Source organism: Astyanax mexicanus, chromosome 1, assembly GCF_023375975.1.
Source record: "Astyanax mexicanus isolate ESR-SI-001 chromosome 1, AstMex3_surface, whole genome shotgun sequence".
In the NCBI taxonomy this organism is placed as follows: domain Eukaryota; kingdom Metazoa; phylum Chordata; class Actinopteri; order Characiformes; family Acestrorhamphidae; genus Astyanax; species Astyanax mexicanus.
This window is the reverse complement of record NC_064408.1, coordinates 9,577,477-9,703,191: the sequence shown is the minus strand read 5'-3', so window position 1 is coordinate 9,703,191 and position 125,715 is coordinate 9,577,477. Positions and strand designations below refer to the sequence as shown.

The 125,715-nt window shown below is 37.8% G+C and overlaps 2 protein-coding genes across 24 annotated transcripts; one reads left to right on the top strand and one right to left on the bottom strand.

Moving 5' to 3' along the window:
* Window positions 1–26,944: 26,944 nt before the first annotated feature.
* On the bottom strand, window positions 26,945–44,667 carry rnf170 (ring finger protein 170). 21 transcript variants are annotated; one of them, XM_049464062.1, is made up of 14 exons: window positions 44,513–44,667; window positions 42,709–42,869; window positions 41,186–41,261; window positions 39,843–39,951; window positions 38,166–38,239; window positions 37,848–37,979; window positions 29,192–36,026; window positions 28,740–29,137; window positions 28,568–28,691; window positions 28,295–28,475; window positions 28,030–28,238; window positions 27,765–27,897; window positions 27,518–27,661; window positions 26,945–27,421 (listed from the first exon to the last, which is right to left on the bottom strand). In XM_049464062.1, the coding sequence occupies exons 2-7, from the start codon at window positions 42,846–42,848 to the stop codon at window positions 35,757–35,759; spliced, it is 801 nt and encodes a 266-aa protein (XP_049320019.1). In that variant the 5' UTR covers window positions 42,849–42,869; window positions 44,513–44,667; the 3' UTR covers window positions 26,945–27,421; window positions 27,518–27,661; window positions 27,765–27,897; window positions 28,030–28,238; window positions 28,295–28,475; window positions 28,568–28,691; window positions 28,740–29,137; window positions 29,192–35,756. The 21 variants fall into 21 exon arrangements, with proteins under 21 accessions (XP_049320019.1, XP_049320127.1, XP_049320104.1 ...); XM_049464170.1 differs by having other exon boundaries at window positions 27,566–27,661; XM_049464147.1 differs by having other exon boundaries at window positions 26,945–27,517; window positions 27,614–27,661.
* A 2,258-nt stretch (window positions 44,668–46,925) lies between these two features.
* On the top strand, window positions 46,926–124,417 carry hook3 (hook microtubule-tethering protein 3). 3 transcript variants are annotated; one of them, XM_049463466.1, is made up of 24 exons: window positions 46,926–47,309; window positions 70,812–70,897; window positions 72,015–72,087; window positions 72,185–72,235; window positions 75,506–75,638; window positions 77,582–77,649; window positions 78,574–78,636; window positions 78,749–78,832; window positions 87,334–87,497; window positions 90,624–90,764; window positions 92,060–92,261; window positions 93,344–93,454; window positions 95,585–95,669; window positions 95,808–95,877; window positions 100,685–100,825; window positions 102,424–102,511; window positions 104,116–104,175; window positions 107,795–107,829; window positions 107,922–108,004; window positions 110,275–110,375; window positions 110,703–110,807; window positions 111,741–111,812; window positions 113,912–114,048; window positions 120,008–124,417. In XM_049463466.1, the coding sequence occupies exons 1-24, from the start codon at window positions 47,247–47,249 to the stop codon at window positions 120,021–120,023; spliced, it is 2,232 nt and encodes a 743-aa protein (XP_049319423.1). In that variant the 5' UTR covers window positions 46,926–47,246; the 3' UTR covers window positions 120,024–124,417. The 3 variants fall into 3 exon arrangements, with proteins under 3 accessions (XP_049319423.1, XP_049319456.1, XP_022524546.2); XM_049463499.1 differs by lacking the exon at window positions 104,116–104,175; XM_022668825.2 differs by lacking the exon at window positions 104,116–104,175 and having other exon boundaries at window positions 113,912–124,417.
* The last annotated feature ends 1,298 nt before the right edge of the window (window positions 124,418–125,715 follow it).

Below are 125,715 nucleotides of genomic sequence, written 5' to 3'. Positions count from 1 at the left end.
ACACTCTAAAAAACAGGTACGATATGAGTACTTTTTTGTACTCAAAGGTTCACTCTTCATAATTATACCCTCAAAGGTACAATGTTGGTCTTTACAGGGTCAGATTTGTTCCCTCTGAAGTACAAAGTCATTCCTAACAGCAATAAGTACAGATTTGTACCATTTAACCTGCAGACAAAGGGTACATTCAGTAATCTGTATCACTGTACTAATAAACAATATATATTTTAACTGCACATTTTTTATTTGAAAGCCAGACAATTTTGGATCATTAATTTTTGAGCCATATTCAGTTGATGATAATGTTTATAATCTTTATAATCTTTACTGGCATAAAAACCATGGGTACAAAAAAGGACTTTCACTGAAAGGTACTTTTTTGTACCTTAATGAAAGGTACAGCCCCAGCGACAAGCTTTGTACTCAGTACTAATCTGTACTTATTTTTCTTAGTGTGCACACACACACAGGTTTGTTTTAATAACTCATTAGGACATGGGGTTATACATTTATTATAGTATGTGTTATATCTATATCTATAAGTTTTATTCGCTAATCTTAAGTGCTAACAAAAAGCACAAAATAACAGTAGAGATTATACTTGGTGGTTAATAGCTTTCATACATTAGCTGTAGCAAACAATGTCCCCATTCATATACCGCTATTCATATAGTCCAAAAACTGATAATGGCATTTGGGGTCATGCACACAGTATATGTCTGCTATATGCTAAGGTTTATATGCTAATTATACAGTAGTAGTCAAAAGTTTGGACACACCTTCTTATTCAATGTTTTGCTTTTTTTTTTCTATTTCCTACATTGTAGATAAAAATTGAAGTGATCCAGACTATTCAGGAACACATAAGGAATCAGTAGTAACTTAAAAGTGTTAAACAAACCAAAATACATTTAGGTGCCCTTATATCTGGGCAGCTGTTAACTTGCGGTTTCTGAGGCTGGTTCTGAGAAGTAAATAAGTAGCAGCTGAAAATAATGTAGTATTCCGGAGATGATGAACGTGAGAGTGAGATGGGATTGGACATGTGACACTGGCTGATGCATGGTGGGGATTGTAGTTCCGGATCGGGGTTTGTCCATAGACGGGAATGAGAAGGTTTAAGTTCTGGACTATCTATAGTCTATAGCAGGCAATACAACTCACAGTTTTATTGTTCATGTCTCTTATTATTGAGCACATTTGATAAAAAAATCAATAGAGCAGGCTAATAAAAAGTTAGTAAATGATTTGGACTTACCTGGATTTCTCACACTTATAGACAAACACAATATAACTAAACTAATAGCACTCAGTTTAGGCTAGGAAAAGTAAGTAAAAGTAAGTAAATTCTTTTGAATTTGTTTAACAAAATCAACTGCATCACACCCTAAGCTTGTCAGGAGCTGATTAACCCTCCTGTTATGTTTTATTTGTCCGGAACAGCAATGGTATATATTTAATTTATATTGAATTACCCAATTCATATCCAAAATAATAATTATCCAAAATAATAATAATTCAAACAAATCCAAACAAGCAGTGTGAATACATGACATAACAGCTTTACATTAACATTAAAACATAACAATGAATTTTGTTTTAGTTTTTGTTTATTGCAGAGGGTTATATGTTGATTACACTAATTAAGGCAAGCAGAAGACGTTTTATACTGAAAAAAATACTTTGAACAATTTTTCCTAGATCTTTAAACTTTTAAACGAGTCAATTTACTAACTTTAAAATGTAAAGTAAATTTGTAACACACTAAAAATTGTAGTACAGTATATTAAAAAAAATGTTTTTATACCCAATCAAGGATACTGTGCCAAATGTGCAACTTTTTTGTACTTATTAAACTTTAATTAATAAAAAAAATAGTACAAAAGTTTTACTTAAATTGTGCTAAGTGTATTTAACTGTTCTAAAATGGAACTATTTTAAATATACTTAAGTAACATTTAAACAGAATACTCCATGTATGTAACCCCGTATTTTAAATATAATGCTTACAGTAAAATTATAATACATTTAATTAATTTTACAACTGTACCACTATATATTATACATCAGGTATTATTTTATATTAGAAATGTACTAAGAAATGAGGTTAAATATGTTTACAAATATGCTTCTTGTTCCTGTCTTTTGTAAGTAGCACACTTCTAGTGTACTTGATTGGGTATAAAAACATATTTTAATATACTGAACTACAATTTTTAGCGTGTTACAAATTTACTTTACATTTTTAAATGAGTAATTTGACCCGTTTAAAAGTTTAAATATCTAGGAAAAATAGTTAAAAGTAGTTTTTTTTAATTATAAAATGTCTTCTGCTTGCCTTAATTAGTGTAATTAACATATAACCCCCTGCAATAAACAATGTTATGTTTTAATCTTATGTAAAGCTATTATGTCTAATATGTTGGTCTTTTAAAAGTAGTAAAGAATACTTTTAACTATATTTCTTAGATCTTCAAACTTTTAAACGGGTGAATTTGACCCGTAACATAACAGGAGCTGATTAACCTTTAACTTTTTTACCAGTTTGGAGTTTGTTTTCACCCGGATGAGCAGCTTTTCAACCAGCTTGACCTTTAAAGACCAGCTTAGACCAATTAAAACACAGCTACCAGTAAAAGCTGGTGATGAGCTGGATTTTTCAGCAGGGTATGTAAGTTTTCCAGCATCCTGGGGGGCATTTGTTCCCTATTAAGAGATTAAGACATGACAACACCATCCCCACCCACCACACACACACACAACACACACACACACACACACACACACACACACATCACTGTACATAGCTCTTTTGGCCATCAGGTTAGAATGAATATAGTAAATATAGCTACAGGTTAGGCTGGCGGTTTCCTGATTTAAGGCAGAATCGTGCTCAGGCCCATGTCTCTGCTCTGGCATCTGCATCATCTCGCTGAGGAAATAACGGGGGAGCGCCTGGCATCCCTCGGAACAGCAGAGCGGATAACAGGATGACCACCGTCATGGAGGAGGAGGAGGAGGAGGAGGAGGAGGAGGCTTATTCCCCCTGGACACAAATGACTTCATCGGATGCTAATTCAATTTAGGAACCTTAAATTTAGCACGTTCCCTCACGGTTCTGTGTAAACCTCTTAGGCCATCCGAGACAATGGTTTAAAAAAAAAAAAAAAGACTTCACGTGGGAGGTAAGTGGTGTACAACACCATAGAACATTATAAATAATAAAAATATACATCCAGACCATAAATATACAATTATGTTAAAGTTATTCTTTTTATGTAAAGTTATTCTTATTTCACTACAGAATACAGACACTTATTACTAATAAAATAATGTGGCCTGGTCGTTACCTAAGCAACAATTCCAGAGAAACACAATGACACTAAACTACTAAAATAGTGTGAAAAGCACTTTGAGAAATCATTGATAGTGCAGCCTAGAAAAAGTAAGTGACGCTTTGGAAGTATCTCTACATTGAATTTTCACACTCACTACTAAAAAATAAGGTCTGATCATAATCTAAACTACAATTCTTGACAAACACAATCTAACTAAACCAATAAATAACACACAAACATTAAACTGCACATATTAAAGCTCTTTGCACAAAATCACTTTCACATAAAGAGCTGTATCTCACTAGTTTTATTCTCGCCAATTTCAGTCCCTTTCAGAATGATCCGTTTAAGGGCTTTTATCACTTTCATGCAAATAAGCTGTTGCTCACTACGATTAGATTTTCCCACACATTAGTGTTCGCTTGTGCTAAATGGCAAAACACGAAGAAGGGATGAACTAGTTCATGCATAACTGTGATAGAAACAAAAAAAAAGAATTATTTAAAAGTACTTACATCTCCCACATGTCATTAGGTACAGATCCCTCCCTCAGACAAAGTCTGGTTCTCAACCAGCAAACCAACATTTCAAATCATTTGAGGTGATCTAGTGGGAAATTGACTGCAAACTGGTGGAGGGAGCCTAATTGTGAGTTTAAAATGAATGGGGGTGAACGGAACTAAATGGCTAAAAACTCAAAACTCCTATAGTTTAAAAGGTTTATGAGTGAAGTTGAGAGGTTTAAAACTGAAGTTTAAAAGCTTTAATAATTGTCTGCGGTGCTAATTTGCTATTAGAGCTAATATATAGATGTATTACACATGGAGTGTATCTCAGAAAATAATATTATATAAGACCAATTAATACTTTTGGCAGTGTGGGCAGTGTGCCAAGTCCTGCTGGAAAATGAAATCAGCAGAAGTTGTCAGCAGAGGAAAGTATGAAGTGCTGTAAGATTTTCCAGGAAAACAAAACTGCACTTTAGACTTGAGACTTGATAATATAACACAGTGGATCAACACCAGCAGATGACATGTCTCTCCAAACCATCACTGATCATCAGTAAATTTTACATTTCATTTGTAAATCAAGGGAGCAGAGTCTGGAGGAAGAGTGGAGAGACACACAGTCCAAACTGCTTGAGGTCTAGTGTGAAGTTTCCACCAATCAGTGATGGTTTGGAGAGACATGTCATCTGCTGGTGTTGATCCACTGTGTTTTATTATCAAGTCTAAAGTCAGTGCAGTTTTGTTTTCCCACAAAATCTTACAGCACTCCATGCTTCCCTCTGCTACTGACAACTTTTATAGAGATGCGGATTTTATTTCACTCACACACTGCCAAGAGTACCAAATGATCTTAGATAATATTCAAATTTTCTGAGACAAAATAAAACAATAAAAGAAACACACACTTAAAATAGATCACTCTGTGTTTAATTCATCTATATTATATATGAGTTTCACATTTTGAACAAAATTACTGTAATTAAGTAACTTTTTGTAGATGGACCTGTATATGATACTGTATGTTTATTTTTGGATTATATGACTAGTTCTAGTTAAACTAAGTTCATTTAAACTATTATGAACTGATCTCTGAACTAGTTCACTTTAAATGTGAACTGACACAACACTGCTAACAGAACCCTCTCTGCTCAGCGGGTATGTATTGTTCCATGTATGATAACAGGAAGAACAGCTCTGTGTGACTATAAATCAGGGGTCGGCAAGTATGTGTGCATCTAGATACAACATTCTATCCCACCGGTCACAATTGTGACTGTTTACATGTTTTCTCATTCTGCAAACACACCGAAGAGATTTGATTAAATACAAACGCATATATCATAACTAAACAACTTAGAGAGCATGTGTACAAAAATATTTGTTTCTATGTTTATTTTAACATATTTTACCAGCCTTTTATTTGGGAGCTTTGAGGCAGCCATCCTCTTCTCAAGATGCAACCAGGAAGTAAACAGCTCTGGTCATGTGACAATTTACTCAAAAAATTGGATACTGCCCACATTTAATTGAAACATTGGCTGCGTCCAAAATCGCGTACTTAAGCAGTACGTACTGGTTTGGGGTGAGTACGCACTGCTCGCCGAGCAAAGCAGTACGCTTTTTCAGTACATCAGACCGCAGTACGCACGCAGCCTCGGATGCACTACATCCACCATCTTACCTTAGACGCCCTTTCACCTCTCACCCCTCTCTACCAGCGGCACACTTTACAGAGCTTTACCCAAATTAATTTAATTAAAATCCCCTAATTAATCAGCTCTTATTTATAAATAAACCCCCAAACTGTCCTATTTAATAAGCACTGACTGTAAATAAAACTTAAAACTAATATTTTCCTCAAATATGAAATATTTAATAATAAATATAAACAGCTTGTTTAATATTCATGAAGTATATTAATAATATTTGTATATGCAACAAAACAAATATCAGAAAGTTTCAAAGATAAATACCAAAATGTTAATTAATTCCTTCCTTACCATTTCACCTCAAAATTCTCTTTTCTAGCATAAATATTTAAACACATGATCCTTATTATTATACATTATCTTTTACTGACAGCATTAAACATAAAGGCCAACATATATACATTACTGATGTAAATAAAATATGCTACCAAATAAATAAATAAAATAAATTCCCCACAAAATACAAGAATGACAAGTCTTTTAAGTGGTTTTATTTTTTTTTTATTACTCGTTATTGTTCATTTTTCTCCCTCACTTCGTCTTCATCCTCTCTCTACTGGCAGGATAGTTGAATCTGAAACACACACAGATTAAATCAGCTTAGCTTGGGCATTAAACAAATATAAATTCAGAACAACACAAAAGTCTAACCATCCTGGCTGGTTAGCTAGCTATTTAATAACACTAAATAAAATGGTCAGATTTTGGTTATAATTTATTAATGTGATTTATGGCAGTCAGTTTGTCTGTCTGTCTGTTGAAAAGCCTCTCTGATATCAGCAGCCTTTTTCCTCAGATGAGTTTATACAGACTGCTCGGTATTAAGTTAAACCTGCCCCAGCTCCTCAGCACTGCAGCAGTATACAGGGCTGTAGTGCGTCAGTAAACGCTGGTGTTGTAGAACAGAAGATTAATAAAGAGTTGTGATAAGTTTGATAACTCTAGCTAAGCTAACTGATCTCAGTAGCACAGAGCTAATGCTGCTCAGTAAAGCAGTTCTGATACTAAAATAAAGTTATTATGTCTGCAACAGCATTAATAATAAACCCTCACACCTATAACTCGCTATTTTAACTTAAACTAACCCTCATAAATCTCTCATTTACAGCCTGATATCACAAACAACCAAAACAGTTTAGTTATCTGAATCTCCTCACCTCATAAACTTCTCTCTCTGCCCCCCTCTCTTCTCTCCTCTCCTCTTTCCTCTCCTCTGCTGCTCCGCCGCTCACTGCCGGGTCCCTCAGCGCGGCTCCAGGTGGATTGTGGGAAATATTAGCGGGTGAAGTGTGCTGGGCTTGTATACTTAAAAATCTCTCCCGGTGCAGTACCTCATCCGGGAACTTTTCACGTACTCAAACTCGCCTACTGCGCATTCGGACACACTACCCCATACTGCGTTGTACGCGATTTCGGACGCAGCCACAGTAATATTTCAATATTTCCTCATAGAGTATTGGGAAATTCACCAGTAAGATTTCAGAGGCTTATAATTAATAAAAAAAATTTAGGTCACAATTGTGACCGATGGGTTGAAATTTATGGGTTAATATTTATGTATTTTTTTAAATGCATTTTAAATGCAGCACCTGTCCAAGTAAAGAGCTTCATATCCACTGTAAACCCATATGTTGTTTGAACTCAAATTATTTAAGTCTGTTTTACATAAAATTGGATATTTCTAAACAATACTCAACTATTTTGAGTGAGATGAGCATTTGTGGGCACATATACTGTACTATTCAAACTGAGATCTTTGAGTTGAATCAACTTATAATAACTGAAAAAAGTTAAATCAACTTCCCCTTTAGTTGTAATGACTTGATGTTTTGAGTTATGCTAACTTAAGTGTTTATTACCCATTACTTAACTTTTTTAAGTCAACTTTTTTTAGTAAATTCAACTTATCCGGGCTTACAGTGTATCCATTTCTGAGGGTCGGCCGATGTTCAGACTGGCCGTAATCTGAGGGGGATTGAGATTGGGCTGCAGCAAGTTTGTTTTCAGGAAAGCAAAGTGAAATAATGAGGGGGATGTGAAAGAAAGAAGAAGAAAGAGAAAGAGAAGAATAGAGAAAGAGAAAATGAAAACAAAAGTGCTTTTCCCGCAGAGAGAGCCCGAGAACACACTCTTGTGTGGGCGGGTCATTCTGCTCCGGCCGTATTGTCAGCATGACAGTTGGCAGGGATCTTCTGTTGTAGGAAATGCTGCGGGCGAGTGGAGAGCAGCTGCTGCGTGAGGTCCGAGAGCGTCAGATTTACAGCGCTGTCGCATCGATTCGCACTTACACAGTCCAGAAAAAAAGAGCGGCCGGTGAATCTGCTGATCTGACTTGTTGATTTTTTGGAGATCGCAGTAAACATCAGTTCAAATGCTCTGTGAAAGCAGATGGAGAGGAGGAAAGGTTTATGTGGTATATGGGACGGTTCTCCTGCAGATGCAGACACACAGATGCAGTGTGATCTGACCTTTGGGAGACAATAAACAGAATAAGAGCCTGAAAGAACAGGATCTCTTAACATATTAGGTTTTTAGAGTCGGATCATGAAGGTTTAATGAAACTATTTTGGAACTATAAACTCCAGATGCTTTGTAGTAAAGTGCTGGATGCATCTGCATCAATAATGACAGGTTACTTGTAACATAGACTAAGGCTGGATTTACATGGTGACACTTTTTATCCATTAGCCATTTTAAGCATTTGTACTAGAATAATATTTCAGTAACATTAGATTATCATTGAAAAGTTACTTTATTTTAGTCATTCTGTTCAAAATGTGAAACTCATATATTATGTAGATGTATTACACACAGAGTGATCTATTTTAAGTGTTATATTGGTGAAGATTATGGTTTACAGCTAATTGGCAAGACTAAATTGGTACTTTTGGCTACAGTGTGGGCAGTGTGCCAAGTCCTGCTGGAAAATAAAATCCACATCACCATAAAAGTTGTCAGCAGAGGGGAGAATGAAGTGCTGTAGGATTTTGTGGGAAAACAAAACTGCACTGACTTTACCTTTTTTGTACTCAAAGGTACATTCTTTATAATTGTACCCTCAATTGTACAATATTGGTCTTTACAGGGTCAAATTTGTTCCCTTAGAAATACAAAGTCATTCCTAACAGCAATAAGTACAGGTTTGTACCATTCGACCAGCCAAGAGGTACATTCAGTATTCTGTATCACTGTACTAATAAACAATATATACTTTAATTGCACATTTTTTATTTGAAAGCCAGACAATTTTGGATCATCAAGTTCTTTGACATCTATTTAGTTGATCATAATGTTTATAATCCTTATAATCTTCACTAGCACAAAAATATGGGTACAAAAAAGGACTTTCACTGAAAGGTATTTTTTTGTACCTCAATATAAAGTACAGCCCCAGCGACAAGCTTTGTACCCTTTTAGGTACAAATCTGTACTTACTTTTCTTAGTGTGCAGTGGATCAACACCAGCAGATGACAGCAGTCTCTCCAAACCATCACTGATCATCAGTAAATTTTACGTTTCATTTGTAAATCAAGGGACCAGAGTCTGGAGGAAGAGTGGAGAGACACACAGTCCAAACTGCTTGAGGTCTAGTGTGAAGTTTCTACAATCAGTGATGGTTTGGAGAGACATGTCATCTGCTGGTGTTGGTCTTCCTTTCCTGGGGGGGTCCTGATGAGAGCCAGTTTCATCATAACATTTTTGATGGTCTTTGCGACTGCACTTGGGCACACTTTACAAATTCTTGAGATGTTTTGAATTGACAACCCTCATTTCTTAAAGTACTGAAACCGTTGAACACCTCTTATTAGAATGTGAAAGAGTGAAAGAACTGTGATGTAATATGAAACAAATTGGTTTTAATGTTGATATAAACTGTAAGTCTGTTATGTATGGTGTCTATAATGAAAATATTCCAAAAAATACTTTTTACTGACAATTTGTGTTGTAAATTGTAAAGTGTGGAAAACGAGATGCAAAATGGTCATAAATCAAATGCAAATCTCTGCTCAAATTGTTTTTAAACAGGTTGTATGTGAACTGAAAAGACTTCCAACATCTATGGACCCTCTTGCAATTATGAGAAGGTATGTGTAACACGGAGGAGGCAGGATGTAAACGCAAGTCAGGTTTATTTTCCATTATTACAAAATAAACAAACAACAAAACACTAAGGAAGAACTATAAAGAAAAAAGGTTCCTGAAACAAACACTAAAAAACTATGGATAAACTAAAAGACTAAAACAAGCAAAATAAGCAAACAAAGAAACAAACTCAAGAAAACAAACCAGAACACTGTAGACAAAAAAAAAAAAACACGGCAGATCCAAACAGAGTAACAACCCGAGTTAACTACAAACTACAAAAAGTAGTTTGTTAACCTACAGTTAACAAACAAACTACAAAAAGCAAACCTGAAACACTGAACACAAAAAAACCCAGCGGGTCTGAGGTTAAACAAAACAGATAAACTAGATCTGGACAGAGTAACAGGACAAGATCAGACAAAAAGCATGACAGAGAACAAAGGAGCACATGAGGTATTTATACACAGGCACACACTAGGGACACCTGTGGAGGTAATGAGGGGGGGCGGAGTTACAAATGAGACAGGAGGGGTTACAGATGACAAGGCAGGGATAAGGCGGAGACAAGACCAAAACACAACAGTAGCACATGGCTGGGAAACATGACAGGTAAACAATAGAGAACAGAGGACAGGAGCAGAAAGGAACCACAAAAAAGGAAAGACACTGGACAGACACAGGCTAAGGTGTGGCAGTATGTATGATATATGTGCAAATTGTACATTTTATTGCATGTGAACTGCTGTATTGTATATATTTCTTTATCTTGTTGTGGTGCTTAATTTTTAAGTTCATTTAAAAACAATAAAAATGCAATCAAATCCTCACAGCAATGCTTCAAAATCTAGTAGATCCTTTTTGTAGAATAGAGACAGTTACTCCAACAAAAGCAGGATAAACTCTTTTTATATTCCCTTGATTTTAAAATAAATCTTATAATTAGCCATATTATTGTCTACTATATTGTTACTATTAATTATTGAGCAACTATAAAACCAGTATACACGTAATGTAGTTATTACAGCGAGGGATTTCATTATGAGCTCAGATCCCAGTCTTCACAGTTTAAGTGGTTAAGAAAACACGCTTCCCCTCACACACACTCACACACACCCCCACACAATGACGACCATTTGCGTAAATCGGCGGCGTATGAATGCGAGCTGCTGGGTGATTGACAGCTGGGAGGGAGATGCTATAAAGGAAAGATGAGTGAATTCATGCAGTAAACACGTGCAGCTTTCTGCACTGCCATGAGGACGCAAACCTCTCCCCGTCCTGTATTAATGGAGGAGCTGAGGGCCGTCCTGGGACCGCGCCTGGCCCCGGACCCGCTCTGATCCCGGCCGGGCCCCTCCTTCCCACCGTCAGTCCTGCTCACAGCTGCCTCTATTACACTGCTCCTACAGACTCATGGGAAAGCAGGGCTTTAACAGAGCTTGTGATTCTGTGTGTGTGTGCGTGCGTGTGTGTGTGTGTGTGTGTGTGTGTGTGTGTGTGTGTGATGTTCTCTGGTTGTTACGCATTATACGGCTGTGCACATACGCACGGGTTTCACAGCAAAGGTCACAGTACTCATATAATAAATCTGAGAGCTGTGATTGGTCGTGGAAAAAAATGAGAGCAGAGCTAACAACTTGCAGTTACACATATACAGCTCTGGAAAAAATTAAGAGACCACTTCAGTTTCTGAATCAGTTTCTCTGATTTTGCTATTTATAGGTAAATGTTTGAGTAAAATGAACATTGTTGTTTTATTCTATAAACTACATTCAACATTCCTCCCAAATTCCAAATAAAAATATTGTCATTTAGAGCATTTATTTGCAGAGAATGAGAAATGGCTAAAATAACAAAAAAATAAGATGCAGAGCTTTCAGACCTCAAATAATGCAAAGAAAACAAGTTCATATTCATAAAGCTTTAAGTGTTCAGAAATCAATATTTGGTGGAATAACCCTGGTTTTTAATCACAGTTTTCATGCATCTTGGCATGTTCTCCTCCACCAGTCTTACACACTGCTTTTGGATAACTTTATGCCTTTACTTCTGGTGCAAAAATTCAAGCAGTTCAGTTTGGTTTGAGGGCTTGTGATCATCCATCTTCCTCTTGATTATATTCCAGAGGTTTTCAATTTGGTAAAATTAAAGAAACTCGTCATTTTTAAGTGGTCTCTTATTTTTTTCCAGAGCTGTATATACACACACTTGATTTAGGAAATTATTTAATACAACAGAAAATGTGTAATTTGAACTGATTTAGTTCCAATAAGTATCAACTGTCATCAACCTATATAACCATTCAAATTAAGGCTTATTACTTAAAGCATCATAAACTTTCTTTGAATGGCATGTCTATTAGACTTAATACAATTATTGCTGATTGTTTTCATGCATTAGGAATTGTGATTATAATACAGCATGAACATAATATTAATAAATTAAATGCTTCTCTGGCGAGCTTTTGTCTACATCCCTCCCCTGTCTCTCTCTGTCGCACTCGGTGTGACTTTATTTTACACCCATTCTCGGTTTTCCACCCGTTCTTGGGATCCGTTTACTGCGACTTGATGGCAGCATTGAAAAGTACAGGCCATTACAGGGTATCCACCCTTGAGTTATGGTCTCAACCATATAGGCATTTAAAAGCTGGACCTGAAGCTCTGGTGGCCACTCCCTCCCTTTACGCCATGAGAAGACCATGAGAACGGACGATTTCAGACCCAGAGTTGGACTGTCCAGGCTGGGCTGGTGTGAGCTGGGTTAGGCTGGGTGGGGTGGAGTGGAGTGGGCTCATGGCAAAAATGACCAAAGACCTCAAACATCCACCCACTCACAGACCCTCATGGCCAGTGGGAGTACTGGGCAGAGCCAGCCGGCGGTCTGGTCAGGAGTTTGGCCAGCGGCCTGGCAGCTTTCTGAACTGAGAGTCTGAACTGAACCTTCCTCACATTCCAGAATATTAAAACCACTGAAAGATGAAGGGAATACAGTGGATCAAAGGTCAATAACTTATGGCAAGGGTTGGCAATAGGCAAGCATGAAACATCTGGCTCGTGATGTTGTTTGAACTATAATGAACGTTAATTAAAAATATATAAAATAAAATGCTTTTCTGGTGAGCTTTTGTTTACAGTCCTCCCCTTTCTCTCTGTCGCACTCAGCGTGACTTTAGTTTCTGCATGTTCTCGTTTTTCCACCCATTCTTGGTCTCCCTATCTCCTTATAAGGGTGTGTTTTTTCTCCAGCAGTGTCCCATTTCACTAGCTGGGGCAGCAGTAGTGCATTGGATCGCAACCCTGATGACACGAGGAGCAATGTGTTTATTTAATTATTTTCTTCTTTTCTTCTTGGCTTTACCTGCTTTGAGATCAACTGTTTTGCAATTGGGTTCAACAACCCTCTGGGCTGGAGAGCTACTAGTCTGTAGCACATCATCCCGTTACATTACACTTCGTTTTCAAAAACAGTTTCAAGCAGCATCAAGTGGTGTTTTATGGACTGTAGGAAAAATACAGAACACAATGAGTAATGAACTATTATCTAAATTATAACTTTCTCAAGATGTGACCATGTGATTAAATTGGATTAAAATGGTAAAATACATAAGTACAATATTTTATTGTACTGTTGGTTTGACAATGTAGGGTCACATTTTGAAAAAAATTAAATAGATTATTAATTATTTATTTTGTCCGGTATTTTACCCACACTCCCTAAAGTGCCGCTCGCAGCTGGAGACAGATGCAGTGAGAGTGGAGGTACTGTGCCTTAAACTTGGTCAAATATAATCATGTAAAAATTAAGTTAATTTAAATAAAGCTCAGTTCAGTAAATATGGTCAAAAATAAAGGATTGAAGTTTTAGCCCATGGAGGCCCAAACTCACAACCTACAGGACAGTGTCTCGGTGGTAGATAACCAAAAACTTCTTCCGACATCAAACCAAGACCTTTAATGGTCTTTTTTCCTTTTTTTTTTGTATTTGGAATCACCCTTAAAATATTTGAATACTGTGTGAAGTCTACTTAGCACGGAACTTCTAGAGTGTCTGGAATGCACCTGCTATCCTTCTTCATCTTCCTATCCTTGACCTGTACTTCCTCTCACATGCTACGATCATCTGGAAACTGCTAAAGTTTCTGTTTCTACTTCAGCAAAATCACCAAAGAGTCCCAATTCAGTTATAGAGGGTTTTTTTTGTCATGGCCATACTTAGCTGTGCTCTAATCAGCCTTTTAAGATGCTGAGCTAGTTAGATATTAGATGAAAAGGAGAGAGAGAGAGAGAGAGAGAGAGGGAGAGAGATTGAAAGAGAGAGAGAAAAAGAGAGAGAGAGAAAGAGAGAGAGAAAGTGGTGTGGAAGGAGAGAAAATAGGAATAGATAGAACAGGGAAGAAAAAGGAAAACAATATAAAAATTGGGAAGAAAGAAAGAGAGAGGCAGAGAAAGAGGGGTGGGAGGACATGAAAAAGAAAGAGATAGGGAAGAGAAAGTAAGACAGAGAAGGAAAAAGCAGGAAAATGAGAGAGAGAGAGAGAAAGGGGGGTTAGTGTGAAAGGGAATAAGGGAATAGAAATAAAAAGAATAGAAATAGGAAGAGCAAGTGGGAGATACTTAAAGAGCAGGAAAACAGGGGTTGTGAAAAATGAAGTGAAGAGACAATAGGAAAAAAAGTGAGAGAAAGAATTTGTAATGGGATAAGATAGAAGTTAAAGAGATAGAACAGGATAAAAGAAGAAAAGGCCTGGAAAATAGAAGGGAAGATAGAAAAAGGAAAAGAAGAGGCAAAGGAAAATATGTAGAGAAAGTATAGTGTGGAAGGGAAGAAAATAGGAATAGGAAGATGAAGTGAGAGATAAGTGAAAATAGAATAGGAATAAATGGATGGAGTGAAAAGAAGGGAAATAGAGTGGGAAAAGAAGTAAGGGAGAGAATTTGAAGTGGGATAAGATAAAAGGACAAAGAGATAGAGCAGGAAAAAAGAAGGGAAATAACTGGGAAATGGGCAAGAAAGAAAGAGAGAGGCAGAGATATAGAGAAAAGTTACAATGGGGAAAGCAGGGATAGATAGATAGATAGATAGATAGATAGATAGATAGATAGATAGATGCATAAAAAGAAGAGAGTAAAATAGAGAGAGACAAAGAGAGACAGAGCAAAAGGGGAAGAGAGAGAGAAAGAGAGCAGAAAAAGAGGGAGACAGGAGAGAGAGAGAGAAAAGGGAAGTGAGAGAGGGCAGGAAAAGGGGAAGAGAGAGAGAAAGAGGGCAGAAAAAGAGTAAAAGAGAGACAGAGATGAAAAAGAGCAGGAAACAGAGAGACAGGAAAGAGAGAGAGAGAGAGAGAGAGAGAGAGAGAGAGAGAGAGAGAGAGAGAGAGAGAGAGAGAAACGGGAAGCGAGAGAGGGCAGGAAAAGGGGAAGAGAGAGAGAGAGAAAGAGGGCATAAAAAGAGGAAGAGAGAGAGACTGAGATGGAAAAAGAGTAGGAAACAGAGAGACAGGAAAGAGAGAGATAGAGAGAGAGAGAGAGAAAGAAAAGGGAAGCGAGAGAGGGCAGGAGAAGGGAAAGAAAGAGGGAAGAAAAAGAGGAAAAGAGAGACAGAGATGGAAAAAGAGCAGGAAACAGAGACAGGAAAGAGAGAGAGAGAGAGAGAGAGAGAGAGAGAGAGAGAGAGAGAGAGAGAGAGAGAGAGAGAGAGAGAAAAGGGAAGCGAGAGAGGGCAGGAGAAGGGAAAGAGAGAGAGAAAGAGGGCAGAAAAAGAGGAAGAGAGAGAGAGACTGAGATTGAAAAAGAGTAGGAAAAAAGAGAAATAGGAAAAGAGAGAGAGCTCTACTGTTTTGAATGGCAGGCTGCAGAAGAAGGGTCAGAGGGGGGCATGGAGCGGCACGCATAGACATACACACACACACACACACACACACACACACACACACACACACACGCGAGCATGATGGAGCAGTCACTTCAGATCGGGGAGCGGATGTCTTGGCGGTGGTCCAGCTCCGGGGGGCTGGCGAGAGCAGGCCGGCTCAGCGGCGCGAGAGCGGGCGTTCAGCAGGACGGAGGAACGTGCATGAGTCTCATCACAGCTCAGATTACTGTCTGATCACTGACATTTCAGCATCTTCATCTGATCACATTCACCTGACCTTATTATTACCCTTCATCATCCTCACTCACACAGTTTACACATCTGAACCTGGAAGATTGTAAGTTTAACTTCAGGGTCATTATCAGAAAGTGTGCTTTATGACTTAAGATTTTTAATTTGTTTGAATATTAATAATTTTGATAAGATTTTACTTTTTATTTCCTGCATGACAAGCTGTATGGCACAGTGGACAATTTTAGCACAAATTGGTAGTTGATAAATTGTTCATGCTGACTGTTCTTGTTCAAAGTCTTTGTTTCAAATAACAATTTTATTTGAATTACCCTTATACTTTACAGCGACAGGATGGACAGCTTACACCATACCTCAGATAAGTATGTTTGTAAGTTGTCTTCTTTTATTTTAATCCTTTTTGTTCCTCTGTTTTTTAGCACATGACTGTCTTGTCACTATCCTAGCCCCGCCCTATTATCAGTGTTCACACCTGTGTCTAGTTTGTTACCCCACCCCCTCGTTATCTTCCCCAGGTGTTCCTTGTTTCCCCGGCTCTACTTATTATACACCATAGCCATTATTCAATCTGCGTTCTTGTCTGTACTTGTGTTCTTTTGGATTTGGGAAAACCCTCAGATGCAGCCCAAGTACTGTTTCATTCAGAAAATTGCAGTTAGCCAAATTCAATACAAACTCCCAGATGTGTTCTTGCTCCTCCCTCATTATCAAGGACGCATGGAAGGTGACTTGTGTGGACTTCCTACAGCCTGATAACCCACAATGCACCTCGCAGCAGTATCAGTGAAGGAGAAAGTACCTACCTGTAAATTATGCTTTTGAAAATAGAACTGCTGTTTGATAAAATTTTACTTGAAGTTATTTTTAGGTGAGAACGTAGTGGTTTAGATTCAGATATGTGGTTTATTTGTTAAAAAAATGGCTATGTGAAAATGTGCTCCTATCTTTTCAGAACAAGTTTTTCGCTCCTCTTAGAGGGTGATGTCATCAATACACAGCTGTTCCAATTACAGAATAAAAGTCCTGCTTCCTACCGTCACGAGTATGCACTCGTGAGCCGAACTTAGCAAGTTCATTCTTGCCAAGTACAGGAGTCCTCCATATATTTGACCCTCTATGTAGCTGTTTTAGTATTGTTTGTTATCTTCTCTTTTTAATCTTTCTAGTATTTTGGTTTTGTTTCTTCTCTTTCTCGTCTTAATGTTGTTTGTTACTTTGTTGATTTTCATTAAAGCCAACTTGCAGCATTTGTATGCCTCCAACTCTGAGTTATTATGGAGCCACAGTAGGAAATATTAACTTTTTTGTTCACACTCTGCATCCATCACAATAGACATCCTTAATTTTCTTTATTTCTAAATGTTTTGTTGCCAATAACACTATTTGCGAGTTGTTGTCCATCAGAATAGACCATGAATCAGCCAATGAACAAGTTTACAAACCACTGCATAGAAAAAACAGTAGTACTAGAGCCATTAAGGCAAAATAACAGCTAATTTTTACTAATTTAATGTGATTTTTTATGGTTTAAAGATGGTTTATGAAATAAAAAGGTCAATATGAAATATAAAATATTATACACAGGCTTCCAATGCAGTGGAAATAAAAAATTAATTTATTTGCTATATAGATTTTATAGTACAATATTAGAGTCTTCTTTTCTGTGCATTACAGACTGAAAACAGCATTCTTAGCTTTTTTTCCTTCACTGGAGATAATTCAGGTCTGAAATGGTTAAATAAAATGAAGTGAATATTATTTATTCCTGGACATGCTGGAAAATGCATCTTCAGTCCCTTAAAAAAAAAAAAAAACTTGTGAAGGTTGTTGTGACGTCGCTGATTGTGAAGATTATGTTCTAAAAAAAAGGGTGTGGTTATCCCAAGATAACACAGTGCACAGAGAATTCTTTGACATTTAAAAATTGGCTTGAACAATTTTAATAAAAATATCAAATAGATAAATAAGTAATTGAAATGCCTTAATTATACAATAAGAGTGTTATTTAAAAATTGTATACAATTATGCAGCTTAAGCATTCAGCACTATGGATGTGAAAAAAGTGGTAAATCAAACAAAACAAGAAAAAAGTTTCTAAGTGAATGTTAATATTCCCTCTGTTTTAATTTCTTAATTTCTTTGTTTGTGTCTTTGTATTCTGCTTGATCTGTTTTGCAGCATGCAGTACCGAGACTGGCCACTAGTGCTAGAGCTCTCTATGAAAGGGCCTAGACCAGGGGTGTCCAAACTTTTCTCGTTGGGGGCCAAAGGCATGGCTGGATTACTGACTGGACCAGGGGGGCCAGCGCCCAGGGGACCTTGAGGTCACGGGGCCCTCCATTTTAAGGATCCTCTGCCTATTAGGGACTTTGACCCCAGGGCCTTTTGGGGGCCCTAGCCATGCTTTCGGGGCTTTAGCCATGCTTTTGGGCCTCTTATGAAAATGGATGAGGCGCTGTGGCACTGCTCTGACTTCGACTTCTGGCTATTAGGGGTCCTAGGAAAGATAGGGGCACATTTTTAGAGGGACCTGGTTATGAGAGCCCCTACCAGGGGGCTCTAGAGAAGAGAAAGGCATACCATTAGATGGCCCTTGATCACAAGGGCCCTTGCTATGGGTCCCTTGACTTTCATAGAAGTTGTTTACCATGGCTCTTTGACTTTCTATGGACCTTTAAATTGCCAGGCAAGCTACCATATTTCATCAAAAAACTTATACATCAGAAACTTAACGGTTATTATTATTTTTTTTTTCTTTTATATATATATTTTTTGTTTTCTTCTCACAATGCCCACAGTACCAAAAAAAAAACTTTGTATAAACACTAATAAACAATAAAGTTAAATTGGTCCTCCGAAGAGGGGGGGTGGTGGCGGGCAAAAAAAAAAAAAGAAACTTAATGTTTCTAAATTTGTATTGTTTCAGAATTATGTTCAATTTCTCTTAAGTACGGAAACACAAATTATTTAGCAATTAATTTAATGTGGACATCCCTGGCCTAGACCCAAGGAGAGATGTTCTGAGCTCCTCCCCTTTCATGACCTGGAAAAACATCCTGCTTAGGCCCAACCCAGCACATTGACTTCCCACTCTGTTTGCCTTTTAGTTTTGTTACAGTTTCTCATCTATCTTTGGGCAAAATTAAGGATAGAGGAGAAGAAGAGTCTATCTTTTGTTACACAGTGTTTGTATGACATGTAAAACCGTGTTCTGACACAAAGACATGTCATATCGACATTGATGTTAGGTAGTATCAATAATGCTGTGATATACACTGTTTAAACAACAGCTGTACGCATCATTTAGTCTAATGAATGCTGTCCTAACTCCAGATGATGTTTTATCTACACTGATTATCCTCAGAGGTGATCTTCCTCTATCCGTACGTGGGAAGTTCTCCTCGCCGGTCTGAACAGAAGCTGACCGCAGATGGACGTTCGTAAGCACTTGGTCGGGTTAGGTAGGGCAGACTGGAACGCAGCTATTGTGTGAAATTCTTGGTGTGTTTTCTCTCTGTGGCGTGACTAAGTGTACACGCCCGTTCAGGAACGACGCGATGACGGAGGCATTCCGACACCATGCCGAGTAAGTGCGAGAATTAGCCAGAAGTGTTTGCTTTGCTGTATGAATCACTGCGATGAATAAAGATCCACAGCAGGAAGTGCCCATTATCTCTGTGTTGTCTTCATTACGTTTGTTTCATATGGAGGCCTCAAGGTGTGAAGTTTCAGAATGACTCGTGAATGAACACTCACTGGCCACTTTACTGGAAACGCCACATTACATATGTCCATCAGTGGCCATGTGCTCAGAAATTATGTGTCCAAACACTGTAGGAACTTTTGAAAACCCGCTTGAAAATAAAATGTAAGTGTTTCTGATAAACTGACCACTTCAGTGAGAGTATAAGGTAGGTGTTTCTAATAAAGTGGCTAAAAAGTGGAAGTATAAGGTAGGTGTTTCTAATAAAGTGGCCCAAAAGTGAAAGTACTGTATAAGGTAGTTGCTTCTAATAAAGTGGCCTAAAGATGGAAGAACAGAGTAGGTGTTTCTAATAAACTGTCCACTTCACTGGGGGTATAAGGTAGGTGTTTCTAATAAAGTGGCCAAAAGGTAGAACACAGTCTGTGTTTCTAATAATCTGTCCACTTCAGTGGAAGTACAAGGTAGGTGTTTCTAATAAAGTGGCCACAGAGTAGAACTATAAGGAAGGTGTTTCTAATAAAGTGGCAAAAAAGTAGAACACAGTCTGTGTTTCTAATAAACTGTCAACTTCAGTAAAAGGATAAGGGAAGTGTTTCTAATAAAGTGGCCAGTGAGAAAAAGCACAAGGTAGATGTTCCTAATAAAGTGGCCACAGAGTAGAACTACAAGGAAGTTGATTCTAATAAAGTGTCCAGTGGGTAGAGACAGAAGGTAGGTGTTTCTAATATAGTGGCCACTTCAGTGGGAGTCAAAATTAGGGTTTTTATAATAAAGTGGTCACTATGTGTAAGCGCAAGGTAGGTGTTTCCGATATATTGGCCAATGAGTGGAACTATAAGGTAGGTGTTTATAATAAAGTTGCCACTTTATAAGGATTAAAAAGTCAGTGTTTCTAATAAAGTGGCCAAAAGATGGAAGAACACAGTAGGTGTTTGTCACTTTAAAAAGTCAGTGTTTCTAATAAAATGGCCACTGAATGGAAGCAAGAAGAATGTGTTTCTAATAAACTGGCCAAAAATTGGAACTAAAGTGTAGGTATTTCTAATAAAGTGGCCACCAAGTAGAATTACAAGTATGGTGTTTCTAATAAAGTGGCCACGGGGTGAAAATACACAAGTTCAGGGTCTCTAGTAGAGTGAACACTTGAAAAAGTCAGAAGTTGGTTGTTTCTAATAAACTGGCCACTTCAGTATAAGTCAAAAGTGGGTGTTTCTAATGAATTGGCCAGTTAGAGGAACTAAAAGCTAGATGTTTCTAATAAACTGGCCTGTTTTATGGGAGTAAAATAGTAATAGGAGTTTGTAATAAAGTGGTCAATGATCAGAAGTGTTTGGGAGGGGTTTCCAATAAACTGACCATAGAGTAAAACTACAAGGATGCAAGGAGGATGTTTCTAATAAAGTGGCCACTGATTTAAAGCACAAGGTGGGTGTTTCTGATAAAGTGGCCACTGATTGGAAGCATAAGATTGGTGTTTCCAATAAAGTGGCCACTAATTTAAAGCACAAGGTGGGTGTTTCAAATAAAGTGGCCACTGATTCGAAGCAAAAGCTGGATGTTTCTAATAAAGTGGCCACTAATTTAAAGCACAAGGTGAGTGTTTCTAATAAAGTGGCCAATGTTTGGAAGCAGAAGGCTGGTGTTTCCAATAAAGTGGCCACTAATTTAAAGCCCAAGGTGAGTGTTTCTAATAAAGTGGCCACTAATTTAAAGCCCAAGGTAGGTGTTTCTAATAAAGTGGCCACTAATTTAAAGCCCAAGGTGGGTGTTTCTAATAAAGTGGCCACTAATTTAAAGCACAAGGTGGGTGTTTCTAATAAAGTGGCCACTAATTTAAAGCCCAAGGTGGGTGTTTCTAATAAAGTGGCCACTAATTTAAAGCACAAGGTGGGTGTTTCTAATAAAGTGGCCACTAATTTAAAGCACAAGGTGGGTGTTTCTAATAAAGTGGCCACTGATTGGAAGCAAAAGCTGGATGTTTCTAATAAAGTGGCCACTAATTTAAAGCACAAGGTGAGTGTTTCTAATAAAGTGGCCATTGTTTGGAAGCAGAAGGCTGGTGTTTCCAATAAAGTGGCCACTAATTTAAAGCCCAAGGTGAGTGTTTCTAATAAAGTGGCCACTAATTTAAAGCCCAAGGTGGGTGTTTCTAATAAAGTGGCCACTAATTTAAAGCCCAAGGTGGGTGTTTCTAATAAAGTGGCCACTAATTTAAAGCACAAGGTGGGTGTTTCTAATAAAGTGGCCACTAACTTAAAGCCCAAGGTGGGTGTTTCTAATAAAGTGTCCACTAATTTAAAGCACAAGGTGGGTGTTTCTAATAAAGTGGCCACTAATTTAAAGCACAAGGTGGGTGTTTCTAATAAAGTGGCCACTGATTGGAAGCAAAAGCTGGATGTTTCTAATAAAGTGGCCACTGATTGGAAGCATAAGATGGGTGTTTCTTATAAAGTGGCCACTGATTGGAAGCACATCGTGCGTGTTTCTAATAAAGTGGCCACTGATTGGAAGCACAAAGTGGGTGTTTCTAATAAAGTGGCCACTAATTTAAAGCCTAAGGTGCGTGTTCCTAATAAAGTGGCCACTAATTAAAAAGCACAAGGTGGGTGTTTCTAATAAAGTGGCCACTGATTGGAAGCACATCGTGGGTGTTTCTTATAAAGTGGCCACTGATTGGAAGTACAAGGTGGGCGTTTCTAATAAAGTGGCCACTAATTTAAAGCACAAGGTGGGTGTTTCTAATAAAGTGGCCACTAATTTAAAGCACAAGGTGGGTGTTTCTAATAAAGTGGCCACTGATTGGAAGCACATCGTGGGTGTTTCTTATAAAGTGTCCACTGATTGGAAGTACAAGGTGGGTGTTTCTAATAAAGTGGCCACTAATTTAAAGCACAAGGTGGGTGTTTCTAATAAAGTGGCCACTAATTTAAAGCACAAGTTGGGTGTTTCTAATAAAGTGGCCACTGATTGGAAGGAGAAGGCTGGTGTTTCTAATAAAGTGGCCAATGTTTGGAAGCAGAAGGCTGGTGTTTCTAATAAAGTGGCCACTGATTGGAAGCAGGAGGCTGCTGTTTCTAATAAAGTGGCCAATGTTTGGAAGCAGAAACGGGTGGTTCAAATAAGTGGCAAAAACAACAAAAACTTAGGATCTAAGTGTTCATAACATATACATATATCATGGTTAATGTGGGTAAAGGGGACACAGGTATGAGTTAAAGATCATAGTGTACTATCGTCAAACAAGTGGTAAAGTACCATACAGTGACAGTGAGGATCTGCAGCATCTCCTGCACTAGATATAAAGCTCACAAGATTACCACAGAGGAAATCTGTGGTGAAGAGGGGAAAAAAACTAAGGTAAACAACAGCAGCAACTATAACAACAAAAACATTCTGGCAAATGTATGTATGAAAGTATGTATTACTGTATGTAATGTTTCATATCTAAAGAAGAAAAAAACACTGTCTTCATCTCAGCTGTGAAGCATGGTGGAGGGAGTATAATGGTCGGCTGTTTTCATGCCTTAAGCTGAAGTCAGTCCAAGCTTATATACAATTTGCAATTTGTTCTCCTCCACCAGTCTTACACACTGCTTTTAGATAACCTTATGCCTTTACTCCTGCTTGGTTTGATGGCTTGTGATCATTAATCTTCCTCTTGATTATATTCCAGAGGTTTTCAATTTGGTAAAATCAAAGAAATTCATCATTAAGTGGTTTTAAGATAACACCTCACAACTGATACAGGCATGGGCATTACCAAACAGTCCCCGGAGGTAAAACTTTATGATCAATGTCCCATGACTTTTGGCATGCCAGTGTGTATTGTCTAGGTTGTTGTGAGAACGTTATCTCAAGAATAACAACTATAAATGGGAAATGAAAGAACCTCCATAATGCACGTTATAAAATCTTATTTAGAATTGTTTATGGTAACAAAATATGGATGTACAAGGTTTTGCAATGACCGTGAGAAAATAAAGACAATACTGTTCACTAGTGTGTGTTTCGGTATGTTTATGTCTTCTACAGGGAAGTCTGATTCAGATCACACCATCACATTTCAACTGGATTAAGATCAGAAGTCCATCTCTGCCATTCTGAAATTCTCTGCTGTTGACTTATAACTGAGTGTTGGATCATTGTCATGTTGCATGACCCAACACGACACCTAGTGTTCAGTTGCTGATGTACAGTTCCCTGCAATGACTTGGAATGGTAGATTGTTGAGGTTGAGGTAAGTATTTAGCAGAGACTGTAAAAAAAGATGGAGGCCTGTTGCCGTTCCCATTCATTCAATGAAAATGAAGCCAAAATCTTCCTCCATGTTGGCGATCCTGACACCCGATTCTGCGCAGTAGAGACCAGAGGAGGGAGAAAGACTGTGTTGAGACAGCCTACTCATTTAAATAACCCCGCCCCTGAGAGCTGCTTCGCGGTCACAGACTGCAGAGCGGGGCGGAGCGGAACTGACGGTCTGCTATTGGTCCCGCCCATAACCAGCCCTTTTACAATAACCACACCTTTTTTGAATAGAGCTGAATAACGTTTTAAAAAACGAATTATGTGGGGATATAAAAAATTTAACAATATAAGCAGAGGTTACACTAGCTGTTACATTTAAATAAAGGAGGTAGAATTACTGTATATTAGAAAAAACGTGATTGAAAGTTGTCTGTTTTGCCATTGAAACCTATGGGGATGGGTGGAGTTACACAGCTTTCTGAAACCGAACAGCAGGGGGCGCCCGACCTGTGGTGGCTTCACTTTTGAGAGATGATGCTCTGTCCAGCTATATACAGTCTATGGTATTTAGGATAAAATTTCTAATTACAGCAGAACTTAACCCTTTAATGTCTATTTAACCAATTTTTAGGGCACGTTTGGGTTATTATAGCTTATTAAAGACAGTGTGGAATTAAACTCAACCTGATTGTACCATTTCTATCAGTCAGCAGAGATATGTTAAAAAATCCTCTACGATAATATTCCCTTTAGTTTTAATATATAAATCACACCACACAGGAATTTTGACAGGTAAGTGTATTATTGTTAGTATATTTTAGTTTTAGAGGTTTTGGTGAATGAAATTACTGTATGCACTGCAAAAAAACTAAATATTAGCAGGAGAAATGATATAATTACAAGGCAATAAATCGTATTTGTTTATCTGATAAGGTTTTTGTCTTAAGTATGTATGATTATGTAAGTATGATTATGATTATAAGTATGATTTTTTTTTCTTATTTTGGGCATCAGTCTCAATTAGAATTTTCATCTTATTTAAGTAATTTGACACAAAATAAGCACAAAAAATCACCAGTTATTCTGATTCCTTTGTACGAAAATTAAAGCCAAACAAATAATGATTTTTGCTTGATTTATGTCTTAAATCACTCATTTTAAAACTTTATGATTACTTATTTTGATTTTTTTAACTAAGAAACTTACATATCGTTGCAATCTCCAAAACAGCAACTTTACAGAAGAGAGAAAAAAAAACTAAACTTTCAATGGAAGTAAATGTAAAAAGAGTTTATTTCAGGTCATTTTGAATCTTGAGTTTCTATTGGTCCATTCATCAAGAAATTTTGCACAGTGTAAGAGACAGTTTGTGTTAAAATGAAGTAGTAAACTAAAAATTGACGAAATTAAGTTACTTGTTTTTTTTTACTGGACAGCAACAATATAATTAATACATGATTATGATTTTACATTTCTTATTATCTAGTGATATAATTTTACCATGTTATCGCAAACATTTAATAGATGGAAAAAAATGAGACCACTTAAAAATAGGAGTTTCTTTGATTTTACCAAACTGAAAACAATCAAGAGGAAGATGGATGATCACAAGCCATCAAACCAAGCTGAACTGCTTGACTTTTTGCAGGCGTGACATAAAGTTATCCAAAAGCAGTGTGTAAGACAGGTGGAGGAGAACATAAAACTTTATAATAGGAACTTGTTTTCTTTGCATTATTTGAGGTATGAAAGCTCGGCATCTTGTTGTTATTTCAGCCATTTCTTATTTTCTGCAAATAAATGCTCTAAATTACAATATTTTTATTTGGAATTTGGGAGAAATGTTGTCTGTAGTTTATAGAATAAAACAACAATAATCATTTTACTCAAACATAAACCTATAGATAGCAAAATCAGAGAAACTAATTCAGAAACTGAAATGCTCTAATATTGTTTTCCAGAGCTGTATATATTTCATTACTAGATACCACAGGATGCCTTCAGAAGTCTTATTAAGTCCATAACTTGATTACCAAGCTTTATAAACAATAATATACAGGTGGTCTTAATGATATGGCTGACTGGTATTTGCTATATTAATGTCATTATCATTCGATACATATAGGGAAGCTCCACTATACAGGCAGGTTGTGTCCCCTGCTGTTGAGTTACATGTGCATGCACTGCCATCTACTGGTGATATAACTGAGATAGAGTCAAATCTCTGCACTGAACTGGGCATAAGACTGGGTGTTAAATCCATTAATCAGATTTTATTCACATTGACTGAGTTTCTCTCTCCGCACTAAATGGAGCGGCTGCTAATGAGTTGATTAAAACAATAACAGGATATTAGAAAGGATCATCTCTCTGCCCTTAATAATGAGAGCTGGAACACCAGGAGCTCCAGGCTAGAGTAACTGAGGGTATTGTTGTATAGATAAAATCACTTAAGTTTATTTATTGTTTAAAAATGTTTTTAAATGTGAATTAATTTATACAGTACCAGTTTTTTTTTTAAATCGTAGATTAATACTAAAGTCATGGAAACTATGAATAAAATCATATGAAACTATTTAATTAACAAAAGACTGTTAAACCAACCAGAATATGTTTCATATTCATATTCAGTTAACAGCTGTGCTGAACTCATCAAGAGTTAATTACCTGAATTTCTTGTCTTTTAATAAAGTGTTTGAGAGCATCAGTTGTAAAGTAGTGAAGAGGTAGAGTTACAGGTATACAGGTATATATCCTTAAGTGCAGTCACAAAGACCATCAGAAACATTATGATGAAACTGGTCCTCATCAGGACCACCTTAGGAAAGGAAGAGCAAGAGTTTCCTCTGTTGTACAGGAGTTCATCAGAGTGTCCAGCCTCAGAAACCACAAGTTAACAGCACCCAGATAAGAGCTCCTAAAGTATTTTGGTTTGTTTAACACTTTTAAGCTACTACATGATTCCTTATGTGTTCCTCCACAGTCTGGAGGTGTGTCCAAACTTGAGCAGAGCACACTGTTTGACTGGTACTCTATTTGTTCATTTATAAGCATGCTAGAAACCTCATGAGACAGTTTATTTGCATAACTTACCAAACTCCTCTAGACTCCATGGGAGATGGCAAAAGTCATGGCACATGAAAACAGTCCCATGGCTTTTGGCATCTCAGTGTAATTTCATCATAATTTACCTTATTACAACAGAAAGAGAAAAAAACAGAAGATGATTGTTTCAGATACTTTATTTGTAATTCAATTCGTTCAAGTTCACAATCCTATTGTTGTCTCCAAGACAAGGCACGACATGTTGTGCAAAAGATCCACAGCTCCATGCGCTTCACAGCTTCCCAAAGTGAGAAATGCAGCATGATTAACATCGTAATGCTGTTCGGGAGGCAGCAAAAGAAACCAAGCCGGACAAATGAACAACAAATACAAGCCTATTACAACTTTAGAGAGACGAGAGCTGAATGCAACCTAACTTATTCTACCTTAATAATAATACAAATAATAATAATAATAATAATAATAATAATAATAATAATAATAAGGTAACACTTTACTTGGATGGTCCATTTTAATGCCTTGTTGATGCTCAAAACTGACATTCAGCTTGAATTGAATGTTCATTAAATTTAACTCAACCCTATGTTGAATGTAAATGGTTTAAAATAAAACCTAACCCTACACCTAACCCTAACCTTAACCCTTAATAAACCCTAAAATCTAACCCTACACCTAACTCTATCCTTAACCCTTAATCAACCATAAAATCTAACCCTACACCCAACCCTAACCTTAACCCTTAATCAACCATAAAATCTAACCCTACACCCAACCCTAACCTTAACCCTTAATCAACCCTAAAATCTAACCCTACACCTAACCCTAACCTTAACCCTTAATCAACCCTAAAATCTAACCCTACACCTAACCCTAACCTTAACCCTTAATCAACCATAAAATCAAACCCTACACCTAACCCTAACCTTAAACCTTAATCAACCCTACAATCAAACCCTACACCTAACCCTAACCTTAAACCTTAACCCTTAATCAACCCTACAATCAAATCATACACCTAACCCTAACCCTTAATCAACCATAAAATCAAACCCTACACCCAACCCTAACCTTAGCCCTTAATCAACCATAAAATATAACCCTACACCTAACCCTAACCCTTAATCAACCATAAAATCAAACCCTACACCTAACCCTAACATTCACCCTTAATTAACCAGAAAATCAAACCCTACACCTAACCCTAACCTTAACCCTTAATCAACCATAAAATATAACCCTACACCTAACCCTAACCTTAACCCTTAATCAACCATAAAATCAAACCCTACAACCAACCCTAACCTTAACCCTTAATCAACCATAAAATCAAACCCTACACCTAACCCTAACCTTAACCCTTACTCAACCATAAAATCTAACCCTACACCCAACCCTAACCTTAGCCCTTAATCAACCATAAAATATAACCCTACACCTAACCCTAACCCTAACCTAACCCTAACCTAACCTAACCCTAACCCTAACCTAACCCTAACCCTAACCCTAACCTTAACCCTTAATCAACCATAAAATCAAACCCTACACCTAACCCTAACATTAACCCTTAATTAACCAGAAAATCAAACCCTACACCTAACCCTAACCTTAACCCTTAATCAACCATAAAATCAAACCCTACACCTAACCCTAACCTTAACCCTTAATTAACCAGAAAATCAAACCCTACACCTAACCCTAACCCTAACCCTTAACCCTAAAATATAACCCTACACCTAACCCTAACCTTAACCCTTAATCAACCATAACATCAAACCCTACACCTAACCCTAACCTTAACCCTTAATCAACCCTAAAATATAACCCTACACCTAACCCTAACCTTAACCCTTAATCAACCAGAAAATCTAACCCTACACCTAACCCTAACCTTAACCCTTAATCAACCTTAAAATATAACCCTACACCTAACCCTAACCCTAACCCTTAATCAACCCTAAAATCTAACCATACACCTAACCCTAACCTTAACCCTTAATCAACCATAAAATCTAACCATACACCTAACCCTAACCTTAACCCTTAATCAACCATAAAATCAAACCCTACAACCAACCCTAACCTTAACCCTTAATCAACCATAAAATCAAACCCCACACCTAACCCTAACCCTTAATCAACCATAAAATCAAACCCTACACCTAACCCTAACCTTAACCCTTACTCAACCATAAAATCTAACCCTACACCCAACCCTAACCTTAGCCCTTAACCAACCATAAAATCAAACCCTACACCTAACCCTAACCTTAACCCTTAATTAACCAGAAAATCAAACCCTACACCTAACCCTAACCTTAACCCTTAATCAACCATAAAATATAACCCTACACCTAACTCTAAACCTAACCTTAACCCTTAATCAACCATAAAATCAAACCCTACACCTAACCCTAACCTTAACCCTTAATCAACCATAAAATCAAACCCTACACCTAACCCTAACCTTAACCCTTAATCAACCATAAAATCTAACCCTACACCTAACCCTAATCTTAACCTTTAATCAACCATAAAATCTAACCCTACACCTAACCCTAACCTTAACCCTTAATCAACCATAAAATCAAACCCTACACCTAACCCTAACCTTAACCCTTAATCAACCATAAAATCTAACCCTACACCTAACCCTAACCTTAACCCTTAATCAACCAGAAAATCAAACCCTACACCTAACCCTAACCTTAACCCTTAATCAACCCTACAATCAAACCATACACCTAACCCTAACCTTAACCCTTAATCAACCCTACAATCAAACCATACACCTAACCCTAACCCTTAATCAACCATAAAATCAAACCCTACAACCAACCCTAACCTTAACCCTTAATCAACCATAAAATCAAACCCTACACCTAACCCTAACCTTAACCCTTAATCAACCATAAAATCTAACCCTACACCTAACCCTAATCTTAACCTTTAATCAACCATAAAATCTAACCCTACACCTAACCCTAACCTTAACCCTTAATCAACCATAAAATCTAACCCTAAACCCAATCCTAAAATATTAAGATAAGCGTTTGGGTTAGAGTTGAATGTAGGGTTGTATTCAATAGAGAATCATTTACTTTCACCTTTTAGTTCATTTGCATTTAATAGAGATGTAGTTGAATGTTAGTTGAATGTCCCCCCCAAACAAAATCTACAACAAAACTGCAGTGTATAGTTTCAATATTATGTAAAACTATTGTGTTTTATATGTCGGTTTTTCAAAAGTAATAAAGTTGTAAAACTTGTTTGAATATGTATTTTTTAATAAAAAACGAGTGAACTATTCTATTTGAACCATTACCTGTTAGAGGTAAGGAACACCATTGCACTACATATTGATAGAATAATTAGTAATGGAGTTAGTAATTAAATATTCACACAGCTTGTTAGGATTTTTTGGGGGGTTTCAGACATCTTTTAGATAATTAAATATGACCCGGGAACACTGTTGCTGTTCCTGACAAATGACCATAACAGGAGAGTTAATGTTTTACTTTACGCCTACAATTCAGCTTAAAGCAATAGCTTGGTAATAAAATTGTAATTAAAACATTCTTTCCATTTATTGCGACTTACTAGAATCGCATAATGCACCTTATAATCCGGTGCACCTTATAGTGAGAAAAATATGATTTACAATCACACCTCAACAGCTAGTTAGCTAGCCTGTTACTTATCTTAGCTAAGCTAATAGCTAATAGTTGTTCCTGCTATGCTAGCTAGTAGCTCAAAGTAAATAAAAAAACACATAAAGCAGGAAACTAACTGCTAGATAAATTATACCATAAATATAAAGTAATTAAACATTTCATCCAAAAAAAAAAAACACAAATAAAGACATTCTTTGTTTTAACTTAGCATATAGCCAATAGTGCAACAAGGTTAGCTAGCTAGCGTCAGCTACGTTGCGAATTGTGAGAATAAGTTTGGTTGCATTTTCTCTCTTTTCTGAGGGAAGAAATATACCAAAACCCTTGTAAACATGAAACTGATTATATTTATATTATCTAGCTACATTCTGCACCATCGCTTCGACTAGCATTTCTTTATGATGGAATAACTTGTTTCCGGATTTTTTAGCCAGAGCCAAAATAAAACCAGCCCTTTTTCTGTTCAGTTTCTGTTTTCTGTTCAGCCAACAAAAAAAATATATATATAACAACATTATATTAGCTCACAGCTTCTCACAGATCTGGAAGATTGTTCAATTATTCATTTATTTACAGTACCAGTCAAATGTCTGGTCACACCTTCTCATTCAGTGTTTTCCTTTATTTCTTTATTTAATTTATTTTCTATACTGTAGATTAATACTAAAGACATTAAAACAATTAAGGGATACATATGGAATTACGTAGTAAACTAGAAAAGTGCATTTCCAGCTAAAATGGCTCCCATTTTTTGCTATAGTGGTTGCTTGGCGTTTGCTATGGGGTCTGTGGTGGTTGCTAAGGTGTTGTTAAGCGGTTGCTAAGGTGTTGCTATGGTGTCTGTGGTGGTTGCTAAGGTGTTGTTAAGCGGTTGCTAGGTGGTTGCTAAGGTGTTGCTATTGTGTCTGTGGTGGTTGCTATGATGTTGCTAAGCAGTTGCTAGGTGGTTGCTAAGGAGTTGCTAAGCAGTTGCTAGGTGGTTGCTACGGCGTTGCTATGGTATCATAACGTGTTTGTCCTCCACATAAATCCCCTGATCTAAACCTGATGAACTGAGATGGTGATTTTGAGGTGATTTGGAAGGAAACGCAGCAGCTATTGTTCAGCACCTCCAGGAACTCCTTCTTTCAAGACTCTGAGAAAACTATTCCAGGTGACTCTCCCTCATGAAGACACTGAGATTAAAATACCAAGAGTGTGCAGATCTGCCCTTAAAAATAAATGTGCTGCTTATAGAAGAATCTAAGTATAAAAAACATATTCTAGATTGTTTTACACTTTTTGTTTACAACATAATTCAGCATGTGCTCCTGTATAGCTTTAATATAGTCTTAAATATTAAATATACAATGTAAAAAAAAACTATAAAGAAAGAAAACACATTGAATGAGATGTGTCCACAATTTTGACTGATACTGTACCTCACACACAATGATTAACTTTTTTTTCTGTTCTCTGTGCTCATATATTGTTTTTCGCCCCAATATGAACATATGTAGCTCTTCTTTTAAGACAATCTCCTTTCTTATTTATTTTTGTTATTCACTCCTTTACCCTTAATGGCTACGTTCACATTACACACTTTACAAGTGAGTTTTTTTTTTTTTAAACTTATATTGGATATGTATACCTTGACTGTTATGTTCATAAACGTAAGACCCTAAGATTAACATGCATTCTGGGTGATCTGACTATAAACGTCCAGTAAAAAAAATACAGGTGTAACTGGGGTGTAGTGTGTCTTGAAGATGTTTCGTTATCTGATCTCTCGAACTGATCACAAAGATTTATGGGTGATCAGACATTACATTACATTTACAGTTACAGCATTTAGTTGATGCTCTTATCCAAAATGACTTAAAATTGCCCAAAGACTCTTTCTTATTGGTATAGCACAGCATTCAATCACCCAGACCTGGAATTGAACCGCAATCTCCCACATGGTAGCTTACTGGCAGGCGGTGGTGTTATCCACCGCACCACACCAATTAGAGACACATACAACCACATTATTATTGTAAAGAACACCTAAGCATCTCTGTGCACCCCTGACAACAAAGCACCGCCCACACTGATTGCCTAGTATCGCCCTTTCGGAAACTTATGCAATAACTGCAGTAACACACCGTCCACCGTCCATAGGGGTTAGCTGAGCATGCTGGTCTGTAAGTGAAATTAAATAACACTTAATGTATAACATACTTAATTGTATGTTTTGCACGTCATCTCTGCTGTTTTGCCAGGCTGCCGGTGTCGTGCCATAATCCACCCCCCCACCAGAATCTGACTCCCTTTATAAGCAATATTCTGTTAATATTAATAGTTACTCATACAGAGAAACAGCAACAGGAATTGTGAATGTAATCTGTTAAGCACACACAGTGAAGTCAGATTCTGGCACGGAGTTAGAATTCTTCAAAACAGCAGTTCTAGGTGGGGTTTAGAGTGGTCCTGCTGAATAAGCGCTGTTACTATGATCGGGAGATCGCCGGTTCGAATCCCGGTCATGCAGCTTACCATTAGCTGCCGGAGCCCCTGTGAGCTGATGAATTGGAACTGAGTCGCTGCGCTTTCCTCCGAGTGCGCTGTGATGCTGCGCAAAAAGAGGTGGTGGCGTCACATGTGTCGGAGGAGGCATGTGCTAGTCTTTACCCTCCTGTCGTTGGGCATCACTAGTGTTAGGGTGAGTACTAATGAGTGATTTGGGTAATTGGCCTTGTAAATTGGGGGAGAAAATGGGATAAAAATTAGAAATAAAATAAAAAAAACAGCAGTTCTGGGTGATGTCGACAGCAAATGTTGCTGGGATAAGAGAGAAAAAATGCATGAAATTCAATCTGAGCATTCACAATTCTGTCAGATACCCACAAATCTGATACGAAATTAAAGTGAACACGTCTGCACAGCCCTGAAAAAATCTGATCTGTGTCACATTAAAGCAGCACTAGTTAGGATTTCCTTGATTTTCCTTGATTCCTTGGGTGTCTGTGCCGGAGCTCCTCTGAGCTCAAACCAGACTCTGTAAGTTTTCCGAGACGGCCGCGACCAACACTCGCGAGAACTGCGACCTGCTTTCCGACCTTTAGTTCTAACAGTTCTACAAGGACTACTGGTTCATTCTTTACAAACTAACATACATACACTCTGGTAGAAGCTGGAAAGAGACAGAATATGTCTGTGAAAGCTAGAAAACGAGAAAGAGAAACTAATCCGCCTGAAACATTTATTACACTCTGCAACTGTAGGGGGAGCCCGCGAGCACAAAATCTCAATCCTACCTAGTGGAGCTTTTAGTAAAAAAATATTTTCTAATAATATTAAAAAATTATTAGAGTCACTTCAGCCAGATAATAATGTGAACGCAGCACAATTCAATTACTTTAAACCCAGCATATTCCTACAGCTTGTCTGCAGAGGCTCAGCTCAGCTCCTTATGATTACAAACCATATATACTGTATACTGAACATGATCTCCTTCCAAATGCAGAGAAGAATAAATATCCCTTATCCGAGCCAAAACTGGATGTAGATAATTTTTCGCAGCCAAAATATGAAAACCGACAACAAGCTGTCAAGTGTTTTATCTGTTGATATGGAGAATAAAAAACAGCTTTAAATGAAAATACTTATGCTGTATTATGAGAACAGAAGATCAGCTATTTAAAGGAATACTTCATTCATTCAGCTTGTTCTCAACCAAATCTCTAGATGCACTGCAAAAAAAGATGTTATCGAGAGAAATCCTCCAAAATGTAGTCTAAATATTGCTTATTTCTTATTTTAATACTATAATACAATATTACTAATTTATTTCTAACTTCCCTGTATGTGTTTTTCAGCTTCAGTCTTTTAAAAGTGTCTTATTAGTTTTGCAGATTAGTTAGCTTAATTCAGAAAATGTAGTTTTTTTTATAAAATAATGCTTTAAACAAGCCGAAGGAATAAGACAGCTGCAAATTACTTTAAACACGGAGAAATAGGATAGAAATCCATAAGATATTTCTATACAATTCTGACAACAATGCAAAAATGAGAAAAGTCAGATATTTTACTTAGATTTAAGAGGATTTAACTTGCTAACATTTACATTTTTGCAGTGTGCTGCATCTGCACTGTATGTTTCAGTATCATTTTGAAAAACTGTCTTATAACAGAAGCCCTATTGGACAGTTGCTGAAAGTCTATAGTGAATAAATGGCTGAAATATTTCATTTTACAAAATAAATTAGAAACCTAATATCCTGCAACAATACAGAATACAGAAGGTGTTAGAAAGAAAAGACTATCATGTCAATATATATGATGCAATGAATGATATTGGACAGATACAATCTGTCTTTAGTAGATATATAATGGGAAATGAGAACAGTGTGATTTTTTTTTTTTTTTGTTGCTAAAAACAGCAAAAACGTAGTACCCTGATGTGATAATTAAGGGTGGTTGATATGTAACAATATTTCAAGGTATAATATCATTCAAGATATTAAAAAATGTTGGCGATATTATTGCGTACGATACGATTATGGTACACGCCATAAAAAGATGATGTTCTAAGCTACAATGACTCATAAGAGGTAATAAAAAATGAAACGTGTCACCTGAACTCTCTCCTGAGAGAGGGTGCTTTTCCTGGCGGGGAGGCTGTTTTTGGCTCAACAGCTGTACTGTGAAAACAGCACCCCCGCCAGGAAAAGCACCCTCTCTCAGTATAGGGTGCAGGTGACACGTTTCTTTTTTATCGTCTCTTTTGAGTCAGCGTAGCTAAGAACCTCATCTTTTTTTGGGGGCGTATTTCTAAGACAGTGAGTGCGCACTCCCGAGAGGGGGGGCTTTTCCTAGCGGGGGTGCTGAAATTGGCACAACAGGCTACCGTAGTCAGGAGCCTTCCAGTGGTGCTTAATGCACCTTTTAATACAGTGTGCCTTAAGTAAGAAAATTGACCAAAAAAAGACTGTTCACTGATAGTGCGCCTTATAATCTGGTGCACCTTATAGTCTGAAAGATACGGTATACCTTACAGATGCAGACAGAGATCAGGTTGAAAAGTAGCTTTAATTTAAAGTACTCCTTTAATTGCAATATTGATAACATGGGACAGCACACACACACTCAACCAAAGAAATTCACAACCCCACACATACACATACACACACACACACACACACACACACAGACACGCACACACACCCGTACAGCCCCCTTATAAAACCTGTAATTCTCCTAGACCCTTCTGTATCTGAACCTACTGTTTCTAAACTGAATGTAGGTGGATTAATATGAGCTAAGGTTCAGCCCGGGTTCATCCGACCAGTCTCTGCGTCACCACCTCCCGGTACATGATGGAGATGTAGATGAAGAGGAGGAGGATGACGAAGAAGTCGTCCATGAAGCCCAGCAGGCCGAAGAGAGCCTCGGGGATGAAGTCCAGCGGAGATGCCAGGTATGTGAGCGCCCCCACCAGGCACAGGATGATACGGATCCGGAACATCCAGAACAGACCTCCCACTGAAAACATCTCCCTGAAGGCGTGGCGTAGGAGCGTCGGGACGTCCCGCAGACGGTCCAGGAGCTGCGGGGACACGAGGTGGTTACTACATGCTTCAATACAATTCTCTTTATACCCCCTCCACCTTACACAAGGAGTCCCACAGGGATCAGTGCTTGGACATCTTCTCTTCATTATATTTATATATACTGTATTCCTCCTTGGACGCATATTTAAGATCCTACTGCTCACCATTAACGCCTGTAAAGGAGAACTCTGGTGTAAAATGGACTTTTTTTGTAGTAAAACATGATAAAAAGTACTTACCTTTGATGAACAGCTCACCTCCATTCTCCCACAGTGTTCCGAGATCCAGAAATGTTAACAGTTTGTCCAAACACCCTTCAGACTGGGTGACACGGGGAATATTTTTTCCTGATAAATCGCTTTTTCCACCGTTATCTAGCTCAAAGTAGCTCCACACCTCTTTGCTAGAATCCAGAGAGCCCTCATATTTAAAACAAGGCATTAATAACTTATTAAAAAACACTGTTTTACGCAAGATTCAGCTCTGAGCGCCGCCATTACTCCTAGCACTATTGCTATTCTTTGCTATGTACAGTATATAGCGTAGCAGCCGGCACCAGGAGTAATGGTGGCGCTCGGAGCCGAAGCTAGCATTATATAATGTAAACAGTGATTTTAATAAGCTTCTTGTGCACTTTTTAAGTTATTAATGCCTCATTTTAAATGTCAGGGCTCTCTAAATTCTAGCAAGGAGGTGTGGAGCTACTTTGAGCTGGATAACAGTGAAAAAAGCGATTTATCAGGGCAAATTATGCCCCGTTTCACCCAGTCTGAAGGGTATTTGGACAAACTGTTAAAATTTCTGGATCAATTAATGCTGTAGGAGAACGGAGGTGTGCTATTCATCAAAGCTAAGAACTTATTCTCATGTTTTAATACAACAAAAGTCCATTTTACACCAGAGTTCTCCTTTTAATAACCTGGCACCTCTTTCACTACAAACCTTCCCACTCTCTCAGATTTTCTACAGCTGGCCTTCTAAAAGAACCATCATCCAAACTGTAGTTGTGGTGATCAGGCTTTCTCCAGGCTCGCTTCCCAACTACGGAACTCCCTCTCTTTCCATACTTGCCTCTTCTGTTCCACCAATGGCTGGTTGGTTGGTTGTTGGGGTTTTATTGCCACTCCAGCACAAAATTAGGCTATTTGTGGCATACACTTGGTTTTATATGTGTAGGTATAGTACAGTTGATTCAAAGATTACATAAGCCTCTACATATGTGTCAAATTTGATGTTTAAGATTAAGATCCGATAAAAACTTTAAAATCTTCCCTGGTGGGTTTTTTTTTTCCCAAAAAGGTCCTTCATGTTATTTTCTTGATAGTAAAATTTTCTTATATCGTTATGGGCTGGACAGTCAATGAGAATGTGTTTCAGAGTTAGTGGTGTGTTACACAATTGACAAGATGGTATTTCAGTGTTTGATAAAAGGTGTACATGTGTTATTTTTGAGCGGCCTATACAGCATCTTGTGTAAAATGTCCGATCTGATCTTGAGTTGTGTGTGAAGGTTGTCCGTCTTAACAAAGGTTGAATTTCATGTAGTTTATTGCTGAGCTCTTGGTCACCAATGGCTAAACTAATATCTAGATTTACTTGATTACTACTGTTGGGTTGATGAGTAGAGTGTAGAGATACTCGTGAAATGGAGAGTTTCCATGGCTGAGCAGCTCCATCCAAAACATACATAACCAAACACAATACAGGTGAGAAAATACTTTTGCCAATTTAGTGTAATTTAAATTGACTGACATTGAAAGTTCATAATAAGTTTCTGTTTCACGTCAACAAACATTAGTGTAGTCCAGTAGACTCACAGATCTGGGCTGTCCTGAGAACCTGCGGTTGTAGTCATTAACATCACCCAGAATAAGCGCTGGGTCTATCTGTCCGTCCTGCGTCTGCGCGCTCTGTCCCGTGTCTTGGAAAAGCGGGAACAGCAGGGTCACCTGGCAGGAGCACAGAAGATACAGGTCACACCAGGACACTGGAAACAACGGCCTTTTGGGGTTATCTAACATCTTACCCGAGATTAGCATCAGCATTAATCCTTTCGGTAATTATTTCATAAGTACAGATTTGTTGATGTTGAGCAAGAGAGTGAGTTTATTAATTATAGAGATTATTTCTCTTACCATTTGTCTACAGATGGGACAGCTTATGGCTCCGAGCCAAGTGCCGTAACGCCAGTATGCAATAATACAAGAACCTGTGGAGCCAGAATAAGAGCAGTGAGTCTAGCAGAAGGTTAAAATATTGTTATGTCTCCATACCACTGCAAAAAACTAAACCTAATCTAATTTCTTACTTTTTTCTCTGATTATTTTTGTTTTACTTAGTAAGATTACAGTGGGGAAAACAAGTATTTATTTAGTCACCAATTGTGCAAGTTCTGCCACTTAAAAAGATGAGAGAGGTCTGTAATTGACCTCATAGGTAGACCTCAACTATGAGAGACAAAATAAGAAGAAAAAAATCAGAGAAATCACATTGTCTGATTTTTTAAGAATTTATTTGCAAATAATGGTGGCTTTCACAGACCTGTAACTTTTTTTTCTTCTTCTCATTTTGTGTCTCATAGTTGAGGTCTGCCTATAATGTCAATTACAGGCCTCTCTCATCTTTTTAAGTAGGAGAACGAGCACAATTGGTGACTGACTAATGCACTTTATTTTGTTTATTTCAGGAATAATTATCTTAATCAGTCTCACTAAAAAAGCCACCAGTCAAGTTATTCTGATTCTTGTGTGCAAATTAAACAAATACAACCAGTGATTTTTCTTGATTTAAGTCTTACTTTACTCATTTTAAGACTTTACGATTATAGCTTATTTTAAGAATCTTACTAAGAAAAATGAGCTTACCCCATTGGCATATTTATTGGCTTAATATAAGCATACTCATCTCAGTTTACATACAGTTTGTTTAGTTTTTGCCAATAGATATTTTTTGCAGTAGAACAGAAATTTTGCCCTTTTGACACTTTACTGAAAGCCAGCATTCATAATGCTAAATAACCTCTTTCTGAGCATGAAGGATTATGCCTAATTTTAGACAAAATTTTCCTTTCAATGAAAAAAACGCTATTCAAAATGTTGTGTTGCCCAAGACCGTTCTGAATCCCTGTCCGGGAAACTGACCAACAAACATTTATAAACCAAACTTGAGTCAGGTGTTATTAATGCTGCGTAAAATATAGTTTTTCATAAGAAAGCATTATTAAAAAATCCTCTTGTTCCTCTTGTTCTCAAATCCTTTGAGAACCACAAACCCAGAACTTAAGGTGGATAAACCAAGCACGCTTTCATTCCTTTATTGGCCACTCAATCACAGGATAATTGTGTGGCAATGCATGTGTGAACACTGCAGCAACTTGCTCTTACAGCCTACAACACTAAGGCCGGACAGGGGATCGACTTCACAATGATGGTGAGGGAGGTCACGCCCTATATGCAAATTGTGGTGACATGAACCAATGAGAAGAGTGTGAGAAAAACTGATCTGATGTGATTTAATGACCTCTGGCATTAAGTAAAAATATTATTTGGGTCAAATTATTTATTTTGAGCAGTTTCAATAGAGAATGGATTTACTTTTAAGCAAACTAAAAAAAAATAGGTTTGATCATAATTTTTATTAGACTAACATAAAAATGCACTCTAAATCAATGACATGGTTATTTCACTTTTTTCAGTTTATCTTTATGAACCCTGGCCTTTTTTCTGAGTTTTATAAGTGAATATTTTACAGATTTTCCCATATCATATACAGCAACAACTTTAGTGTGTAATCTAGGTGGAACTTCTCCTTACCACAGAAGAGATGGCCGCAGTTAGTCTCCACTGGCAGTACAGCCTGCTGCAGACACACTGGACAGGACATGTCTGAGTAGTACTGATGCCTCGACTCGGATGATGTGTCCTGAGAAACGAAATGTGTTATTTTTGTACATCTTTTCATGAAACTCCTATATCATCAGTGCACTTCTATGCTGGGAACTTTGTAACTTTGAAATTTGTGCTGTAACATATGAGCTACAGTAACTGCTACAAAGCTACAAATCCCACCTTTACAATATGTGTTTGCAATTAAATAGCCAATGGACAGGTTTGCAATAATTAAAGGGGACATATATACATTATACCTCTTTTTACACAAGTTAGAATAGGACTATGTTCTACATAAAACATGTTCATGAAGTTCTTTACACAAAATCACTTTCAGATGAAAGAGATCTCACCAGCTCTATTCTCACTTTTATGCAAATAAGCTTTTGCTAGCTGCGCAATTTTTATGCTGAGTGTTTAACACAAGTTAGCATTATATTGTGCTTAATGGCAAACATAAGTTAGTTCGTGCTTAACTGTGATTACAGAAACACAACACTTCTGTGCTTCTATAAAAAAGCTGCACACTTGGCACAGACAGTAGGTACAGATCCCTCCCTCAGACAAAGTCTGCTGGCTAATCCTGAAGTGTACTGTCTGAGATTCTCATACAGCAGACCGAAATGGCATTTCTTCAACTGATATAGTTGAGTGGGGCTCTGATGGGGGATGATGGGTAAGGGGTGGAGCCAGGGTGGTTATATGCAGGTTTCCTTTTTTAGTGACGTCACAATAAGGGAGGAGCATCCAAACGGCTCATAGAAGCAAATGATTCCTGACACGAAACTCTTTCAACTGATTCACCTGTAGTGTTTTTAGGGGCAGTCGAGACTAATTTGGAAAACTGAGTTTTGCATAGTATTTTGCATAAAATTAAAGGAGAACTCCGGTATAAAATGTTTTTTTGGTTTAGTAAAACATAACAACATGACTTATCTTTGATGAATACCATATCTCCATTCTCCCACAGCGTTCTGAGATCCAGAAATTTTAACAGTTTGTCCAAACAACCTTTGGACTGGGTGACATGAGGCATAATTTGCCCTGATAAATCGCTTTTTTCCCCATTATTCAGCTAAAAGTAGCTCCACATGTTTTACTACATCAAAAGTCCATTTACACCGGATTAATAAATAATTGATGGAAAAAAAAAATCTAATTAAACTAATCAGATAAATGAATGAGTGCGTGACCAACAAAAGTGCAGAACCTAGACAGAGATGGAACTGTACAGATCCTGATGAGTTAATAAGAGTTTTATTTCTGACCTGTTCTGTCTGAAGTTGCTGTCGAACAGCTCGAACATGCTCCTGATTCTCTGGGTGGATCCGCTGATGCTCATTTCTGACACAAACACAGAGAGAGATTTAATTATTAACACTGTTTTCTTAATAAATAAATACATTTCAGGCACAACTTGTACTTGTTTTCATGTAACACAACTCTTTTTTTGACCTGGAAGTTTGGAAGATTCAGTTCCGATCCTTTATTTTTACCGCTGTGTTCTAGTAGTGTGCTCTGTCGTGTTCTCTTGTATTTAGTTTCCACAAAACATGACAGTTGACAGACTTTCTGTTCATATAGATTCATAAAGGTCATCATAGTTTATTTAGATTTAAACCAACCAAAATATGACTCTAATTTGTTACACCTGAATATATATTTATTTTTTACTTATATTTATAATTAAGTTAGAATCAATCAAACGATTCATTTCCCCAAGGATAAAATGCATATAAAGTACACATAAAGTTTTACCTTTAAATAAACAAATTAAATCACTCTAATTCTGCAAACAAGAAATAAATATTATACCAAAATAGTATTCCTTTCTTCAGTCTTAAAAATAAAACCTACTAAATTATTTTGGAATAACTCAAAAAGAATTAATATTTTATTCAAATCCTTTAAGAACCACAAACCCAGAACTTAAGGTGGATAAACCAAGCATTTTTTATTAATTAATTGGCCACACAATCACAGGAAAATTGTGTAGCAATGCAAGTGTGATGCCAGATTAACTTCACACTCAGCAGGAGTGATTCGATGTCCAGATTTCATCCCTGTATTTGGTTTCCACCAGAGACTGTAAAAAAGATGGACGCCGAGTCGCCGTTCCCATTCATTAAATGAAAATGAAGCCAAAATCTTCCGCCATGTTGGCGATCCTGATACCCGAGTCTGCGCAGTAGAGACCAGAGGAGGGAGGACTGTGGAGAGACTGCCTACTCATTAGAATAATCCCGCCCCTGAGGGCTGCCTCGAGGTCACAGGCTGCGGAGCGGAGCTGACGGTCTGTTATTGGTTCTGCCCATAACCAGCCCTTTTACAATAACCACACCTTTTTGAATAGAGCTGAATAACGTTTTAAAAAACAAATTTTGTGGGAATATAAAAATTGTACAATATAAGCAGAGGTTACACTAGCTGTTGCATTTAAATAATGGAGGTAGAATTACAGTATATTAGAAAAAAAACGTGATTGAAAGTTGTCTGTTTTGCCATTGAAACCTATGGGGATGGGTGGGGTTACACAGCTTTCTGCAGCCGAACAGCAGGGGGCGCCCAACCTGTGGGGGCTTCACTTTTGAGAGACGATGCTCTGTCCAGCTATACACAGTCTATGGTTTCCACAAAACATGACAGACGAGAGGCTCTCTGAAGAGAGAAAACCCTGTACCCCATATTAGAATCACTACACACATATTTTAAACACTCTTTCTCCACTTATCTGAGTGTAAATAGGCCAGTCAGACGGGCGAGTGAATGTAGGGCATTGTGTGGTGTTCACCTGCAGAGCAGTGTGGCCAGAGCACCCAGAAACGCCACGCTCAGGATCACCACAACTAGGACGGGGTTACTGACGCCTTCGATAAGAGAGTCTTCATCCTGAATCAAACGGTTTGCTTCCAAACAGTCGTTATCTTCCATTCCACCTTCTCATAGCCTGCACTGAGAGGAGAGAGGGAGACTAATCAGGAACAATTCAATTATTAAAAATAGTTTAACACAAGACTCAACTTTCCTTAACTTTAACTCCTTTATTTATTTATTTTTACGTTTAGTTAAAAGTAATCGTTTTATGTTGACTTTCATTGAAAGTTAACACCTAAGAAAATTATATCAATCAACCTGACCCTCATTTACAATGTTGCCGAGCCTTTATAACATCAAAGGGATTGAACACATTTAATAATAACTTTAATAAAATAAAAATAAAATAAAATATAAAAAAATAATAATAATAATTAAAGAAGTACTAATTTTAAATCAACATTTAATAAAAATATATATGTAAAGCATATATATATTGTAAGACTTCTCTAATCATGTACGTTCTGGCCAAAAACAACCAAAATAAAACACTTGCCCAAAGCATTATTACAGAATATATTTTTTTCTCATAGGTTTTCATTAATTTGTCACTTTTTTCACTATTGCATTAATTAAATTACCCAAATTTATTTTTGTTTTTCTTTTCCAACAAAAAAACCCTGAAATTTAAATTTACATAACTGCAATTTAACATTAAAATGTGGTTGAAATATTGTCTGCTGTTGTTTCAACGTTGAAACGTTGATTCCCTTTTCAAAATCAACACCAAATCCAATTCAACCATAACATCAACATTGATGTAATGATAAACGATCACAGTAATAACATTAATGATCACAGTAATAACATTAATAATCACAGTAATAACAGCAGTAACAGGGTCAATGTTGTGATTCTGCATGTTCTACTATTACTACTGCTCAAATATCACTAATAATCACAGTAATAACATTACACATAAAGAAACATTAACAAGCACATTAATAACAGCAATAAAAGGATTAGTGTTCTGATACTACATGTTCTACTACTACCACTGTTCTATTATCACTAATAATCACAGTAACCACATTAATAATCACATTAACAGCAGTACAGTAACAGGGACACTGTTGTGATTCTGCATGGTCTACTACTGCTCTAATATCACTAACAATCACATTAATAACATCAATAATCACATTAACAGCAGCAGTAACTGGATCAGTGTTGTGATTATGCATGTTCTACTATTACTACTGCTCTAATATCACTAATAATCACAGTAACCACATTATTAATCACATTAACAGCAGAACAGTAACAGGATCACTGTTGTGATTCTGCATGGTCTACTACTACTACTACTGCTCTAATATCACTAATAATCACATTAATAATCACATTAGTAACAGGAGTACGGGAACAGGATCGGTGTTGTGATTCTGCATGTTCTACAACTATGTCTGCTCTAATATCACTAATAATCACATTAATAAAATTAATAATCACAATAATAACAGCAATACAGTAAAAGGATCAGTGTTGTGATTCTGCGTGTTCTACAACTATGTCTGCTCTAATATAACAGCAGTAACATTAATAGCCACATTAATAACATTAATTATCACATCAATAACAGCAGTAAGTTACAGTAACAGGGTCAGTGTTGTGATTCTGGTACACAGAGCTGCACTCGGCCAAAACAACCCTAAACCGTCCCCAGAACAGCAGCTCACACAGCCCTAACCCACACTGACTCACACCAGTTCACCACTTACATCACTTCACCACAGTCCGATCACCAGGCGGACTCATTAAACCGGTTTAATTCACCAGAGAAACATGAATCCGGACTCATTTCTGCTGGATCCGCTTTTCCGCATCACGTAGCTGACGAGTTACCGCGCCACAGAGCCTCTACAGGGGAGATCACCCACTCGAGGACGCGTGTTAAGAGTCTAGAGGCGAATCCAAAATGAATAGGTTCCTATAGAGCAAGAGAGTAAAATATAAATTTTATAAATGTTTAACAATTTCCATACTAAAAAAAGTACTTAAGTACTTGTATTTAACACAGAACAATATTACATGCTTTAATACCAATTGTTTAAAGCTTCATTTTATTAGTAAACTGAATAAACTTAGTATTTTCTCAACACAGAACATTATCACTTTTCAGCACTGCAGAAATTTGTTTAAAAGCTTTTAAACTCACAGTTCATTCATTTAAATTTGAATTAAATAATTCTGATAGTGGAAACGTTCTTGTTTTCTGGACACAGAACATCATTACGTTTCAGACATTTGTTTAAAGGTTTTTAAACTCACCGTTTAATTATTTAAATTGTAATGTTTAATAATTTTTCATACCGAAAAAAGCTCTTATTTTCTCAACACAGAACTTCATCACGTTTTAGCACTGCAGATATTTGTTTAAAAGCTTTAAACTCACCGTTTAATTATTTTAATTTTAATGTTAAATAATTTCCATAACGAAAAAGTTCTTATTTTCTCAACACTTTATCACATGTTTCAGCACTGCAGAAATATGTTTAAAGGCTTTTAAACTCATAGTTTATTCATTTTAAATTTACTAATTTCTATAGTGGAAAAGTTCTTATTTTCTCAACACTGAACAAAATCACACGTTTTAGCACTGCAGAAATATGTTTAAAAACTTTTAACTCATAGTTTACTAATTTTAATTTTACTGATTTCTATAGTGGAAAAGCTCTTATTTTCTCAACACTGAACAAGATCACACGTTTTAGCACTGCGGAAATATGTTCAAAGGCTTTTTAACTCATAGTTTACTTATTTTAATTTATAATTTCTATAGTGGAAAAGCTCTTATTTTCTCAACACCCAACAAAATCATGTTTCAACGCTTCATTTTTAAACTCCTTTTAAACTCAAAGTTTAATCATTTTTTATTTTAATGTCATACTGAAAATAGCTTTTATTTTATTTATTTTTTTCAATACAGAACAATATAAAATGTTTTAGAACTAATTTTAAAGAAATAAAAAAAATTAAACTCTAGTTATAAGTCTTTTAAATTCCATAAGAGCATCAGCTCTCCAACCAATCAGCCAACAGTAGCAGCAGTGATGCTAGCACATGTATTACCTAAAACTCGCTTCCTGTAGAAAAACAGAAACATATAGGTTTTCTTTTCTTCCTTTTTAGTAAAATACTTTATTAAACCTTCTAAAATTAAAGGAATATCCTCTATAAGTCATTAGTTACTATTTTTAATTTCTTGTTTTAGCCATTTAGCTTCATTCACCCCATTCATTGAGAGCTTCCTCGCGGGCGCCCTCTAGCGGTTTGCAGCAGTCAATTAGAGTGACACTGACGCTGTTATAGTGAACGGGGGCGCTATAAAGTGGACGGTCTCGGTATAAACCAGCTCTGGCTTTAGCTAAGGAGTCAGCTGTTATCAAGCCCCCGGCGAAAGCCACGGGGCAGTCCATTCAATCGCCTGTTCACTTTGTAAAATTATTTTATCATTGGAAAGTAATATAATGATATGATTACTTTTATTATGTCATTATATAATAATTTGACATTGATACAAATGCTTCAATGTAATATAACAGCTCTGGAAATAATAAGAGACCACTTCAGTTTCTTAATCAGTTTTCAATTTGATTTTGCTATTTATAGGTTTATGTTTAAGTAAAATAAACATTGTTGTTTTATTTTATAAACTACGGACATGTTTCGCAAATTTCAAATAAAAATATTGTCATTTATAGCATTTATTTGCAGAAAATAAGAAATGGTTAAAATAACAAAAAAAAAAAAGGTGCAGCGCTTTCATACCTTAAATAATAATAAATAATGTAAAGAAAACACGTTCATATTCATAAAGTTTTTAGAGTTCAGAAATAAATATTAAGTGGAATAACCACAGTTTTCATGCATCTTGGCATTTTCTCCACCAGTTTTACACATTGCTTTTGGATAACTTTATGTCAATCCTGGTGCAAAAAATTCAAGCAGTTCATCTCAATTTCCTTTTGGTTATATTCCAGAGGCTTTCAATTTGGTAAAATAAAGAAACTTTATAAAGAAACTCTTAATTTTTAAGTTGTCTGTTATTTTTTTCAGAGCTGTATTTTTTTTCTAAGCCGTATTTTCAGACAGGCGCTTAGCTGGCTGCATTTGTGCAGGGTGGCAGTCTGAGCTTAGCATAGCGGCCCCGGCGGAGCGGCGGTGTGTATGTGTGTCTCCGCGGATTAATCCGAATTTTACTTTAAAAAACAAAATTAATTCGGTTTATTCCGTCGTAGTTCGACAGCGAGGATACACACGAAGAAACGAACCGAGTCAGGACGCGGTTAATCCGGATTGTGGGGTTTGTATGAGTGTTTATCTGAAGCCGGACTGGGTTTGTTCAGATCGCTGCGCTGAACCCGGTTACCGCCTGTAACGGTCAAATAATCCGAATTATAGCTGAAATAAAGCGGATAGAGCGCGCGGCGGGTCGGTGCTGAGTGAGCTGAGATGAGTACCGGTGTTCTGGACTCGGTGGACCGAGTGGAGCTGTGTGAGAGTCTCCTGACCTGGGTAAGAGAACCGCCGGTACCGCCTGAGTTACTAAACCCAGCTATAGAGCTGTTCCTTCTATCCAGTTTAAACCCGAATTTAACACAGAAATATGCCTGTTTTCCTTCATATTCAGCAGTAATAATGCCACTGTCCCTTTATTAGAGCTCTGTCTGTCTGTTTTAAACCCATTGTTGTCTGAGTTAAGTCTGTGTTTACCTGAAGTATTAGAGCCAGCTGTGTTAAATGCTGATTTTCTCGTTATTATCTGTTTTCATGGTTGTCTTTACTTAAATAAACCTGGTTTAAAACTGTGTTTGTCATTTAAGGAGATGTTTTACTGATACCCCCTCATTAGTGTCTGTTTGTTAGTTCTGATTTGATACCTAAAAGTATTCTTTTCACTCTAGGTTTTCTGGTTTAAAGTATATTTGTATATTTGTAATTTATGGTGGATTTAATAATGTTGGTCCTTTTATTCGAGATGTCTAGTGTGGTCTTGTTTTCAGGTCTGTATTTATGTGCTTATAAGACTTAAAAATACAGTTTTAGAGAGTTTACCCAGTTTAAACACAGATTTATTTCACAAATATAACTGTTATCATTCATATTCAGTAGTAATTATGCCAGTGTCCTCTTTATTAGACCTCTGTCTGTCTGTTTTTGGGTCTGTGTTTACCTGCAGAATAAGAACCAGCTGTTACAACCTGCGTTTAGATGTTATACTGAGTCTATTTGTTAGCTCTAACTCTGATTAAACCCTTATTTAATACTTTAAAATACTGTTTTCCTTCATATTCAGCTGTTATTATGTCACTGTCCCTTTATTACAGTTCTGTTGTCTGATTTAGGTCTGTGTTTACCTGCAATATAAGAACCAGCTGTGTTAAAACCTGATTTAAAACTGTGTTGGATACGGTATTTAAAAAATATGTTATAGTGATACCCCCATTATAGTCTATTTATTAGCTCTAAACTCTCTTTAAACCTTAATTAAATACTTAAAACACAGTTAAAATACAGTTTTCCTTCATATTCAGCTGCTATAAAGCCACTCTCCCTTTATCAGAGTTCTGTTGTCTGTTTAAAGCCATTGTTGTCTGTTTTAGGTCTGTACTTACCTGTAATATTGTAGTGTTTATCTCTTTAAAGAAATTTCATAATCTCTTTTCTTTTAGAGAGTTTACCCAGTTTAAACTCGGATTTAGGACGTTAAAATACTGTTTTTTCTTTTTCTCCATATTCAGCTGTTAAAATGCTACTGTCCCTGTTTTAGACCTCTCGTGTCTGGTTTGAACCCTGCTGTTGTCTGTTTTCCTGGTTTAAACTTGTTATTGTCTGTTTTCATGGTTGTGTGTACTTTTATTGAACCTAGTTTAAGACTGTAATTTTTAGGAGATATTATACTGATTCACCCTCTGTTTGATTTTGGTCTGTGTTTACCTTTCATTATATGGACTTGCTGTGATTATATTGATCATTTTGAAGAGTTTTAATTGTTTTTTTTTTTATTAAAGCTCATTTTTTTGGTTTTGTTTGGCAAGGTTTAAAATGGTTATGTTTTTAGGTCTGTGTTTGAGTTTTTTATGTGTAAATCCATAAATATAAACTTTTCTGGCTTCTTTATGATCTCCCTCCCCTTGTTTACCTGATTATTATCTTCTCTTTAGCTTTTAACTGCAAATTAGATCATTTTTGTCTTCTTTTGGCTGTTTATTGCTCATTTTTTCCATTGCTGTCCCTTTCTTTCTGGTTTGTTCGCCTCTTAAATCAATTATTTGTTGGCAGTTTTGTTGTTTAAGCCATTTTAATGTCCAGTTTCTCCCTCAGTTCGTCTGCTGTTTGTGTGTTTGTGGAAGATTCAGGGCTGGTTTTGCTGTTCAGGGCCTTTGTTACTTTCTTCATCCCCCCGGTGCTTTATGGCCGTGTTGCTGCTGTTAGCTGTAGGTGTTTCTCAGTGGTAACAGACGGATTCTGTGAGGGGGAATAAGTGATAGAGTAGCTGAGTAGGTCGCTCAGGCCGCAGCGCTGCCGGGTAATGTTTGTAGGCTATTTAAACTTTACGCTGTGTGCTTTAAACTAAGAGCTGCAGTTAAACTGATCAGCTGCTTTACACATCTGGCCAGCTGTTACAGTGGAAAGCTTGAGTCAGGGTTCCTCTGGCTGCTGTTTCTCCTGGTTTCTGCGCTTGTTTACAGTGAGGTTACACCCACCTGTGAACCAGAACTCTTGTTCTGATTGAGTCTCTTCTGAGCTGATAATAAAAGCTAAAAAAAAAAAAAAAGAGATTTTCTCTATAGGAATGCAGGGTCACTTATTACAGATAATGAAGCTGCTGTTTGGAGACAATGATTGACATTCTCAATCAGTGTTAAGAAAATCTATATCTTGGGAGAACCGGACATTCCTTCTTTTTTTAAGGGTGTATTCACAGTAGGGGCGGGTGATACGGCCCTAAAATAATATCACGAAATTTCATGGTATTGTCACGATAACAATACTTTTGCACTGAATAAAAACAAAGATATTTAAAGAATACAATAAAGCAACAAAATGAAATTTACATTTTATTATTGCACACAGTATGACATGGCACACCCCTAACTGAGATATTAAAAAAATACAAGAATTTTATCAGATTTGTAACATTAGTCAATGATCCAGAATGTCATGATACTGATAATGCACTCCAAATATCTCCATATATCCAGGATTAAAGTAAAATAAATTATACTGGACAGATATAATCTGTCTCTAGTAGATACAGTATATAATGGGAAATGTGAACAGTTAGAATTTTTATTTTTTTGTGCTAAAAACAGCAAACAATTAGTACCCTGATGTGATAATTAGGGGTGGGTGATATGGCACGATATTTCAGGGTATAATAGGGCTTCAGGATATTCAAAAATGTTGACGATGTTATTGGGTACAATACAATATGGCACACCCCTATTTCACAGTAAGAGTTTTTGTAGGCGATATATCATCCCAGAAATTACAGCAGTAAACAACATTATTGTCATTTTAAAACCATTAAATGCCATTTATGTAACGATAATAGAATAACTTAACAAAACAGTTATACCCTTGTTATACAACAAAATTTGTGATTAATCATAGTTTGGAAAATATATACGTGTTTCTCAATCTACTGCAGTCCGTGCACTCTGTGTGTGTGAAGTCACAGTTGTTGAAGTATTAGTGATTTAGCATGACTGGCTAAAATGCTGTTCGCTGTTTTATATGTAAATAAACACAATAGACGATATTGATTTTCCATTATTAGTTGACATGTAGAGTTGGTGTCAGAAGTGGTTTATTTAGCTACATTCACATTACCAGGCTGAGGTAACTTAAGTTCGAAGTTTTGGCTCAATGTGGTTCAGATCTGATTTTTTTCATGGCTGTGTGAACATGCCAAGTCTGTTTTTTTTAAAAGCAGATTTAAGTCACTTTCATATGTGGTCCTAAAATGTATACGTTTCCATTCCATGAACATCAAATCTGAATTCATGCTTCTTTTTGCTACGTTTTTTTTACGTTTTTTTACTTTTTTTGCGCTACGTACTTCTCTCTCACACCCACACTCTATCTCTTGGTGCAGCTGTGCAGCTATAGCTGCAAAAACAGCAAAAGCAAACCACCTGGTCCTTTTTTCACCTTCTCGACCTGAGCATGAACTTCAGACCAGCTGTTTACTCTCCACTCCAGCAAAAGATGCTCCACATTTGAGCTGCTAACAAACACATCAATTTCCCTTTATAAAGCTTCGAGTCGTCTCTCTAATATGACTTTTTTTTGTTGTTGTTGGTGAAGAAGGATATGTTTATACATGTATCAATATGCCCATGTGAGGTGTTTCAGGGATAGATTCGTTCACATTACACACAGATACAGTTTTGAGTAAAGTGGATTGTAATGTGAACATAGACATAGTATTGTGATTAAACCCCGCCCACTAGATATCAGTGTGATTAGATCCCACTGTTTTGATAAAAATCACCTTTAATTCAGATTGTATTATTGATCGCATGTTTCTTTATTCTACGACTGGTTTCCTAAAATTTGATTTAAACAATCCCAAAAAACAGTGCTTTACAAAAAGTGAAACCTTTTATGGCTATAGCAGTCTAGTCACACCCATTTACACTGAAGTTATAAGGAGTGTTTCAATCACAATAGAGTAAATTTACATGCTTACCGCCTGTTTAATTGTAAGGGAAATGAGAGGTTGCTTAATGGCTATTGATAATTATCTACTTGGTTTCAGTTTCTGCCAAAAATGTTAATTTCTGTGCATTCCTACATTAAAAAACACAAAAATATCCTAAGTAAGCCTTGTAAGAAGTGAAAAATAGGATATAGGCCCTTTAAATAACGATTTAAACCTTGTATTTATTCCCACACTCCTGTAATTTAGTGCCAAAACTAATTTTCCGTCGTAATTGTTGTAAAATCATTTTTTTTTAAATATATTCTAATATAGAGCCCTGTAGGACATCACAAAATAATGAATTGATTTCTGTCTGCTTTTGTATTGAAATAAATAACTTTATAATTTAGTTCCTGGGTGTTGAGGGATTAAACCAGCTGATCATTTAACAGATAATTGGCATTATTGTCAACTAAGTTCATCCACAATTTAAAGTGTTTATAATAAGGGTACATTTATTAACAGTCCTTGCAATCCTTAACTAATTATTAAGTAACACTAGCTATTAATCTAGAGTGTATCATTGCCATATTTTTTTAAATTAACTTTAACCTTCCTTAGCATTAATTTTTATTTTAATGTTTAATAATGTCTCAAATAGTGACAATTACTAGTGCATTTCAGGAAAATTGTAAGTCGCTTTGGACAAAAGCGTCTGCCAAATGTAATGTAATGTAATGTAATAATTCCATAATGAATGTATTCTAAGAGGTCAGAGTGCTTTAGCTGTTTATACCTAAACCTGACGTGTGATTGATTACATCACCACAGTCAGCTTCAGTACTGAAGGAGGCGGGGGAGAAACAGGGGGCTAAGCACAGCTCTCACCACTTTGAAGGGTAAATAGCTTAGCTAAGAGGTTGCAAAACACTCCAGTGTTGCCATTTGGCAAAGAGCATAGAGTGTGTGTGTCGGGGGGGTGTTTGTGTTTAGATGAAAAGTATTGCCTATCAGCAACAGACTGTAGTTTCAATATTAAAGGGGCACTAAACCCCCCAATTTTTGCTGACTCCACCCACAGCTCAAATTTGAAAAAGGCTAGAAAATGCGAGGGGTATTTTGGGAGAAGCACTGGGTGATGTATGGGTTTAGAGGCAGGGGAGGAGGGAGAGCTGATTGGCTTAACTGCAGCAGTGTGCCTCTGATATCAGTCAGGCTTAGATGATTGAATGTAAGCAGGGGGGCGGTATTATTGATTGATTGGGGGCGCTGCAGAGGCAGAAATTACCACAATAAAGTATTTTTTTTTTTAAGTTTAGGAACTGTTTATAAAAGTTTTAAGCAGGAATGTTTCATTATTTAAAGTCATGTCTGTGATTTTTGGGAATTAGGGCCCTCTCTGGTGAGAATGGGTAATTGCACAGAGCATGCGGATGAATCATTTTAAATTTGGCGGGTGTGATGCGGGTGTCTCCTTTCAGAGAGAATGAGTCCGATTCCAGGATATGTACATTCAGAGAGAGAGAGAGTGCTCAGTCAGAAACTTCCCTCCTTCGTTTCTTTGGTTTTACTATGAGTGAATGAGCTACTGAGCTCTGTGTTTCTTTTCCTCTTCTGAAGTCTCCAATGCTCCACCAGTTGCTCGCGTTCAGTAAAACTGAGCCGGATCCTCTTTTAGTGTATAAGTACATAAAGATGTGTGACATGGCCAGAAGAACTCCTACGAAAAGCTACCCGACACAGTAGGTTTTATAAAGAATATATATTAGGTTTAGCAGGGATGGTCGTTCCAGCACACCGGAAACACAATATTTTATCTCTTCTCCACTCAGAAATGCTTCTGCTTTCAGTTTAGAAACAAAATAATACAGTCTGCCACTTTACGTATTTCAGCTATTAATGAAAAAATATGGTGTAGGTTTTAGTGGCTCTTTAAGGGGTCCCCAGTTTTAAGATGATCTATACTATGGGTTGGATTATAGAGCCAGATCAGTAACATGAACTGTTATTGTTCACTCTTGAATTCATCAGTGTCTTAAAAGCTATTTCTGGTGAATTGGTGATGGTGATTATGGACTGTAGAGCCAATTGGTGTGCAGTGTGACTCACCCTATGTTTAGCTGTGTGACAGTAATACTGGTTAAACTGGTGAATTGGAGCCCACACCTAAACATTAGCATAACACAGGGGTAGTTATGAAGGTTGTAAGTTTTTGCCCTATGCTGACCCTGGTATATTTTAATGGATACACCTGCATTGGTCAGCTGTTTGACTGTGTTGCAGTTGAGCACATTCTGACACCTTCTAGGCGTCAACAATGTTTATTATTTCCAGCATGCAGCTGTGAAAAGAGTGCTGTGTGGTTAAAGTGTCTCAGATGTTGGTTGATTGGGTGTTGCAGGTGGTTGTTTAAACCTGCAATGTTGTATGCATTTGTGTGTTGCAGTTTAAATAAAGTAATATATTATAAACTTGGTATTGCAGTATTTATTGCTTTGCAGCAATGCAAATCAATGCCACTAGTAAATTGGGAAATATAGATTTATATGGAATTGTAGATTTATTGGTAATTGCTAAAATGTTGCATGGTTGACTTTGTGTTTCTAAGTGATTAAAATGTTTTTGTGGTATCCTACACAAATCCATGTCCCTGGTAGATTTGCAATTATATATTAATATGGAATTGTAGATTTGCTAAAAATATATAATATTTAATAATGATAATAAAGCAGTCATACACAAGAGGGGGATGCTAAAATGTGTAATATTGGCACTGCTGTGCTGCTGTACTACCACAGCACAACAGTGCCAATATTAGACGTTATAGCACAAATCTCGAGTGTGTTATTGTGACTATACCACACTTCCATTATCGCTTATTGATTATTAAAAGATTTTGAGCTAAAGAGGAGGAGAAAATACAATCTGTTTGGTTATAAAAAACTCCAAGAATTAAAATAGTTCCATTGCTGCTCTGTTTGTAGTTGCGCTGTTTGGCTTGTAAGCACTGCATCATTGCTAGGTTACCTGTATGAGGCGGAGTAATACATGGAGAGCTTCGGTTACAGTGCATTACCAGCTGATAACGGCACTCGTAGACATTGCAGGGTCGGAACTAACTGTGGTTTAATTCTAAAAAAATAATGACCACAGGCGGTTGGTCTGGTTATTGCTTGTAACATTGGTAGGTGAATGGAATTGTATATGTGCTTCAGGTTTGCCAGTTTTTGGGAGGTGGTTGCTGTGGTGTTGCTGCCTTATTATTTGAGTGTTTAGGGTGGTTGGTAAAACGTTTTAGTGTGCTTGGTTTGTTGTCCACAATACTGCATAGTTAATTTTGTGTTGAAATATGTTTTTTTATGTTGTTATGGCTTTCCTATTGTGTTGCTAGGTGATTGTATGGTGTTGCTGTGGTTTTTTTTGCTGTGTTTTTCCCTGGTAGACACATGATCACTGCTAAATAGTTTCGTATTAAGTTAATTTACAGTAGAATTTGCTAATTAAGGTTTACGACTTTTGGTAGCATCATGCTTACTATCTTGTACCCCACATAAATTACATCTTAAACTTACTTCCCCTGCACCCTGAGATTGCTGTATGTGTAAGAAAGAGATTTTAGTCACCTGTTGTGTAAGCACAGTGCTCTATTTGAGTGTCTGGTGCATTCTGGGATTGGTGTTACTGCAGGCAGACACTAAACTGAGTGTTCTTGGACTCCAGAGAGCAGCGAGCGTCAGGGTGATAAACAGGTGTCTGGCACTTCCAGTTTCACAGGTAAGGAGGACACTGTGGAAAGATGGCAGCAGAGCCTGTGAGGAAACACAAGCCTGAACACATCACTCCCTCAGAACAGCAGGCTGATGACACACTGCTGCTACTGTCATTACGGGGAGTGTCGGGGAGGAGGCGGTGAGCTGCTGCTGGTGGTGGTGGTGTCCTCAGAGATGGGGTTGATGAGTGCATTGATAATCTAGACAGCCCCTGTGAGGACAAAGCGGGTTACTTGGGTTGGTTGTATGTGCTTGTGGTCTCCCAGGTGTTTTTTGCTGGTTGTTATGGTGTTCCAGGTAGTTGGTATGGTGTTTATAGTATGATTGCTTTGGTGTTGCTTGGTGATTGAGTTGGATGTATGTGTTTGTGGTTTCCCAGGTGTTGCTTGCTGGTTGATATGGTGTCCCAGGTGGTTGGCAGGGTGTTATGATTACTGTTGTGTCCTGGATGATTGCTTTGGTGTTGGTTGTATGTACTTGTGGTCTCCCAAGTGTTGCTTGCTGGTTGATATGGTATGTCAGGTGGTTGGTAGGGTGTTATAATATGGTTACTTCTGTGTCCCAGATGATTGCTTTGGTGTTACTTGCTGATCGAGTTGGTTGTATGTACTTGTGGTCTCCCAGGTGACTTTTACTGGTTAATGTGGTGTTCCAGGTGGTTGGTAAGGTGTTTATAGTATGATCGCTTTGGTGTTGCCTGGTGAGGATTTGCTTTGTATGTGCTTGTGGTTTCTCAGGTGTTGCTTGCTGGCTCATATGGTGTTTCAGGTGGTTGATAAGGTGTTCATAGTATGATTGTTTTGGTGGTGCCTGGTGAAGTGTTGCTTGTATGTGCTTGTGGTCTCCTAGGTGTTTTTTTGCTGGTTGATGTGGTGTTCCGGGTTGTTGGTAGGGTGTTATAGTGTAATTACTGTTGTGTTCCAGTTGATTGCTTTGGTGTTGCTTGGTGATCAAGTTGTTTGTATGTGCTTGTAGTCTCCCAGGTGTTTTTTTGCTGATTGATATGGTGTTCCAGGTGGTTGATAGGGTGTTTAAAGTATGATTGCTTTGGTGTTGCCTGGTGAGGAGTTGCTTTGTATGTGCTTGTGGTCTCCCAGGTGTTGCATACTGGTTGATGTGGTCTTTCAGGTGGTTTGTAGGGTGTTTTACTATGTGTTCTGTTGCGTCCTGGATAATTTCTTTGGTGATGCTTGCTGATTGAGTCAGTTGTATCTACTAGTGGTCTCCCAGGTGTTTTTTTGCAGGTTGATATTGTGTTTCACGTGGTTTTAATGGTTTTATAGTATGATTACTGTTGTATCCTGGTTATTGTTGATGTAGTTATGATGAGTGACTGGTATGGTGTTGCAGTGTGGTTGCTGTGGTGTCCCAGAGGATTGTGTTGGTGTTGCTAGGTGGTTGAAATTGTTTCATTTGGAATTCCAAGTGTTGGTATGTGATTGCAGGGATGTTGCTTGTTGGTCGATACTGTGTTCCAGGTGGTTGGTAAGGTGTTATAGTATTGTTGCTGTTGTATCCAAGATGATTGCTTGGGTGTTATTGCTTGTGTGTTTATAGGTGGTTGGAAGGGTTTTATGGGGTTATGGTATCTTAGATGTTGGAGGGTGGTTTATACGGTGTGTTTCACATGGTTAGTAGGTACAATGTGGTTCTCTGGTAATTGTGTGAACGTTACTTGTTGGTTTCTGTGGTGTTGTTGGTGTAATGTGCAAAGTAACGGGATAATCACCTGAGTAATGTCTACATTCTGTCCAACAGCTATGTCACTGGATGATGTGAAATGCTCTGTGATCTTCCCACAGTGAAATAACTTACTGGACGCTTTAGAATAAAAAGGAAAGCATGAGGGTAGGAATGGAAGCAGAGAAACAGAGATAAGACTCCTTCCGCTGAAGTCATCCTTACCTGGAAATACGGGTGTGCTGTTCTTTGTGTACGGTGTGTATTTTGAGAAAGCCCCAGAGAACTTTCTGCCTTGAAATGACCTGTAGTTCTCACTACAGTAGGTTTTCACACCAAACTAATACTGGATTTGGCCTTGCTTTACTTTCAAAAGGGCTTCAACCTATCACAGCAAAGATTCTAGAAGGTATTTGAAACATTCCTTTCTTTCAAATCTGTTTGGGGTCCATTTTGAAATGATTGAAGATTAGGTATGATCATGAAGAAAAGCACATGATCAGCAATAGTGCTCAAATAGGCTGTGGCGTTCAAAGCGATGATTTATTTGTATTACCAAGAGTAAAGTGTGCAAAGAAAAAAAAAACTAAATTTCACCACATCATTACAATGTTTTTTTTTCGCATTCTATAAGGCGCTACGGATTATAAGGCACATTTTTAGTGGCACTTGTTAGAAACAGGGGTGTCGCCATGTTTCTCTTATAATAAGTTACTGTAATAACAAAACTGTAATTCTTAAACATTTTCAGATGAGTCAGACAAATCAAACGAGCGCTAGACATTAATCTACACAGATTTCTATTCTAAGAACTGTTTTTCTAGGTGAGTAAAGCGCTTCTGTTTATTTACAGTAAGGTTAGATTTGCAGATTTCCACTAAGGCTTGAGCATTAATGCCACCTAACATACTTCTAGTGCTTAGCAGGTAATGCTAATACTGCTCCAGCAGTGCTAGCCAGGGTTAGAAGTAGACTACAGGCCAATAATACCTCTGAATCACCAGCGCTTAGCAGGTAATGCTAATACTGGAGACCCAAACTGAAACTCTTGTATAACACAGTACTTCAGTGGAGTGGCTTTACTGCTCCTAAATACCTAACTTGTAAAATTCATACATATGGTGGACTGACGATTTTTGGAACCTCCGCCAGCCTGGACTCTTCACATCAGGCAGGTTGTGTCCATTGATTTAAATTGTTGCCACCAAATTGTTGACTCAAGCATCTCTGTGATGCTGTCTTGGCAGCAATCCAGATTTATCACACCATGCTTGATCCTTAAGATGCCCAGTTTTGCTGATCCTCTGCTCACTGCAGCCTCAGCTTTCTGGTCTTGGCTGAAAGAAGTGGCGGAACCTAATGTGGTCTTCTGCTTTAGCTAGCTATTTGCGTCAAGATTTTATGTGTTCAACTTACTGAAATTCTTTTTAGATAATTATCTGAGTTACTGTAGCCTTTTTGACAACTACTGTCACTGTTTAGCACTGGCATCAGATTTAAACCTTGCATTAAAGCAGTTAAACAGTAGACATTGTGTCTCCATCAACTCACTGAACAGGTTTCATGATTATATTGATAGTGTACAGTCAGTCTGCGGTTTGTTGCTTCGTCTCTTTTTTTCTTTGAGGAAAAAGTGACTCGCCTTGCACTCACTCATCACAGCTTAAAAAGAGAATGTCCAGAATATTAGAGTTTTGTGGGCGGCATGGTGGCTTAGTGGATAGCACGTTTGCCTCCCAGTGCTGGGGTCTTATGGGTTCAATCCCAATCTGAGTAGAGTTTCCATGGTCTCCCTGTTTTTACATGGGTTTCCTGCAGGGACTTTGGTTTCCATCCACTTTTGAAATGCATGGAGATCAGGTAAATTGGATTCTCTAAATTGTGTGGGTGCATGCATATGTGGGTGCGTGCCCATATCTGTATTGGCACTCAGTATCTCCTCATGGTTTCTGTGGTTTCTGGTTAAGAGTATGCAGTGCATGATTGGCTGCTTCTGCAGTCCTCCATGTGGACGATGGTTTCCGGTTGAGATTATGCTGTGCGTGATTTGGCTACAAATTCCTAATAAAATTCCTTTAATTATTAATTATTATTATTAATTTCCAAATCATTAACCTTTTTCCATTTCTACCACTAAGTACGACTCGCTGTATTGCAGGAACTGAAATTTCTGATTTCTCATGCACACAAACATGCTTGTGTTCTGAAATTTTCCATTTAAATGAACTGTACAGCTTTCCCTTTTGCATTACCTCCTTGTTCTCAGGCGAGAACGTGTCTCATTGTGTATTTACGAGCTGTAGAAGTGGTGGCCCAACACTTCAGGCCAACTGTGACCTCTCCTCTGACCCTCAGCCGAGTTGTGGGTGTCCTTAACACTGAGAGCCTTGTTCTGAGAGCAGAAAGAAATGGGGAAGCTCTGCTGGGTAGAATACTACAAACTGCTGCTGGTTAAGCAGAATTGATGGATGGTTTGGTGACAACTTATAAATAGTAATATATATTTCATAATTTCAGTCCCAATACAATATAATTCTGATCTCCATATGAATCGATATATGAGTATAAAGCCACTGCCTGTGCTGTGTATCATCACGCTGCCAGACTACAGTAGTCTACAGTAGTGTTCTGCACTTTGTGCTCAGCTTGAATGTGTTGAACTGATGGCAGCTTCTCGTAATGACCATCAGTCAGTAACAGAGGCTGTAAATACTGTAACTATATCTCTTATAACCTAGGTTTGATATGATATGTGGATTATGTCTATAGTTCACTCAAGTTCTTAAATATTGACCTCAGAACACTGGAATGTAGATGCCTGCTCAATGCTTGCTAACAGCCAAACTCAGCAGTAGGCTTGGGGTGTGTTAGCCTCGATGTTTTTTGAGCTGAGCTAATCGCTAAATATTGATAACAGATGGATGGCACTGTACTGGTTTGATTAGGAGGTTCTCTTTGGTTTGATATTATAAGTGATTTATGGCCATAGTTCTTTTGAGTCCTTAGATATTGAGCTCAGAACTCTGGAATTCAGCTATCAGCTTAGTGCTTGCTGACAGCTGAACTCCACAGTAGAATTTCTGAGCTGAATTAATTGCAGATTTTTTTAAATATCAGAATGATGGCCACCATGACCTATATAAACAAGCTGGTTGACCAGCGAGGCAAGAGCTGATGGACTATGGACTGTCTGACATGGGCACAGTGACAAAACATAGATAACTGCGAAGTTTTAGAGGCCAGTGATGCCCTCTTTTCGTCATGCTGTTAGTGCCAGCACCACTGGCAGACGGCAGTATGGCTTACATTAATGAAGTCCTGCAACCAGTGGCCCTACCTTTTCTGGTCCACATGCTGCTGTTCTGGAGCCAACAATCTTAAAAAAAAAAACACACTAATAAGAAAAAAAGGAGAAGATTGGTTAAGGATAAGACTCCCAACTCCTAATACTAATACTGCAGAGTGAGTTTTAGCTAGTACTAAAAGTACTGCTAGTCCAGCAGCTCCAGGGATCCCCAGCATAGCTTTCAGTGATGTGATATAAACAGCACACACCCAGCATGAGCAGCTCTGTGACAGCATGAAGACGCCATTGGCCGTTCCTCACTCTGTCTGGAAATAATGTAGTCTGCTTACATTCCTCACATAGCTGTTAGCAGAGCTCCAAAAAAGACCTAGCAATCTGGACCAGCTGCATCCCCAGACCTCAGCCATTACTCTTAACCGTCTCTGTGGTGCTGAATGTACTGTAGGCTGGAAGATTTTACAGAACCCTCAGTGGTTATTAGAAATCCAGGGAACTGGTGTAACTGCTGGTGTACTCTGAGTCTGTGTTAGAAGGTCGAGATTTCTGGAATACAGGCCTGCAGACCCTGACTGTCTGTTTTGGCTGGAAGTTTATAGGAGTGTCCAGCCCCTCCATAGACTCCACAGCTCTGGTTTCCTCACATTGAGTGAAGCCAGTGGGTGGGGATTTCCTCTGTACGATCACAGAACCCTTTAAGTCTATACCACCATGATAACCTTTTTTTAAAGGTTAACCATTTTTGTGTAACAGTATGCTCTCATTGTATCGATACGTTAGATGTAGGTCATATTTATTGAGCTACACATCCAGAATTAGCAGAAAAAACTGCTGAAGAATGTAAACTGTAGGCCGTAAAAAGAGATATGCCAACAACTTTAACACAGCAAAAGTTCCAAAAACACTATAAATGGACCTAAAATACTCAAAATATTCAGATGTATTCAAGGAGATATTTCACAAAACCTCTGTTGCACAAGTAAAACACAAGTTACAAAATCAAATTACAATATGTTATTATTGGAGACATTAGAGGCCTTACAGTATTGAAATCAGCCACAGTTCCCTTCTTCCTTCTGGGCTCGTCTGGGAGACTTTTCTAGGAGCTGTGGATCGATTAAGCAATTCAATTCCTCTCTTTTCTGAGTGAATAATTGCTATTTGCTGATGTTTTTCTATTTTTCTCATATAAAACACTCATACAGCGAGGAACAGCAGCAAGAGCTCCTTAGACAAAGTGCTGTTCTCATTTTTCTCCAGGCAGAACGGAGCGACTCGACAGAGCTTAGCTACCGTCACTTCGGTGTGTTGGCTTGTTATGCTAACTGGCTAGCATTAGCTAGTGAGCTAAATTTCTGTTTGCACAGTATTTGGGTCTATAAGGTAAGCTTTTGAGACAACAGCGTTATGTGGACTAGCAATGTCCTGTTGGAATAGCGCACCCGAGTGTGCCACTGGTTGCAGGACTTCATTAATTTAAGCCGTGCCTCCATCTGCCAGTGGTGCTGGCACTAACAGGATGAATAATAGAGGGCTTCACTGGCCTCTGAACTTTTCCAATTAGCTGTGTTTGGTCTCTGTGCCCATGACAGTCTATATACAGTTAATAGTCTCAGTTCTTCCTCCCCATGGTTTGCGTAGGTTTTCCAGATCCTTCTTCTTATTGAACTGTGCCACCTTCTATCCACCGCCATCAACAGCATGCTATGGTTGTGTGGCATTTCTTAACCAACATGTGAGGTTGCTATATTTAACATCTGAACAGCAGTCAGTGTGTTTACCCTGTGAGAGTGGAGGGGTGATATAGGACACTAGAGGTGTGAGGGTCAGGTTTATAGCACTTATTAACCACTTAAGTGCTTATTGCACATTAAACCATTTTTAAATCAAGTGTATCCTGCTTGTGTTGGAGTAACTGTCTCTATTGTCCAGGGAAGGCTTTCTGTCTACAGTGTTTGGATCATTATGTGCATGTGATTGCTCACAATAGAATTACCATATTTGTAGGACTATAAAGCGCACTTAAAATCCTTTTATTTTTCCAAAAATTCGCCATTGTGCCTTATAATCTGGTGCATGCTTTTCCTTTCTAGTCATATGGTCTGTCCTGAGATCCTATAATACAGTAAAAAGCTCTAGTCTGCCTGACATAAACCACATTACACTATTATTAATGTCTCCCTCTCAAAAATACAGGGAACTTCAGAATTTAAAAAAAGTTGGTTGTAATTAATTTTGTAGTGTTTGACATCACTAATATATTTTAATTTAATTTTATATCAGTGTAATGCTGATATTTTTAAAGAATAACTATTAAAACTGAAATGCATATGCATGTAATAGCAATATGTGTTGGAAAAATAATCATATTTTAAGCACAAGCAATGATTTTTGTTCTTAATAAAGCACCACAAACATGCTTATTGTTTATTCCAACGAGATCCAGAAGGATAGAGTATGAGAATATGAAATAAGTACATTGTGTGTGAGAATAATTATCGTTTTTTTGTATGTCTTGGTTATAGGGCTGGCCCGAATAGCGTTTTTTGAGCTCCGGATATTCGGCACTGATTCGAAGCGAATATTCGAATATTCGTTTTTAAAAAAAGAGGTAAAAAAAAAAAAAAAAAAAATAGGAAATCACGGCCCCTTTAATCCACTGAAAAATGTTCAATTTGCTCTGACCGACGAGACATATTCACCCCGGATTTTTGGTGTTTTTATCCCGGATTTTTGTGTTTTCACCCCATATTTTTTCTGTGTTTTTAGCCCAGATTTCTTTGTGTTTTCATCCCGGAATTTCTGCTGCCCTACACCGCGGCTTATCCGCTGCGTAAGCAGGCTAGGAGGCTGCTGCTGCACGGTTTCTCCGCTGCGCAAGCCAGCCCAGTAAATTGCTGTTTGTGTTTTCACACTTAGGCTATTTGCTTAAAAAAACAAACAAAAGAAACGTTTGTTCAGGAAGTATTTTATATTCTTAAACATTGTTAATTATATTAGAGGATAGTCATTGTAAACTGTACTTGGTCTATTTCGGTTAAAGGATTGTGCAGGGCATATTACTGATCTTGTATTTTTGCACTTGGGCTATAAGCTCAATATTAAATATTTCGTTTGTTTAGAAATTATTTTATATTTTTAAACCATGTTAAATTATATTAGAGTAGAGGAAAGTCATTGTTAATGACGTTATTGTACTTGGTCTATTTCGGTTTAAGGATTGTGCAGGGCATAGCCGTATTACTGATTTTGTATTTTTGCACTTGGGCTATAAGCTCAATATTAAATATTTCGTTTGCTTAGAAATTATTTTATATTTTTAAACCATTTTAAATTATATTAGATAAGAGGAAATTCGTTCAGACATCATTTTTGTAGGCCAGGCTTTTGTAACCGATTTAGCCCCTTGCGTTTTATTATATAAATCAGTTTCGAAGAGCCTGCATTTTTTTTTATCATGTATAATAGAGGTCTGCGCGAGACTGATTTTTAAACCCACTCTTCCACGCTCCCGCGTTTCTGTCTCGTTACCGCTCCGCAAAAAAATTGCTTCTTTTAATCCCGCGCCCGCCCGCCACATACACATTTCTGCCGCTCCCGCCCCACGTTCCTAATATAAATTAAATAAACTACATTTAATGCTTCAAATTTACTTATATATTTATTAAAACAGCAGCGCTGAATAGTGCGGTCCCGTTCCTTACCCCAGTCCAAACACCATCGGTGTGTGCGTGTGTGTGTCGATCCATCCTGCGCGTTGAGAGTTTTCTTTAGGTTTTTAGGGTTCAAGCACCGAAGGTGCGTAGAACCCTATTGTTTTTGCTAAGATTTTTCTTCTTCTTCTTCTTCTTCTTCTTCTTATTATTATTCTTTTTCTCCTGTAAAAACAGTTGTGCAGCCTAAACCGTAAGTCATAGAGAAATGAAACTTGGTAAGTAGATGTAGGATCAGTGCATCTCGGTGGACAACAAAAATGGCACCGATTGGTCAAGTGGTGGCGCTATAAACAAGGAAATTCATTTTTCACAATTTTCTCAATAACTCAAAAACCATAAGACCTACATTCAAAATTCTTTTTTGATGGATTCCTTGGGTCAATACCAACAACTTTCCAATTTGGACCATGCACTTCCGTCTATATAGATTTTGTGCTAATTTGCATAATATGCAAAACCTACTTTTGCAAACTAGTCCTAGGAATTTTGACCAATCCTGGCATGTTTGGTATCAAAACACTCGTGAGAGCATGCGCTTCAATATTCATTAAGAAAAAGTTGAAATATGTAAACAATATGGCCGCCATATGCAAATTAGTCCTTCCGGATATACGCCCCATTCACTTCAAGAGGTAAATTTGGAGCACTGTTTCTCAGCAACCGTGCAACCTAGCAAGTTGAAACTTTGCATGCAGAATCTATCATACAGCCTCTAAAGGATGTTCAAAGGGCAACTTAATCAATCAACATGGCTGAACACCATCAGCCAATCAGCATTCAGCAGACATTTTGGCAGGCTGAATGTTGCCCAATCTGGATGATATTTGGCAGTTATGTTCAGGTGGAGACACTGTAGTGACCTGCAAAGTGCTGAAACAATCCGCCCACTGGGGGGCGCTGTTCCAAAAAAACGAGTATATGTCAATCATGCTGTACTATTTTGACATCTAATTGTTTTTGCCATATTTAGTACAGTGGCTCTGACAAATTTCTCAATACAACTATGTTTAAAAAGTGCTTTGTTCATTCATAATTGCTAATTGTTTGAAAATAGCTATATTGAAACTACTCTCTGGATATTTGGCCTATCACCTCCATTTCAGTCTTGCTGCACACTGTAGAGTCTCTAGGTAAATGTTCATTAAAAACATTTGTGAAAATTTCACATACAATACTCTCCAGGCATCAAGCAATCTGTGCGTCCTTGGAATTTCTAACCTAAATTGCTGTAACTCTGCAGTATTTGCTGTAATCTCACAATGTTAAAGACCTCTGCACAATATCACTCTGATGAAGCGCCATTTAATACAGAACTAGATTAAGAATAACTTGACATTACATATCATATCAGAACATTCACTCCTTTGTGCCTCTTCTCAACATTAATAACAGGTGAAAGACTTTTGATCATTTCTAAATGTGACAGAATGTCTCCAATTGTGTTAGACCTTCTTACACATCACCATCCTATGCTCTAGTAGGCACCATTGTGCTAGTTGGTGCTTGATGAAGCGCCATTTAATTCAGAACTAGATTTATAATAACTTCGTAATTACATGTCATATCAGAACATTCACTCCTTTGTGTTAATTTAAACTTGTTTGGTCAAACATTTCAGCTTGTTCTGCAAAGGTTCAAAGGTCAATCTGAATACCACTTTGTGAACATTCTGGTTGAAGCCACCTGATCAATACCAATAACATGTAGACACCTTTTGACTAGTTCTAACTCACTTAATGAATATCCTACAAAGTTCACTAGATTTACATGTGAATTTAAGCACTGATCAGGTTGAAAGGCCTCTGCTCAACATTAATAACAGGTGAAAAACTTGATAATTTCTAAATGTGACAGGGCATCTCCAATCATATTAGACCTTCTTACACATCACCGTTCAATGCTCCAGTAGGCACCATTGTGCAAGTTGGTGCTTGAACCCGATGATTGCCGCTTGCGGCTATATATTTTTTTTACAATTATTACAGTTTTCTTAACTATTTATTCATTTGCTCCCGCATCGTCTGGATTAAACTCCCGCTCCAGCCAATAACAGTTCAGTTCTGTCCCGCGCGCAAGATATTCTGACAGGACCCGCGAGAACAGAAGTGGTTAGACTGAGGTGGAACTCTGGAAAGGAGAAAAAAAACGAATATCCGAATACCAAAATTAAAAACCGAATACCTACTCAACGAACGAATATCCGAATACACGAATATTCGGGTCCAGCCCTACTTGGTTACAAAAGTATCATGTTTCGAAGTACTGTATCTGTACCCGTAGAGAACATACGGCCCTAATAATGTCACAGTTTTACCCTAAAACTAGTTTGGGAAATTAAACATAATTTATTTTTACAGTTTAATCTCTCAGAATTGAATATCTTAGCAGGCTGTGTTGTTTCCTGTGCAGCTGAAGAAGTTGTGGAGGAAACTCTGAGTCAGCAGAAAGTAACCCTCCATCACCTCTCAGCCACAACAGATGGAGTACAGAGGCAGTTCACAATGACCTGAAATACAGGCGGCGGGAGCTAATCGCTTGTGTCAGAGCTCTATAAGACTCAGCACTGGTTCTGCTATGAAGGGTTTAACACACTGTGTGTTCAGCTCTTGCTGTGTTATGAATATTAATCCGTGTGAACACTGAATGGATTACTGTGCTGTTGTGAGTGAGGGCTAAGTGTTTGCTATCTAAACAATACAGCTTCTCTTCTGAGGTTACAATGGTAACCATTGTAAATTATTTATAGTATTTTCACACTAAAAAGCACGCCGTATTATAAGGTACACTATCAATAAACATCGATTTTCTGATCTATTTTCATAAATAAGGTGCAATGGATTATAAAGTGCATTTTAAGAGACACTATAAGCAACTTCTAATTCAGCAGGTCTCACCACTGGGTGGTGGTCATGGTGGGGGGTAGCTAGCTAAGTTTTATTACAAAATTATAATAAAAAACACTTTCTTTTAAAGTCAAACAAGTGCTGGATGTTAATCTACACAGATTTCTCTACTGAAAACTGATTATTTGGGTAAGTAAAGTGCTTCTGTTTACTTACAGTAAGCTTAGATTCACAAATTTCTCCAGCACTAAGGCTGGAGCATTAGCATTAGCGGCTAACCTCCTGACAGCGCTACACTGAGGAACTCTGATTGTTCCGGTAAGCCAGTGTGATATTAGCTAGCGGTTCATCTCACATAGCTTTTTTTAACGTGGCAAACAAGCAGACTACAGCCTGATACTCATCTCTGAATGACAAAAGAGCTAGCGCTTAGCATGTTTAGCGGGTAATGCTAATGCTGCTCCAGCAGAGCTATCCGGGGTTAGCAGCAGGCTACAGGCTACTAATAGTCATTTCCACTTCCTTCAAAGCTCAGAGAACTTGACGCTTCTGGACATGGTTAACATTTGGCTTCTTAAAGTTTTGAATAGTAAAGATTTAAGTTGTAGTAAATATAAAACAAAATTTGTTACTGCCAGCACCATTGACAGATGTCTGCATGACACAAAATTACATTTACACAGACCCTTAAAATGACTGCTTTAACACCACATCAGCACTGTTAAAGACTGCAGTGGTGTTGTGCCAGACTGTCACTGAGGCATCTTCATTGATTGGTCTTCAATTACCAGGCCTGAAACTACAAAGCAGAATCAGGATGTGTCTGTTCAGAAGGGGAGGAGAGAAAAAGTAGGAAAGGCTCCCAATGAGGTGAACATCTGTAAGTGTTTAAACAGCTGCTTGACATAGTTTCTCACTGTGTTGTGATGCAAGCAGGAAGTACCGTGCACAGGCTGACCAGGGGTGGACCTGGGTGTTAAACAGAGGAAATGAAAGGGAAGACTAAGATCTTGTGAGTGCTGAGTTACAGTGTTCAATGTGAATGTGCTGGAGGATGTGGCTGTTTTTGGTGGTTGTTTGCTGATCAGCTCCGTCAGAAACCAGCACACACTGAAGCTTTCAGTTCCCACCATCAGTAACCCAACAAACCTACAGGTTCAGCACAGTGTGAAACACAGCTTATCTGCTTTCCTGGCCCAATCCCATTTCACCTCTTGGCCTTACCTTCTAGCCCTTCCCCTTTATTTGCATGTTCACTTCTAGGGCTGGGTATTGTTTAAAAAAATTTAATCCCGATACGATACTTTGAATTCGGTACCAATAACAAAAAAAAACAGTAATTTCTTTCAATTGCAATCAAAAAATACAAAAATCGATGATCGTGGCGCTTTATTATGAACAAAAACATTAGCATTACTGCTAAGCATTAACTGCTTAAACTACAACAATTTTTTCCATAAGCATATTACTCTAGTTCTTTTTAAGGAATATCAGCTTTAGATGAGCTAAATTAAATTATATTAGTGGTGTCCAAAAATAAATTAATCATGGTGACTAAAAAATGAATTAAAATCATGATTGATGAATTGATTTTTTATGACCCTTTAAACTAAGGAACTATAATACTATAAGACTATAAGAATTACTGGCAAGATGGGGTACAAACGAACAAAAAAAACCCCACATTTTTCTTTTTGTTAAAAAATGACAACAACCACTATATTACCATAGTTTATCTAGCTAACTTTCGAGTTCCACCTTAAGTGGTGGAAAGCCCGCGTGAGAAACGATGTTTGTTTATTTATTTATTTATTTATTTATCGTTACTTTTTTCTTGGGTTTACCTGCTTTGAGATCAACTGTTCTGCAATTGGGTTCAACTACCCTCTGGGCTGTAGAGCTACTAGTCTCTAGCACTTCATCCCATTACACTTCATTTTACAAAACAGATTTTTTTTGTCTCCTGCCACGTAATGGCTTGGAAAATATCTTGCTGTCGGCCAAACTTCATTGCCGACCCCTGTCTTAGTGGGAGGATTTTACCCCTTTCACTTGTACCTTACTGATCAGCTCTGTCAGAAACCAGCACACACTGAAGATTTCAAACCCACAGTACCAGCACAGTCTGCTTTATTATCTGCTTTCCTTTCTCTCTCTGTCTGGCTTTCTCTACTGCATTCTTTTTTATTTCTCTTGCTCTGTGCTGTAACTTTCTCTCACTCTCTCTTTCTCTCTCTGACTGTGTGAGTTAGTGTCTCTCCACCCCTTCTCCTCGTTCCTCCTCTACTCGCTACTCAGGCTCGTGAGTGTTACATAAGTGTGTTCTTTCCTGTGCAGCTCTGCTCGTGAACTCATCTGCTGGTCAGAGGAACGGACACGCCGCCATAAAGTGATTTGATCAGGTTCTAATTTTAGGAAGCAGGATAGGGGGTCCCCAACACAGCTCCAAACACAGCACAGTAGCAGTTTATAGGCTCCGTTTAGTCAGTCAAAAGATTTGCAGTATATTTGGTGTTTAACAGTTGGGGCTGGACTATACAGTGGTGTAAAAAAAGTGTAGGTCAGTGCAGGTACTGGGAATCTTGTTAAAGTTTAAGTGTTACGTAATTACAAATAAATATAAATAATAGTTTTGTGAGAATAGTTTTTGCTTTTTGTATTTTTTTTTCGGTTAGAATTTTAAAAAAAGTACAGAAAAAAAGTATAGTTTGGGTATCTGTACCGAATTCCAATATCAAACCAGTATCAAAGAATTTTTAACGTTGCCCAGCCCTTTCTTAACCATATTATGGTATGAGTTGTCACAATATTGGTTCACTCAGTTTGGACCTGATGGTTCAGTACATCAGAAAAAGGCAATCTTTATTTTCAGTTATTTAACTAAAAAAAAAAAATACTAGTGATAGGGTCCTGCTAAATTATTTGAATAATTAAAAAATGGGAAATACTGTATTTTTTTGACTACAAAGTGCACTTAAAATCCTTTATTTTCCCAAAAATCGACAGTGCATCTTATAATCCGTTGCACCTTATATACGAATTCTACCAGTTGGGTATTAAGAAGCAGTAAGGCCACTCAGCATTAGCATCAGTCTAGCGCTATCCGGGAGCATTTATGCCCCCCCAAGTGCTTCAATTAGCGTCTAATGCTAATGCTGCTGCACCCAGCCTTAGAGCTGGAGAAACTTAACTTAAAATACACCATTTTATATGATTAAATATTGGAAATCTAAGTTCACTGTAAATAAACGGAAGCACTCTAAACACCTAAAGAAACAGTTTTCAGGAGAGAGATCTGTGTATATTAACATCCAGCACTCGTTTGATTTTAAAAGAAAATTAGTTTTTTTTTGTTAAGGATTACAGTTTTGTTTACTTAGGTGCTTCCTCCAGCTTTCTGATTAGAAGGGAAACATGGCAACAACCTTACTCACTTAAATGTAGGCTTCCTTACTAGTGTCACTTAATGGGCCTTATAATCCAGTGCGCCTTAGTCTGTAATATACGGTATTTAGAAATAAATAAAATAAAAATTAAATGCTTCTACAAGTTAAACTCTGCAGTAGATTCACACACTGTAGAAATGTTTAACAGCCTGTTACAACACAGCATGTTTTTGTCTCATAAAGAGGCCTGTACTGTCAGTATGAGAATTGTTTTGTTTACTGGGAGGAGATGAGAATTCTTTCACTACACCAAAACAGCACAACAGCAGTTCATGATCAGTACTCGCAATTTTTTTAGTTTTCACATTTTCAGATTACTTTTAAACAGTAAAACAGTGTGTTGCTTGTGATCAACTGTGACTTTCCCTGTATTTTGAAGTGTTTGTACACACGCCTTATAATGAACGCATTCAGCAGGATAAAATGCACAGCAGGACCCCAGTAGTTTTGTCAAATTACAGAATATTCATGTTTAAATTTCATGTTTTTTTTTTTGTTTTTTTTGTCAGGAGCAGTGCTGGAGCTCGCTACAGGGAATCATTTATCTTTTCACTACTCACAAGTTTCAGTATCTGAGATATTAATGTGATTTTATGTTTCTGTTTCAGATCCAGACGTTTGGAGTGGAGGCACCATGCAAAACAGTGGAAGATCTAACGAGCGGAGTGGTCATGGCCCAAGTCCTGCAGAAAATGTGAGACATACACATTTACTGTATACACACACATACACAAACATCATGTTTGATAGACACAATTAGAATATCATTGAAAAATGTTACTTTATTTCAGTAATTCAGTTCAAAATGTGAAACTCATATATTATATAGATGTATTACACACAGAGTGATCTATTTTAATCGTTTATATTATGGCTTACAGCCAATAAAAAGCCAAAAATCAGTGTCTCAGAAAATTAGAATATTATATAAGACCAATTGGTACTTTTGGCTACAGTGTGGGCAGTGTGCCAAGTCCTGCTGGAAAATGAAATCCGCTTCTCCATAAAAGTTGTCAGCAGCAGAGTGAAGCATGAAGTGCTGTAAGATTGCACTGACTTTAGACTTGATAATAAAACACAGTGGATCAACACCAGCAGATGACATGTCTCTCCAAACCATCACTGATCATCAGTAAATTTTAACTTTCATTTAAAGTAAATCAAGGGAGTAGAGTCTGGAGGAAGAGTGGAGAGACACACAGTCCAAACTGCTTGAGGTCTAGTATGAAGTTTCCACCAATCAGTGATGGTTTGGAGAGACATGTCATCTGCTGGTGTTGATCCACTGTGTTTTATTATCAAGTCTAAAGTCAGTGCATTGTCTTTGCGGATTTCATTTTCCAGCAGGACTTGGCACACTGCTGAAAGTAGTAGAAAACTTTTTATATAAAATTCTGATTTTTTGAGACACTGATTTTTGGGTTTTCATTGTCTGTAAGCCATAATCATCAACAATAAATAAATAAACGCTTAAAATAGATCACTCTGTGTTTAATACATCTATATAATATATGAGTTTCACATTTTTAACTGAATTAGTGAAATAAAGTAACTTTACAATGATATTTAATTTTTTTTGAGATGCACTAGTTTATTATATTTGTCAAAACTGCCAATCATCAAGGTGCAAGCACCAACTCTGTAATTAAAATGAATGCATTCAGTTGAATCGCCAGATATGCTATATTGAACACAGAATATACAATTATCAAATAAAGATAGATGGATGAATTATTGATGGATGGAAAATAGAAACCTTTGTTGCATTCTCTCTTATCTGATCTTTCTTTTGTTCCTGTTCTCCTCCTCAGAGATGGCGTATATTTCAGCGATGGCTGGATCAGCCGTATAAAGAGTGAAGCTGGAGATAACTGGAGGCTGAAGGTAAATGATTATGTTTATGTTTCAGTGGTGTATTGGTGGGGGTATTGTAGGTTCTTCTTTGCTTCATGTTTGTCTTCTCTTCTTTTTTCTTCTACAGATCAGTAATTTGAAGAAGATACTGAAGGGTATTTTAGATTACAACCGTGAGGTAAGAATTCCACAGAAACTAAATTGTGTCCAGTAACTTTTGCAGGGTTCATACGGTCATGAAAAACCTGGAAAAGTCATGGAATTTGAAAATAACAAATTCCAGGCCTGGCTAAGTTTTGGAAAAATAAAAAATGCTCAGAAAGTTTTGGAAAAGTCATGGAAATTTGCTCTGTAAATCCATTGTGTCACTTTGCGTTAGCAATTAGTGTTTTTATATTAATGTTAAGGCATTTTTTAGGCTGTAATGGTTATCTCTTTCTCTCTTTCCTTGGAAAGCAGGATTAGAAATCCCATTTTAAGTAAGATATAGGCCTACTATAATAAGTTTTAACAGGGATTTTTAGTTTTATTGTATATGTCTGCATTAATATTGACCATGACCATACAGTACGGATTGTATGGTCATGAAAATTTGCCATGAGGGCTAGAGACCGACCGATATGGGTTTTTCTAAGGCCGATGCCGATACCGATCATTAGTGGTCAGAGTCAGCCGATGGCCGATGTGACCTGCCGATTTTTAGGGCCGATATGCTATCGTATTATACTTATTTGGCATGCTTAAAATCATACTAGTAAGAGGAGGCACAACAGTTGTAAACTTCACACAATTTATTGAAAATAAGGTTAGCATTTTATAGTGACTTTAATGTTACTATATCACTATATGTCAATAAAAAAATATTAATTTTATTTAGATTGTATTATCCATAACATTTTATTTTATTCATTATATAACATATGTTCTATATACACTATATATTCATGTTTATAGTAGAAATATTATGTTGGCTATTATATAAAATTTACTGTAGGGGCCTACTAATTAACAAATGTATGACTTGTTGCAGTCTGTTAGTCTATTAATTGTTCATTTTAATATGTTTAACAGAGTGCAAGAAGACTTCCATAATGTGACAACTTTAGATAGTTACTCCAAAACGGCAAAGCTCATTTCTTCTTCAACTCCATGCAGTTGAAAACGAATGGACATGGGAGGACAATGTTATAAAATGTTCACATTAGGGCTGCAGCTATTATTTTACAAAAATGGGTGACGTTTAAATTAAGAATAAAATTATAAATAATGCAAAAACAGACAGGTGCTGTAATTTAAATATAGCTTTATCTGTTTTTTTTTCTTCTTCAAATGAGCTCCTTAGCCAGAGAAACGAGTCTCATCAGCTGTACTGGAGGTTCGGTGCGTGAGCGGAAAATGAGTTGACAAAGCTGAAGAGCGCGGACTTTATAGGTTCAGGATAAAATGAGCTTTTATCAGAAAAGTCTGGAGGGGGTTCTAAAGTAGAACCCGACAAAACAGAAAATTCTGCTCATCGTTTCATTTAATATCTAACAGCGCAAACCGCTTTAAACGGGTGAGTTTTACAGCAGAACAGCAGGAGGCGGCATGATTTAATGTCTGTTTGTAGTGAAGGAAAAAGAGATGTTTTATTTTAACTCCATTATTTTAGAAACTATTTGTTTTATTAATTCGTTTACAATAAAGCTTATTTATATATAAGGAGAAGTACAGTCCTCTAATAATCCTGACTAACCAGTAATTATTATTTCAGCACAGCTGATGCTGCGAATATCCTTAAACAGTTTTAGTCCTGCCCTTTTTCATTTCGTCTAAAAATAATTTAAATACTGAAAATATCAAGTGTTAATTTGATTTTATTTACTTAGATTTTCGTTTCTGAAGAAGAGACGTCAGTTATTTTATACTAGAGCTTATAGATAGGGCTTGCCTTGCATAGTCAGGGCGCATTCCAAATGCACTCCTGCCATCAACGCTAAGCATAGTTTCGTTTGGAGAGAAATGCTACAACACCGATGCAGTTGAAATTCTATTCTTTTTCAGTAAATGAAGCAACATCACAGATTACTAATCATGAGAGAAAATATAGACTTTGGGACACTGGATTGTAAAAATGGATGCCTTACCCGTTGAAAGTCTTGCTCACTCTTGAAACCTTGCGCTGCGTTCCAAGTAGCTGCCCGCAGATGTGCCGGATTAAAATCGGCGCGGCCAAATAAGAAAATCGGCCGATGCCGATCGATAAAAAAATAACAAAAATCGGCCGATTAAATCGGCTGGCCGATCGATCGGTCGGCCTCTAATGAGGGCTTGGAAAAGTCATTAAAATGTATTGGTTAAAACGTGTATGAACCCTGCTTTTGCCTTGTACCCTGGATATTAAAGAACGCTGCACTGTGTGCTGAGTGCCGTGTGTGTGTGGGTGTAGCACTCAAACTCAAAATGACTTGTGTATACAGTACTAGTAAAAATCTGAACACACCTTCTCATTCAGTGTTTTTATTCATTTCCTACATTGTAAGTTAATGCTAAAGGCATCCAGACTATCAAGAGGCACATAAGGAATAATGTAGTAACTTAAAAAGTGTTAAACAAACCAAAATACTCTGTGAAGAAGCTTTTAGCTGGGTCAGTCCTGATGAGAGCCAGTTTCATCATAACGGTTCTTGAAATGTTTTAGATTGACTGATCTTTATTTCTTAGTCATTTTTTTTTCTTTATTTAGTGGCGTGGTTCTTGTCATAATGGACAAGAGTAATGGATTAGAACATTATTCAAATAGAGCTATTATTCACTGTATACCTGTAACTCTACCTCTTCACTACTTTACTTTAACTGATGCTCTCAAACACTTTATTAAGAGACAAGAAATTCAAGTAATTAACTCTTGATGAGTTCAGCACAGCTGTTAACTGAAAGCCTGAATTCCAGGTGACTCTTCCTCATAAAGCTGACTGAGAAAATCCAGCAGAGATGTACAAGTCATCTAAGCAAGAGGTGCTACTTTGAAGAATCTAAAATATATTCTGGTTTGTTTAACACTTTTTTTGTTTAGTAAGCAATTCCATATGCATTAATTTACAATGCAGCAATTTTTTTTGATAGTAAAAAAAACTGAATTTAAAGTGTATCCAAACTTTTGATACTGTATATGTTTATTCCATGTGAAAGGCCTTTATATGCATGTTTGTTGCTTTTCATTTGTGACATAATTTGGTCTGTTCATTCCTTTTTACATTGTGTCCAAATGTCATGGTGAATAAACCAATAGAAATGCTCTAAATTTACTTTTTTTTCTACATTTACTTCCATTAAAAAGTACATTTTGTCAAAATTTCTCTTTCTCTCTTTCTCTCTCACTGTTTTTTCATTTTTTCCTCTTGTTCCATTTGTCTTGCCCCCCCCCCACCCCCCCCCCCCCTCTCTCTCTCTCTCTGTATGTCTGTAGATTCTGGGGCAGCAGATTAATGACTTCACTCTTCCTGATCTGAATTTGATTGGGGAACACTCGGATGAGGCGGAGTTGGGCAGAATGCTGCAGCTCATACTGGGCTGTGCCGTCAACTGTGAACAGAAACAAGGTGTGTGTGTTATAGAAGTGTATATGTATATATGTGTGTGTGTGTGTGTGTGTGTGTGTGTGTGTGTGTGTGTGTGTATGGGTGTATAGTGTGAGCGTGGGCTGTGTGATCAATATATACACAGCTGCTGTGATGTATTGATGAAGAGCGTGAAGAGCACTGTGGGAGTGTTGTCTGTGATGAACGCCCACCGCTCAGAAAAGCCTCAGGCCAAGTGGAAGACACACACACACACACACACACACTCACTCACTGATCTGTATTCTTCCACTCTTCCACAGTCCTCTTTTCTTTCTGTCTGTTTGTTTCTGTTTGTTTCTGTGTTCATGAATTCAGTAGCAGACTACCTGGGTCTGTCTCACTGCTTAAAGCTGTTCAAATTAGATTTTATACTGTTATAAATACAATATTACAGTGTAATACCATAATAACACATTGTTCTAATTCGACTGAAAGGTGGTGATTTAGCTGCGTGAAATTTGGGAATGTTACAATGTAAAATAATAATTTTCTGTAAATTAAATTTAAACACATCCTGCATCAAAATACTAAGAAGTTCTTGATGTTCGCCTGTGCTCTGTGTATTTTTGTGATGACCATATTCTTGACAAAATGACAAAACACAAACATTTAAACATTTTTTTATTTATTTCAAGATCGTACTACTGTAACAAATTTAAACAAATAACATAACTGTTTTAAACATTAAGGGTGAATCCCATTTCTCCCCTTGGACCTACCCCTTACCCCTACCCCTCTGTTTTGCGCGTGCACGTCAAGGTGTAGGGGTGTCCCGATTCCTGTTAGGATGAAGTGGTAGGGGTAAGGGGTAGGGCTAGTTAGCCCTTTAAACGGAGATTTTCCAGACCCACACTTCGTACCGAGGGGTATGAGAATGACTGGCAAGATGGCGGAACAAGCTACCAAAGAAAGTATTTTCCATGTTAAAAATTACGATTAGCACTGTATTACCTTAGTTTATTGTGTAGTTTTGATGTTTTATGGCTGAATTCTTCGTAACAAGCATAAAAAGTTCGCTAGTAGTTCGTTTCGGTAGCTAGCTAGCTAGCTAACTTTCCCGTTCCACCTTAAATGGTGCAACAGACGGCAGGCGCTACCGCATTTAAGGCGGAACGGAAAAAATAAATCAAATAAAAAATAATCAGAGCTAATTTCAGCTCCCCATCACAGAGGAATTAAGGAATGGACAATATTAATTAATTTCTGCACCTCCTGCCCCCTTTCTGTACACATATAATGCCCTAAAGTTAACTAGTTAACCAGGCTACTGAACTTTAGCGCTCCACTGCTATCATCACATCAGCCCAGCAGGGTCACCTACACACCACCGCTAGTAGCCTGGTCATAAATCAGTGCTATTTATTTATGTATTTATTGTTCATTGACAAACGTCATTGTGATATACCAGTGATTCCTCTGTCACTGAGGACCCATATTCTTGCACATTATATTGTTTTTGGAACACATTACCTGCTCCAGGACCAGTGTTGGGAACCAGTGTGATATACAATTTCTAGTATATTATGGAGGCTATTTTCAATAAGATTCACCTTTCACCGGGTGCTTGAAGGGTTGTCCCAATTCCTAGGGGTAGGATTTTACCCCTTCCCCTTGTAACTCCGTTCCAAGGGGAAGGATTACACTCGAAAAGAAGGGGTAGGGGTAAGGGGTAGGGCCAAGGGGAGAAATGGGATTCACCCCAAGTGGAAACAGAAATAAAATCTGTAAACCTGAGAAGAAAGCTGATTGTCTCTCTGTTTTTGCCGGCAAGCACAGCAGCTGATCACTCCGCCACTAGTTTTATTTATTTGATTGTCTATGATCCAGTAATTCTTATAGATATCATTCTTTAAGAGTGCTGAAAGATTTACACCACAGTTCTGTTGTGTCGATTTCTGATTTCTGATCTCTGCTCTCTACAGAATACATCCAGACCATCATGATGATGGAGGAATCTGTGCAGCATGTTGTGATGACGGCCATTCAGGAGGTGAGAGAACTTACTCTGTCTTTTTTTTTTTTTTTTTTATATATATATATAATTTTATTTCAAATTTTTCCCATTTTCTCCCCAATTTACACGGCCAATTACCCAACCCACTCGTTGCTCCCTCTAAGTGTCGGCAGCTTGATGGCAAAGCTGCATGAGCGGGGGTGCTTTAGACCACTGGACCACTCAGCGCCCCTCAGTCTTTTAATTCCTGTCTGGATGGCATTAGTTTCTAAGGGGGTTCTGAGGTCATTTTCTCTTTTATGAGGGGTCCTCTTTGATTTTATTCCCGCCCGGAACGACCATGTATGTGTTTTTCTCAGACGTCCTCTGAGAGAAGATTACAGGCTGAATTATTTTTTGCCGAACTCTGTGGTCCTTCAGTAATTTTATTCCCATCCAGACGCACATCTGAGTTTCGCTACCTCGCGTTTAGTAAAATAGCTATTTGTCCACTGCCACTCACCGTAATAAGAAAAAAACTTCGGACGCACGTTTCCACGGAGATACAAATTTGCCCCAAACCGAAATGAATAAGAATCTTCTCTGCTCCAGTGTTACTCTGTGTGCAAAACCTGGTATCATGTGACAAAAAAGTCACTGGTCCTCCTGTTTTTTCAATTGCAGTACGGATGTAAGAGTACACTTATATAAGAGAAGTGTGACACATTTTTCACAGGCGTCTCACTGGGAAACTAATACCATCCAGCTAGGGCTTTAAGGTGTTTTCACACTTGTCCACACAGTGGACCAATTCTGGGCTCGTTTGGGGCAGTGGGGGGAGTTTCCAAAGGACTTGAAAGCAGCTTGACCAAACTTAACAGACCCGCGGGGAAAGCGTACCCGGATCCAGAAGAAAATTCTAGTGTTTTCTGAGACTGTTCTCACTCTCAACTCATCTCTTTGTTTGTATTTGTTTTACAGCTCATGAGTAAAGAGACTCCGGTTTCTGGAGGAAACGACTCGTATGTTGATCTGGACAGACAGGTGAGTCTGAGCTGATCTTTACTGAAGTCTATAGAGAGCATAACGTGTAAAGTGATCTTGATCATGACTGAATCTGAGTGTGTATTTGCTGTGTGTGTGAATGTATCCTCAGCTGAAGAAGACGGTAGAGGAGCTGAACGACGCTCTGGCCTCTAAAGAGGAGATCGCCCAGCGCTGCCATGAGCTGGACATGCAGGTAAGTGCTCAGCTCCCCCAGCTTCTCCCTGTAATACTCATCCGCTTGCTCAGCCTTTATATAATCTTCTATTGAATGGCTTCGGTTTGTCTCTGCCACATAAATATTGTTTCCTCCATGTAGTCGCCTCTTGTTTACCAGCAAATCCATACATCTCCATATAGTGCAATTCTATAAAGAGCAAAATGCTTACAGAGACTTACTGTAGGCTGCTGATGATAATGATCCTCTTTTACAACTGTGAGCAACATTTTCACTCATCAGTCTGCACAGCTGGATACTGTTCTCAGGATTTTTTACTCTATTAGTGAGACACTGTGAAGATCTGGACAGTGTTTTCATCTGCATAAGCTGAATAAGTACTTGAAAATATAGTGAAAAAAACTTAGATTATTGTTATAAAGTAAAAGATTAATTGGAATAAAACAAAAGCTGAGTAGCATTAGGATGTTATGTTGTTATATATTATTATAAGATATATTAGTATTATACCTTTATGTCCAACATTTGACACTTTACTTAAAAAAAAAATGAGTAGGTCAATTTTTCTCAGTGTAAAGTGCATATAATTGATTTTTTTAATTTAATTGCAGAATTGGATGTATTTTAGATATAAAAAAAGAAAAAATATATATATATATTTTTATTATTATTATTTTTTTTATAGCAAAAAAAGGTAGGAACATGCCAACCCAGACCTTATTCCAGAATGTCAATTTTTTTACAAGATGTGTATGGATATAGTCGCTCTCTTCAAAATAGGAGCAGCTATATGTTTCAAAAATAAGGCAAAACACAAACAGACCTTTTATTGTAGAATTATACATTTATAGTACATTTACAGAATATGTTCCTAGCTATATTGGGTTTCATTTACTTAAAAAAAATAAAAGTATCATTTAATAATTGTGTCATTATCAGTACCTGTACTTCCATAGTCATACATATATGTTTGTAGAATATTTATTAAATACACACAGTCAAGTATGGCAGTAGAAAAATACACAAATTAATACAACAGTATAACAGTAATGTATAAAAACAACAACAAAAAAGCTTTAGGACAGCCTTGTCAAGGCCCATAGAAGAAGTAGTAGTTTATAAATAAAAAAACAGTGGTAAGTTTTACAATATAACCTTTTGTCCTCAGTTCTTGTAACTAGTGTTAGGGGTGGGCGATATGGCCATAAAATAGTATCACAATAACGATGCTCTTGGCGATATGATAAAACACTGAATAAAAAAAAAAAAAATTCAAGAATACACTACTGCAACAAAATGAAAATTACATTTTATTATTGAGTGCGATATGATAAGGCACAGCCCTAACTGAGATATTAAAAAATACAAGAATTGTGTCAGATTTGTAACCAGTACAAGTCAATGATCCAGGATTAATGTAAAATAAATGATACTAGACAGATGTAGTCTGTCTCTATTAGATATAGAATGGGAAATGAGAACAATGTAATTTTTTTCTTTTGCTAAAAACAGTAAAAAAAATAAAAAGAGTAGTACCCTGATGTGATAAGTAGGGGTGGCTGATATTTTTGGATATAATATTGTTCATGATATACAAAAATATTGCAGATATTATTGCGTACGATACAATATGGCACACCCCTAGTCAGTATATGGAAAATTAACCTAGAAAGAAAATCAGCTAGCTTTGAATGGACTGTTTTTGTGTTTTCACAAAAAACAACATAAAAAAGCTAAATATTCAAACAGTAGCTTTTCCCTAACAGTTTAGTTCCACCCATTAATGCTGTAATTAAAAGCTCAGTTTTTGTGTATAATTATCAACCCATAACTGCTTTAAGTACGTCTTAAGTAAGAGAATAGAAAAATAAATATACTATCAGATGTGGTCTTATTTTCTGTTGTGTGATATATCTGATACACCATTTCCGTCTGGTATCAGACCAACACTGATACTGATGCTGTGTATCGGATCAGTGCCACCTCTGCTTTTCTCAGTAGCTGCTTTCCTCTGAGCAGAATGGCTGTAGTGCAGCAGCCCCCATTGCCTGTTCATTTAGAGAGTGGTAAGCCCCCAGCGCTCGCAGCTCATGGTAGATGGCTGTTGTTATTTAGCTGTTTTTAGCTGTGTTTAGTTGTTTATAGCTGATTTTAGCTGTTTCAGGTGTTTTTAGATATATTTAGCTGTATTTAGCAGATGTTTAGTTACATTTAGCTGATTCTTTTGTTTGTTTTTAGCTGTATTTAGCTGTTTTTAGCTGTCTCAAGTGTTTTTAGATATATTTAGCTGATTTTAGCTGTATTTAGCAGATGTTTAGTTACATTTAGCGGTTTTATGTTGTTTTTAGCTGTTTTTTAGCTGTTTCAAGTGTTTTTAGCTGTATTAAGCTGTATTTCACAGATTTTTAGCTGTATTCTGCCGTTTTTAGCTGTTGTGTAAAGTATAGAAATTGTGTTTCTACCTGTGTTTGTTTCTTTATTCTCTTTTTTTCCTCCTCCTCCTCCTCCTCCTCCTCCTCTCTCTTTATGTTTTCCTCTGTCCCGTGTGGTGATTTCTGTCCCTTGTCTTGATCTGAAGGCGTACCTCGTGCAGGAGGAGCGTGATAGGCTGAGATTAGAGTATATTGAACTAGATGAGAGGGTAATGTTCCCCTTTTCTGTTCACTCCTCCTGTTCACTCACTCTGTGCTTTTCTGGCATCCAGAGTTTCCCACCCGCTTTCTATAACATCCTTCAGTAGTGTGCAGGCCCTTTAACTGTATGGGTATGTTGAAGAATGTGTGTGTGTGTGTGTGTGTGTGTGTGTCCATGGAATCCAGAATATGGATAACTCTGATCATAAATGTGCTTAAGCAGTGCAGTTTTAGTCATAAATTTACCTCAGCAGTGCTTCTCAACACAGGTAACACAGGGATGAGACAGTGAAACTGTAAGTAAATTAGAAAAATGCTACATCTATGTTAGATAGCTAGTTAGCTACCTCAGCTAACCAAGCCTGTTTAAACGTATGCGAGAGGAGCATAAAAATGAACTTAAACCTGCCGTTTAGCTGGTTTAATGTCTCTCCAAGCTGGCTTTATTCTTTACTTCCTGTGAGCTGTGTATAAAACAGCACTCTGATTTCTACACAGTACCGACAGAGATCCTAGAGTTTGGATCCGTCATCACATCTGAAAAAACTCCTAATATTAAAGGAAACACTGCAATGTGACTTAAAATAAATGAGTCATTGTTTGGCATATATTATTAGCCATACTATGAGTCTTTTCACTTATTTGAGCTAACATGGCAAATGTTCAGTGCATCTCTAATTAGACATTTCTTTTTCCCCATTGAAAACCTCTGAAATGTGATAAAGATGTAGATGAATGGTCACAAGCCCTCAAATAAAGTTAAACTGCTTGCATTTTTTGCAACAGGAGTAGCATAAGGTCTCCCAAAAGCAGTATGAAAGACTGGTGGAGAACATGCATGTTAAGACACATATAAGGGATTAAAAATGATTCCACCAAATATTGATTCAAACGTATACCTATAAATATTAATTGTGTGTGTGTGTGTGTGTGTGTTGCATCACCTTCTCCTTGATGCTGTGTTACTCCACAGACTAATCCCACTTACCCAACCTCACGTGTGAAATCACTAAATCACTTCCCTGAATACCATGATAGTGGCATACTGCTTACCCATGAGTCTTTATAGTGATGCCCTGCAAGTGCAGTCATAGCTAGTAAAGATCATGATTTCTGATATGAGGGCCTCAGTGTATTGAATAAGACTATAGGATCAGGCTAGAGGTGTAATAAAAAAAAAAAAAAACGATATTGTATTGTCACGATATTTTGTTATATATTGGTGTCAGAAGTGTTTAAACCCCGCCCATTAGATAGCAGTGTTATTAGATCCCACTGTTCTGATTGAATAAAAGGTAAAGATTTCTTTTACGCAGATTTTATAAATGTGTTTTTATATTTCATATTATAGTTTTTTTTTATGTAATTTAAATAGTTGCAATATATCGCCTTGCTTACAGTGCTATAATATATTGGAATTAGAGCTGGGCGATTAATTGATTTTATCGATTAATTAAAATTTACAGTTAAGGACAATGTGTTTTTATGAAAATCGATTTTCTCTGAGTTTCTCCCGTGTACCAGGTTCTGTATGCACTACAGTTAAGATTTTTTTGCAAATTCATGAGAAAAGATCATCTCATTTTATAGAACACTGGCACTTATTTAAAAGCTTTGTTTTGCAATTCAAGCCCAGTAGGGAAAAGTCTTTACGTAATAGCATATTAAATTGTACTTGTTTTCTACTTTGTAAGTTTTATCAAAAAGGGCACCATTTTATTTATTTATTTATTTATTTATTTTTTTTTTTTTTTAAATGTGTTTTTTTATTTATTTCTTTTTTTTTAAGTTTGAGGGTGCATTGTGTCAGTACCTAAACTATGTTGGAGAAAGCTTTCTAAAAGATACTGGATGTTCTCACTGTTTACAATTATTTTGCTTGTTTCTAGTTGCACTTTAACCACAAAGGGAGCATTTTAAGGGAAAACAAATTAAATAGGAACTAGTTTTTAACCATTTCTTTATCTTCTTTAGTTTGATTTTTAGTAGGGGAAAAAAACGATGTAAATCGAAAATTGGATAAAAAAAAAAAATCGAAGAGATTTTTTTTAGGCCATATGGCCCAGCTCTAATTGGAATATATTAATTGTAACCCTGTATTGTAATGTGTATTTAGATATGTATCACATCACCACCAAGTTCTTACCAATACAGAGTCCTAGATCAGACTTTAGGTTGATAATAGGCTGCTGTTTTACCTTTTTTACTTCAAATAAACCTACTTTACTCATTGGTCTGTAAAAACATGGTCATTGGCACATCTGAATGGGCTGCTTTGTTTTTTTAACAGGAGCTCCAAGGCTAATGCACCTAATATGTAACGGAAGCTCACACCCCAGCAGATAACACTGTGCAAACTGCACACCTGATCCATTAAACTAAGCTGTTGCAGGAGCAGTTTGGTGAAGATTTTTTTTTTTATTATTATTTAAGATTTATTTGTCTTTAGATTTGGGTTTGTCATCAAATCATTACTTTTCTAAATCTCCACTTAGTTTTATTAGGTGGTTTATGACATCCTAGGACACAGTTCAAGCTTTTATCTGCTTTTAGCTTTAGCACCATCTTTAGCCTGCTTTGTTTCTCCTTGATAAACCCAGGGATAAAAATGCTGAATAATACTAATTGTGAATTTAATCAAGCAATCAATCAACCTTTTTTTTCACTCGGGAATACATTGAGGGTGACCCTCATTTACAATGCTGCTGAGTATTGTAAAATATTTAATAAGAAATTAGAAATAATAAGAAACAAAATAGTAAAAAAAAAAATAAAGAAATAAAAGAAGTACAATTTTATACCGACTTTTAATAAAAACGAATAAAATATATACTTAAAAAGTACTTTAAAAAATAGGAAATTTTAAAAAGACCATAAAAAATTGACACATAAAAAGTAAAGAATTTGCTAAATATAAAATTAAGAAAAAGGTAAAAATATTAAAAGTAAAGCAAAATGAAAAGAATGATAAGAGATGATCAAATGAATAATAAATTAAGAACATGGGAATCAAAATAAAAAACATTAAAAACACTAATTAGATAAATAAATAAAAATAAATAAAAAATAAATTAAAAATTTAAATAATAAAAAGATAAGAAACTAATTTAAAAAACTCATTTAAAACATATCACAAGCTTTCTGATGGTGCCTAGAACCTAAAAATATAAAATGCTTCTATGATCCCAGTGAGCTGATCTTCACAATTTCCTGTAGTGAATTCCAGATTGCTGTTGCAGATTTTCCCAGTTCAGTAAAAAGTCTCGGTACCTGACAGGTGATCCAGTTCTTCTGAACACTGTGAAAATGTACGATCTATAAGAGCAGCATCCACTTCTCATGTTCTCACTCTGTCGTGTGAAGACCCGGGATTTCTGTGTGTTTTAATGTAGATTCAGTGAGCTCATCTCCGCTGCTTTGCTTGTTTGTGTGTGTGGATGGTAGGGTTGCAACGGTATGAGATTTTCACGGTATGATAACCGTCTCAGAAAATACCGCGGTATCACGGTTATCACGGTATCACAGTTTGTTACATATATTATTAAACTGACCCTTAAAGAAATTACAACAAAGGTTTTTTGTTCAATTAACTATTTATTGTAGAAACCTGGAACAACTATATAGATAATGTCTCCTTAAAAAAAATAAACTGTACACCATTAGGTGAAGGAAACCAGGTTTTTCCACTACTCTTAAGGTCATTAAGGGTGTATATAATTATATATATATATATATATATATATATATATATATATATATATATATATATATATATATATACATACACACACACACACACACACACACACACACACACACACACACGTGTCACACATTACATGTCCTCTAAGAAGTAAAGATCCTGTGTTTAAACTATTCAGTACAATTATTTAAGTTTAAATTATTTAATATCTGATAAACTGAGCCTGGGTCAGTGTCTGATCAACAACTGTTGTAAACGTCCGTTTTACTGCCAAGTTGGTATATAACCAGATAGAGGGGATTTATTTCTGAGTCTGGTTTTAACACATGAAAAACAGGCACGTCAGAATTTGAAAATTAACGCATGTAAATGAATGGCGTCTTTCACATCCAGTCCGGCGAGCACCTTTACACGGACACGTGAATCCGTCGTAGCACGCACTTCACGCCTGTACCTGCGTGCCCAAATTTCGGATAACTCAGCGCTTTTGCGGGCGCTTACCGCATGGGTTGTGCACGACTACAAAGAGATTTTATTTATGTTCAGATTAAAATTATAAACTAAACACATACTTTGCGCTGCACGGCGGGGTGGTGTTCTTGGAGATGGGAGAACAGGTTTGACGTATGTCCACCTTTAGCTGTGACTTTACGGCCACATTGATTATAAATCGGATAACCATCCTCGAGTGCGTTCGGCGGGTCTCTGAAATAGTCCCACACTGCTGATTTTAGTTTAGCCTTTTTTTAGGCGGACGGAGATTTGTTTAGTCTGATGCACTTTCTGCTGTTCTCACCGCTGTGTGCTGAGCAGCTGAAGCGGAGCAGAGTTGCGCATGCGCGGGTGAGTTTCTCCGCTGGCTTGCGTTTTACCGGTAATAAGCAAACACACACGGTATGATAACCGTGCATTTTAATACCATGGTATACCGTGAAACCGGTTACCGCTGCAACCCTAGTGGATGGAGATGGAGCTCACACATTACAGCCACATTAAAAAGCATGAAGCCCCAGTGGCTCATTGTTTGTTTATTCATTTATTTGTTGTTCATTTGTTTATTCGTTATCTTTGGTTAATTTTATTGTTTTTTAATTTTCAATCACTAAATCTAAACTAAAATAAGTTTTCAGTATTTGTAATTATTTCTGTACAATATAAACATTTAATTTAAACAATTAACACTTTTATAAAAGAAGTACTAATTTGCATTAGGGGTTGTAATGTTCCACAAAAGTCACAGTTCTGTTTTTAACTTGGTTTAAAACTCACGGTTTGATACAGTTTGAGTTTGTGACATAAGAAGCAACAGGAAACACACAAATACACTGCCCAACTGTATAGGCTAACCTGAACAACATCTTATTCTAACACACAGTCCTGCAGTTTATAGTTGTTCCACCTTGTGTGGTATGATGCCTCCCTGAGGTACACAGACTGTACAACTGTCCATGCATGAACCACTATGGTTTAAGTTAAAGTAAAACCGAGGTAAGACAGACTTGTTTTTCAGTCGTTTTAGTGCAAATAGAACAGCGAGAGATAAAGAAGAAAACGGAAAAGTGAACAATTGTGACATAAGTTGTTAACCTACAACTTATTTACGTTTGTGACATATTAAAGATATATTTTTTACAAAATATCACAGAGGTGCCCCGAGTGGTCCAGCGGACTAAGACGCTGTTTCGAATCCCGGTCATGCAGCTTGCTATCAGCTGCCGGAGCCCTGAGAGAGCACAATTGGCCTTGCTCTCTCTGGGTGGGTAGATGGCGCTCTTTCGTCTGTGAGCTAATATATCGGGACAGAGTCGCTGCGCTTTCCTCCGAGTGCGCTGTGCAATACTCTGCAATGCTGCATCAGTTTGATAAGAAGCCGTGATTGGTTTCACGTGTCGGAGGAGGCATGTGCTAGTCTTCACCCTCCTTATGTTGAGGCATCACTAGTGTGAGGGTATATAGTTGAGTAGCAGCTGAATGGGTCGGGCAATTGGCCAGATAAATTGGGAGAAAAATGAGAGAGAAAAAAATATATACTGTTACAGATACAAATCCAAAGCCTAATTTGGGCTAAAATGAAGAGTTAAACCATAATAATTATAAACAGTTGATTGTTTGCTTCTTGCTGCATATTCTGTTTCTTACCCGTGTTATCTCTCTCTCTTTCTCTTTCTCTCTCTCTCTGTCAGGTTGCAGCTCTGCAGGAGGAGAAGGGCAGTCTGCTGGCAGAGAATCAGCTCCTGATGGAGCGCCTCAACCAGTCCGACTCCATCGAGGACCTGAACAGTCCTGCAGGGCGGCGACACTTTCAGCTACAGACCCAGCTGGAGCAGCTGCAGGAGGAGACCTTCAGGTGAGAACGAGAATGTAACAGTTGAGAAAAACTTGATTTGATAATGTGTAAATCGGTACAGAGCATAGTACTCTAAGTACTTTAACTGTACTTACTAAAATTCACTGTTATTTTTAATTTTATTAGCTAGCAGTTTTCCCCATGTAGCTTGTTTTTACATGGTAAACGCGCAGGCTATAGTCCGATATACTCTCCTCTGAATAGCGAAAGAGCTAGCACTTAGCACAGTTAGTGGCTAATGCTAAGGCTAAGGCTCCTCCGGCAGTGCAAGCCGGCGTTAGCAGCAGACTACAGGCCAATAATAGTCACCTCTGAGCGGCAAAAGTGTTAGCGCTCAGCGTAGTTAGTGGCTAATGCTGCTCCAGCAGTGCTAGCCAGAGTTAGCAAGCTACACTCAGATGATGGGTAAAATTGATGGGTAAAATTCGCACGTAAGGAGCTCTGACGATGTTTGGAAAATTAAAGGATTATAAGTGTGCCTTATAGTGCAAAAAATACAGTATATTGTATTTATAAAAAAAACTAAACATTGAAACATTGCTGTAGAATGACGCTAATGCCATTGTATTTTTTATATATTTTTTTATTATTATTAAATGACTAATACATATAAAAATACATATGTAATGCTTTTTTGCTGTTAAAACTATACAGGCTTCTACTGAACTGATAAAATCGCTAATACTAACTTTTACTCACGCTTCCACTAATAATGCTAATGCTAATGCTAACGCTGGCTTCTTGCAGCAGGGTGAGCGAGTCGGAGCTCTCTCATATAAGCTGGGAGTGCCAGCCCCTGCCCTTTCCTCTGCCTCCCCAGAGCAGCAGCCCCTTACTGGCCCTGCCCCAGTGGAGGTAACAGCTCCTAGCATGGGCACTGAGGGCACCTCCCGGGCATAGGCACCCTCTCACTGGGGCACCTCCCGGGCATAGGCACCCTCTCACTAGGGCACCTCCTGGGCATAGGCACCCTCACACTGGGGCACCTGATGGGCTTAGGCTCTCTCTCACTGGGGCACCTGATGGACTTAGGCTCCCTCTCACTGGGGCACCTGATGGACTTAGGCTCCCTCTCACTGGGGCACCTGATGGGCATAGGCACCCTCTCACTGGGGCACCTGATGGGCTTAGGCTCCCTCTCACTGGGGCACCTGATGGGCTTAGGCTCCCTCTCACTGGGACACCTGATGGGCTTAGGCACCCTCTCACTGGGGCACCTGATGGGCATAGGCTCCCTCTCCCTGGGACACCTGATGGGCTTAGGCTCCCTCTCACTGGGGCACCTGATGGGCTTAGGCACCCTCTCACTGGGACACCTGATGGGCTTAGGCTCCCTCTCACTGGGGCACCTGATGGGCATAGGCACCCTCTCACTGGGGCACCTTATGGGCATAGGCACCCTCTCACTGGGGCACCTAAAGGGGCATAGGCTCCGTCTCACTGGGGCACCTGATGGGCATAGGCACCCTCTCACTGGGGCACCTAAAGGGGCATAGGTACCCTCTCACTGGGGCACCGGATGGGCATAGGCTCCTTCTCACTGGGGCACCTGATGGGCATAGGCACCCTCTCACTCGGGCACCTCCTGGGCATAGGCACCCTCTCACTGGGGCACCTGATGGGCATAGGCACCCTCTCACTGGGGCACCTAATGGGCATAGGCACCCTCTCACTGGGGCACCTCCCGGGCATAGGCACCCTCTCACTGGGGCACCTGATGGGCATAGGCACCCTCTCACTGGGGCACCTGATGGGCATAGGCACCCTCTCACTGGGGCACCTCCCGGGCATAGGCACCCTCTCACTGGGGCACCTGATGGGCATAGGCACCCTCTCACTGGGGCATCTAATGGGGCATAGGCACCCTCTCACTGGGGCACCTGATGGGCATAGGCATCCTCTCACTGGGGCACCTGATGGGCATAGGCACCCTCTCACTGGGGCACCTCCCGGGCATAGGCACCCTCTCACTGGGGCACCTGATGGGCATAGGCATCCTCTCACTGGGGCACCTGATGGGCATAGGCACCCTCTCACTGGGGCACCTCCCGGGCATAGGCACCCTCTCACTGGGGCACCTGATGGGCATAGGCACCCTCTCACTGGGGCATTTAATGGGGCATAGGCACCCTCTCACTGGGGCACCTGATGGGCATAGGCATCCTCTCACTGGGGCACCTGATGGGCATAGGCTCCCTCTCACTGGGGCACCTAAAGAGGCATAGGCACCCTCTCAGTGGGGCACCTCCCGGGCTTAGATACCCTCTCACTGCGGCACCTAAAGGGGCATAGGCACCCTCTCACTAAGGAACCTAATGGGGATTAGGCACCATCTCACTGGGGCACCTAAAGGGGCATAGGCACCCTCTCACTGGGGCACCTGATGGGCATAGGCATCCTCTCACTGGGGCACCTGATGGGCATAGGCTCCCTCTCACTGGGGCACCTAAAGAGGCATAGGCACCCTCTCAGTGGGGCACCTCCCGGGCTTAGACACCCTCTCACTGCGGCACCTGATGGGGCATAGGCATCCTCTCACTGGGGCACCTGATGGGCGTAGGTTCCCTCTCACTGGGGCATCTAAAGGCGAATAAGCAGCCTCTTACTGGGGCATCTAAAGGGGAATAGGCACCCTCTTACTGGGGCACCTGATGGGCATAGGCTCCCTCTCACTGGGGCACCTCCTGGGCTTAGACACCCTCTCACTAAGGAACCTAAAGGGGATTAGGCACCGTCTCACTGGGGCACCTGATGGGGCATAGGCATCCTCTCACTGGGGCACCTGATGGCCGTAGGTTCCCTCTCACTGGGGCATCTAAAGGGGAATAGGCACCCTCTCACTGGGGCCTGGTGCACCTGATGGGCATAGGCACCCTCCCACTGGGGCACCTGATGGGCTTGAGGGATATAGGTAGATCTGGCAACCCTTTTGTTTTACAGTTTGAGCACTTGGAACACTTCACTGTTTGTTTGTTTTTTTGTGTACAGACCTATTGGTTTGCGTGGGTTTTAGTGCACAGTGGGGACCTCTTGTTTTTGGCTTATTAATCTAAAGAGTTTTGATTAAGTCTTAACAAAAATATGTGTGTTTGTGGGTGTGTGTGTGCGCGGTTGTTTGTCTTTCAGGCTGGAGGCGGCTAAAGACGACTACCGTATCCGCTGTGAAGAGCTGGAAAAGGAGCTTTTGGAGGTCAAAGGTCAGAATGAGGAGCTGACCTCACTGGCTGACGAGGCGCAGACCCTCAAAGACGAAATGGATGTTCTCAGGTGAGATAATATCCACTCATTTGTAGGACATCTTAAATATGTAGATGTATAGTAAAAATGACTGCATTCAGTTACTTTAAGTTGCACCCATTATTACTGACAGTTTTGCTAGTCCCAACAAAGAAGTATTGACAATTAATTAAGATTCTTTGCACCAGTGTGGGAATTCTGGGCCAGTGTTGCTATCCAATATTACACATGTACAGCTCTGGAAAAAAATTAAGAGACCACTTTAGTTTAGTCACGTCACAGAGTACAGGTGTACATGTGAGTGAAAAACTTGGGTGCAGATTCGCACCATTCCCATGAGAAATGGCTGAAATAACAAAAAAGATGCTGAGCTTTTAGACCTCAAATAATGCAAATAAAACAAGTTCATATTCATAAAGTTTTAAGAGTTCAGAAATCAATATTTGGTGGAATAACCCTGGTTATTTTAATCAAGGTTTTCATGCATCTTGGCATGTACTTCTCCACTAGTCTTACACACTGCTTTTGGATAACTTTATGCCTTTATTCCTGGTGCAAAAATTCAAGCAGTTCAGTTTGGTGGTTTGATGGCTTGTGATCATCCATCTTCCTCTTGATTATATTTTAGAGGTTTTTTAATTTGGTAAAATCAAAGAAACACATTTTTAAGTGGTATCTTATTTTTTCTTTCCCACAGAGCTTTATCTGCCAATGCCGATGCTGATACGCATGTGTAACACTCTTGTATAACTTTAAAATGAAAAAATAAAAAAATAACTCTTAAATCAGTGCGTTTTAAAGTAGCTTGGCCAGTGTTGCTTGATCCTATTCAGGCATATAATATTTATATCAGCAATTATTGGTTTGATATATGCCATGTCAGCAAAAAATATAAATAAATAAATAAATAAATAAAATGAAAAACCCTGTCAATACCGATATGATTCAGATATCATGGTGCATCTCTACTGATTAGAAGATGATAAATATCAACCTATTGGTACTAAGATTAATTCTGGATGTGGACTAGAGGGGTATAAGACCCCCAGTATTGAGTTGTGAAACTGATGGAGCTCCATCCAATTTTTTGTAATTTTTGTAAGATAAGCAAACAAAATCTGCTGCTGTTATCAGAATAATTGACAGTCCCACACCAGTCCAGACCTCAACATCATTAAGTGTGTTTTTCCTTGATGCTGACAAATGAATAACTTCTATGTTATATTAGTTTTGACTGGAAAATGAAAACGAATGATGCGCTTTGACTGCTCTACAGTGCTGTGTCTCTTGATCAGCTCAGAACTGATGTATGTTTCTTATCTTAGACACTCGTCAGATAAAGTGTCGAAGCTGGAGGCGCAGGTGGAGTCGTATAAGAAGAAGCTGGAGGATCTGGGGGATTTGAGAAGGCAGGTGAAGCTGCTGGAGGAGAAGAACACCAGCTACATGCAGAACACAGTCAGCCTGGAGGAGGAGCTGCGCAAAGCCAACGCAGCCCGTTCACAGCTGGAGACCTACAAGAGACAGGTACGCTTAAGAGTGAACAATACGCCAAAATGACACAAGTAATCTAGTTTAAAAGAATTCTCCGCTTTTAAAATGTTGCAGATGTGTTTAAAATACAAAATGAAAGCACTTCTAAATGCAGCATTTCAATTATTTATTTAAAAACACTTATTATTCTATTTTTATTTTATTTATTAAACATATTGAATATTTTTTTTTTGCTTACGTTTTAAATTATAATTGCACTTAGAAATGCATTTAAATGGAAAGTAAATCAATTTCTTGCTGTAGAGTTTTACATTTTTGTCTATTGAAAATAATTTCCTTTGATTCATTTATTAAACATTTTTTTATTCACTGATGTTTTTAAATATTGCAGACAGATATTTATTTAAAAATAATAATAAATCCTCTACTAGTTAGAGCATTTTGCTTTCTGCACATTTAGTATTTAAAATAGTGTTTAATTTTAGATATCTTTAGTTGAAAAACATGATGAAAAAACACAGCTTGAAGCTGAAATGTGATATAATGGCTTAAATTACATTAAAATTCATAAACTAGGGGCGCCGAGTGGTAGAGCGGGCTAAACGCTACCACTATTATCAGAAAATTGCTGGTTTGAATTCCGGTCATGCAGCTTGCCATCAGCTGCCGGAGCCCTGAGAAAGCACAACTGGCCGTGCTCTCCCTTGGTTGGGTAGATGGCGCTCTTTCCACTCATCACTTCTAGGGTGATGTTGATCAGCACAAGGCGTCTGTGAGCTGATGTATCGGAACTGAGTCGCTGCGCTTTCCTCCGAGTGCTATGCTGTGATACTACCCAGCAACGCTGCATCAGCAACAGTTGGAAAAGAGGCGAAGTCTGACTTCACATGTATTGGTGTTGTGTCATTACTAGTGATAGTGGATATACAGCTTTAAAAATAAACGAAATTCACAGAATGACTCGATATACAGACCTTTAGCTAAATTGCTATGGAACAATACTGATACTATAATGCTTATGTAGTTTAAACAGAAAGACATATCTCAGGTTAAATGCTAATATCCCTGCTGCACTAGTTTTAACCATGCTTAATGATAAATGTTTGTGTTTGTAGGTGGTGGAGCTCCAGAACAGACTGTCGGAGGAATCGAAAAAGGCAGATAAGATGGAGTTCGAGTGCAAACGTCTGAAAGAGAAAGTGGACTCGCTTCAGAAAGAGAAAGACGTAAGGACTAAACTTCTCTTTTATAGTCAAATAAATCCATATGTATCTTTATCTACACAATAGGGGTGTGACGAGATCTTGTGGCACGAGATCTCGCGATATTAAACGTGGCGATATTTCTCATCAAGCTTAAACCTGTCTCGCGGAAAAAAAAAATAGTTTAGTGTGGACTTTTTAAGTGGGATCTGGCAACACAGCAGGAGGACGTTCTGTTTGTGGTGTATGCAAACGTAGTATCAGCGCCCCCGGGAGGGAGGGGGTGGAGGAGATACGTTCTGTCATTACTAGCCCACCGCTCGCAAAACCAGCAAGCTGATTGGCTGTTTATCCTGAGAAAAAAAAACATTTTGGGCTTTCATTTGGCGCCCCCTTTAGTGCAGCGCCCCTAAGCGTCGCATAGGCTGCATACTACCTTTTGTCTGGCTGCATTTTGGCTCCAGTGGAAACAATAAAACGGTATTAGAGTGACCAACAAGACACAAACCATATATAAATACTGTAAGTAAATCCTACACGTGACTGTTTCATAGGCAGCTGTACTAATCCCTTAGCTCTGTACTGTATTAAAAAATGTTCTGTCTCTGTTTGCACTTCAAGCATAGTCTTAATATGACTGGTTATGGTTCTGCATAGTTAAATTACAAGAGATTTAGGAGAAAAAAACACAAACCATAGTCTTAATATGACTGGTTGTGGTTTGCACTTATTGTTTGCACTATATAAGATCTAGAAACGTTTTATTTTTTATTATTTCTTATAAAATCAATATTTGAGAGAAACCAGTCTGTTAAATTTGCGTTATATGATTTTGTCAAATAAAACTCTAGTTTTCAAGCCATTTTTCATTTTTGAGGTTTTCTTTAAAAATGTATTTTTAAATCTCGTCTCGTTCTCGTGAACGCAATACCGTGTCTCGTCTCGTCTCGTGATATTAGTGTCTCGTCACACCCCTTCTACACAATAATGTTAGAATTAGTTTCTATAAAAATAACTTTTACGCCACTGCAGTGAATGCAGATCTTACTCAGAGCCACCTCTTCATGAACAGCTAGCTGTACACGTGCATTTGTTGACAAGCTGGGAGATACAGTGGCTCAGATGTAGCTGTACTGTGTGTTTATGTTTAGAGTGATGAATAGACATGACAGCTGCCCCCCCTCTGTCCTTCCTGCTCAGCCTCTTCCTGTGCCTTTATCACAGATCCACATGTTTCCTGTCCCTCTGTCTGCTCTCTCTCTTTTGATCTTTGATCATCTTTTTTCTTTTATTTTTCTTTCCTTTTCATTGTCTCTTCTGACAACAATGTTTGGTTCAGTATTTTGATATACGAAGTACATCCTGTTATAGGCGTATCATGCTTATCCAGTATCATGTTTATTATACTGAAATACTGGAATGAACATGAGGTCATTGGTTCTGTGCAGAGTAAGAGCCTACGCAGTGACCTGTTTTCTGAAAAAAAAATCCCTTTTATTCATCAAAATTAAGCTTTACTTTGGAATGTCTTGCATTGTACTCTACACAGTTACACTACACCTACTAAAGTGTCCTATATGTTCCTGTAAATAGCAATATAACATCTATATATTCACAATTATATATTATACCTCTACATTCAACAGTGCAGTATTGTACTAGTGCATCTCAAAATATACTAGAATATCATTGAAAGCTACTTTATTTCAGTAATACAGTTGAAAATGTGAAACTCATATATTATGTAGATGTATTACACAGTGATCTATTTAAAACGTTTTTTAATTTTATTTATGTATTTATTTATGTTTTCTATTTTTGTTGATTGTGGCTTTCAGCCAATTAGTACTTAAGGGTGTGTGGGCAGTGTGCCAAGTCCTGCTGGAAAATGAAATCCTCTCTTCCTAACTGGTCCCTACCTTTCACAAAACTAAATCAGTTCTGATTGGATGTTGTCCCTGACAAGCATTTTTGTCTCGTTTTTATTCGTCGACAAAAATGTAATTTCAGTTTTATAATTGAAGTTTTTATTATTTGATGCTGTTTTTATTTAGTTATTGTTTTTTTGACGAAAACTATGATGAAAATTAATAGTCAACGTAATTAACACTGGTGATCATCTCTCTCTTTCTCTCTCTCTCTCTCTTTCTGTAGCGGATGAGAACTGAGAGAGACTCTCTGAAGGAGACGATAGAGGAGCTCCGGTGTGTCCAGGCTCAAGAGGGTCAGCTTACTTCAGGTACACCACCAGCCAGAACATCACAGCGCAGCTTTCTGACCTCCCATAATCATACTCAAGTCATGAAGCTGCTGTAGAGGTCTGGAAATACAGGTGTTGGATGTACAGCTTTTGTTGTCTGTGTTTCTCTGTTTACAGGACTGGTTCCACTGGGCAATAATGAAGGGTCTGATTCACTAGCTGCTGAAATCATCACTCCAGAGTTCAGGTAAGTTCTGCTCTGTCTATACACACTTAACAGCTAAAACATGCACCAATCAGTCAAATCATTAAGCAGCACTAGCTAGGATTTCCTTGATTTTTGATCTTTTTAAAGAAGTAAAAATACAGTTTGAAACTCACTGCAGCGCTGCATTGAGGTGTAATAGGAGGAATAGCGGTGCTCTCGTGTCTGTGCCGGAGCTCCTCTGAGCTCAAACTAGACTCTGTAAGTTTTCTGAGGTGGCCGCGACCAACGCTCGCGAGAACTGCGACCTGCTTTCCGACCTTTAGTTCTAACAGTTCTACAAGAACTACTGGTTCATTCCTTACAAACTAACATACAGACACTCTGGCAGAAGCTGGAAAGAGACCGAATATGTCTGTGAAAGCCAGAAAACGAGAAAGAGAAACTAATCCGCCTGAAACATTTATTACACTCTACAACTGTAGGGGGAGACCACGAGCACAAAATCTCAATCCTACCTAGTGGAGCTTTAACCCAAAAGAACACACAGCGAACATCCTGAGAGCATTACAGGACAGCGTGTATATCTGTGATCATCTGACCTTATTTACAGAACGTACATTAGGTGTGCTGGGTTAGTGCTGGAGATAAAACTAGCTAATTTTAAGTGTTTTTTTTTTTTTTGTCTCTACTGGTCTTTTTTAAGCATTTATCAATTTAAAGATTTTAATAAAATATTTTATGTCCCAAAGAACAACATTTTAAAATTCAATTCACAAAATTGTCGTTGTACCATTTATGTAACATTAGGATTTTAATACGGTGGCCAAGAAAGCCCAGCGCAGTGCAAATTGAAAAGCGCTGCAAAAGCACAAAACACATCCATCAAAATTACAACACAGGCGCAGCAAATAGAAAAACGCGCTGCAAATACAACCACAACACAACGGAAATGAGTCACAACACAACGGAATTTTCCCGGGGGACCTTAAAAGATGCTGTACCAGCTGTATACAAAGGACAATAAGTGGCAAACAAGCTTCTGAAAAGTAAGTTATGATTATTACCTGTGATTACCACGGTTGTGTGCATATTATTAAAAGTTCTGCTTCACAAAACGCCTTGTTTGCCACTTATTGTCCTTTGTACACATAGTGAAGTCCGAGACGTTACTGAAGACGCAGCTTAGCTGGTACAGGTCCCCCGGGAAAATTCCGTTGTGTTGTGACTCACTTCCGTTGTGTTGTGGTTGTATTTGCAGCTCGTTTTTCTATTTGCAGCGCGTTTTTCTATTTGCTGCGCCTGTGTTGTAATTTTGATGGATGTGTTTTGTGCTTTTGCCACGCTTTTCAATTTGCACTGCGTCGGGCTTTCTCGGCCACCGTATTTTAACCCTAAAATATTAACATTAATGTGCTATATTTATTACAATAAGAAAAAAAAACTCAAAGCTCAATTTTTGTAAGAGATTTAATTTTAGGTTTTGTATCATTATTATGGATCACTACATTGGCCACTGATTGTCTGGCTCCTGTTGAAGTGCAGTATCTGCTCATAAGGCAGTAAGTGAAGGTGATGTGTTGCACGCAGGAAAAAACAAATATATAAAAATATACAGTTATAAAATACCACAGTACTGTGTTTTTCGTACTTTACTTTACTCAGGGAGTCCTGGGTTAATTTTCTTTTATGGGGGTCCTTTGTAATTTTATTCCTGTCCGGGACAACCATGTACGTGTTTTTCCCAGACGTCCTCTGAGAAAATTACAGGCTGATTTACCTACTGTTTTCCTCTGAAAATTTTAGTCCCATCTGGACACACATTTCTGAATTTCATCACCTCATGTTTAATAAAATAGCTATTTGTTCACTGCTGCACACCATAATTACATTTTGGGTTTTTATTTTCATGGAGATCCACGCAACAGCTACACAACAGCGAGTGGAAGTGGAGGAGCTACTGAACGCGATGTCACGTTACCGAGAAAGCCAAAAAAAAAAAAAAAAAAAAAAACTACTGGTCCTCCTGTTTATTCAATCGCAGTCCCACATGGGCAGCGTTTTTTAGCTTGCATGGGACCTGACAAAAGTCACGGGACATGATACATTACGATTAGAATTATTATTATTATTACATTGTTGGTTGGTAGGCCTGTCACAATAATTACATTATCGACTTATCATTAAATAAGTGGACATAACCTCAATCATTTTAATAATCGTGATCTCGTCCATTGTATTTGCACTTACAAAATGCACTTACTAATATTGTGACTGTGGGCGTGGCTCCAGTGAACCGGTAGTGCAGAAGTACAGAGACACACAGACACAGGGAGTAAATTAACTTAAAACGTACCTTTTATTAGGAAATATGGAAAAAATCAACACCCAAAACTAGTGCTGGGCGATATGTGAAAAGTCATATATCACGATATGGATTTTCTAATATATCACAATAACGATATATATCATGATATATCACATTTAAGTATGTTTTCAGTTATTTTCGAAAAATATGACAAAATAATATCATTGCTTACTTTTTTCCAACTTTATTTTAAAGTGACATTAAACCAAACTTTCACAAATGAGACATGCTACCTTTTAGTGCAGCAATATATATATATATATGTATTAAATTAAAACAGATGAGGTAGATGCAGTAGCTAATTATTTCAAAAGAACAATGCGTCTCCATTGTTCAGCTCTTATGAGTTTAATAACGTAAAGCAGCCTCATGCGCAAAACCACATTATGAAGCTTTTTTTGCGAAGATTACTTTATTATCCCTTATATAAACCGAGTTTATGCAAAGTGACCACACCAATACATTTCATCGTAGCCTACTTTATATATTTGCGTGAATAATTGATGAAATTACTGTAGAAACGATAGGGACGAAAAAGGTTAAGTAGCATGATAGAAACTTTTTCTATCGTCCCCATGATATTTATCGTCACATTGCACAGCACTACCCATAACAAACTTAAAGAAACAGAGTAACATCCCAGTGCGGCTCTAGTCGATTGATTTTGTATCTCTTGCCTCAGTCTTTCTCTCACCACCAGCATATCTCTAGATTAAAGGCAAAGTATTTATGCTGGTCCAATGTGGGCCAGCTGGGACAGACCCACGGTTCCCCTGCCTCCGCACTTTGCGATGTGTATATTCATATATATATATATATACTATTTATGACTATAACCTTTTTTGGTTCAAGCTGGGAACTTTTCGGCTTCCAAAATTAGGTCTGTGAACAGGAATGGAAAGTTTGTCTTTTTAAAAATGCCAACAATATCGTTTATTGCAATAAATTCTGGGACAACATATCATGTTCAACCTATATTTTTATCGTGACAGGCCTATTAGTTGGCTTTATATGAAAAGTCAGTATTAATCAGCAGTGAACTCACACAGCAGGTCTTACTGTAGTAAACGGGGCTTCTCTGCTTAAACCAACAGTGCTGTTTGTTCTGCTCTTTGATGAGAGAGAGAGGAGACAGTAGCTCATCTCCTGACAAGTGTCTCTGCGTGTGTGTGTGTGTGTGTGTGTTATTCATCAGCTTTAATACAGCTGGCGTGCAGATGTTGAGTTAAAGTGTTGTAGTCTGAAGTCTTCATTTCCTGCCTGCAGTCAGTGAAGGCTTTAACAGCAGCAGCAGCAGCAGCAGGAGAGCGAGCGAGTGAACGCTGCTCAGACACAGCCTGCAGCTCTCATGTGCTCCATCCATCCCTCCCTCTCTCTCTCTCTCTCTCTCTCTCTCTCTTCCTCTCTCTTCTTCCATTCCTTTCTCTCTCTCTCTCTCTCTCTGTTTATTTTTCCTGCGTGGAGCGCCTGCAGGCCAGCGTGGCTGTGCACACACAGATAACTGATACACACAGTCTCACACAGCAGCAGCAGCACAGTCGATCTGTCTGTGTAGGATTGTTTCACAGCTCTTATCAGCTGTGTTGTACAGTGTGTGAACAGCTGGAGATCAGAGATACTGAGAGAAGAATTGTTTATCTGTATGGGGATATGCAGAATTAGGCAATCTAACAATATATTTTATCGCTATCATGATCATAGTGTACTTGTATATTATGTTATTAGATGCAGTAATAGTAATATTAAATATATATATATAATAATAAAAAAATGCTATTGACTTTTTTGCTTGGTTTGCAAGTATAACAACTAAACGTTGTCTCTTTGTACAGGAAGTCATTTCGCAAAGAACAATGTCAACATACGGGGACATTTGTTTTTTTTTTTTATATTCAAAATGATCCTTAGTCCAAAAACAAAATAAGTATGTAAACCACAGTAATAGCTGAGCTAAAATAGTGAATTATCTTAGTGTTTTTGTGATTTAATACAGTGATTTTCAAAAAATATATATTACATTAAAAAATATATAAAAAAATAAAAGTAATTAATGCTCATCTGATTTGGTACCCATTGTTTATATTGGGATAAAGAGAGAGAAAGTTTCTTACTAATGTACTCTGAATGCAGAGAAGCGAAATATCTAATTTTGTGGTCTTATTCATTTCGTGGATTTTTGATGTTTAATTTTATTGTAGTAATTTTATACATATAGTTGTCAGCAATTTTTTTATTAAATTTACTTTGTATGAGTATGTAGGTTTAAATGGGTTTTTGAAGGCTATTTTTCAAAAATACATTTATTTGGTTTCTATAAAAGTGGGTCGCAACTTAATGACCATGAGAGAATGTGTATCCTGGGATGAGACCAGTTGAAAACCTCTGATTGAATACACCACCGGTTGATTTACAGAAAGATAACTCTGAATGGTCTCTATGTAATCTGTATAAATATCTGTGTTGTGTGTGTGGTGTGTGCAGGGAGAGGCTGATCCGTCTGCAGCACGAGAATAAGATGCTGAAGCTGAATCAGGAGGGATCTGATAACGAACAGATCGCCCTGCTGAAGAGTCTGCTGGAGGACGCTAACGCCAGGAAGAACGAGCTGGAGAGTGAGAACAGGTAACGCAGTCCAGCTGCTTTCTCCATGTGACGAGTTAGTTTTACACATTCTACACAAATTTGAGTGAAACAAGGAACTTTGAACAGGAATCCTGTAATCCTGTCAATCCTTTAACTTGTGAATATGATGTGAAAAGCTCATTAGAGAAAGATCGCTCGATAATGTTTTGGCTTAAATTTGCCACCGAAATATAGTGTAATATTCTCTCCTCTTTTATTTTACTGGACTTGCAGTGTTTGCATGAGTATTATATGAACCTAAGAGTGTTTTTACACCAGCACTATTTGGTCCGGTTAAAAGATCGTTCATATTCTTGATGCGGTACATTTAAGCAGGTGTGCAAACAGTAATCACACTTGGGTGCTGATCAAAACATTTCATCTATGGAATGCTGCAGACCGGAGCCCCCCAGTGGGCGTGGCTAAAGGGCAGAGCATGTGTCAATCATTTTCGACTGCAGCCAGTCAGATACTACACTTTCGTTGTCAATCATTTTTTATTAAGTCAATCATCAGACAGACCAAGCTGTCCATCATTTTTTACTGCAGCCAATCACCTTAACAGATCTGTCAAAAGAAGGCGGAAACTGCGGTGCTACCGGTTAAACATAGCGCGATTTAAACTTCTGAACAGTGATGAAGCTGAATCTGTAAAAGTATTTTACAAAATAGTATATTATCAGCTTAAACACATTTATGTGCTATTGTAGTTGTAGTCTGCCTATATGCTGCTTTTAAACAGAAGTAACTGAATGAAAACGTTAGAAAAGCCCTTACTTTAGATATTTTTAAATCAAAGATTAAAATACTCATTTTTCTGGAATGGCACTTTCGTGTGTTTTTTCCTTTATTGCAGTAATTGCATTAAATCTTGTATATGTATGTATATCAGATACTGTATATCAGATACTATATATATACACGATTTAATGCACATGCTCCACCCTTTAGCCACGCCCACTGGGGCTCCGGTCTGCAGCATTACCCTTCTTAAACATTTGGACCGAGACCTGCTAGAGGAGGTGGTTTTGGTCTGGTCTTAAATATACTCTGTTTAATTTGTGGTGAGAACATAATCCCGTCTCAATTCAGTCCCAGCTATCAAAAATATACTCCTTTTATTTTATCTCAACTGCTAATAAGGCTCATTTAGTCTAATATATTGGCCAGATAACACTAATAACCACAGCTGTGAACACTTGCTGCCTCTGCTGCTCCATGCTGTTTACATGCTTGTTATGAGCAGCATTCTCTGCTTACATCTGCGCACCACGTCCTATTGAAAACACTGTTTAAAAAAGCACAACAGCAAATTTTCAATGTTCTGTATTAAAGCAGCTTAAAACTGCAAAGATATACAAGCTGGAATACAGAATTTTTGTTTTTACTATATTTACTTTAATGTAAAGCTCTGACCAATCAGCATTTTGGTGCGTTTAGGTTTGTGCCTGTGTGAATTCAAACCAAACAGAGGGAGAAACTCTCCAAATAAATGAACTCATCCACTGATCCAGACCATAGAAACCAACTACAGGTGTAAAATGTGAAAACGTCTTAATCACATGCTCTCTCTCTCTCTCTCTCTCTCTCTCTAACAGGCAGGTGAATCAGAGGCTGATGGCGGGTCAGAGTGAGGTGGAGGAGCTTCAGAAGAGTCTGCAAGAGCAGGGCTCTAAAGCTGACGATGTGAGTAGTGCTCTCAAACCATCATTGTCACCATTGTCTTCACCACAGTAAAACTACTGTAGCTGCTTTAACTCTTATAAACAAACAGACAAATTATGTTTGATGTTCAGATTCTAAATATGGGTGTAAAAACAAATCCATATACCAGAGTATTACAGTATTATGTTTTGTAGTTTATATTTGCTTGTTATCAGTTTTCTTTTGCAGTTCTGTTCCTTTAGATTGCTGTAGAACATTTTATGTGAAACATTTCTACTAATCCCATTGTCTTTTTAACACACTGTGCTGTTTTGTATGTGTTTGTGTGTTTTTATGTGTGTACAGTGCTGTCAGAGTGTTTGCCCCTTCCTGATTTTTGTATTATTTTTTATTTGTTACAGTCCTTAAAATGAAAAGATTGGTGTAAAATGGACTTTAGGTGTAGTAAAACATAACAAGTATGAACTTTTGTCAAACTTTTGCCCACCTCTATTCATCCCCAGCATTCTGAAATACAGCACTTTTAGCCAATGTTCCCAAGAGGCTTACAATGCTAGTGATAGGGGCATAGTGTTACCGACTGACAAATACAAACAAAACCTCAGCTAATTATTATTGCCCTACATACCTTTTTATTTTTTATTTTTTTGAAAATCGAGAGTGAACTACACATTGGTATATCCATGTTAGCATCAACGTAGAACATCTATCTTCTGGTCTATGTTTATACATAAGGCACAATGGATTATAAGGTGCATTAAGGCGACACTAGTAACGAACGGGGTGTCTCCAAGTAAAGCTAAGCCAAGTAAACAAAACTGTAATTCTTAAAAACACATTTTCTTTCAAAATCAAACAAACGTTGGATTTTAATCTACACAGATTTCTCTCGTAAAAAAAAATATTTGGGAGAGTAAAGCACATCTATTTACTTACAGTAAGTTTAGATTTCCAGATTTCCACTAAGGCTGGGTGCAGCAACATTAGCATTACTAGCTAATGGCTAGCGCTACACTGAGGAACCCCGAGTGTTCCAGTAAACCAGGGTGATATTATTTAGCAGTTTGTCCCACATAGCTTGTTTTCACACGGTAAACACGCAGACCACAGTCGGATATACTCACCTCTGAGCAGCGAAAGAGCTAGCGCTTAGCTCAGTTAGCAGCTAATGCTGCTCCAGCAGTGCTAGCTGGGGTAAGCAGCAGGCTACAGGCCGATACTACTTATTATGAACTGCTCCAGGTTCCAGGAGGGGAAGCAAACACTTTTGCACAGCACTGTGTGTTTATACTGTTTGTATATATGTGTGTATTAATTTGTGCATGAGTTACAAACAGGCCTTTTTTTTAGTCTGATTATCTTCAGCTTATGATGTCACTCATGTTGTAGCGTCACCATGGCATGCCATTGGCTCTCCTGTCCGTTCGGTGCGGAGGTTAACGGCTCATGAGCGATGACATCACCAGGAGCACTGTCCATGTGCTGTGTGGCATGTTCCTCCGTTACTGTCTGTGTGTCCTTTGGGTTGTGTCTCGCTCGACTTCATCCATTCCACACTCTGTCTCTCTCTCTCTCTCCCTTCTGTCTGTCTGTCTGTCTGTCTGTCTCTCGCCCACTGTGGACAGGCCTCTCTCAACTCAAGCCCTCTTTTCTCTCTCTCACAATCACCCTCTCCTCAGGCTTCTGTAAGTACAGCATGCGGGAATTCACCACTCTGCGGCTGTATGGATGTTTGTGTCTCAGCCCCCCTCTCTTTAATGAACCCCTGTAATGGCAGGGCAGCTAGCATGCTAATGCTAAAAACAAATCATGTGCGGCCTGCATGCTTGGTGCCTCTTTGAAGCCCCAGTCAGGAATTACTTGTAACTGCAGCAACCAGCATATAAACCAATTAAATTTAGCAAAAAGCATTTTGTGGACTATAAGGTGCACCGTATTATAATGCGCACTGTCAGTGAATGTCTATTTTCTGGTCTAATTTCATATATAAGGTGCGTTAAGCGACACTAGTAAGGATGCCTACATCGTAGTGAGCAAGGGTGTCGCCATATTTCCCTTCTAATGGGGAAACTGGGGGAAGCACCTGTAATTCCTAAAATAAATAAATAAATAAATAAATAAAAATTTAAGATTTCTCTCCTGAAAGCTGTTTATTTGGGTAAGTAAAGCACTTCCGTTTATTTACAGTAAGCTTAGATTTCCAGTATTTTGTCTAAAGATGAGTTTTCAGTGAAGTTTCTCCAGCACTAAGGCTGGGTGCAGCAGCTACCGGGACGTAGATGCCGCCCAACAATCTAGACAGAGGAACCCTGATTTTTTCAGTAACCCAAGGCGCTATCAACTAGCGTTTTTTTCCCACGTTGCTCGTTTTAACACAGTAAATATGCAGACTACAGTCCAATATATTTGCTTATGAACAGCGAAAGAGATAGCGCTGCTGTTAGCGGCTAATGATAATGCTGCTGCACCCAGCCTTAGTGCTGGAGAACTTCACTGAAAGCACACACTTATAAAGCTGTACTTCAGTGGATTGGCTTTACTGCTCCTAGAATTCCTACATAATTCCTACAGATTATAATTTTTGGGAAAATTAAATGATTTAAGTGCGATTGTGAGATCTGAAAAAAATACAGTTGAGCCAACAAGCAGGCCAAAACTAAATTAAGTTGACCAGTCCAGAACCTTTGCCCTCAGTTTCTTTAGCAGGGCAGTTGTCATCTTGGAGGTCTTTATGTAGGGCAACATTATTATTATTATTTTTTTAGATTCTTAGAGAGTTCTTTGCCATGAGGTAACTTGTTAAACTTGTTTACCTGTGACCAGTATAAGAGAGTGTGCGAGAGATAGCACAACACGTCTGTCCCCATTCACAATAGAGACCTTGTAACAATGGCACATTGCACCGGGGAGCGAATATGGCTAATTGAGTACAATTAAAGTGTTATTTTCACACTTTTGTTGCCAGCAGTTTAGACATTAATAGCTGTGTGTTGAGTTGTTTTGAGGACACAGCAACTTTACACTGTTATACTGCGGCTGAACACTGACATATCTTCAGTGTTATCCTATTAAAGAGATATAATAAAATATATGTGAGATGCTGTACTTGTACTATTAGTACACAAGACATAATTGGGATGCAGCTAATGACTTTAGTATAGGCGTCAGTTATTTTTTTTACTTTCACCTTTTATTAGACTATATTTAAGAAGGTAAATTGTGTAAATTATATTTAAAATTACACCAAATGCAAATAAGTTTAGCTTTTCTATGCTACAAACTGTAACAGTACCATTCTGCCGGTACCTGACTGGGGCTTTGAGAACAACAGATTTGTTGGAGTTGAACAGGTTTTTCAGTGAGAATTGATTTTGTTGATTGATCCAGGCTACATCTTCCAGCCCGTTAGCCAGCTAATGCTAATGCTAACGAGCGCTCAGTCTTTCAGGCAGAAAGGAGAAACGGGAGAGTGGCTGTTTCTACCTGCTTCTGCATGACCAGTCCAGAATCAGAATCGCACGGTCGTTACCCATCTCTGTGTGTGTGATTTGTAATTGGAATTAATGAGATCTCAGAATGTCCTCCCTGTTTTTTTTTTTGTGGGAATGGTTCTTTTTTTTGCTGTTTTTTATTTGTTTTATTGATTTTTGTATGTTTTTAATGGATATGCTGGATTTAACATGTCTAGTACCTCTTGATATCACTGAAATCAGCACCTGCGCTGCAATAAATTATATCCTGTGGTTTTAATTGAATGTTGATTGTAATACTCAGTGGTGCCGTCTGCTGGATTACAGAAGAAATAGAGCTGACTATTTCAGCAGCATATAAAGCAGATTATGAGCAATCTGGATACCTTACTGGTTTTTGCAGATTTTTACAGAAACTGAACTAGAGCACTCACTTCACGACTGAACATGATGCACTACATCACCAGATTGAAGTTGGGTGTGATTTTAAGGCTAAAAACTTTCATTCTGACTGCACTGCAAATTTCTGCTAAAGTAATATATTGTAACTTCAACTTAAGAGACAGTTCAAATTCACGTTATTTGTTGTTTAGAACAAAACCCATGCAAGTGCAAATGTTAGTGTTTACTACATAGCCTTTTACAAAATAATGATCCTACCATCCCCATGTGCAGCAGCTGAGATTCAGATCATTTATAGGAGTTCATTCTGTTATCTACAAACACGACCCAGTAATCAAACCTGCTTCCAATGAACAATAATATGATTAAAGCAATACGTCGATTTTTTTAGTTCACAGTCATTAAAGTGAAATTTAAGGTAAATTGTTCTTAAAATGCACAGATAATAGTGTTGTGGGTACATTTTAATAGTCAAAAGCATATTTTTTTATTATTACTGTTATTATATATTTATTATATTGATATAATATCATTGTTTTTTTGTTTTTTTTTTATTCTGATTCTATATCAGGTCACGTTTTCCCCTTTAACTATTGGCCTTCTCTAAAGATTGGCTGAGCTGAAATCCTGGAAAATTATTGAATTTTAACGTTCTGTTTTTCATGCCTGGAAAGTGCTGGAATTTTGGAGAAAGTGCTTGAAAATCTAACTACATTTACTTTGCAATAATTAAATATCTGACTAAATACGTTCGCTTAAAGAAAAAAAAATCACAGCATAAAAAAAGGCTTTAATTTGTTCTCCTCCTGCTATTCCCAAAATTCCCAAAATTCTGGTTGTGTTTAGATAAACATAATACCATCTCTTGCAGTGTAACAAAAAGCAAATCAATAATTTTGAGTATATGTATGTGTGTATAAATGCTCTCAACTCATCCTGAATTTGACATACTACAGTAACAGTAATTAAATGAATAGGGTAAACAAGCGGTGAAGAACATTGGTATTTAAATTGTGTGAAACTGACACAAATAAATCCATAATTCCTGTTATTTACTTAATTAGAAGTATTTTTTCTCAGTAGTATAGTCACTGTGAAGTGTGGAGAGTAGTTTTGTGTTATATTAATATTAATCGCTGAATCTCAGTGTTGAGAAATCACTGTTATCATAATTTACCACAGCTGAAAGATGCTGGAAAAACTTGAAATTGGGCATTGAAAGTGCTTGAACTTTACCTTGTAAAAGGTGTAAACACCTTGATAATAATAAGCATGTCATGCTTTTAGAAAAATTGGTACTTATGCTGAGATTGAGGGTCAGTTAGTTCCACTGTGATTCAGCAGAGGGCGCCACACTGTTAAGAATCATGTACCGTGTGATTGAAGTGTGTGTTACTGGTGTTTTAAATCAGCGTATTTCTCTCTCTTGTAGACGGTTCTGCTGAAGAGGAAGTGCGAGGAACACTTGTGAGTTTATTTCACTTTTTCTCTTTGTTTCTGTAAGAGAAGCTGGTGATAAATGAAATATTAGTCTCATTATTCTGCTTTTAATCATGTAGAGAAAAGCTGAGAGACGCCACGAACGAACTGCAGAAGAAGCACAGCGTCATCGAAGACCTGGAGACCAAATACAGCTCGAGCGGTCAGTGGATGAATCACTTTATGAATCAGTTTATGAATCAGTTCATGAATCAGTTCATGAATCAGTTCTGCATTGATTCTCAACCTTGCAAGAGATGCTGGATTGACTCCTTTTGAGTTTCTCTGGCTTTCTTTGTTCTTTTGTTCTTTCGTTCTTCCTTTACCTTTCTTCTTTTCATGTTTTCCTTGCTCTCTTTTGAACACTTTCTTTCTCTCGCTCTGTGTATCTCATTCTTTTTTATTTCACACTCTCCCTTGCATTCTTTCATTCTTCCTGGCTCTTTTGCACTCGTCCTCTTGCTCTCTCCCCCTCTTTATCTTACTCCTTTTTACCTTTTGCTCCCTCTCTCTATTGCTCTCTCCTTCTCGTTCTCTTTTGCTTCCTTTCTCTCTTGTTTTGTCTCACTTTCTCTCTCGCTTTATTTTCTCTCACTCTCTTGGTCCCTCGTCACTTCTCTCACTCTTTTTATATTTCACTCTCCTCCTCTTGTTTATAATCTTTTGGTTTCTTTTTCTCATGCTCTCACTTATTTGTACTTTTTATCTCTGTCCTGCTCTCTCATTCTCTTTAATACCTCTCTCTCTCTCTCTCTCTCTCTCTCTCTCTCTATCTTTCTCTCTCTTTATTTCTCTCTCGCTCGCTCACACTTGCTCACTTACTCAATCACTCACTTTGGCATTCTTTCTTTCTCTCTGTTTTGTAAATCTCTCATTTGTTTTCTTTTCACTCTCACTCTCTTGGTCACTCATCATTTCTCTCATTCTTTTTATATTTCACTCTCCTCCTCTTGTTTATAATCTTTTGGTTTTCTTTTTCTCATGCTCTCACTTATTTGTACTTTTTTATCTGTCTTGCTCTCTCATTCTCTTGTTTAATATCTCTCTCTATCTATCTTTCTCTCTTTTTATTTCTCTCTCGCTCGCTCACACTTGCTCACTTACTCAATCACTCACTCTGGCATTCTTTCTTTCTCTCTGTTTTGTAAATCTCTCATTTGTTTTCTTTTCACTTTCACTCTCTTGCTCTCTCTTTCTCTATTTAATATTCTCTTCCACTTCTCTCATTTTTATTTTCTCTTTTATCCCTTTTTTTTACCTCTTTTACTCTCTGGTGCACTTTGTTATTGCTTTTTCCTCCTGCTTCTTGCCCACTCTCTCACCATGCTTTCACATTTTCATGTCTGTTCCTATTTTCTCTCTCTCTCTCTCTCTCTCTCTCTTGCAACTTTTTTCTCCTCTTGCACCTTTTTTCTCCTCTCAATCACTCACTCTTGCATCCTTTCTTTCCCTCTGGTTTTTAAATCTCTCATTTGTTTTCATTTTACTCTCATTTTTTAATTTCTTGCTCTCTCTGTCTGTCTCTATTTATTGTTCTCTTCCACTTCTCTCATTTTTTATTTTCTTTTTTATTTATTTATTTATTTATTTTTTTACCACTTGTACTCTCTGGTGCACTTTTTTATTGCTTTTTCTCTTGCTTCTTGCTCTCTTTCTGTCACTGCTTTCACATTTTTATTTCTGTTCTCATTTTCTCTCTCTTGCAACTTTTATTTCTACTGTCATTTGTAATATATATTTTTTTATTTTCTTCCTTTCTCTCTTGTTTTGTCTCTCTTTCTCTCGCTTTTTTCCTCCAACTCTCTTTTGATCACTCATCACTTCTTTTTTGTCCCCCCATGCTCTTATTTATTTGTAGTTATCTGTCTCTGCCTTGTTCTCTCATTCTCTTACTCAATCACTCACTTTGGCATTCTCTCTTTCCCTCTCGTTTTTAAATCGCTCATTTGTCTCCATTTCACTCTTTTTGTATCTCTTCCTCTCTCTGTCTTTCTCTGTTTATTATTCTCTACCACTTCTCTCATTTTTTTCTCTTTTTTTATCTTTCTCTTTTTACCACTTTTAGTCTCTGGTGCACTTTTTTATTGCTTTTTCTCTTGCTTCTCACTCTCTCTCTCTCTCTCTCTCACTGTTCTTTCACATTTTCATTTACCTTCCATTTTCTCACTCTTTTTCCTCCTCTCATTTTTCTTTTTTTTTTTCTTTTCTTCCTTTCTCTCATGTTTTGTCACACTTTCATATTTTCTCTTTCTCTCACTCTCTCACTTTGGTCACCTGTCACCTCTTGCACTCTTTTATTATCTGTTTTTATTTTCCTTTCTCACACTTTTCTATGCTTTCTTTCTCACACTCCTTTTCTCTTTCTCTCTCTTTCTCTTACTCTGTTTTGCTCACCATACTTTCTCTCATGTAGTTTTTGTGTTTTGTTTTCAGCACAAAAGGTTGAGGAGCTGGAGGATGCTCTGAAGAAGAAGGATGAAGACATGAAGCAGATGGAGGAGAGATACAAGAAATACCTGGAGAAAGCGAAGAGCGTAAGAGCTTTCTCTCATAGAAGCAGTCAAAAGTTTAGACACAACTCAGTATTAGGTTCTCATTATGCTGAAGGATTACCAAATTCAAAGTTTTTAAACCACTAAGAAAGACACCAATTCTGACTGAATTTCAGTTTTTTTATTTTTTATAAATTTGATAGCAACTGCAACAACTTATTTGCATAAAAGTGTCAGAGCCCTTAAACGGTTCATTCTGAAAGATACTGAAACTGGTCAGAATAGATTTGGTGAGATACAGCTCTTTATGTACAATCTATAGCTCTGTGCTGTGTGTGTGTAACATGAGTGTGTGTGTGTTTTCTTTAGGTAATTCGGACTCTGGATCCCAAACAGAACCAAGGCTCGGCTCCTGAAGTTCAGGCCCTGAAGAACCAGCTGCAGGAGAGAGAGAGGATGCTGCACTCACTGGAGGTCAGCAGCAGTTCACAAAAACATGCTTTAACCGACAGATTCATGCAGTCAGTATATATTAGAGTGTCTAAATTCCCCTAAAAAAATATGCTGTAGTGTTTGCACTACAAGGCACGGCAGATTATAAGACACACCATCAATAAACGTCTATTTTCCGGTCAATTTTTTTTTAATTCATGAGGCACACCGGATTATAAGGCACATCTCATGGCTGGGTGGTGAGACTTGTAAAGCTAAGATAAATAACGTAAACAAAACTGTAATTCTTGAGAAAAAAAACATTTTCTTTTTAAAATGTTATTAATTTAAAAGTTAATATATGCAGATTTCTCTCCCGAAAACTGTTTATTTGGGTAGTAAAAAGTAAAAACAGAAAGCTTAGATTTCCAGATTTCCACTAAGGGTTCGTCCCACGTAGCTAAGTTTAACACGGTAAACATGCAGACTACAGTCCGATATACTCACTTCTGATCGGCGAAAGAGCTAGAGTTTAGCAGCTAACATTGCACCAGCTAATGCTGCTCCAGCAGTGCTAGCCAGTGTTTGCAGCAGGTTACAGTCTGATATACTCACCTCTGCATGGCGAAAGAGCTAGCACTGCGCTTAGGGGCTAATGCTAATTCTGCTCCAGCCTTAGTGCTGGAGAAACTTCACTAAAATCATTTATAACACTGTTCTTCAGCAGGGTGGCTTTGCTGCTCTTTAATACCTGACTGGTAGAATTCATACATAAGGTGCATCGGATTATAAGGTGGACTGACAAATTTTGGGAAAATTAAAGGATTTTAATCGCACCTTACTGTGTGAAAAATACAGTAGTATTGTAGAAGTAATCACATTTTAAACTTTCTAACCCATAGAAGTGAATGTGTAGGAAAAAGTATAACGTATAATGAGCTCATATTAAAGGGTGTGATGTGTGTGTGTTTACAGAAAGAATATGACAAGACTAAGTCTCAGAGAGACCACGAGGAGAAGCTGATCGTATCTGCCTGGTACAACATGGTGAGTGAGACTCAGTTTGAACAGGGTATTTTGATGTTCCTGTTAGCAGATATACAGTGAAGAAAATAATGATTTGATCCCTTGCTGATTTTGTAAGTTTGCCCACTGACAAATACATGAACAGTATATAATTAAATCACGTTGTATAAATTTTATATTAATGTATGACCAAGACAGGACATTAAAAATGGGTTGTCGCTGGGTCTTCCAGCATGACAATGACCCAAAACCTACAGCCAAGGCAACAAAGGAGTGGCTCATAAAGAAGCACATTATGGTCATGGATTGGCTTAACCAGTCTCCAGACCTTAATCTCATAAATTTATGGAGGGAGCTGAAGCTCTGGGTTGCCAAGCGACACCCTCAAATATCTTAATCATTTAGAGATGATCTGAAAAGAGAAGTGGACCAAAATTCCTCCTTCCTCCTGTGTTTTGCCACCAAGTATTAAGCTTTATTTGCCAGAGGGATCAAATACTTATTTCTCTCTGCAAAACGCAAATTTACATTTATTTATATTCTCTCACACAACCTACCCTTTAAATTATAAACTGTTAATGTCTTAGTCATTGGGTAAACTTACAAAATCAGCAAGGGATCAAATAAGTATTTCCATTACTGTAGAAGTACAGTTAGGGCACAGTTAGAAGAGTACAGATTGAAAGAATCAGTAGCAAATTTATACAGAAACAGCAGTTAGAGATACAGAAGTCTTGTTTCTCGTGTTGATCTCTAGAGGGCGCTGTTGTGCTGTCAGTGATCTGTCCATATACAGCATATGAGTGATCTAACCGTAAAAAAAAAAACTGAAAAGCCCTGTCTCAGAGCAGGGTGTGTAGTCAGAAATATTAATAGCATCAGATCTTAGATCAGTAGATAAAAAAATACAAACAGGCACTTCTTTCTTTCTCTTTTCTCAGTTGCTTTCTCACACAATCTCTCTTGCTCTTTCCGGTTCTTTCTGTTTCTTTCTCTTTCTAATACTTCTCTCTGTTTCTCTCTCTTTGCCTCTTACATTTTTTGTCTCTTAATCTTTGCCTCTCTGTCTCTCTCTCTCTCTCTCTCTCTCTCTCTCTCTCACTTTCTCACACTGGTGCGATTTCTCTCTCTCTCCCTCTCTCTCTCTTGTAATTTTTTTTCCCGTGCTCTCATTTATTTGTACTCATCTGTTGCTGTCTTGCTCTCTGATTCTCTTGTTTAATATCCCTCTTTTCCCTCTCATTTTAACCTCCTATTTTCACTAACACATTTTTTAATCTTAATATTTTTATTTTCTCTCTTGTATTTCTCTTTGCTTTCTGGTCTTTAATTTTCTGGTGCTGTTTTTAATGGCTTTTTCTCTTGCTTCTCGCTCACTCTTTCACCATGCTTTTCTCTCGGGCACATTTTCTGTTTTACTCGTCTTCTCTTGTTTATAATTTATTTTCTCTTTTCTCTCTTTTTCCCTGTCTTGCTGTCTCTTTTTCTTGCTCTTCCACTTCTCTTGTTTTTATTTTCTCCTTTTTTCTCTCTCTGACTTTATACCACTTACTCTCTTTAATTTTTTTATTGCTTTTTCTTTTGTATCTCACTCACTTTCTCATCTTGCGTACTCGTTCTCTCTTTCTCTCTCTCTCTATAGCACTGTTCTGTTTCTCTCTTCTCCTCTTGTTTGCAATCTCTTTTTTTCCCCTCTCTTTTTTCTCTGTTTAATATCTTTCTCACTCTGGCATTCTCTCTTTCCCTCTCATTTTCAATCTCTCTTTTTTTTACTTCCTCTGTTTCTTTTTCTATCGTCTTTTTCCTCTCTGACTTTTTACCACTTTTACTTTTTGTGCACATTTTTATTGCTTTTTGTTTTGTTTCTCACTCTCTCTCATTTTTAATGTCTTTTTCACTCGTCTTTTTCTCATGCTCTACCCCTTCTCTCATTTTTATTTTTTTCTCTTTTTTCTCTCTCTCTTGTTGACTTTTTACCACTTTTACTCTCTGGTGCGCTTTTTTTCTATTGCTTTATCTTTTGTTTCTCACTCACTTTCTCTGGCACTGTTCTGTTTCACTCTTCTTCTCGTTTGTAATGTTTACTCGTTCACATGTTTAATTCTCTCTCTCTCTCTCAGGGCATGGCTCTGCAGAAGAAGGCGGCGGAGGACCGCTTGGCGAGTACGGGCTCTGGTCAGTCTTTCCTGGCCCGGCAGAGACAGGCCACCAGCACACGCCGCTCTTACCCCGGCCACGTCCAGCCAGCCACGGCCAGGTAGAGCTGCCACCCACCCCGTCACCACGGCTGCCCCCACCTCCTCGCCAGGCAACCCTGTAGCCAGTTGGGACGCGGTTCCTTCCTTATAGCCCCGCCCAGTTCTCTTTAACTCCTCCCACTTCTGCTTCTCCTCTTCATCTTCCTGTCCCACCTGAACACTTTTTAAATTCGCCCAGGTTTAAAGGTCACAGGGTATATCCCCCCCACCCCCACCCATCCTGTTTACAGACTGTTCCTCTCTGTGTTCCTCTTTGTGTTCCTCCCTGTGTTTCTCTGCGTTTCTCTGTGTGTTCCTCTGTGTTTTTAAGCCGGGGGGATTTTAAGAAGAGATGTGATGTGATTGGAGGGATGTAGAGTTAAGCATTATTAATGGAACAGAGTGAAATCTTCCTCTTTAAAGCAGAATTTTATTAGATTTTTTTTTTATTTGATATGATGGCTTTTAACGAGCCCTTCCTAATGCAGTATTAATCACAAGCACTCCTCTCCACAGCGCATGGTGGAGTTAGTTTCAGGAAGCTGTCTGAGGTGCTGCAGAGCTGATGCTGACCTGCCCAACTGTTACATTGAAAAAGTGTGAAGTTTCATCAGTTTCTAGTTTGGCGAAGGAAATACAATTTTCTCAATTTTGCTCTAAACGCTAATGTAACCCATCATCTAAGACAAGCTAGACATGAGTATAGAATTCACATGGTTTAAGATTAAGAGTGTTTTTTGATTTAGGACTGCAGCGAGTAGCACTGTGCTAACTGGTGTTTCTGTATTTTTCTGTATTTTTCGATTATAAGGCACGTTATGGAACACTAGTAAGGAATAGGGGTGTTGCCATAATTTACTTCTAATTCAGCAGGTTTTAGGGCTGGGTGGTGGTGGCGTTAGCAAATTTTACTTAAAGTTAAGTAAAGCTAAGTCAACAAAACTGTAATTCTTAAAAATAAATCTTTAAAAGTCAAACGAGTGCTGGATGTCAATCTACACAGATTTCTCGCCTGGAAACTGTTTATTCGGTTGAGTAAAATGCTTAAGCTTATTTACAGTAAGCTTAGATTTCCACTACGGCTTGGTTCAGCAGCATTAGCAGATAGCAGTAAATCCGGCCCAACTAATGCTAATGCTGCTCCAGCAGAGTTGGCAGCAGGCTACAGTCTGACTTGCTCCCCTCTGAACGGCAAAAGAGCTAGTGCTTAGTGCTGTTAGCGGATAATGCTAATACTGTTCTAACCTTAGTGCTGGAGAAACTTTACTGAAAACTTAACCTTATAATGCTGTACTTTAGTGGAGTGGCTTTATTGCTGCTTAATACCTGACTGGTAGAATTCATACAGATTATAAGGCGCACTCACGATTTTTGGGAAAATTAAAAGATTTTAAAAAAAATACGGCTACATTTTCTATACAATGGCCACCAACAAAGTATTCTTAATAGTGATGCTGTGGGCCAATTTGTAATATTTGGGCTGCATACAAGAACCACACACACACTACTACGTTGCTATAAAATGATCTAATCGTTAATCAAAGGAATTATAAGAGTATACATGATTATATACAGTCATATGCAGGGTCTGGTCGACATGCTCTGGCCTTAAGATACACTGTGCTGTATCATCACTCTCCAGCAGTATTTCATTCATTATATACTGTACCTTATATACTTCCAGACTGTGGATATTTTTCTTATTGGCTGCTTCTTATGTTGATTATTCACACAAGTATTATCATATAAACATGCTGCCTCTCCCGCATCTCTGCTTAAAACCCCACTGGCAGGCTTACATATAGAAAACGTCTCAGAGTATTAGTGCTGATCTGGGACCAGCTCGTTTTTGTATGCATATTCTTGTCGTCACACAAAAACCTCATATCTCTATCTCCATTGTGCATTTTTTCAAGTTTTGGTACAAGTTGAATCTGACAGTTGTTTGTTAACATTGTGTCCAAATTTCATGATAAACCAAACAATAGAAAAGCTCCAAAATGATCTTTTTACATTGAGTGCGTTTGCATGCAGTCAAAAATCTGCTTGTATTCAGATTACTGAAGTTAACCAGATTATTCACATGGTCATGTGAACAGCATACATTCATTTCTTTTATCACAGTGAGATTTAAAATTCTGATTAACACTCTGTGGCATGGTGTTGCCCTTAGGCAGCAAACAATATATATATATTTTTAACATTACACTGATCCCTAAATGTCTTAATATGAGAAGTATATTTGGAAAGCCTAATTTTCTTGGTTGTTTTCATGAATTCATGAACCTCTTAAAACATGTATTTTTTATTTGTTTCTTCCGGGCATCATTATGCAATTAAATCACAAGGCAATCAAGCTGAAGCTCTTGATTTTTATTTTACAAATACAAATATCATGCTATAGAGGGTTAAGAAATCTGATAAAGCTGGAATTTAGCTCAATAATTAGATTTCTTTAATGCATGTAAACTCTTAATCAGAGTATTATGGGATTTCTCAGTCTGGGAATGAGTGAAAACAGAATGTGGTAGTGGAAATACTATAAGGTGCACAAAATTTTAATTGACACTAGTAAGGAACAAGGGTGTCGCCATGTTTCCCTTCTAATGGGTAAGCTAAGGGAAGCGCCTTAGTAAACAAAACTGTAATTCTTTAAAAAAAAACACATTTTCTTTCAAAGTCAAACGAGTGCTTGATATTAATCTACACAGATTTCTCTCCTGAAAACTGTTTATTTGAGTCAGTAAAGAACTTCTGTTTATTTACAGTAAGCACAATATTATAAGTACAATATTTTGTACAGTGCAGTTAGCAGCAGCACTTAGCGCTAGTAAATGCTGCCCGATAGCGCTCCACTGAGGAACCCTGAGTGTTCTAGTAACCCAGGGCGCTATCAGCTTGTGGTTTGTCCCACATAACTAGTTTTAACATGGTAATCACACAGACTACAGTCCAATATACTCACCTCTAAATGGTGAAAGTGCTAGTGCTAGCGGTTTGCCTCTAATGCTAATATTGCTCCAGCCTTAGTGCTGGAGAAACTTTACTGAAACTCCTTTATAACACTGTACTTCAGCAGAGTGTTTTGTGAGATGCCTTGTAATTCCCTCTTTTAAACTGATACAAGTTTATTATCTGATTTCTGACTCATACTCATAACATCAAATGATATTCTGTAGTAATTCTAGCAGGATTATAACCTTCTTGTAAACGCACCCATTGACTTCTGTTGAAAGCTGCTATTTTTTTTTTTAGATATGTGTTTTTTGCATGAAATCTGTTTCCAGATCTGCATTTTTTACTCTGAGACATAATTCTATTCTTTCCTGTCCCAAAAAATCCAACAGTGTAAGAGAGGGTGTATGCATTTATTTGTACATCTATTGTAAGCATTTATGGCTCGGTCATTTTATATGCATCTGAATATTTTTACCTTTTCCTTTCATGTGTTTAATTGATGTTTTTTTTTCGTCCTTAATGACTTTAAGGAACTCATATCTATGCATTGGACTTCTGCAGAATGTGGCTATTGTTTGTTAGTGTGTTTTATCTTGTTTGTGGGAGAAAAGAGGGTGGTTTTAGTGGTGATTATATATGTTACTGATGTGTTTTTCAGTCCTGTGGATTCTGCCTGTAACACAGAGCCTCCAAACCTGGCCACACCCCTTTTTAAATACCCCTTATATACCCTTATTACCCTTATATACAAACCCACTTCTTATAGAGTCTCATGTGCCATGCCTTAACGTGCCGTTTCAGCCTCAGCTTAAGATACACTTAAACTACACTTAAACTACACTCAAAAACCTCAGACCTACTGATCTGTTCACAGTCTGATCTGATAGAAAACGTTTATATATACTAATAGACCTCTTTAGGTTATTCTGTGTGTTGGAGTGTTGTGTTTAAGGGTGCACTGATACAGGAGCTGTGCGATGCTGATACTTGATTTCTGATATTTTTCATGTGCCAAATATTTATCTGTCAATGCCAAACTTGATACTAATTTAGAAGTTTAGAGGGACTAAATACAATCAAAATTACAGAAAAATAAATACATAAAATAAAAAAATAAATAGTATGTATTTGGAAATTGGGTACCACTTTAAAATAAAGCTCCTTTATAAAGGGTTTATAAAGTTATAAAATAGTTTTTAAAATGGTTTATTTATGTTATTAATTAGGCTATAAACTATTAATAAGCAGTTACAACACATTACAAAGGAAGGGAATAACAGGCCTGTCATGTACCAGATAGTGATTCCACATTTATATACAGGGGTTGGACAATGAAACTGAAACACCTGGTTTTAGACCACAATAATTTATTGTGGTGACGGACAGTTCTGGTGGAAACAGGAGAGTTGAGGTGCACATTGAATTCTGCGTGATTTGATCAGCCGTGGTTTTATGTTTTTTTGGATACAATCCGGGTTAGCACCCGAACATCCCTTTCAGATAGCTTCCTCTTACAGCGTCCACAGTTAATCCTGTTGGATGTGGTTGGTTCTTCTTGGTGGTATGCTGACATTACCCTGGATACCGTGGCTCTTGATGCATCACAAAGACTTGCTGTCTTGGTCACAGATGCGCCAGCAAGACGTGCACCAACAATTTGTCCTCTTTTGAACTCTGATATGTCACCCATAATGTTGTGTGCATTGCAATATTTAGAGCAGAACTGTGCTCTTACCCTGCTAATTGAACCTTCACACTCTGCTCTTACTGGTGCAATGTGCAATTAATGAAGATTGACCACCAGGCTGCTCCAATTTAGCCATGAAACCTCCCACACTAAAATGACAGGTGTTTCAGTTTCATTGTCCAACTGTTAGCTCCTATCCATACCTGATTTTAGCCCTTAACCAGGCTGGATATTTAGAAGGGTACACAGGAATGTCAGGGTGCATGGTGGCTGGCCATTTGTGAGTGGGTGTCTGATTACAGCATGATTACATCACTCATTTACCATTTAAGTCATTAGAAATCTGTATGACTACTAACTACTAAGCAGTCGCATGTTGTCGATTTGTCCATTTAAGGGCGTTTTCACACCTGTAGTTGGTTTCTATGGTCCGAATCAGTTAATTGAATTTATTTTTATGTTTACTTGGAGCGTTTTGGTTTGTTTTCACGCAGAAATAAACCTAAACACACCAAAATGCGCACCAATAAACCACACAAGCTTGTAGTTTCCTCTGATTGGTCAGAGCTGTCTGGTACAAGAGCAAGGAAGTAAATATAGCGAGAAGATTCAGTGTTCCTGTGTGTATATCTGTGCACTGTGAAGTTGCTTAGTTGCTTTAACACAGAGCGCAGAAACTTAGTAGTGAAGATTTACACGTGCAGTGAACACAGCACAGGCTGCATGTGTGTAAACAGCATGGAGCAGCAGAGATGGCATTTGTTCGTTGTTGTGGTAATTAGTGTTTTTGGGCTAATATATGAGATTAAACTGCACCTTATCAGCGGATTGGCTTAAATAAAAGGAGTATGTATAACAGCTCGGTCAAATCGAGACCGGATCACGCTTTCGGAGTTCGTTTGGGACCCACACTCGAGTGTGATTACTTTTTTTTGTTATACTTACTCAATCGAAACAAACTAGAGTCTAGAGTTATAACCAGACCAAATAGTACAGGTGTGAAAACGCTTTAAAAACATGAACTCCCACTTTTTCGTCACAAATTAGGAAGTTTGTTAAAAACAGCTACAAAATTCACATTATTTCAATAATTTTAAATTGCAAAAATTTCAATTTTTGCATGACAGCATGATATTTAGGTCCATTAGACTGGTGAAATCCAAGCTACTGTCATTCTCTGTGTTGATCACTAACAGCACGATCATTAACAGCCATTTAACATTCATTTATTGCACAGGTCTTGGGTCTTGATTGACCGTTTTGTTTGATTGCTGTCCATGTCCCTCTCTCTCTCTCTCTCTCTCTCTCTCTCTCTCTCTCTCCTCCCTTCACAGTGATGTAATGGCATGACCAGCCAGTCAGAATTGAGGGGGGCGTGGCTGCATGATGGTGCCGCTTGCATGAACGTTTTCCATTTTGATTTTGAGCCTGCTGACAAAATAACACAGCCAACACACACTAACACCTTCGCCATCGCCCTGAATCCACCTGTGTGCCGCCCTGTATGATTCGGGAACCGTGCCCCAACCTCGCCCACTTTTTTCTTTTTTTTATGTTTGTCCAATCAGAGAACAGCATGTTTGCTTTATGCTGCGTTACTGTATTGGGCACCGTGGGAGAAGACTGTTACAGACTGTTACTGAGTGTGTGTTGGGTTGAGGACGGCTTTGTCGTAACTGCTGTTACAGCGAGAGTGTTACAGTGCGCTTGGCACGGTGCCAGCTAACTAAACGTGTTACAAGTGTTACAAAACAAAACGTCTCTAGTCACAAGTGTTAAAACGACGGAGGAATCCCTGCGAGAAGTGTTTTATCTCTGTGTGTGTGTGTGTGTGTGTGTGTGTGTGTGTGTGTCTATGTGAAAATAAGGTGTAATACTGTTATGCTTGTGATTGGACGCAGGCTAGCGTACACTCTGTTGTTATTAACTCCCTTTGTTTTTCTTTGTTTTTTTTTGTTTCTGTATTTATTTGTTTTGTTTTAGCTTTAATGCCTCTTAATCTGAACAAAGTGTTGTATTATTATTATTATTATACATAATTTTCCCCTGTATATGCCCTTATTTTATGACCCGTATGAACAATACTGGTGGCTTTCACTCAGTGTGTGTGTGTGTGTGTGTGTGAGATGCTGATGATCAGCTGCTTTAGCTTTGCCTTCATAACATTTACTTTATATTTTAAATTTAGTGAAATATTTTAATGTCTCTCTAACTTGGGCATCGTTCACATGTATCCAGATATCTTCAAAAACGCGAATTCTTGTCGAATCATTCATTTTTATATCCAGAGTATTTCTTTAAAAAAAAAAAAAAAAACTTAAAGATTTGTTAGTGTTTTTGCCCTACTTTCCACATATATCCATTAAAACAAAAAAAAATAAAATTCTTTCATTTGATAAATGAAAACAGAGCTTTTTGAAAAATCTGCAAGGTGGAATTTTTTGAAAACTCAGTATTTTCATTATTTTGTCATGTGGATGGTGGAAAAAAAACTAAACTTTATTTCTTTTTTTTGTTTAACATCCACATAAAAATGCCACTTTTGGTCACTTAAAGCGTATTTTCGTTTGAGCAGTAAAACAACAAACTAACACTAGTTCCAATGCATGTGTATACATGTATTTGGACATCTTTTAAAACACCGAAATGTGTCTCCATTTTGGTGTAGCATTAACACAAAAAAAATTGAGCTTTCCCAAAAAAAAAAAAAAAAAACCACTCTTCAATCCAGAGATTTTTGAGAACCCAGTTTTCATTATTGTCATGTGCACAATGAAAGAATGGAACTTTACCCCCCCAAAAAAAGTTAAATTCACAACAGATCCTCGTCCTCAAATATCCAGATTTCTATTTTATGTTGAGGAATTTTCTTAGTTTGACCTCCGTCCACACACTGCATCAAAATGCCATTTTTTGGTCAATAAAAACTGAGCTTTTTGAAAACATTTTTTAAGGTGACGATTTTTGAAAGCTCTTTTTTATTAAAATTTAAGTATGGACAGTGGAAAAAAGTAGCTTTATGGGGAAAAAAAAATACTGCTGTCAGAATGCATGCACATATCTGGCTCAGTCCCAAATACCTTCTTGCTCCCTATATAGTGAACAACAGTATATAGTGAAGTTCTATGATACAGACAACATTGTCACACAGATAGCGGGCATTTGAACAAATATAAAGTAATTATAATGTGTAATTTAATTGCATGTGGTTGGTGTGGCACAGTGGCTAACACCACTGCATGCCAGTGAGCTACCACATCATGTGGGAGACTGGGGTTCAATTCCCGGTCTGGGTGACTGAATGCTGTGATACAGCAATAAGAGGCCTTGGGCAAGACTCCTAACACTACATTAGCCCAAATCTGTAATTTGAATAACCATGTTATTTGCTCTGGATAAGATGCAAATGTATTACACTACTTAGGAAATAGTGTTAAATTTGGGTTTAAAAGCTCAATATTTTATTATTTTAATTATTAATTATTAATGTATGAGGTACCATCACCCCTACAAGGCTAGCATGCTAATACAAGGATTTTTGTCTCTGTGTGGACAGAAATATTAGTAAAAACAAAAATGCAAAATGTATTTTTTTTTTAAATATCTGGATACGTGTGAACATAGTCGCAGTAGTTCCCAGCTTTGGTCTTTGGGGAGCCCATGCCCTGCACATTTTAATGTTCAGCTGCTGCCTACTACCCTGATTCAGCTCATCAGCTAATCATCCTCCACAGTTCTACCAGTTTCAGCCACTAAACCTATATCCACTCTTCAGTTTAACACAGGTTTATTAGCAGGTGTGTAAAGCCACTAACTAGCCTGGCCAGACTGAGGGCTGAGGTGAAGTTAGCGCCATGCTAATCCAAGCACAGTTGTTCTTTTATACCTGATGGAGATACAGTATTACAACAAAAACACGTAGAAAAGCTCAACAAGTTGTCGTAAAGTGGAACTTTTGAAATGAGAAGCTGCTCGTTTTTGCATTGTGGTCATTTTTTTAGGTCATTTGTCGAAGGACCGTACAGCTAGCGTAATGCTAACAGTGGAGGTGCAGAGTGTTAATAATGAGGGGGGGCGTGGTCTGTTTCTTGAGAGCATCATTAAGTGCTTTTACCTCAGATCAGAAAAAGGTGAGGAACTGAGACACAACTGTATAGACTAATCCAGTAAACAGGTCCTACTGATGATTAGCCCTTAAAAAAAGGGAAGTCCACTGAGTTTTTTTATTTTTTTATTAAAAAAAAAAAATTAAATTGAATGTTTAGATTGAATAAGCTCATTCAGAATGAAGTTTGATGTGGAAAAAGTAGAAATTAATTTACTTTTTTATAGTGATAATGTAAGAACACTATTATATCTACTTTATTTACTAGTAAAACTGTAAATCAGTGCACTTGAAAATGTGTTTATTGAGTTTTATTGATTATACAATTAAATATTCAACATAAGTACAGCAAACCTCCTAATTTGCTGCAAAACACCCCTAATGTTTTAGTCAGATCTCCACAGATCTTGCTTAATATTAAAAAAAAAAATCATGGTATAAGAACTAATACTAATGTGTCCCATGACTTTTGCCATGTCCAAAGGAAGCTAAAAATCACTGCACTGACCTGTGGGATGTGTGTTGTTGGTTCTCATGGACAATTCTAGCAAGAAGTCGCCTGTCACAATCATTAACACCCACTGCGCTACTGTAAGTAATGCCACTTACAAGATAGCACCTCACAACGTATACAGGAGTGTGCATTCTCCTGCAGGAGCACTTCATTATTAGTTACATACATTGCATTCTGCTGTCACATGACTTTTTGCTTCTCTATATAGATTTAATAGGTTTAAAACTTCACACAAACCACTTTTGTTAAATTTGTTTAATTTAGTTTTTTTTTTATCTCAAACTTTTAATTATGCAGAAATAAAAAAATTAAAAAAATCAGTGGATTTCCCCTTTAAATACCTGCTGCTTCTACTCTCTCAGCTGTTACAGGTCAACTTATGTCCATATTATGCAATAGACCACTGTATTTTTATGTGATAAGATGTAATGACTGTAATGTGGCAAAGTGTGACTTTATTATAAATATAAATATAAATAGGGCAGATTTGATTTTTTTTGTTTTGTTTTGTTTTTTTGTTTTATTTAGTAAGATGTAAGATGGGGAGGGTTTGTGAGTTGTCGTGATGGGATTGAATTGATGAATGCACAAGTAGTTTCAGTTTCAATGTGTGAACTAGAGTATTTAAAATAAAATTTGATCAGTTTTTTGTTTTATTTTACGATTTTTACAACCGTCCATTATTAAAAAAAAAAAACGAATGCGCGAATCTGTTGATGTCCAGAACAGACACCTCAGTGAACCCCCCTCCCCTATAGCCCTATAGAGGACAAAAAAAAAGAGAGACAGAAAACAAGTCATCATTACATTTCTCCACTTTTATGGTTGCTGTAGATTTTTTATGACTAGAAAAAGACGTGAATCATTTAATCAAAGTAGCAAATAATCTTTCCATTTGCCAAGTTTTATATTGCTTGTAAACAGTATGTACATATATATTCTCAGTGGACGACAGTGGAGAAAAGAGTAGAGAGAAAAGAGATTGATTTGATTGATTAATTGATTGATTTTAGATGAATCTCATGGTGTGTCTCCATTAGAACTGTGTTGATGAAACGTGCTTCCTACGCTGCAACAAATGTACAGTTGTTAATCAAGTTGTAAATAAAGCTTGTATAAAATTTGGATCTTCTGATGGTGTTTTTATTTGATGTTTATTTGATTTTGATGTTTACTAAGATTACAGAAGCTCTGACTTTGTCTACAATGTTTTTTCTGTTTAAATCATTTATTCAAACCACATCATTAAATAAACACCACAAGTTGAAGTTTGATGCAGGTTGACCCAAGCCACATTCCTAAAGTTTGAGAGCAAAAATGGAAAAAAGTTTCCAGACCGAAACTGACCTGAGCTTCACAAAATTCTGCCTCAAGTTGACCCAGGCCGCAACTAAAACCCTGTCAGAAAAATGGCCCAAACTTGATCACTTCATCTTATTTTTGAGTCAAAAATGGCCCAAACTTGATCACCTCATCTTACATTTGAGTCTAATCTAAATTTTGAGTCAAAAATGGCCCTGAACTCTACAGAATTTTGCTCCAGGTTGACCTGATCTACACCCAAGCCACATTCCTAAAGTTTGAGAGCAAAAATGGAAAAAAGTTTCCAGACCGAAACTGACCTGAGCTTCACAAAATTCTGCCTCAAGTTGACCCAGGCCGCAACTAAAACCCTGTCAGAAAAATGGCCCAAACTTGATCACTTCATCTTATTTTTGAGTCAAAAATGGCCCAAACTTGATCACCTCATCTTACATTTGAGTCTAATCTAAATTTTGAGTCAAAAATGGCCCTGAACTCTACAGAATTTTGCTCCAGGTTGACCTGATCTACACCCAAGCCACATTCCTAAAGTTTGAGAGCAAAAATGGAAAAAAGTTTCCAGACCGAAACTGACCTGAGCTTCACAAAATTCTGCCTCAAGTTGACCCAGGCCGCAACTAAAACCCTGTCAGAAAAATGGCCCAAACTTGATCACTTCATCTTATTTTTGAGTCAAAAATGGCCCAAAACTTGATCACTTCATCTTATTTTTGAGTCAAAAATGGCCCAAACTTGATCACCTCATCGTATTTTTGAATAAAAAATGGCCCAACTTGATCACCTCATCTTACATTTGAGTCTAATCTAAATTTTGAGTCAAAAATGGCCCTGAACTCTACAGAATTTTGCTCCAGGTTGACCTGATCTACACTTAGGTCCAGGTTCAAAACTGACCAGAACTAACCTAATTTTTGAGTCAAAAACTGACCTGAACTCCATGAAATTCTGTCTAAAAATGGCCCAAACCACATCACTGAGTTTTGAAAAACAGACCTGAACTCTACAAGATTCTGTTCATAAATGGCCCAAAATCCATCACTAATATTGGAATCAAAAACTGACCTGAGCTCCACAGGTCATTCATAAATGGCCCAAACCAC

Bases quoted from the DNA above. Each gene is read 5' to 3' on its own strand.
- hook3 (XM_049463466.1), top strand. From the start codon at position 47,247: ATGAGTACCGGTGTTCTGGACTCGGTGGACCGAGTGGAGCTGTGTGAG. The intron at 92,262-93,343 runs GTACGCTTAAGA...TTGTGTTTGTAG, and splicing joins TGGAGACCTACAAGAGACAG to GTGGTGGAGCTCCAGAACAG. The intron at 93,455-95,584 runs GTAAGGACTAAA...CTCTTTCTGTAG, and splicing joins CGCTTCAGAAAGAGAAAGAC to CGGATGAGAACTGAGAGAGA.
- rnf170 (XM_049464407.1), bottom strand. From the start codon at position 42,848: ATGGAAGATAACGACTGTTTGGAAGCAAACCGTTTGATTCAGGATGAA. The intron at 37,980-38,165 runs GTAAGAGAAATA...TGCTCCTGCCAG, and splicing joins GTCCCATCTGTAGACAAATG to GTGACCCTGCTGTTCCCGCT. The intron at 36,027-37,847 runs GTGAGTCTACTG...GTGTCCCCGCAG, and splicing joins TCTCAGGACAGCCCAGATCT to CTCCTGGACCGTCTGCGGGA.